The sequence below is a fragment of the Oryx dammah genome, unplaced genomic scaffold (assembly GCF_014754425.2).
Source record: "Oryx dammah isolate SB20612 unplaced genomic scaffold, SCBI_Odam_1.1 HiC_scaffold_13, whole genome shotgun sequence".
Lineage (NCBI taxonomy): Eukaryota > Metazoa > Chordata > Mammalia > Artiodactyla > Bovidae > Oryx > Oryx dammah.
The window spans coordinates 11792102-11931673 of record NW_024070197.1 but is presented as its reverse complement, the minus strand read 5'-3'; the positions used below and the strand labels follow the sequence as shown (position 1 = coordinate 11931673).

The 139572-nt window shown below is 50.0% G+C and overlaps 4 protein-coding genes and 2 long non-coding RNA genes across 10 annotated transcripts; 3 read left to right on the top strand and 3 right to left on the bottom strand.

Annotated features, from left to right (window-relative positions):
• Window positions 1-13558: 13558 nt before the first annotated feature.
• Window positions 13559-16203, bottom strand: LOC120872258 (insulin growth factor-like family member 1). Its single transcript, XM_040252481.1, has 4 exons — window positions 16077-16203; window positions 14995-15048; window positions 14618-14882; window positions 13559-13730 (listed from the first exon to the last, which is right to left on the bottom strand). Exons 1-4 carry the CDS (start codon window positions 16099-16101, stop codon window positions 13706-13708), a joined length of 369 nt encoding a protein of 122 aa, XP_040108415.1. The 5' UTR covers window positions 16102-16203; the 3' UTR covers window positions 13559-13705.
• Window positions 16204-40874: 24671 nt separating this feature from the next.
• HIF3A (hypoxia inducible factor 3 subunit alpha) lies at window positions 40875-72324 on the top strand. Of its 4 annotated transcripts, XM_040252475.1 has the most exons (15): window positions 40875-40940; window positions 47489-47679; window positions 49083-49228; window positions 50912-50996; window positions 51430-51542; window positions 52048-52256; window positions 53820-53926; window positions 54094-54241; window positions 60021-60139; window positions 61145-61335; window positions 62409-62513; window positions 64707-64978; window positions 66346-66463; window positions 67997-68078; window positions 69491-72324. In XM_040252475.1, the coding sequence occupies exons 1-15, from the start codon at window positions 40915-40917 to the stop codon at window positions 69586-69588; spliced, it is 2010 nt and encodes a 669-aa protein (XP_040108409.1). In that variant the 5' UTR covers window positions 40875-40914; the 3' UTR covers window positions 69589-72324. The 4 variants fall into 4 exon arrangements, with proteins under 4 accessions (XP_040108409.1, XP_040108410.1, XP_040108408.1 ...); XM_040252474.1 differs by lacking the exon at window positions 40875-40940 and having other exon boundaries at window positions 46568-47679; XM_040252476.1 differs by lacking the exons at window positions 40875-40940; window positions 64707-64978 and having other exon boundaries at window positions 46558-47679; window positions 69491-69579.
• A 180-nt stretch (window positions 72325-72504) lies between these two features.
• PPP5C (protein phosphatase 5 catalytic subunit) lies at window positions 72505-95018 on the top strand. 2 transcript variants are annotated; one of them, XM_040252479.1, is made up of 13 exons: window positions 72505-74619; window positions 80540-80781; window positions 86507-86654; window positions 87322-87443; window positions 89440-89505; window positions 89796-89894; window positions 90738-90843; window positions 92367-92509; window positions 92613-92700; window positions 93114-93154; window positions 93251-93429; window positions 94279-94360; window positions 94504-95018. In XM_040252479.1, the coding sequence occupies exons 1-13, from the start codon at window positions 74499-74501 to the stop codon at window positions 94564-94566; spliced, it is 1500 nt and encodes a 499-aa protein (XP_040108413.1). In that variant the 5' UTR covers window positions 72505-74498; the 3' UTR covers window positions 94567-95018. The 2 variants fall into 2 exon arrangements, with proteins under 2 accessions (XP_040108413.1, XP_040108412.1); XM_040252478.1 differs by having other exon boundaries at window positions 74351-74619; window positions 93114-93429.
• On the bottom strand, window positions 93482-96810 carry LOC120872257. Its single transcript, XR_005723209.1, has 2 exons — window positions 95371-96810; window positions 93482-93976 (listed from the first exon to the last, which is right to left on the bottom strand). It is a non-coding gene; the product is annotated as an uncharacterized LOC120872257 (long non-coding RNA).
• Window positions 96811-115565: 18755 nt separating this feature from the next.
• LOC120872254 lies at window positions 115566-117153 on the bottom strand. Its single transcript, XR_005723208.1, has 2 exons — window positions 116842-117153; window positions 115566-115795 (listed from the first exon to the last, which is right to left on the bottom strand). It is a non-coding gene; the product is annotated as an uncharacterized LOC120872254 (long non-coding RNA).
• Window positions 117154-127334: 10181 nt separating this feature from the next.
• PNMA8A (PNMA family member 8A) lies at window positions 127335-128545 on the top strand. Its single transcript, XM_040252473.1, has one exon. The coding sequence runs from the start codon at window positions 127335-127337 to the stop codon at window positions 128511-128513; it is 1179 nt and encodes a 392-aa protein (XP_040108407.1). The 3' UTR covers window positions 128514-128545.
• The last annotated feature ends 11027 nt before the right edge of the window (window positions 128546-139572 follow it).

Genomic DNA, 139572 nt, shown 5'->3' with positions numbered 1-139572 from the left:
GTCATGTCTCTGGAGGTGGGGTGTAGGGAGAGGGGAGCCCGTTCTTCCAGCTGGGAGTCGGGGGTGGGGAGAGGCACACAGGCCCCTGGGCGAAACCGTGGTTTCTGGAAGACCCAGTGTCTGGATCTCTTCCCTGCTTTGTCTCTGCCCTCGGTAGGGCATTGGACAACTCAGCAGGAGCTTAAAACGGGGAGGAGAGAAAACCGGAAGGCCCTGAGGCCTCTTCTCCCTTCTTCCTGCAAGGAACTGAAGAAACACAGGCCCCCATTTTTGAAAACACTTCTCCTGGGCCTAAGCCCGATGCCATTTAACCCTTGCAGCAAACGGAAGAGATGCACCATGGAAAGCCCATTTCACAGCTGAGTAAACTGAGGCCAGAAGCTGGCTGATCACCTTGCTGACACATGGGAGATAGGAGAGCCTGGTGGTCCAGAACCCTCATTCAGAGCCAGGCTGCCTGTGTTTGAATCTGGTGACATTCCAGTGTGTGAACTTGCACAAGTGACTCTAACCTTTCTGTGACTCAGTTTTCCCCACCTGCAAAATGGGCCTGATACTATAAAGTATCTAATTCATGGGATGATCGCTTAAAAGATGTCTGACTCAGAGTGCCACATAAGCTTCACCAGGATTCGACCTCAGATCTTCCCTTGGTGGTAAGCTCCACAGGAGGGATCCTGAGGTCCAGAGAGGAACAGCCGTTACCTAGCACCACTCAGCCGCTTGGGATCGCAGGTGGGGCAGAAGACTCCCCCAGGGCTTCTGCCCTGCACAGGTCACCTCTCCCAGTACCTCTTAGAGGCACTTGCTGAGTTCAGGGAAGACTGCCTGCTTTGCTTTTCCTTCTACTTTGGTAGATTTTTTTTAAAAAATTATTTACTTTTTTTTTTTACAAGATAAATATGCTACACTTTGCTGTATAGCAGATGCTAACATAACATTGTAGATCAACCATGCTGTAATGAAAAATTTTTAAAGGACTTCCCTGGTGGTCCTGTGGTTGAGAAGTCACCTGCCAATACAGGAGACACGGGTTTGATGCCTGGTGCAGGCGGATTCCGCATGCCGAGGGGCAGCTAAGCCCTCGTCCCACAACTGCTGAGCCCACACTCTAGAGCCCATGCGCCGCAACCACTGAAGCCCGCGGGCCTAGAGCCCGGGCTCTGCAACAAGAGAAGCCACTGCAATGAGAAGCCCGCACAGCGAAACGGGAGAGTAGCCTTTGCTGGAGAAAGTCTGCTCGCAGCAAAAAGACCTAGTGCAACCAAAAGTAAATAAATGGAAAAAATTAAAAATAATGTATGCAAGCTGTAACAAGTTGAATTGACACAAATATTAATCGGCTGTGTCCCCCTCTGTCCAGCCCCACCCACCCGAGGTCACCAATGAGAAGAGTGTGGTATATTTTCTTCCACCGAATTCTCCATGCTCATGGAGATCATGCTTATACCCATGATATCGCTAAATGGCTCACCTGGCATCCTCAAGCATGTTCATGAATTATCTCAGTACGTGCTCCCAGCAAGGTATGTGAGGCAGATATTATTAACCCTGCCTTTTCTATAATCAAGGAAGCTGAGGCACAAAAGGGTTATTACATTCAGGGAGAAGATGGTGATGCCTGGATGTTGCCACAAGTTCCAGACTCCAGAGATTAAACTCTAAACCACATTCTGCTTCCTATAAACATACATATAGGGGTATTCTTTCTGCCCCCTTCTGAGGCCTATGTCAGAAGCTTTCTCTATCTCCTTTATACTTTAATAAAACTTTATTACACAAAAGCTCTGAGTGATCAAGCCTCGTCTCTGGCCCCGGATTGAATTCTTCTCCTCTGGGGGCCAAGAATCCCCCTGTCGTGATTCAACAACAATCTTTCATCTTGGGGGCTCGTCCGGGATCCTTCAGGACAAGATGGGAGCTAACAATTCCAGCCTCAGTCCTTTGAACTGTATCCTGAAAAACTGGGATAGATTTGACCCCCAGGGCTTAAAGAAGACACACCTGGTCTTCCTATGTGATACTGCATGGCCAAGGTAAGAATGTAAAGAAAACTTTAAAGAATATTATCAAAAGGTGTGAGATTTGTCAGAAAAATAACCCAAAGACTGAAAAGCTAGCAAAATCTGGATTACAACGAAGTGGGAAGTATCCTGGAGAGGACTGGAAAATTGATTTTACTCATATGCCAAAAGGTAATGGGTATTCTTGCTTACAAGTTTGGGTAGATACTTTTACTGGATGGATTGAGGCTTTTCTCTGTCGTAGTGAACAGGCTAAGGAGGTTATAAAGATTCTCTTCATCAGTGGAAGGCTTCCCGTGGTGGACACCTCCACTTCAAGGAAAGGACTTTCTCCACGTCTGTGAATACCTTAAACAACAATCACATGCGATGCCTCTTCTTCATCTGATGACATCTACCAACCCTAAAATGGACTGGTGCAACACTTTGTACTTTAACTATGGACATAATGTGACTTTTAATTTTGATTTTCACTTGTTTTTGCTGTTTTGCTCCCTGTATCTGTAATTGCATAACTGGATTTTTTTCTAGCCGCATGAAAGCTTTTAAGTTACAAATGGTTGCTCAAACTCCTGTTACTGCTGCAACTTTCTCCAACTACTATTTGGGGCCCCGGATCAGATATCCTCAATATGAGGATTAGGAGAATATGTTGCCTCACCAATTTAGAGACAATGCCCCTTGTCAGCACGGAAGCAGTTATGGAATGAGAACGACACCCCTTTTCCCTAGGCAACATAATTCTCCTAAAAGAAAAGGGGGGGAATGAGAGAGTCATTTCCTAGGCAAGTTGATAAGAAGTCTAGGGGTCCCCAAGGAGAGAGGGGTCTGGAATTCTCAAGGGAGAAGAAAGGACAAACTTTTTTTTCTTCTCGACATTCCTTAGGATTATATAACAATAATGTATTCTGCCTGAGGACAGTCTCTGGATTAAACCTTCTGGCTAATTCCGTAAATTATGGGAGTAGACCTGCTCTTTACAAGGATTTAATAAAACTTTATTACACACACACACACACACACACACACACACACACACAAACATACATATATAGACACATTTTTAAAAGTAAAATTAAAACCATAGCCTCGATTTGCCTTTTGTCACCTAATATTTCATAGGCATCTCTCCAGGGCAATACATCTGCGTAGTTCTAATCTGCCTTTCATAATAGTTACATAATATTTCTTTTCTAAATTTTGTTTTTGGCTGTGCTGGGTCTTCCTTGCTGCGCTCAGACGTCCTCTAGCGAGCAGGGTCCACCCTCTAGGTGCAGAGCACGGGCTTCTCACTTCTCTTGTTGTGGAGCACAGGCTGTAGGCAGGCAGCTTAGTAGTTGCAGCTCACAGGCTCTAAAGCGCGGGCTCAGCAGTTGTGGCGCGCGGGCTTAGTTGCCCTTCAGCGTGTGAAATCTTCCTGGGTCAGGGATCCAACCCATGTCCCCTGCACTGGTAGGCAGATTCTTAAACAACTGGACCTCCAGGGAAGTCTGACATAATTTCTTCTTTGAAGATTTTTCAGTCCCTCTTCACCACCCGCCCACCCCCAGTGCTGCACAAAACATTATTGTCAGACATAGCAGCCTTACACATTGGAGGGTTTATAAATTATACATATAGACTTGCTAGGTCGAAGAGTATCCATATTTAATAGATATTACCAGATTGTTTTTCCCAGAAGACTGTTAACAGTTCATATTTCTACTACTAATGTATTGGAGCCCCCACTCACCCCCAAAGTGGGTGTTATCATTTCTTAAATTTATGGGTGTAAAGTGAAATCTCTTTGGAACATTAATTGGTGATTTTATGACCACTCAAGGGACTTTGTATTTCTCTGTTTGCTGCCCATTTGGATGTGTCTTTGGTCAGTTGTCTTTAATTTTCCATTGACCATTAAAAAAAAACTGGATTGTTTGCCTGTTTCTTATCAAGTTGCAAAGTGAAGAAAACAACCCCATTACTGGGATTGTTGAGTTGTTGAGTATGTATATTTTGTGTCTCAGTTCTTTTTAAGAGCATTAAAGAATCAGGTACATATAGAAAAGGGTACAAATGCACTTTTTATAGAGTTAATACAATTAATAGAATAGAAACTTAATAGAGTAAACAATGGAGACTCTGTTACTTTGCATACCATGAGGACACTGTGCACAAATATCCTGGTCACAAAAAGGCTACCTTTTAGATTTTATTAGATATTGCTTAATGGCATTCCAAAAGAAGTGTTAGTGTTTCATTTCCCCAGCCGTGTGATCAGTCCGAGGAATGGTATCTCGTTATTGTCTTACTTGCATTTCCTCAACTTTAGACAGGTGATTCTCTTTTTACATATTAATGGATGTTTGTGTCCATCTTCTGGGAACTGTTTGTTTATTTCTTTAATCATTTTCCTGTTGGGTTTTTGCATATGAGGATTTAACCCTATGTGCTGCAAATCTTTTCCTCCAGCCTATTAAAATTTTTTTTAAATAGTTTTTTTGTCTTACCTTAAGAAGATCTTTCCACAAATAAAATTATAAAACATTTTCTATTAAAAAAACGTTACTGTGTGTTTTACTTTTAGACCTTTACCTGGGCTAGAATTTATAATGCGCAGCTCTGCCACTGAATAACCTTAGGCAACTGGACAGCATTTGACATAGCTGTACACTTCCTTCTCCGTCGTAAGACTTTCTTGATTTTCCTTCCACTTCTCTGGCTGGCCTTTTATTCTCACTTTCAGACTCATTCTTCCCTTCTTGATTATTATACTCTTCTGCCAGGTGACCTTATCCAGACAATAGCTTCAGTCACACCAAAATGCAGATGACTTTCCTATTTTTATGTCTGAGCTCTCAACTGAATCCTGGATCTGCGTATCCACCTGCCTACTTGACATCTCCACTGGGGTGCTCCAGAGGCATCTCAAACACAAGATTTCCAAAATGGGTCACGATTTCCTCCTCCAGAATCGGCTCTCTTCCGGGAGTCCCTGTCTGAGGGAATGATATGATCATCTTCCAGTTACAAAAGCCATAAATCTGAGCACCATCCTTGACCATCTACCCTCTCCCCAAAACAGCACCCAAAATGATGTCCAGCACCAAGCAGGGGCTCAATAGATAGCTACTGAATGACTGGATGTTTGTTTAATCCATCCCCAAGTCATGATGCTGCTATCTCCTAAATATCCCCCCCATGTTTTTTTTCTTTTGGTTGTGCTGGGTCTTCATTGCCCGGCAGGACTTCTGCTCGTTGCTGTGAGCAGGGGCTTCTCTTGTTGCAGAACACGAGATCTAGAGTGTGAAGGCTCAGTAGTTGTGGCACACGGGCTTAGTTGCTCCACAGCATATGGAATCTTCCAGGACCAGGGATCAAATCTGTGTCCCGTGCATTGGCAAGGTGGATTCTTAACAACTAGACCACCAGGGAAGTCCGTCTCCTAAATATCTTATAAATCAGGATACTCCTGTCTATTTCTGCTCTCTCCACTCTGATTCAGTTACCATCTTCTCGCACCTGGATTTTGCTCCCACCTTCTCGACGACCTTGCATCATGCACCCTGGCCCCTGTGAGGTCCAGGCTCAAATCAAAAAGCCAGTCTTATTTTTTTCTGTGGCTTCTCATGACTCAGGATGAGACCCATGCTCCTCACCATGGCCAACAGAATGGGCTGCTTCCACCCCAGCCTCACCTCGATCGTGGCCAAGACCTTCTTCCGGAGTTGCCCAGCCACCCTGCCCTCTTGCTGTCCATGAGGAAACTTTGACTACCTTGCCCCCAGGGGACTCTGTACAAAGAGGAACTTGAAGAAATTCAGCAACTTTGTACTTTAACTTTCAGATTACAAAACACTCAACTAACCTTTTGTAAAAAGACAGAAATATTTACACATATTCCTTAACGAAACTAAGAGTGCAATCATTAGCTAGGTGGGGTGAAGACTTCCCTTGCTATAATTTTATTTATTCTGTGTCTTGTCAGCCTAAAATTGAGACATGCCCCTGCGAACATTTAGAGCAATTTATAACAATGGGTAATTGTTATATTGCCCATAACAATTGGGACTGTATTACGTGAGTCTTTTAAATATTTTTAATGTAATTTTAAAATATTTATTTATTTAAATATCTGGCTGCATCAGGTGTGAACTCTTAGTTGCAGTATGTAGGATCTAGTTCCCTGGCCAGGGATCAAACCCCCACCCCCTACACTGGGAGCACAGAGTCTTAGCCGCTGGATCACCAGGGAAGTCCCATGTAAGTTTTCAATTGAAGTATAGGTGACTTACAATATTGTATTAGTTTCAGGTGTACAGCAAAGTGATTCAGTCACACACATATTTATATATGTATGTGTTTATATTCTTTTTCAGATTCTTTTCCCTTATAAATATTACAAAATATTGAGTATAGTTCCCTGTGCAACACAGTAGGTCTTTGTTAGTTATCTATTTTATATATAGTACTACTTGAGTACTTTTTTGATAGGATGAAATTAGATTTATTCGCTATGTTTTAGGAAGCTGAATTTTTAAAATAGTTAACTCATCAGCTGTTGTTTGATTTTTAAAATACTTAATTCAGCCGGTATAAACCCCCTCGAACTGGACATGGAACAACCGACTGGTTCCAAATAGGAAAAGGAGAACATCAAGGCTGTATGTTGTCACCTTGCTTATTTAACTTCTATGCAGAGTACATCATGAGAAACGCTGAGCTGGAAGAAGCACAAGCTGGAATCAAGATTGCCAGGAGAAATATCAATAACCTCAGATATGCAGATGACACCACCCTGATGGCAGAAAGTGAAGAAGAACTCAAAAGCCTCTTGATGAAAGTGAAAGAAGAGAGGGAAAAAGTTGGCTTAAAGCTCAACATTCAGAAAACTAAGATCATGGCATCTGGTTCCATCACTTCATGGGAAATAGATGGGGAAACAGTGGAAACAGTGTCAGACTTTATTTTGGGGGGCTCCAAAATCACTGCAGATGGTGATTGCAGCCATGAAATTAAAAGACGCTTACTCCTTGGAAGGAAAGCTATGACCAACCTAGATAGCATATTCAAAAGCAGAGACATTACTTTGCCAACAAAGGTCCGTCTAGTCAAGGCTCTGGTTTTTCCAGTGGTCATGTATGGATGTGAGAGTTGGACTGTGAAGAGAACTGAGCGCCAAAGAATTGATGCTTTTGAACCGTGGTGTTGGAGATGACTCTTGGGAGTCCCTTGGATTGCAAGGAGATCCAACCAGTCTGTTCTAAAGGAGATCAGTCCTGGGTGTTCATTGGAAGGACTGACGCTAAAGCTGAAACTCCAATACTTTGGCCACCTCACGCGAAGAGTTGCCTCATTGGGAAAGACTCTGATGCTGGGAGGGATTGGGGGCAGGAGGAGAAGGGGACAACAGAGGATGAGATGGCTGGATGGCATCACCAACTTGATGGACATGAATTTGAGTGAACTCCGGGAGTTGGTGATGGACAGGGAGGCCTGGCGTGCTGCGATTCATGGGGTTGCAGAGTCGGACACGACTGAGCAACTGAACTGAACTGAAACCCCCTCGAGATTTTCTTGCAGTTAGTAAAAAATACTTGTTTTTTTGTTATAGCAACAATGATAGAAGTCCAGTTAAATGGTGATTCTAGCAAGAACAAGTTTAAAATACAAAGCAGCGTCTTTGCGTTCCCCTCAACATTCCCGAGTGTGGAGTGCTCCCCGATCGCCTGGTGCATCCTAACTGTGACTTACTAGTCCTTCGGTGTCTCCTTGTCAGACTGACACTATCTTTCTGATATCTGGGACTAAGACAAGCCCTGCTATTTTACTTTCTCCACACTACTTCCATCTCTGTATTTGTCACAACTGTAGTTATAAATCTCCCTGTTTCATTCTTTAATCTTTGCTTCTCCTATACAGTGAGGTCTCTAAGAAGCGCCATCACATAATTTATTGTCTAAACCATGACACCTAAGAGTGAATGAGGGGGCCCTTAATATTTATGTTGCATCAATGGGCAAACATAAGATTGTCCCCAAAAGTACAGGATGTATAACTGCGCCATTTAAAGATAAAAAATGGGCTATCATCTCCCCCTCACACACCATTATAGCCTAAGTTCTAAGCACATAGTTGGCAATAAATGCATATGAATATCACATGTTGAGTCACCCTGAATTTCTCCATCTGTGAAATGGACTTCACAACAGTCCCTCCCTCACAGGGCTGTTGTAAACACTGGGGCCGCCTCTCACATGATGGGTTAATAGAGTACAGATGGAGGCCTACATACCCTATTGCTAAAGATTTAAAAGTTATACACCCAGAACTTCCCTGGTGGTCCAGTGGGTAAGACTCCACAATCCCAATGCAGGGGGTCCGGGTTCCATCCTTGGTCAGGGAATTTTATCCCACATGGGTGCTGCAGTGAAGATCTTAGGTGCTACAGCTAAGACCCGGTGCAGCCAAAATAAATAAATATTTAAAAATATGTTGATTTATTTGCGTTGGGTCTTACATGGGATCTTCATTGTGGTACAGGGTTTAGTTGCCCCACAGCATGTGGGATCTTAGTCCCCTGACCAGGGATCGAACCCACATCTCTTACATTGGAAGGCAGATTCTTAACCACTGGACCACCAGCGAAGTCCCAATAAATAGTTTTTAAAAGTTTTACACCAAGCAAACAGCTGCTAAACAAAATATGATCTACCCGCTTCACAAAGACACCTCCGAAAAAGAAAACAGAAAGATATGTGCAAAGTGACAGTCCCTATCAAACGACTCTGGGTGGTGTAATTTCAAAGTGGACTTCCTTTTCTGCCGAAGTCCTTGGTTCACTGTGGGGAGATGGGGTGGGGGAAGGGGGGCAGCTTTCTCCCACATTTATTGGATCGAGAGGGTACCCTCTGTCAGTCTTCCAGTAATTCACGATGCTCCTGTGATAAACACTCGCTTTTAGTTCCTTTTTATTGGGGGAGGGGACTGCTCTCCTTTCACACCTCCCTCCTCCCCATTCAGGACTCCCTATAGGTGTCTTCTCCCCTTACCTGGGCTAACTCAAGCAACCTCCATTCACCGGTGCTCCCAGCTCCCCATCCTGCAGGAATGGGGAGGAATTGGAGATCCCACTGGAATTTAGAAGTCCCTAACAGCTTGGAATTCTACCCAGGAACATGGAGACTTCCAGACAGGAGGCCCCTCCACTCCTAACTTGAAGACCATCCCTTTTCTTTTCTAAATGCCCTTCCACCATCCCACCATGGGAGCCACCTGTACACCCCACCAGCTTGCCCCTGCTCTGTCCACAGCCCCAGAGATAGGGAGGTTTCCTCAGGTTTAGAGGTGCATTCCTGATCGCCTTACATCACTGACTCAGGGAACAGGCCTATGTGCAAGTTTCAGAAAAAGGCTAAGAGCTACTTGTTCAGCAAATTTGGGAGCTTTGAGGTCCCAGACCATGTCCAGAAATGGGGACTCGGGCACATTTTAGCTCCTGGGGATGCCTTCCCCTGCGGAGACAGACTCAAGCCTGAATTCGAGTGCAAAATTGTTGTTAATTCCAGTCCATATAACTTACTTGTCGGTGCTAGGAATTCAGCTGTGAGCAAAACAGGACTTTCCAGCACTCACGTTCAAGTGGGGAAGACAGTAAGTAAGGAAACGAATAACTACTTCTGAAAAGCCTGGTACACTGTATTTCACTTGGATGAAATACAGTTTCATTTCACCTTCAGCTCTGACTGGGGATTGTTCTTGGCGTTGTGGGAAATGGAGCATCCTTCCCCGCGGGTCCCCACTTTCGCCGCCAGAGGGCGCGCCGACCCTGTTTGTCCACACTCGTCGCCGTGCGTTTTCTCCCTTCGTCTCAGGTGGGTTAGCCTCGAAGGAGTCCTGTTTTGAGATTTTCCTGGGGGCCTGTATGTCCCGTGACATAACTGCTCTCCCTCCCTGTTCTGCCCCACAGCGACCAGGTATGTGGTTGGGACTGGGTGGAGTGTCCCCCGTGCACCCCGCGTGAGTTGTACTAGTGGACGTGGGTTGGGGGATTCCAAGCGCTGGACCAGGACCAAAGTACATGAAGCGAATGCATGAGGTCAGTGGTGAGGCTGGCCACACACCCGACCCGTCTGGAAATGCGGAACAAGGGGTCTAAGTGTGTGAGTCTAAGTGTGTGAGGGGGTTGCATGAGAGCCACTTTCGTGCAATGGAGGTGCTGGCCTGCTGAGATGCGTACCTCGGTCCGCCCAGCCCGCCAATGCCACCACACGTGCATCTCCTGATGGGGTGTGGAGGTGAAGAGTAAGCACCTGGAGGGCAGCTTTGGGTCATGTGTGATGAGAAACTGTGGGACAAGGTCCTTTTGACAAGTCCCTGTCGCTCTCTGTCTACTCCCTTTCACACCTTCTGGCCCCAAATGTTTCAGACCTATCTTGTGCTTTCCCTGCCTCAGCTCCCAGACCAGTCATCTCTCCAAGGAGCTCTGTTTCTTTGAGCCAGGAAAGGCTTTTGTGTTTTTTTTTTTTTTCCCCTTTAATTAAAAAAAATTGTATTTATTTGGTGCACCAGGTCTTGGTCGCAGCACTTGGGATCCTTACTTTCGGCATGTGGGATCTAGCTCCCTGACCAGGGAGCCAACCTGGAGCCTCTGCAATGGAAGCTTGGACTCAACCACTGGACCACCAGGGAAGCCCCTACAGGTGTGGAATTTTTAATAAAATACTTAGTATATTGGAAGGTGCTTTCCGCACCAATGGACATTGTTCATCAAGAGGTTTAGTGAGAGGAGCCCATGAACAATCCAGTCATTTGGCGACTGGGTAGAGAATGGAGGGTGAGAATAGTCAGTTTTTTCCCTGCACCATCTCTCCCATGGTCGCCTCCATCTCCCAGAAATGGGAATCTTCTCTCAAACACGATGATCTTATCATTCCACAAGCTCTCCAAGGGGGTGACTCTGCCGCAATCTTAGTCAAGGCCCCAGTGGACGCAGAAATGCACCAACCAAGGCCGCTTCAAGTCCCAAGCCAGGACTGGAGGTCACATGGATGCTAGAACTTTTCTCATTCTGGGCCATGTGTCTCTGTGCTGAGTTGGTGGTGTCTGTGGAGGGGTCCTACAGCACCTCAGAAATAATGGGGACAGTCCTTCTATCCCAAGCTGAGGCGATTTTCAAAGCCCCTCCTCTACCACCTCCCCCTCCAGTAAAGGAGCAAGAGAATGTAGTGCCAGTCCTCCCCACCCAGCTCCCTCTTCCAGAATCTCACCCAGAAGGGACTGTGTCAACACTGTTGCTTAGTTGCTAAGTCATATCCAATTCTTTGACCCCAGGGACTGTGGCCCTCCAGGCTCCTCTGTCCCTGGGGTTTGCCAGGCAAGAACACTGGCATGGGTTGCCACGTCCTTCTCCAGGGGATCTTCCCGATTCCCTCAAAATGCAGGGATTGCACCTGCGTCTCCTGCACGGGCAGGAGGATCCTTTACCCCTGAGCACCTGGGAAGCCCTGTGCCAACATTACAGTAAGTAACTTACAGGAAGTGAGTAAACTGGAGTCTGCTGGGGAGGAGAAAGATGGGTGGATCTGAATCCTGAGGCCATAGACTGAGAAAAGGGGTAACTGGGAAGGACAGGGAAAGGGTAGAAGAAAGAGGAAAAGTCAAAAAAAAAAAAAAAGAGGAAAAGTCGAGGGACACTGGAGGCAAGATTTCAACCTGAAGTTCCCAGAGCCTCTCACCTATGAACCTGTGCTGCCTGGCCCTTGATCTCCGAGACTGAACTCTGGTTCCCATGTTTGAATGGAGTCTGGGGCCCACCCAGAGGGCTAGACTCTGAGTGCCCCGCCCCCACAGCCCTGTCCCACATTCCTACCCCCTCATCTGCAGCCCCACCTCCTGATCTTCTCTTTATTTTTATTTTCTTAGTTAATTAATTAATTTTTGTGATGTGTAATGTCTTATTCAGGAGAATGCAATGGCAACCCACTCCAGTTCTCTTGCCAGGAGAATCCCAGCGACAGGGGAGCCTGGTGGGCTGCCGTCTATGGGGTTTCACAGAGTCGGACACGACTGAAGCAACTTAGCAGCAGCAGCGTCTTATTCTCTGACCAGGGATGGCACTGGTGCCCCTTGCAGTAGAAGCATGGAGGAGTCTTTTTCTTTTTTTGCACTTCATTTTATTTATATTTATTTTTAGAAAGTGAAAGTCAACTCCCTCAGTCCTGTCCAACTCTTTGCGACCCCATGGACTGTAGCCTACCAGGCTCCTCCGTCCATGGGATTCTCGAGGCAAGAATACTGGAGTGGGTTACCATTTCCTTCTCCAGGGGATCTTCCCGACCCAGGGATTGAACCCGGGCCTTCTGCATTGGAAGCAGACGCTTTAACCTCTGAGCCACAAGGGAAGCCTGCTTAGTTCTAGCCTCTGTTCTGTTTATTTTTATTGGCGTATAATTGCTTTATAATGTTGGGTTAGCTTCTGCTGTACAAAGAAGGGAATCAGCTCTAAGCAAATATACACCCCCTCTCTCTTGGCCTTCCCTTCCATCCCCCCATCCCACCCCTCTGGGTCATCACAGAGCACAGAGCTGAGCTCCCTGGACTCTACACCAGGTTCCCACCAGCTCTCTATTTTACACATGGTGGAGTCTTCACCACTACCAGGGAAGGCCCCAGCCACATCTGCACCCAGCCCCCTTTTGGAATGTTCTGGTGAAGAATGACTTGAAAGGGTGTCCAAACTTACCTGCTCACCCTGGAACCAAACTCCTTCCTCTCTCCTTCCACTTCATGGGCCAGTCCCGTCCCTTCCTGGACCCGGACTTCTCTAGCGTACTTTTTGGAAATTATATTCTTATGTGTTAATTTTATGTTGATATAAAACAATTTTATTTCAAAATTACACAGAATAAAGTGATACCTTTTATCCCTGAATTGGGCGTGCCTCCAACAATCACAGCTGTCTCCCCAGCTTTCTGTTCTAAACCTTTGTGGAACCCTAGTGCCACTGCTTGTGGCCCTGAGAGGGGCCTGGGCTGAAATGACCTTCGGTTAAAGGTTCAAACATTCCAGAAGTTTCCAGGCCTTCTCTGAGCAGAGCTGACTCCAGAGGAGGAAGTCTTACAAATGGACGACTCTGACCTTTCCCTGTGCTCTGCGTTCCCAGAATCTTGTAAAGCCGCAAATTTTGATTTCTTTCTAGGAAATCCTTCTTGGAGACAAGCAAATTCTTCCTTTGTGAGAGTCCCAACCCCCACACCGCAATTTCCGGGCCAGTGCAAAGTCCAGCCCCGGGCTTGGATTTCCAAGAAAGGGGAGACTTTTCTTTCTGCCTCCTGGTGCACACTCAGAAGCGCACCGCCCCGCGCTGGGCCCAGTGCCCGCCAGGGGGCGCGCCGAACCGCCCTCCCTGCTTGGTTGGGCGGTTGGGAGGGAGAGAACAGTCCAGACTCCGCGCCTAAGACCCCGTCCCTCCCTGTGAGTCGCGCCCCCGACCCTGTGCCACACCCTGTCGAGATCACTGCAAGAAAGTGGAGCCTTGTGATTGAAGTGGAATTTTTATTTAATGCAACCATGAGGTCATGATAACTTGAAATTTGTTGTTAACTGGAAAAGTGGGTGTTATCTTGCCACCTTTGGAAGTGGAGGAAGGACTCCGTGTGCATCGAGGTCCCGCCATGACCGAATACGTAAGGTTGCAGAATTCACAGAGTGCCTCCTGTTTTGCTCCTGGTGGAGAAAATGCCAAAGGGAATGACGGATCTCATTCAGGGTCCCCAGGGCCAGCCTGGGGATTGATCATCCCTCACGGTATTGGTCATAGGGGTCATTGTGAGAGCTCAGGGTCCTGGGGAGGTCCAGCAGCAAAGTCACCTCTCACGATTGTCCGCAGCCACAGAAGGGGGACCAGTCCCCCTGCTCAGGACCGATTTAGGATGACTGTTACGAAGGAGACAGAATAAGGAGGGAGGGATTGAATCTGAGTGTCTCCTATCCCTCTAAAACCCACTCCATGTCCCAGATCTAAGGGGATGGCACATCTCTGCAGGCTCATTCAAGACGAAGCATCCAACTGACCTCTGATCATCTGTCAGCCAACACTGAAGAGAGACAGAGGGGGCGGGGAGCAAGAGAGAGATGGACACAGAGGGAGGGATGGACAGATTATGGGCAGAGGAGTGGAAAAGAGAGACAGGAGCCGACCAACGAAAAGGATGAAATAGAAATAAAAACAAAAGGAGAAAGAAGCAACAGAGAAGGGAGTTCAGTTCAGTTCAGTTCAGTCACTCAGTCGTGTCTGACTCTGCGACCCCATGAACCGCAGCACACCAGGCCTCTCTGTCCATCACCAACTCCCAGAGTGCACCCAAACCCATGTCCATTGAGTTGGTGATGGATGCCATCCAACCATCTCATCCTCTGTCGTCCCCTTCTCCTCTTGCCCTCAGTCCCTCCCAGCATCAGAGTCTTTGGTGGATGGAATAGAGAGGTGGACAGGGACAGAAGGACCCAGAAGAGCATTCGGTGGGGCAGTGGGGGGAGTTGAATCATAGAACCGGTATGCAGGTCCCCTCTCCTCCGCGCCCCCTCCTCCCTTGGAAGGCGCAGAACCTCACCTGCCACAAACCCGATCATCCGAGGATGGGGCCGAGTAACAGTTTTGACCTTTCACCTTCACCACGAAGGACTCCTGGGGCCTGTTGACCAACCACGGGCAGCACTGCTCGAAGCAGACCCTAAAGGTGCAGTTTCCGCACTTCCGGGTCCTGCCCAATGGTACCACGGCATCGTCATAGCAACAGTCCTGCCGGGGGTCGTAGAACTGGTCCCCGCATCGCTCGTGTGACTGGCACAGCAACAGTTGAGTGCCTGTGGGGGACACTGGAGGAAACAGAGATGGTGTCACCCCGGCAGCGGGGTGGGCAAGTCCTGGGCTGGGGTCTTCTGGGAGCGGCACCCCACCCCCCAGCGTCCACACCCCTCCTGGGCTCACCTGGGGCACCATGTGAGCGGAGAAGCAAAAGGATGCAGACAGCGGCCAAGACAGCTGCGGGAGAAAAAGGGATGACCCGTGGCCTCCAAAGCGGATAGGGCAGCCACTGGAGGCCAGCCTGGAGGAGGGGAGGTCCAAGGGGGTGTCTGTACTGACCAAGGCTCAGGAAAGCTTAGAGGCAGACCTCTGTTAGGTGTCTGCAGATTATGGGTCTGTGGAAGCTGAGAGGAGGCAGGCAGGACTCAGAGAAATGGGTTTGGGGTTCTGAGGGATATGGGTGTTACCTGGGAGGGAAGAGTTCAGAGCAGGAGGCTCAGCTGGAGTCAAGCGTTAAAGGCAGCTGAGCTAACACTGGTGTCGTGTTACGTCCTTGACCAGTATTAAAATTTAGATGCCAGGATTTGGGGTGGGAGCCTGTACAGCATTGGGCATGAGTTTGGAAATTGATCAGGGACATGGATGGGGCTGCTCTTGGTCTTCCCAAGTGGTTCAGGGATAAAGAACACTCCTGCCAAATCCCATGGATGGAGGAGCGTGGTGGGCTGCAGTCCATAGGGTCGCTAAGAGTTGGACACAACTGAGCGACTTCACTTTCACTTTTCACTTTCATGCACTGGAGAAGGAAATAGCAACCCACTCCAGTGTTCTTGCTTGGAGAATCCCAGGGATGGGGGAGCTTTGCCTGGGGAATCCCAAGGATGGGCCGCCGTCTATGGGGTCGCACAGAGTCAGACATGACTGAAGCGACTTAGCAGCAGCAGCACCCAATGCAAGAGGCACAGGTTCAGTCCCTGAGTCAGGAAGATCCCCTGGAGAAGGAAATGGCAACCCACTCCTGTATTCTTGCCTGGAGAATCCCATGAACAGAGGAGCCTGGTGGGCTACAGTCCAGGGGGTCCCAAAGAGCTGGACATGACTGCGCAGGCATGCACGCCCTCGGGGATGTGGAAGGGGTACTGCTATGATGGGGTCACTTGTCTGGCTGGGGGCTAGGGAGGAGGAGTAATGGACTGAGGCGAGGATGGCATTGAGGCTGATTTCGGATTTGGGCTCCAAGAGAGTCGGGATTTGGTCCTTCTTACCCAGGATGTGGCGTCGTGGAGTCATGGCTCTGGGTTGGCTTCGGTGGAGTGGAAGGAAGCGGCAGATCCCAGCAGGCGGTTTTATACATATGCTGCCGAGCCCCCGCCCCCACCTGCCCCAGAAAGAGGCGTGCTGCCATCAGCTCTCCTGCCTTCCTGCCAGGCCTGCAGAGACACGCGGGGCCCCTGGGGCAGCAACAGGTTTTGGATGTGAGCTTGGTCACATCACTGTCAAACATGATGTCAGTCCTTTGAGAGCCAGGAGGAGACCGATTGGGGCGCCCTCGTCCCCCTCCCCACCGGAGCCTGTCTCTCACCACCCCCAACACTGCAGCCTCTTTTGCAAATAGGTATCCTTGGGGTCCTTCCCACTCTCCCAGGATGAATCCACCTGCCAACTTTGCCATCAGATCCTCTAAGTCTTCTTCTACTTTCTGGACTTTAAAAAATAATAATTTTATTTATTTATTTATTTATTTTTGGCAACGCTGGGTCTTTGCAGCTGCGTGAGGGTTTTTCTCTAGTTGGGGGGAGCAGGGGCTGCTCTTTACTTGCGGGGCGCAGGCTTTTCGTTGCAGTGGCTTCCCTTCCTGCTTCTTTGTCACTGAGCAGCCAGGGAAGCCCGACCCCTTTTTTTTTTTTTTCCAGGCTAAAATAGATGACAGACACATTTAAGAACCTGGCAATAAAGATTCACTGAGAATGAGCTGTGTGGCAAGCCCTGTGTTAGACAGAGGTTGCTGCAGGTGCAGTGATTACTCAGTAGCATCATAGAGGGCTACAGACCATCCTTAAGACCATGATGACTCAGAGAGGTCAGGTTTGGGTAAAAACTCAGTGGCTATGGGAGCCCAGATTAGGGTGGGAGGTCATGAGATACCTTGAGTGTTCAGGGAGGGATTCCTGGAAGAGGGGATATGTGAGCTAATATTTCAAGGATGAGGCTGAACTGTATTTTAGGAAGGCTGAGCCCCAGAGAGAGAGGGAGCTGGAGCGAGTGGGAGGAGGGCGGGGTCAGCCCTTGTGAGCACTGAGGACTCAGGACTTTTATCCTCAGTGCACTGGGCACCGTGTCCATGTCCTGAGCATGGAAGGAGAGTATTCAGATCTGTGTCTACGAATATCCCAGCAGGTCTGCTCTGGGGAAGGTGGACAGGAAGGTTGAGACTAGGGTTAGGAGCTCAGGGAAGATCCTGCTACAGCAGAAATACCTGTGCAGTGACCAGAGTCCTAAATGTTTTCTTTTTCCCATTGATGCTTTCAAACTGTGGTGCTGGAGAAGACTCTTGGGAGTCCCTTAGAGAGCAAGGAGATCACACCAGACAATCCTAAAGGAAATCAACCCTGAATATTTATTGGAGGGACTGATGCTGAGGCTGAAGCTCCAATACTTAGGCTCCCTGCTGCAAAGAGCCAACTCATTGGAAAAGACCCTGATGCTGGAAAAGATTGAAGGCGGGAGGAGAAGTGGGTAACAGAGGATGACACGGTTGGATGGCATCACCGACTCGATGGACATCAGTTTGAGCAAGCTCTGGGAGATGGTGATGGACAGGGAAGCCTGGGGTGCTGCAGTCCTTGGGGTCGTAAAGAGTCGGACACGACTGAGCGACTGAATGACAAAAAGGGGGCCGGCTACCGCGTGCTCCCCTCCCAGTCCCACATAGCCCCTTGGAGTTTGGGGGTTTCTCCAGTCGCTGAGTAGTTCCCAACTGTGGACTGCAACATTTTAGTAGGTTAGACAACCACTCAAGCTGGTCATCAGCTATATCATTTTTTAATTGAAGAAAATATATATTAAGGAATGGATTGGTATGTGCTGCAAAGAATCTTTTTTCCAGGATTTTTTAAAAAATTATTGACTTTTATATAATATAAAAGTATATACTATAGCTGCCTTACCATGTCATGTTTCTGCTGTACGGCAAAGTGAATCAGCTATATGTTTCCATATATCCCCTCTTTTTTGGGGTTTCGTTCCCATTTAGGTCACCACAGAGTGTCCTGTGCTATAGGGTAGGCTCTCATTAGTTGTCTATTTTACGCACAGTGTCAATAGTGTATATATGTCAGTCCCAGTGTCCCGATTCATCCCACCCCCGCCCCTTTTCCCTTGGGCATCCACGCATTGTTCTCGTCCGTGTCTCTGTTTCTGCTTTGCAAATAAGATCACTTGTACCATTTTTCTAAATTCCACACAGACACGATATTTGTTTTTCTCTTTTGACTTCAATCTGTATGACAATCTTGAGACCAATCCACGTCTCTGCTAATTGCGCAGAATCTTATTAATTATTTCACAATTAAATGTTGTGTACTGAAACTCGCCTTCAGGAATGTTGGAACCCAGGTAATGATGTAATGTCTGTTTTCTGGCAAGTTGCAGGTGTTGGTTAACAAAGTCCCGAGCGGAGGAGGCTTGCAGCAGGGTGGGTCTTCCCTTGCTCACTGCAAGTTGTCGAGTCATGTTCTAGAGTTTGAAGCAGCACATTGCTCATGACCTTGATTCCATTCGCTTCCTGGAATCGCTCCAGGAGGACAGTTGCCTCTGTGAGGATCTGGGGTGCTGTAGATGCCTGGATAGCAGCCAGGATGCGGCAGAAGGCATGTTTTCTAGGGCTGGGTTAGGGTTCTGTTTCTGAAGAGAGACGAGCCCAGACCTCACTCCTGGGCCTGGAGCTGAGTCACTGAAGAGCGGGAGAGTGAAAGGAGATCAGCACAGAGGCGGGGATCCTCGCCGGGGTGCTGCCCGAAGAGCAAGGCCACTTCTGAGATCTGCAGACACATGCGTGCGTCCTCAGTTGCTTCAGTCGTGTCCCACTCTTCTCAACCGCATGGACTGTAGCCCACCAGGCTCCTCTGTCCTTGGGGTTCTCCAGGCAAGAATACCGGAGTGGGCTGCCATTTCCTCCTCCAGGGCATCTTCCCAACCCAGGGATCGAACCCACGTCTCCTGCATTAGCAGGAAGAATCTTCGCCACCGAGACACATGGGAAGTCACCGTCCATGTCAGAGTCCAGACCTGTGAGGGCACCTGCCTCTACTTATGGCTAGAGAAAGTTCTAGCTGTCTTGGCAACAAGTATAAGATCCTGACTTCTCACGACTATGTTTTATTCTGTCATTCTGTTTCTTGAAGCCGAGCAAGACACTGACCCAAGGTCCTACTGTTGGTCAGTGACTCAGGCTGGACTAGATCCCGGGTCTCCTGAACCCCAGTCCAGGGGTCTCTGAACATCCCTGGCCCAGCCCATCTAGGAAGGACAAGCAGACCCTGCTCATAGACCACCCCGGGGAAGTCCCAGGTGAACGTTCCCACGTGTCCTGGCTGCGGCTGGCAGAGCTGGCTCCCTGGATGTGATACCAGGGAGTTGCTTTCAGTTCCTGCTCTCACCGATTCCCCACTGGCTTTCCCATTGCCCCAGGAATAAATAGACTAGGTCTTCCTCCTGGGAGTATCTGAGTGTTATTTCCATCTGGCCTTAGGGAGCCCCTCCTAGGAAACAGGCAGGAATGAGGTGGACTTACAGGTGTGTGGAAGGAATGTCAGGTATGCAGGAGGAGGGGCTGGGACTCCCCAGATCTACGAGGTCCCTCCTCTGCTGGCTGATGGGGAGGCTGTGTCCCTCCCTTGCACAACTCTATCCCTGGGATCACACAAACAGATCCCTGCTCCCTGCAACGTGACTTCAAGTGACCAAAGAATGGATGGTTTGGCTTGACCTAGCCCTGGTTGGATCCTCCAAATGATATAGTCGATTAAGAGCTTATGTGTCTTAGGAGTAGCTGGAGGGAGAGGCTCTAGGCTGTCCCTCCTTGCATTGATCCAGGATCCAGATACTCCGTTTCTGCTCAGTGGCTTGTTGGCACCTCAGAGCCGTTGCCTAAACTCACGGCTGCTGCTGGGGAAACACCTGGTGACTGCATGACTGTGATGCCCAGGGCTGCAGATACATCTGGAACCCTAGCCACCAGCGCTTGTGGGAAAGGTGGACTGACCCTTCCCAGCCTCTGCAGACAAGGAGGCCCTCAATAAAAGGTGGTGGTGCCAAGTGTCCTTCCTGCACATTCCTCGTGGTTCCCCATTGCCCTTGGCTTATTATAACTCCCTGTGTGTGTGCCTGTGTGTGTGCGTGTGCGTGTGTGTGTTAGTTGCTTAGTTGGCTCTGATTCTTTGTAACCCCGTGGACTACAGCCCGCCAGGTGTCTCCATCCATGGGATTCTCCAGGCAAGAATACTGGAGTGGGTTGCCGTTCCCTCCTTCAGGGGATCTTCCCGATCCAGGGATCAAGCCCCGGTCTCCTGCATTGCAGGCAGATTCTTTACTGTCAGAGCCACCAGGGAAGCCTAATTACTACCCAGATGTCTCCCAGGGCTCAACAGCTATGTCCTCAGTTGTACGCCTCACCACTCTCTTCCCACCTCCTGTGTGTCCCCTACATCCCCAAGTTCCAGGGTTCATACATGACGGTTTCTGTCAGACCTGCTCCCCACTCTCTTCACGTGCCTTCCATTCACCCCCCAGATTTCAGTTTAAATGCCACCATCCTGAGATGCCCCTCAATTTCGAGGATGAGGTCTGTAACGTCATGACATCCTGATAGCACCTTGGATATCTTCTCCTGAGCACTTTTCACAGTTTTTTGTGGCTTTGATTCTCAAGAAAGACACTTGAGAATCAGGCCTAGTTGTGTGTTTGATCCTCAGTGAGAAGGGAATGAGTTTTGTCTGGAATCAAACAGATCAAGGGTTTCAGATTGAGGCAAACCACACCAGCCTTCACCCTGCATGCACAGGTGGGAATCTGAATCACCCTGTAAGTGAAGCTACTCAGGGAAGGTAGCGGTCCAGCAACAGAACTAATCAAAGAGATTGGTCAGCACCAGTATTGTGGACAGTACCTTGTGTTCCCTGGACTGACACCATCTGCATTCAAACGTTTTTACTTTTCGGTTTTTAGAGAATTAAGTGTATTTATTTTTGGCCATGCTGGATCTTCCCTGCTGCACGGGCTTTTGTCTAGCCGGGGCGAGCCCACTCTCTAGGTGCCGTGCAGGGGCTGCTCATCATGGTGGATTCTTCTGTTGCAGAGCCCAGGCCTTAGGGCTCTTGGGCTTCCGTGGTTGTAGCTACCTGTTTCTAGAGCACAGGTCCACAGTTGTGGTGCACGGGCTTAGCTGCTCCAAAGCAGGTGGGATCTTCCCAGACTAGGGATCAAACCTGTGTCTCCTGCAGGTGGATTCTTTACCACTGAGCCACCAGAAAAGCCCTTGATTTTCAGTTACAATTCTGGATAAATTCTGGAGAATACCTTTCAGATCTTTATTAGATTTGTGATTTGCAAATATTTTCTCCTATTCTGTGAGTTGCATTTTCACTTTCTTGACAGTATCCTTTGATACACAGAACTTTAAACTTTTTTAAAAGTCCAGTATAGCCTGTCTGTTGCTTTTTTTTTTTTTTTTCCCTTTCTCTCTTTGCTTTTGGTGTCATATCTAAGAAATGATTTTCAAATCCAAAGCCATGAACATTTACTCCGTTCTTTTTTCTAAGACTTTGCTAGTTTTAACTCTTCCATTTAGGGCTTTTGAAAAGATACTTTTTATTTTATTATTGACTTTGCTTGTGCTGGGCTTCACTGTTGTGTGGGCTTTCTCTCTAGTTGTGGCAAGTGAAGCTACTTTTCTTTGCAGGATGTGGGTGTCTCATTGCGGTGGCTCCTCTTGCGGAGCACAGGCTCTAGGCCCACCGTAGGTGCAGTGGGCAGGCTCTCGGGTGTTCGAGCTTCAGTGGTTTTGGTGCCTGGGCTCAACAGTTGCGGCACATGGGCTCTAGAGTTCAGGTTCAGTAGCTGTGGGAACAGGTTTAATTGTCCCATGATACGTGGGATCTTCCCAGACCAGGGGTCGAACTTGGGTCATTTGCATTGGCCAGCGGATTCTTATTCATTCATTAAAAGCTTTTGAAAGCTTTTAAAATGAAGACAAAATTCATGGAATATAGGAGAGTGTGCACGGCAGAGTCTCTTCACAAATACTTGGTAATCACATATTTTTGGATTGTGTGTAACTCACTTAAGGATGTAATATCTATTTTTCCCAGTGAGTCATATGCAAAGATTAATAAACAGACAAGAGATTGGAAAGACTCCAGGCACAGGCTTGCCTGCTGCTTTCCAAAGTTCCGGTAACTTGCTGTCCCACTGTGTCTTTCGAAAAAATGGGCTCAGCTCTCATGTCGTCCATCCCAGGTGTTTGGCACCCAGCGTGGTGTTTCTACCAAAAAGACGGTTGAGGCTGGTGTGGACATGGACCAGTTCCCAAGGGAAGCCAATTGCCCAGGGCAGGCTTGGAGTTGGTGTCGCTCAGGAGTGAGGAACCAGTCCTCTGCCCATCCGGAGTTCAGGGCCTGGTCTCTCCAGGTGGCTGAGTCATTTCCTGGGTGGACAAGCAGGAGGAAGTCAGGGCAGCGGGGGTGGGTTTGAAAGGCTGTACTCAGGAAGGCTGTGGGGGGCCCAACCAGGGCTCCATAGACAGAGAACACCAGCCCCAAAAGTGATGAGGCTTTGGAGTCAGAGAGCCCTGGGTTTGAACTTCTGCGCTTTTTTCAAAGGGCCAAATAGACCATTTATAGGCAACACCTTGCATGAGAGGAGGGTCAGTTTCTCAGGTTTGACTCTGACAGCTTTAAAAAAAATTTTTTTTAATTTATTTATTGGCTGGGCTGGGTTCTTCGTTGCTGCGTGGGCTCCTCTCTAGCTGTGACGAGCAGGGTTTAGTCTCTAGTTTCAGTGCTCAGGCTCCTCACCGCGATGTCTTCTCTTATTTCGGAGCCCAGGCTCTAACTTGGGAGGGCTTCTGTACTTGTGATTCCCGGCTCCAGAGCACAGGCTCAATAACTGCGGCCCCTGGGCTCGGTTGCTCCGTGGCCTGTGGGATCTTCATGACCCAGGGATCGAACTTGCAACGCCTGCATTGGCAGGCAGATTCTTTACTACTGAGCCACCAGGGAAGTCCAAGCAGCTTTTTATTTTTATTTTATTTTGTTGAAGTATAGTTGGTTTACAATGTTGTCTTCATTTCTGCTGTACAGCCAAGTGATTCATTGTACATATATAAACATTCTTTTTATTTTTTTTTCCATTATGAATTCACAGGATATTGGATATAGTTCCCTGTGCTATACAGCAGGACTTTGTTGCTTATCCATACTGTATATGTGAGTTTGCATCTGGTAACCCCAAACTCCCAAGTCTGTTCTCTATATTTGTGTGACTTTTGAGCTTTTGAGCTTCATCTCACTCACCTCCAAGGCATTTCTAGGGCGATCGTGCTCTCCTTCTCTTGGGGGCAGAAGGAAAGTCACACCTTCGACCCCAGACACATTCAAGAACCTCACTGTGGAGCTTCCCTGGTGGCTCAGTGGTAAAGAATCTGCCTGCTAACGCAGTAGACACGGTTCCCTCTCTGATCCGGGAAGATTCCACATGCCTGGGAGCAACTGAGCCCGTGGGCCGCAACTATTGAGCCTCTGCTCTGGGGCCAACGAGTCGCAACTACTGAACCCAAGTGCCCTGGAGCGAGTGCTCGGCAACAAGAGAAATGCTGGCGCAGGAACAGAGACCCAGCACAACCCCAAACAAATAAAAATTAAAAAAACAAACCTCACCCTGACCCCAGGTCCTGGACCCAAGAACAAAGTCAAAGTCAAAGTCAAAGTCACTGTTCCTACCCGCTTCACGTGGCACTGAGCTCCTTGAGGGAGGCCTGTTGCTGTTGTTTAGGGGAAACATAAGCATTATTTTAAATACAGTGGTGCCTGCGTGTTGTTCTGTCCTCCAGGACCATTCCTGGGCAGTCATCGGCCCAGTGGGCAGCAGAGGCAACTGAAAGCCCACATCCATAGTCCCCAAACACAGGGACTTCCCTGATGGTCCAGTGGTTCAGAATTCACCTGCCAGTGCGGGGGACACAGGTTTGATCTCTGGTCTGGAATCTAAGATCCCACGTGCCGCAAGGTAACTGAGCCCGAGCGCCACATCTGCTGAGCCTGCAAGCCCTAGAGCCCGTGCTCCACAACAAGAGAAGCCACTGCAATCAGAAGCGCACGCACCAAAAGTGGAGAGTAGCCCCCGCTCGTCGCAAGTAGAGAAAAATCCAGGCAGCAACGAAGACCCAACGCAATAACAAATAAAATGAATTTTTTAAAAAATAGCCACAGTCCCCAAACAAGTTGCCTGTCATTTGGGGATGAGTCGGGGATCTCTATTGGACCTGGAGCTCTGGGAAGACAGGGACCACGGCTGCCTCATCACCTCCATGGTCTTAGGTGCTCCCACTGGCAAAGGATGCTCAGAAAACCATGGGAAACAAGAGATGCTGGAGCCTCATTGGTTGTGATCTCTCACCTCAGTTCCCTGGAAATAAGGAAAACCCTGGCATAAGGCCCCACTGCAGGTCAGAGACACAGTCCGGACTGGTCCCAGACACCCCAAATACCAACCAGGGAAACTCCATCAGGCTCAAGCCCAGCCCCTGGGAAAGTGCAAGGAGGCCCTGCATTCAGGGACTCCTGAACAAACCCCAGCAGTGCTTCTGGAATGTACCGCTAATCTGCAGAGTCAGGGACTTCCCCTCAGTACCAGGGTGTAAAAAGACTGAACTTCCTCCTGGGTTGTAGGAAATTTTATCACCATCTGGCCTCAGGGATCCCTTCCTAGGGAGCAGGCAGGAACTTGGTGGAATATATTTTCTGAAACAATGTCAGGTATGCGGCGAGCCCGTTAGGAGGTGAGACCGGGACTCCCCAGGGCCAGAAGCTTGATGTCTGATCATGCTGTTTATTCTCCCTGCAGATATCATTGTCACAGGCTGCTCCCTGCTCCATGTAACGCAGGCGACCACTTGCCACTCCTGAAGGCCAGGCCAGATCCCTTCCTGCTTCCGATACTGTGAAGCAGCAGAAGCGGCAGTCACAGCGACAGAAAAAAGAAGCTACTCAAATGACAAATGGCGACAAATAGCAGGACTTTTACAGTGAATGGGGTCCGACTCATCTCTGGCAGGGCTGCAAGTGTTGAATTCATGTTCAGACCCCCCCAGAGATGACCTGTAACACCACCTCTGAGCTAGAAACTTTTAACTTTTTTTCATTAACATTTTTTAAATTTAATTTTTAAATTTTAATTACAAAACTGTTAATTGAAGTATCATTGATATACGATGTGGTATTAGTTTCAGGTGTGGTTAATTCATTTCAAAGTGAACAGGGAACTCTATTTCCCAAGGAAGAGACTGGGGCAGGGACTTCCCTGATGGGGCAGTGGTAAAGAATCCACCCACCAATGTAGGAGACCCGGGGTTCAATTCCTGATCCAGGAAGACGTCACAGGCCACAGAGCAACTAAGCCCGAGCGCCACAACTCCTGAGCCCACGCGCCTCAACTAGAGAGTCCGTGTGCGCTGCAGCGGAAGATGGCATGGGACGCAACGAAGACCCTACGCGCCGCAACTGAGACCTGACGGAGCCAATAAAAAAAAAAAAAAAACTGGGACATTTTTGGGTAGGATGTAAAACCAGTTCACTTGGGCATAAACAGTATTATGTTTTCCGTGAATAAGAATAGACTAGAATAGCAGAGAAAGTGCTCTGAGCAGAGTCCTCTGCTATGTCGGTTCATGCGCTTTTCTCTGGGACTGTATGTGAGCCGCGTAACGATGTAATATCTGTTTCCCTCCTTGAGTCACTAAACCCAGCTGTTACTACACTTGGGAATGGAGAAGGTTTGGGGGAATCACCTCTTTTCCTGAGAAACCCTAACTTACCTGCCCTGTCATATCATGTTCCCATGACGGGGTTCCTCTCTTTGGTCCTCAGTGTTACCAGGAGTTTCCTGGAGGAATGCAAATCTGGTCAGCATGATCAGAAAGGGGTGTGAGGCCAGACCTGGCTCCCAGGGGGGTGAGGGAGAGGAGCACGGGGCGGAGGCCAGCGAGCGGGCTGGCATCACTGAGGAGGGAGGAGCCCAGCGCCCCACGCCCCGGCCTGGAGTCTAGTGTCTCAGGACCGCTGCGTCCGTCCCTGCAGTGAGACAGAGGAGGGGGACCCCCACACCGCAGGGGAGACTCAGAGGCTGTGCTGTTGGGAGGGCAGTGGGGGGCCAGGCCAGGGCTCGATGGACTCTGAGAGCTTTGATTCGACAGCGATGAGGCTTCGGGCTGGCATCCTGCTTCTGTTCCTTCTCGAGTGTCCTAAAAGCCGTTACACGTGGTGCTATCCCATGCCACTGCCAGCTCCCTCAGAGACCACCCCCCACTTCTGCCTGATCTCAGGTGGCCTCAGCCTGCAGCGGCTTGAGGCAGGATTTCAGTTCCCTGCCGGAGACTGGAGTCAGTTCAGTTCAGTTCAGTTCAGTTCAGTCACTCAGTTGTGTCCGACTCTTTGCGACCCCATGGACTCCAGCACGCCAGGCCTCCCTGTCCACCACCAACTCAGACCGCTGCGACGAAAGCACCAAATCCTAACCACTAGCCCACCAGGGACCAGGGGTCAGTGACAAGGCCCAGGCCCACCAGCTGTGTAGAAATAAATTTCCACATAGAGAGAGAGAGATGTGAAGCGAGTCGAGTGCTTACTGAGAGGAGTTAAGAATATGTGTGGATAGACAGGTGGGAGGGCTCAAAGACAGCTGCCCCCTCAGGGTGGTCTGAATCACTTGTGTGGGGCGTTTTCCCCGGGTATCCTGTGGCCAGTCATCTTGCTCCCATGTGTGCACACGCGTCTCTTAGCCAACATGGATTCTAGTGAATATGGCTATGGGTAGGAGGACATCACTTACTAACAGGTGACACCCCCTCCCTTTTGGCCTTTCTGCGCATGTGGATGCTTTGAGGATGAGGAACGTGTGGTCTTTTGTCTCTTATCTGGGCATGGCCTCTTGCTCCTGCTGCTCTGGAGTTTCTGTTCACAGGGAACCAACTCCCCAGCTGTCTACGCTGGGGCCCATCTGTCTCCTGCCTCTTGCCCACCTGGGTCCTCTCTGTGTGCGGATGGCTCTGACTTCTGCTCCTGAGCCCAGCTTTGTGAGGATGCTGAACAGAAACTATCTCAGCTGTTGGGACTCTGCCTCTACTGTGTGTAAAAGATGCTGGGTTTCTGGACGGTAGATATGAAATCAATTGGCCATTTATTGAATTCTCTCAACCTGATCCCTGGATTCAAGCAAGACGCTGAGCTGAGGTCCCATGCTGGTCGGTGATACAGGCTGGAACAGTCCCCAGACCCCCTGAATCCTTCCAAGAGCCTCCCACCCCGCTGGCCCAGCCCATCTGGGAAAGGCAGGCCGGCCCTGGTCACAGACACCCCTGAATAAGCCCCGCCATGTCCTTCCCCAGCTCCAAGTCCGGGATGGCAGAGCTGGGCTCCTGGATGTGAAAACCAGGATGATGCTGTCTGTTCCTGTTTCACCTGCTTCCTCGCTGGATTTCCCTTTGCCCCAAGAATAAATGGACTAAATCTTCCTCCTGGCAGCATCTAGGTGTTGTTTTTATCTGGCCAGAGAGAACCTCTCCCAGGAAACTTACAGGAGGACAGAGAGAGTGTCAGATATGCAGGAGGAACTGAGGCAAGAGCATGACCTAGAGACAGACACCTGGTTTTTAGGGCTTACAAAGGCCTTTGAATACTTCTGTTTGTGTGTCAATGCGTGACCCAGAAATTTCCTTGTTTTTTTTTTTTTGCTGTATAATTTCTATTTTTAATCATTTTTATCGGAGTAGAATTGATTTACAATGTTGTGTTGATTTCTGCTGTACAGCGAAGTGATTCACACACATACATATATTCTTTCCCATGATGGTTTATTACAGGATATTGAATATATTTCCCTGTGATTTACAGCAGGACTCTCTTCTTTGTCCAGTCTGTATATACCAGTTTGCAACTGTTCATCACAAACTCCGCTCCATCCCTCCCCAGCCCCCTCTCTCCCTTAGCAACCACACGTCTGAGTCTGTTTCTCTTTTGTAAATAGGTTCATCTGTGTCGAATTTTAGACTCCACGTGTAAGTGATATCACACAGTGTTTGTGTTTCTCTTTCTGATTTATTTCACTTTGGGTGATGATCTCTAGCTGCATCCTTGTTGCTGCAAGTGGCATTGTCTCATCCTCTTTTATGGCTGAGTAGTATTCTATTGTATATATGCGCCACGTCTTTATCCATTCATCCCTTGATGGACATTTAGATGGCTTCCATCTCTTGGCTATCACGAATAGTGCCGCTATGATCAGAGTGGGGCATGCATCTTTTTGAATTGTCGTTTTCTCTGAATATATAAGCCCGGGAATGGGATTGCTGGCTCATATGGTAATTCTATTTTTAATTTTCTGAGGAACCTCCATGCTGTTTTCCATAGCGGCTGCACCAGCTTACATTCCCACCAACAGTGTAGAAGGGCTCCCTTTTTTCCACACCCTCTCCAGGATTTATTATTTTTAGACTAAATCATAGCCATTCTGAACACTGTGAGGCGGCACCTCATTATAGTTGTGTTTCTCGCAATGGCACCCCACTCCAGTACTCTTGCTTGGAAAATCCCATGGATGGAGGAGCCTGGTGGGCTGCAGTCCATGGGTTCGACAGAAGTCGGACACGACTGAGCGACTTCACTTTCACTTTTCACTTTCACGCATTGGAGAAGGAAATGGCAACCCACTCTGCCGGGAGCCAGTGTGAGGAACTCCGCCCATGGCAAAGGTCATGAGGAAGGAGGCTTTGGCACACGCAAAGGCAGATCGAGCCTCAGGAAACCCTCTGTTCCCGAGCATCTACCCCCCAAACCAGAGTCCACCTACTTTACTGTTTCATGCTCTCACCTATACCTCTGACTTTATGGGGGCCTGTTCCCCACTGGTTCTCTCAGAGAAGGAGTAAACTTGCAGCTCCAGTCAATAAAAATTCCTGGGCGTGACAAGGGTGTCTCAGGTCAAACCTCTCTGCTGGCAGACTAGCTTGTGTGACAGGATTATCCATATTCCTGCCACTATGCACATGATTGTTTACTACCTCTCAACCATAAAGAGCACAGAGAGTTTGGAGTATTTTGAAAGTATTAATTAGCATAGGGCTTTTTCTCATTGTTGAGTCAATGATTGCTGCCAGGCCTCCATATCCTTAGGCACCTGGGAATGTATTAATCAATGTATTTGGAATATAGAAAAGGAAATATAGTAGTTTTTGATGTTAGCAATACTAGACTTTTTGAGTTAATGAATTTTCTCTTTTGTAATAGATCACTGTACTTTGTTATAAATCACTGTGTCCTTGCTATGTAAAAATGTAACTTTATCACTATCTTAAGACTAAATAGATCTTAAGGGGAACATTGGTGAAGGGTTTTCATTTGTTGGGCTGATGTTTGCTGCTAAATCTCCATATTCCCTGCCCTTATAATGAATGTAACTAGCATATAGGAGAAATAAGTATTAACCTTTAAGATTAATCATGTTAACCTTAGGTTAAATAAATTCCTTTCTTGATTGTAACCCACTACACCCTCACCCTATAGGAATGCAACTTTATTTGGAGGGTGGTGCCTGGTTTAAGAAAAAAAACACCCTTGGAGAAAATAAGTTTTTTGGTTATCGGAAAGAAAGGATCATAAAATCTCAGCAGGCCTCATGGCCAGAAGATGATGTATAAGACCTTTTTTTATATTTATGTGAAGCACCTAACTTTGATAAAGGTCAGGACTGCTGACCCCCGCGTGACTCTGTATTCATCCCTATGTATAACAAAAGGTATATGAGCAAACCTAAAAATAAAGAAATGGGATCAGTTTCTGGAAAGACTGATTCCCCCATGTCGTTTCTTTCTTGCTCTCCGTTTTTCTGGCTGAATTCCCATCTGGTACGTGGGTACTCACCAAGCCTGCTAATTTTGCCTGGTCTTCTAAGATCGGACCAGGGAGGCCTCAGTGCCTCCTCTCCTTCAGGAGAATGGAAAGACGCCTGTGGCCTCCGTAGGTGGTGACTGGTATTCCACGTAAACCAAGTTATTCAGCCTCTTTTTCTCCACTAATTTTCCTACTACACTATCCGTTTCTAATCTCTCTATATATCTGTAGTTAAATAAGTTTTTTCCTAGGACGCCTACTCCGTCTCCCCTTCGAATTACCCTGGATCCACCGGGGCTGGACCCTGGCACCACTCCCGTGTTCTTGCCTGGAGAATCTCAGGGACGGGGGAGCCTGGTGGGCTGCCATCTATAGGGTCGCACAGAGTCGGACATGATGGAAGTGACTTAGCAGCAGCAGCAGCAGCAGTAATGCGTGCTATCAACCAGTTCATATTTTCACAAGCAGAATTAGTGATTCTGAGGGAGGGATTCCTGTCCTTGAGCACACGCTCCTTAGGTGCTGCGTGTGCAACTCCCAGACTTCTGTCTCAGCTATGATTTGGTTTTGAGTCCCTCAGGCTGTGAAGACCGATCATTTAATGAGAACACACAGAACCTCTCGTGTCTCTACAGACCTACTCTCCGCCTCTCACATCACCATACACCCCTGTCAAAACCTTAATCCTCACGCCCTGCTTCCTTTACCCCCTGATCAGACATCCCCAAATGGTGCCGCCAATATCAGATTACTATCTTGTCCTAGATTAGATTTGTCAGAAATCCCTCTTCTCCAAGTTGACCTTACTTTTCATGTCCAAGGTTCTTACCTCCAAGAAGAGTGCAGGATTTTCTAGGCAGGATACCCTACCCGTAATCAACACAACCTCTTGAATAGTAAGCCCTATGCTGTGCTCTCGGGCATGACTGAACGACTTCACTTTCACTTTTCACTTTCATGCATTGGAGAAGGAAATGGCAACCCACTCCAGTATTCTTGCCTGGAGAATCCCAGGGACGGGGGAGCCTGGTGGGCTGCCATCTATGGGGTCGCACAGAGTTGGACACGACTGAAGTGACTCAGCAGCAGCAGCAGCAGGCTGTGCTCAGTCACTCAGTCATGTCTGACTCTTTTTCGACCCCATGGACTATAGCCTGCCAGGCTCCTCTGTTCATGGGATTCTCCAGGCAAGAATACTGGAGTGGGTTGCCATTTCCTTCTCCAGGGGATCTTCCCAACCCAGGGATCGAACCAGCGTCTCCTGCACTGGCTGGTGGATTCTTTACCACTGTGCCACCAGGGAAGCCCCATAGTAGGTCCTGCTAAGTGAGTTCAGAAAGATGAATGAATGACTTTCACTCGAATTGCCTTAAGGGTGGAGGAATGAAGGTTAACATCTATACTGACAGCCTTTATGCCTTTGGGGTGTAAAGGACTTGTGTCTGTTATGGGAACAGACAGGATTTATGACAGCATCTGGTACCCCTCTCCATCTGCTAAACTGGATACTACCCAACTCATGAGTATTTGAATAAAACCAGTAGGATCTTTAAAATGAACTCAGTTGAACTTTGTCTTCTGACACTTTTCCCCTCCATGGACAGGAAAGAAAAGGACAAGCCCTCTTCCTGTTACAGGATCAGGGAACCAGGTCAGTATTATGAGAATTGGTCCCCCCAAAAATCAAGTATTTATTTTGCCTTTCCCGTAAGACCTGGACCTCAGGACATACAGTTAGTGTAGAAAGAATTTTTTTCTTCATAGAAGTAATCCAAACAAAAAAAAGGTTGCAATAAAGGGCAGGATTACATGATTACTATTTTTGTGACTCGTGGATGAATGGATCTAAGCAATAACCGGCGATGAATGGCTGTCGACATTGTAACTTGAAGGAATGCTATGCGCCACCTGGTGGAAGCACAGATCACGGGGAAAAGTGCCTCTATTACACACAAATATTCTTCCCTGGTGGGCTTCCCTGGTGGCTCAACAGTAAAGAATTCACCTGTCAATGCAGAAGACACAGGTTCCATCCCCAGGTCAGGAAGATCCCCTGGAGAAGGAAGTGACAACCCACTCCAGTATTCTTGCCTGGGAAATCCCATGGACAGAGGAGCCTGGTGGGCTACAGCCCATGGGGTCACAAAAGAGTCAGACACAACTTAGCGACTAAACAATACAAGAACAAGAGATATTGACAGGCTCAAATCATTAAAAGTAATCAAAGTTAATTTCATGGATAATGATACAAATCAAAATCACGTGTCCCAGGAAAGGACGCAGTAAGAAAACTGAATCCCTTCTGTAGTGTTCCTACCAGAGATACATATCCTGGAGCGAATGATGAGCAAACATCAGACAACCCCAAATCGAGGGATGTTCTACAAAATAATTGGCCTGTAAGAGTGAAGACTGAGTTTCCCTGGTGGTCCAGTGGTTAAGAATCTGCCTGCCAATGCAGGGACCGTGAGTGGGATCCCTGGTCCAGGAAGATCCCACATGCCACTGGGCAACTAAGCCCGTGGGCCACAACTACTGAGCCTTGGAGCTGAAACAACTAAGCTCACGAGCTGCAACCACTGAAACCCGTGCCCCCCTCAGCGCGTGCTCTGCAAGAGAAGCCACAGAAGCACGCGCACCACAAGGAAGACCCAGAACATCCAGAAGTAATAAATAAAGTTATAAAAGTAAATGGAAAGTGTTAAAATACGTAACCAGTGTGATCGTTACCTGTACATTGCTGTTTCACAACCAAGCAGACACACACACACACACACACACACACACACGCGCGCGCGCACTTTTTAGGTGTGTATGTTTGGGGTGTGTATATCATCACATCCACCAGGGGGCGCGTCAGGCTTAGATTAGGGCTTGATTGCTTTTTCGTTTAGATAGAGGACTGGTTCTGATATGATTTGGTCTCAGAACGCCTTCATATTCTTAAAAATTATCGAGGAAAGAAGAAATATTTTTATAACATCTCTTTATTTCTTTATTTTAGCCACACTTGGCAATATGCAGGATTTTAGTTCCCTGACCAGGGATCAAATGGGTGCTCCCCTGCATTGGGAGCATGGGAATCTTAACCACTGGATTGCCTGGGAAATCTCCAGGATCCTGAAGAGTCTTTGTTGGTGTGGGTAATATACAATATGGTGTGATGTTCATCCAGCTCTCTGAAAAAAAATCCGTAATATAATGTCTCTGTGGTGTAAATCCTCCAAACCATGACCCATTTCATGCTACCAAAGATTTAACAATTGGCACATATGATCAGAAATTAAACAATTCACTCTCCCGAGTCAGTAAGAGCTGGCACCACCACACTAAAGGACAGGTCTTCCAATTTACCATATATGAATCTAAACTGATCATTCTTAAAAATTCTTATTTATTTGGCTGTTCTGGGTCTCAGTTGTGGCAAGTGGAATCTAGTTCCCCAACCAGGAGTTGAACCCGGGCCCCTGTACTGCACTGGGATCATGGTGTCCCAGTCACTGGATGACTAGGGAAGCCCCTAAACTGATAACTTTTTAAAGATTTATTTATTGATTGGAAAGTAGCAGTGATAAATACACTGCATGTTAACATCAGAGCAATGACATAATCAAGCCTCTGGAAAACTTTACCTTATAGCGGGAAGTAGCATAAGGCCAGGGGACTTCCCTGGTGGTCCAGTGGCTAAGGCTCCACACTCCCAATACAGGGGACCTGGGTTTGAACTCTGGTCAGGCAACTAGACTCCCACATGCTGCTAAGACCTGGCACAGCCAAATAAATTTTTAAAAGAGTAACACCAATAACATCTTAGTATTCTGATGCAAGTAGTTTTGATCCTACAGAGCTCATGAAAGGAGCTCAGAGACTCCCAGGGGTCTGCAGACCATGCTTTGGGAATCACTGGCTTAGTGATATAATCATTTCAATTGACTGTAATAATAGATATAAAATCTATTCAATCCAGTACCCCCTTTAAAAATAATAGATTTTGAAATATATTCCTTTTGTTACCAGGAAATGAAATTCATGCACAGACTAACTCATCTGTACCTATAATCTCTAAAAATTATGGTAGGACTTCCCTGGTGGTGCACTGGATAAGAAGCTGCCTGCCAATGCCAGGGATCCGGGTTCAATCCCTGGTGCAGGAAGATCCCACGTGTCATGGAGCATTTAAGCCCATGCACCACAACTACAAAGCCCATGCTCTGGAGCCTGAGAGCCGAAGCTCCTGTGCCCACATGCTGCAACTACCGAAACCCGTCCACCTAGAACCTGTGCTCCGCAACTAGGGAAAGCCCACCCAGAAACAAAGACCCCAGCGCAACGAAAAATAAAATTAATTTAGAAAAGAGGGCAAGATATTATCTGTAGTTTGGAAAAGAACCCAGAGAAAAATAAGCTCGACAGTCCTTTACTAAGCATGTGTGTTTAAGAATGAAGGAGGTGTTTGATTTTTAGAAAGGTGGTTGGTATACGTGACATGTATGAGGTCAGCCCACCTGGGTTCAGAGTGAGTCCTGGAAGCAAACAGATCAATATTCCCACAGTGAAATGTGGGCTGTTTACACCACAGTGGGATAAATATAGATCACCAAAGTGGCCCGTGTGGGGTCAGCCTTTGCCGTCAACTGGACTCGATGGCACGCTCTCCTTTTCAGAGCTCTTTGGATATCAGAATTGTGGACGACTGATGGTGAGTCTGTAATTTATGATAAATAGGAAGTGATCCACTAGGTCGACGTTCTCAGACATTACAGGGCCGGATGTCCCGGCTTTTGATGACTAATAAGTTTAGATTTAAAGTGAATAAGACAAGATCCAGTCAAATGTCTATCTTTCTTGATAGACGACATTTTGAAATAAGGGCTAAATGAAAACATTCATATATCTATTAAGAGAGAAGAAAAAATAGAGCGACTGGCTAATTTGTCTGGCACTCAAACACCCTAAAGACGGGGAATGTCAGTGCTATGATTCTCTAATATGATGAGCATATTCAATTCAGTTCAGTCACTCAGTCATGTCCAACTCTTTGTGACCCCATGGGCTGTAGCACTCCAGGCCTCCCTGTCCATCACCAACTCCCAGAGTTTACTCAAACTCCATCTCATCCTCTGTTGACCCTTCTCCTCCTGCCTTCAATCTTTCCCAGCAGCAGGGTCTGTTCAAATGAGTCCGTTCTTCACATCAGGTGGCCAAAGTATTGGAGTTTCAACTTCAGGATCAGTTCTTCCAATGAATATTCAGGACTGATTTCCTTTAGGATGGACTAGTTGGATCTCCTTGCAATCCAAGGGACTCTCAAGAGTCTTCTCTAGCACCACAGTTCAAAAGCATCAATTCTTTGGTGCTCAGCTTTCTTTATAGTCCAACTCTCACATCCATACATGACTACTGGAAAAACCATAGCTTTGACTAGACAGACCTTCGTTGGCAAAGTAATGTCTCTGCTTTTTAATATGCTGTCTAGGTTGGTCATAACTTTTCTTCCAAGGATCAAGCGTCTTAATTTCATGGCTGCAGTCACCATCTGCAGTGATTTGGGAGGCCCAAAAAATAACGGTCCAACTCTCACATATGTACATGACTACTGGAAAAACCATACCTTTGACTATACAAACCATTGTCCGCAAAGTGAAGCCTCTGCTTTTTAATATACTGTTTAGGTTTGTCACAGCTTTCCTTCCAAGGAGCAAGCATCTTTTAATTTCACAATTGCAGTCACCGTCCACAGTGATTTGGGAGCCCAAGAAAAGAAAACTTGTCATTGTTTCCATTTTCCCCCTTCTATTTGCCATGAAGTGATGGGACAGGATGTCATGATCTTTGTTTTCAGAATGTTGAGTTTTAAGCCAGCTTTTTCACTCTCCTCTTTCACCCTCATCAAGAGGCTCTTCAGGGCCTTTTTGCTTTCTGCCATTAGAATGGCATCATCTACATATCTGAGGTTGTTGATAGATTTTAATATATATGCAAAATTCTTGCTGGCAATAGGTAAAAATGGGAGCCTCTGTAGCCTAAGACGGTCGTTAAGAGATTCTTCTTGCACCCCATTCGAGCAGGAACCCAGGAAACCCCTTCTAGTCCGGGCTGCACAGTGCATCGCAACAATCTGGATTCCCGGGCCACCAAATGTCAGAAGACTTACAGATTTACACACAGCTCCTAGGCTGGCTCCAAGTGCTGAGACTTGCTCACTGAACCACGAAGGAGGGATGTACCAGGGAGCAGGGGGGCTTCGAGAACTGGGGAGGGGCGTCCTGGCCTCCAGAGTCTAACGAGAGGTTTCACTGCAGGGCGCGCCAAAGCGCTGAGCACTCGCGCAGGGGGACTTGGGTCACTATCTCTCACCCCCGCGGTGGGGTGGTTTCCCACGTTTACACCAACATACACATCAGAGTCTTTGCAGAGAACCATGTGATGCAAGAGATTTTTAGATGCATGTGCTTATAGTCATACATGTGAGTTTCGCGTGTCTTATGGATGACAGGTGTTGTTACAGAACCCGGATACCTACATGCGTCACTTATCTGTGTATGCATCAACACGCATCCACATGCCAACAGCAACAAGCAGGCTAACATTAAGGTATGCCTAAGGCCAACACAGGCTTCCCTGGTGGCTCAGCTGTAAAGAATCCGCCTGCCAACGCAAGAGACTCGGTTTCCATCCCAGGGTTGGGGAGATCCCCTGGAGAAGGAAATGGCAACCCACTCCAACATTCTTGCCTGGGAAATCTCTTGGATAGAGGAGCCTGGAGGGCTGCAGTCCATGGGGTGGGAAAAGAGTTGTAGGACACAACTTAGCGACTAAACAACAAGGCCAAGACATGGATCTCCATCACAGTATGCGCTAGCACGCGCATTTGTCAGAATCCATGTGTTGCTACTGACTTGTGTGTTAATGGCAGCCTGTTACATGACACCTATGTGTGTGACATCAAAATGTACATGGACATGTATGCATGTGGACATGTAGTGACCATACCTGTCTGAGCTATGCCTGTTCACCCTCCAGAATGGAGCCCCTTGACTGGCAGGGGAGTGAAGATTTGGAAACAATAGTCTGATCTACTTCAGGGTTTTTCTTTTTTAAACTAAAAGCATTTTACAGAAATGACTCAGTCACGGAGAAGTTAAGCAGCATGCCCAAGCTCACACAGCTGGCAAGTGATGGAGTAAAAATTTGAACCCAAGCAGGCTGGCTGTAGAACCATGGATCGTAACCACTGATCAGCAGGAAAATAATTGAGCCCACCTAATGGAGCTGTCCTGATGTTCCAGTAAGAGCAAGAATTGCACTTGGCATAGAGCCCGTGCATAACACTTAGGACTCGTCCTATTTAATCCTGGTTCCAGGTTGGCTTGGCTCGAGTTTGGAGGGATTTTCTGCTCCTGGCAGTGTTCCAGGAATGCCAGCTGATCTTTATAAGCCCATATTATTAAGAGTCAGAGTCAGGGAAGGGGAGAGCTGAGATAAAATCAAATCACAAGATGGCACTTGCCTGGTGGTCCGGCAGTTAAGACTCAGAGCTCCTAATGCAGGGGGCCCGAGTCTGATCCCTGGTCAGGGAACTAGATCACACCTACCACAACTAAGACCAGGTGCAGCCAAATAAATAAATATGTTTAAAATTTTTTAAAAGAATTAGATCACAAGAGGTGGTGGCTGTAGAATGGTTAGGAGCTATTCCCCCTAGTCTTCGACAGCAGGGAAAGTGAGTCATAAAGTGAACGTCAGCAAGTAAAATGCCCAAGCAGATGCACAGGAAACAGTAGCCAGGCATGCTGACTCATCAGACTGGGTATGTTCATGATCCTGGGGTTTTGTTGCTGAACCCTATTTCCCTGTTGATAAAATACGCATTTTTTCCTTCAATATCCCAAAGCCTAAAACTCCACCTCCATGGCACTGCTTGTAGGCAGAACTCCAAGGTAATGTTCCGTAAAAAGTGTGGCAGATATTTCCCCAAAATAGCTGCAGTAATGTTTTCAGTTCCACACGTTCTTCCCCGTGGAAGCTTGATCTTTAGCATCGAAATGTGGAGTCTCTTTCCCTCCACTGGGCAGTATTTTGTGACTGCCTTGACAGAAGGAATGAGAGGGAAGGGACGCTGCATGACTCCCAAGGCTGGGTCATAAAGGAGACACAGCTTCTGCATGTGTTCTCACTCACTCTTCCTCTCCACTGGGACTTGTTGGCCATGATGGGAGGAAGCCCAAGCAGCCACATGGAAGGACCACATGTGGCTCTAGCCACAGTCCCCAGGGTAGGTTCTAGGTGACAGGCAGCATCAACCACCAGGAAGGTGAGTGAGGAAGCATCAGATCATTTCAGCTTCCCTTGCCAGGGGCCTGGGTTTGATCCCCGGTAGTGAACTAGGTAGGCTCGATCCAATAAGCCATGCAGCTCAGGCCAAAAAAAAAAAAAAAAAAATTCACTCTTTTAAAAAAAATTAATCAATTTATTTGACTACATCATATCTTAGTTGCAGCATATGGGATCTTTGATCTAAGTTGTGCATGCAGGATCTTCTTATCGCAGTATGTGAAACCTTATTTGTAGCACATGGGATTTGGTTCCCTGACCAGGGATTGAACTCGGGACCCCTGCTTTGAGAGCACAGAGTCTTAGCCACCGGACCACCAGGGAAGTCCCCCAGACATATCCTTTTAGCAAAACTTAGAAACTATTTCAACAAACACATTTCCTGTGTTGCTTTTGCTGCCAGGAACAACCAAGTGAAGTTTAATGTTAACCTAGATCATAGATGCCTGGCACATCTATGTATATAAGTTTTAGTCCTGTTTTAATTTTGTTTAACATATGCAAGTTTTCCTTGGACACCGTAAGGCCTCAGATTGGCTTTCTGCTGTGCGTTGGATAACCCCTGCTCCCTTGAATAGGATACTGCTTCTCCTGCAGCCTTTTCTAGATTTGGCCTCTCATTCACACATCTCTCTCCGGAGGTTTAGGACATAGTCCCTCAGTTTATCAAGATTCTTTGGAGGGTGAGCAGCTGACATCAACTCAACTAATCTAAGCACAGAGTAAATAAATAAAACAATATTTAACAACAACAGCAACCACCAAAAACCCCCAAATGGTTCCATGATTAAAATGGTGTTCAGGTAAAGCCAGATTCAGGCACCTAAGTGCTAGTGTCAAGACTATCTTTCATAAACTTTCATGTCTGCTTTCCCCTGTGTTGACATTCATCTCATAAAGCCTTTCTTGGCAACAGAGCCCCGTAAGCTCCAGGCTCACATCCCACTAGCTTGGCAACTCCAGGAGAAAGAGAACATCTTTCATGAGAGTTGCAGCAAAAGTCTCAGGGCTGGTTGTCACTAGGCTAGGTTAGGTCACATACCTTCCCTGAACTAATCGCTGTGATCTGAGAAACAGAATAAACTGGCTAGGTCTAGTCCCTGGTGGCTAAGTGGTAAAGAATCCAATTACCATTGCAGGAGACCTGGGTTCGATCCCTGGGTTGAGATGATCCCTTGGAGGAGGAAACAGCAACCCTCTTCAGTATTCTTGCCTGGGAAATCCCATGGACAGAGGAATCTGGTGGGCTACAGTCCATGGGGTTGCAAGAGTCTGACATGACTTAGTGACTAAACCAACCTATCACCAGTCCCTGGAGCTGGTGATGGGAGGGTTACAGCCAGTCCTGTTCAAATTAAATAGACCGAGGGACTTCCCTGGTGGTCCAATGGCTGAACCTCTGCACTCCCAATGCATGCGGGCTTGGGTTTGATCTCTGGTCAGGGAACTATATCCTACATGCTGCAACTAAGAGTTCGTATGTTGCAACTAAAGATCCCGTGTGCTGCAACTAAGACCCGGTGTGGCCAAATAAATAAATAAGTAAAAGCATTTAATAAATAAATAAAGAAGAGAGAAGTTCCCCAAAAGAAAACTGAACGGGATACTAGGGTGGGCAAAATCCACAGACTTCTGCTATAGTGTCCTTTTCTCTACCCAAAGCTGTATTCAGAATATTGACCTGCGGTGGATTAACACCCACCTTAGCCAATTGTAACACTCCCTGTCTACCTTCTTACTTACTTCACTGGTAAAAAGCTACCACATCTCCGCTCTTCTGAAAAATGGGTATGATTGAGTTTTGAAAATTTACCTGACATAAACTTAATCACTCACCAGCGAGAACCTGCAAACGGAGTTCAAGAGGCAAGGAGGCGGGGTTGGGGACTGAGGGGTGCCAGACCAGAGGAGCGCGGACCAGGGGGTGTGGGGGCGAGACGGAGGGACGAGAGGGTGGAAGGAAGGGGCAGGGAACTGAGAGGGGACGGTGCGGTACAGAAGGGGAGGGCCTGTAGAACTGGGGTGGGTGGGGTCGGGAGCTGGGGGCGAAGAGGAAAAGCGGGGGGCTCGGTGGATAGGGAAGACGAGACAGAGTAGGTGGAGCTGGGCGACTCCGGAGGCAGGGCTGGGCCATTGGAGGGGGTGGGATTGGAAGTCGGAGGGGCCCATCTGGGGGTAGAAAGTGGAGGGGTGAGCCGGGGGTGGGAGTTAGAGGGTGGGGCCCGGGTGTGAGGGACAGAGCGAACTAGGTGGGTTCAGAAGAGTGTCGGTGTCGGAACTTGGCGGGGTAGACTGGGCCAGAAGGCGAGGCCCGCGGACTGTGCACCGTGCGGGTGACACTGCCTAGAAGTCCGCGGCAAGGGGTGTGGCGGTGTGTGTGTGTGTGTATTCCTCGGTACCCGCCCCCTGCACACACACGCCTGGCGTTCTAAGGCTCGGTCTCTGGTCCCGCCTCTTTCTTGGAAGTGACAGACCCATCAGCAAATCAGGGCCGCGGGCAGGGCGCGGGGCAGCCAACCGTGCAGCGGGAGGAGGGGCTGAGGAGGGGGCTCGCGGGGCAGGGGAGGGGGCTAGGGGCCTCGAAGGGCTCCGGAGCTGCGACTGGCGAGTCATGGCGCTGGGACTACAGCGCGCAAGGTACTGGGCTTCGCGGGCAGGAGTGATGAGAATTGGGGGCTCTTCTTCCAGCGACCCCTGAGCCGGGCGGGGAAGGAGCGGGTGCAAGCCTAGGGTGCGCTCGGACGCGCGGTTGAAGGCACATCCCCACCGCACCCTCCACCCTAGGGGATCGCAGGGGTGGGGGCATTTCCCCCAAGTCCAGGCTGCCACGCCCCTCTAGCCAGGAGCGACTTCGGGGTCTTGATCCCCTATTTCCTGCTGCTCCGGGTTCGCTTCCCTTTCTGATTAGGGGTGAAACTCGGGGTCTCCAAGGAATTGGGGTGGTTGCACTTGAGCAGTTCCCGGGCTTCTGCGGGAGGCATTTTCCTTCTTCAGAGTAACTTTTCTGGCCTCTGAGCCCCCAGAATTGAGGTTGTTCTTTTGACACAAGACCCCTGGGGTCCTAGGAGATACGGGATGGCCCCGAATTGAGCCTTCCCAGATAAACGAACGGAGTCCCTTAGAATTGGGAGTCAGCTATTGATTCAAGAGAGAACCTCCGTAACTGGACCCTCCCTGATACTGTTTCCCAAACCTTGGGTTGCCTAGAAATAGGCAGATTCAGGAGCCACCTGGGGGACCCTTCCCAAGGGCTTTTCTTGTATTCTTGTGAAAGGTAGGGTCATCCCTTTAATAATAGGAAAACAGCCTGACCCACTTCCCAAAGTCTAGCCTCTTATCTGACTCCTCCAACCCCACCCAGTCCCTGTGACAGTGGGAAGCGGCACCCAAGCCTTATTTGGGAAGACCCCAGAGAGGGTGCTATGCCTGCTTCAGTGCGAGCTGTGATGGGCGCGCCCCCTGCCGCAGCGGCCAGCTAGGTCATCCTGGGCAGGGAGTGGGTTTCTGTGTTCCCTTCCCAACAGGTGCAGACCTGCTGGGCAGCACAGGGAACTGGTGTTCTGGGTCCACAGCCAGGGGGTCCTGTCTGGCCATGTTTGCATGGAACCCTGGAAAGTATCTAAAGCCCTTGATTTCTCCCGTCCAATCTGAGGCGTCCAGGAAGCCTCACCCCCTTCCCTCCTCCCTGGCTTCACAGGTCTGATTGGATCTGTCTACACCCCCATGTTTTCACATCCCTCCCCCCCTCACCTATACTCCCCCACCAATTCTATTCCAGTCTCTGGCTCTGGGCCTGCCAGGGAAACTATATCCCCCCCTTTCTGGGCCAGCCCTGGCCCAGCCCCTCCTGGCTGGGTGGGGCCCCTCTTGGCTGAGCCGGGGGCGCTCACCCCCTCCCCATCTAAGGACAGCCCTTTCCTTTGGTGTCATCTGAGCCTGCGCACCACCCACTCATAACTTGCACCCGGATCCCGGCCATGCTCCATCCCCTCCTGCACCCTTAGGATGGCATTTGGGCCAAAGAGGGTCTGGGTGATGGTGAGTGGGCCCCCATACTCCCTTACTGCTTCCCCCTCTTCCAGCTCTGGCTAACTGCCATCCCACCCCAGGCAAGGGTGATTCTCAGGAAGCCCCAATGGGCACTTGGCCCTGGGTGTCTCCTAGGTCAGAGGGTTCCCAGAGAACAGAGGACCTGGGGTACAGGCACCCCACTGGATTACCAGGTCCTTGGGAATGCGCAGAGTCAGGAGTAGAGAGACTCTCCCAACCCTCTGCCCCAAGTCCTTTCTCCAACCCAAACCCTGCCTCTGGCCTTTTCAGGCCACCTCAGGGCAATGCCAAGAGGATCCTTGCATGGGTTCAGCCTAAGGCCCCCCAGATCCTCTATACTTTTTGCAAGACCCCCAATACCCAGTTGATTGTCAGGAGAGAGAGGCCCAGGAGCAGCCCCGAATGTGGGGCCAGTGTCCCCACTTTCTCCGTTCCTTTGCTCTCTGGGGCAAGTTCTTCAGGGCAGGGAAGAAGTGGGCTTCTCCCTCTCCTGGTAGGGGGGGCACCAGGCCCTAGTCCCCATCCCAGGCCTTACCCTGGGGCCTCCCGGTCTGGCTCCACCCCCTGTTCTCTGCTGGAACACAGAGGAAGGGTGGCAGGGCTCCAGCTGCACGTCTCAACCTGGGCAGAGTGCCAAGGGGCTGGACCAGGGCTGGGCATGGGGCCAGCTGGGGAAATCCGGAGGCAGCAGGGGTGGGAGCAGGGGAAAGGACAGGGGTCTACTGGGCGGTGGAGGGGCTGGAGAGGGGTCCCTTGGGTGGCATGCTCACCAAGGCATGGCACTTAAATGCCCAGGCCCCAAAATCAGGGTTCAAATCGTAGCTCACCAGCTTCCCGGCTGTGTGGCTTTATGCCAGCAGGCTGCTCTCTGAGCCTCAGTTTCATAGCCTGGAAAATGAGGGCTCTACTCCCTGTCTCCTGCACCAGATCTAGAAGATGAGTGGTGATGGGACAGACCTTTGAGGCAGAATACTCCATAGGTGGGCAATAAACTGTTCAAGTCAGACAGGATTCTGGGCAAAAGCAAATGCGTGATTGGATTCACAGAAGCGTTGAGCATAGCTGCGCACTGGTGGAGGGCCCTGGGATTATCAGCTTGGTGACTTGGGCTGATAATGCAATTGCTTGGAGACTCAGTTTCTGACTCTGTAAAAGGGAGATCACTTTTCCAGGTGCTTAGGGTTGTTGAAGGAGAAGGCAATGGCACTCCACTCCAGTACTCTTGCCTGGAAACTCCCATGGACGGAGGAGCCTGGTGGGCTGCAGTCCATGGGGTCGCTAAGAGTCAGACATGACTGAGCGACTTAACTTTCACTTTTCACTTTCATGCATTGGAGAGGGAAATGGTGGCCCACTCCAGCGTTCTTGCCTGGAGAATCCCAGGGACGGAGGAGCCTGGTGGGCTGCCGTCTATGGGGTCACACAGAGTCGGATATGACTGAAGCGACTTAGCAGCAGCAGCAGCAGCAGGGTTGTTGAAGGGAGTTAATGGGGTCTCTAAGCTTATGAGTTTTCAATACACCAGTGCTATCATTATTATTAGTATCACTATGATTTAGTCTTTTTCTCAAAGTATTGTGTAAAAGTCACATGTGTGATTGCACGCGCACACCACACCATGGGGTTACCACCGAAGCCCAAGGGTTTCTCCAGAGCCTACGAGTCTCCTAAGCTTTCCATCCCTGATGTGGACAAAGAGGGAATAATAAAAGTTGCCTGCAATGCTGGAGACCCAGGTTCGATGCCTGAGTTGGGAAGATCCCCTGGGGAAGGGGACAGGCTACCCACCCCAGTATTGTTGGGCTTCCCTGGTGGCTCAGACAGTAAAGAATCTGCCTGCAATGCAGGAGACCTGGGTTCGATCCCTGGGTTGGGAAGATCCCCTGGAGAAGGGCGTGGCAACTCACTCCAGTATTCTTGCCTGGAGAATTCTGCTGCAGTACATGGGGTCGCAAAGAGTCGAACCTTTATATAGCATTGACCAATTGCCAGCCTCAATTCTAAGCCCTTGACATACAGTAACTCATTTAGTCTTTACAACAGCCCCATGAGTATTTGTGCTGTTCTTGGGCGCAGGGAGGCCGAGCAACTTGTCCAAAGTCACACAGCTAATAGGTCATGGAGGCAAGACTGGAATGCTGAACCAGAGGAATTAGCCCCAAGTCTGTTTAAAGAGAAAGGCCAGGGACTTCCGTGGTGGTTCAGTGGTTAAGGCTTCGCCTTCCAATGCAGCCGGTCGGGGTTCCATCCCTGGTCAGGGAGCTATGACCCCACATGCCTCTGCCGCTGCTGCTGAGTCGCTTCAGTCTGTCCAACTCTGTGCGACCCCAGACGGCAGCCCACCAGGCTCCCCTGTCCCTGGGATTCTCCAGGCAAGAACACGGGAGTCGGTTGCCATTTCCTTCTCAGGGCCAAAGAAAAACCCCAAAACAAGAAAACAGAAGCAACATTGTAACAAATTCAATAAAAACTTTAATAATAATAATAAAATTAAAATATGTAAATAAATACAGGGAAAGCCCAGAGACCAGGAGAGGCCCACCCACATTTGCTGTCAGAATATACGGAGAGCAGGCTGGAAGCCAGAGGGAGAGTCCCCCCGCAGCCACCAGCTAGCTCCTTCTATGAAGGGAGAAGGAGTCGGCCACAGAGAGGAGTGTAGAGCCCAGCTGCCCGGGAGGTGGGGGGCCCAACCCCACCCCTACCCCGGTCCCTGTTCCCATTCCCTGTTCCCTCCATCTGGGCCCCCAGCTCAGTGAGGCCCGCCCACCCCCACCCTCTGGGCAGGAAGACAAACAAGGCTGGAACAGAACGGGGACAGGAGGACGGAATGTCCTCTGGGCAGAGGACTGGAGGCCCCTGCCCCCCGCCAGCCAGGAGGGAGGGGATGAGGGCAGTTGCTGGCTCCCTCCACCCCTCCACCCAGTCTGTCCCCTTCTGCGCCTCCCTCCCGCTTGCATGAGATTTTTCCCATCTGTAGAGAGACAGGAGGCACCACACGCCTCCCTCCATTGTGCCTGGGGGTGGCGCTGCAGGGCTCCTGTTTGGGTGTGCAGTTGATGCCCCAGAAATGGCCTCTGGCTTTTAGGAAGGTCAGCTTCCCTTTCTCAGGTTTTGCTTCCATGGAGGTTGTGGAAGGGGCTGGGCTGGGGGTAGGGGTTGGGGGGTTGTTGATTCATAAGAAAGGAATTAGAAGAATGAAGGCTTTGAAATCTCACTGCCCGAGTTCAGATCCCAACTCTTCCAGTTAATGGCTTTATGACTCTGGGGGCGAAGGACTTACTTTTTCAGTCTCAGTTTCCCCTTTGTGAAATGGAGGTTTCAGAGCCTAGGCTTTCTTTTTTTAAAAAATTATTTGGCTGCCTCCGGTCTTAGTTGTCCCATAGCATGTGGGATTTTAGTTCCCCTCCTAGGGATCAAACTCTTGCCTCCTGCATTGGAAGGTGGATTCTTAACCATTGGACCACCAGGGAAGTCCCTGCCTAGGCTTTCTTAGGATTGAATGAGTACAGGTAGGCTGAGTCCTTACTTAGTGCAATGTCAGACTCATTAATACTTAGCAAATTATAGCTGCTTATTAATGGTTTTTCATATGTCCATGGGGTCCTCCAGGCAAGGATACTGGAGTGGGTTGCCATTTATAGCCAACTCACTGGAGATCATGGGAATAATTGAAGGTCAAAGGAGAAGGGGGCAGCAGAGGATGAGATGGTTAGATAGCATCACTGACTCAGTGAACACAAATCTGAGCAAACTCCAGGAGATAATGGAGGACAGAGGAGGTTGGTGCTATACTCCATGGAGTCGCAAAGAGTTGGACATGACTTAGCAAGGGAACAACAAATTTATGTGTTTTTTTTTTATCAATAGTAGCATCTCAATATAGATAAGATTACATATACTATACTATATGTAACATACTCTATCATTTCCCCCCCCCCCAAAACTATAGAGTTTGGATTCAGAGAGACCTGGAGTTTGACTTTTAAGACAGTCCAGAAACAGGAAGAAGTACTAAAACCTGGAGATGATCCAGGGCCATACAACAGGAGATGAGGGTTTGATCCCTGGGTCGGGAAGATCCCGTGGAGAAGGAAATGGCAAACTACTCCAGTATTCTTGCCTGGAGAATCCCATGGACAGAGGAGCCTGGCGGGCTACAGTACATAGGATCGCAAAGAGCTGGACATGACTTAAGTGACTCAGCACATACATACAACAGAGGAAACTGAAGAATTCAGACAGACCAGTGTTCAAACCTTAGCTTCATTCCTTGTGGGCAAGCACTGGTGCCTGGGTTTCATAAGTTCAATGGGGAGAATGTTATTATCTTCTTCCTAGGGATGTCTGAGCTGCATAGGTTAATTTAAGTTACACACATAGCACAGGGTCTGACATAATAGTAAAAGCTGGGTAAGTGGCAGATATTTCTGAAAACCAACCAAAAATCATGATAACTTTCTACTTCCAACCCCAGAATTTCTAATTCCAACGCAGAATTCAAGCATTTGAAATGGATTAAAGGGCAGGAGTGAGTGGTTAGCCATTGGCTGAACAGAACCCCCCAGGACCCTAGGGATGGTTTGCTGTATCTCCCTGGCAGGGCCCCGGGAGATGGGTCGTTGGACTTTGAGTCTGTACTCCAAGATTCTGAGAACTCAGCTCAGCTGAGGAGGGAAAAGGGCAGGAGACGGGGTTCAGGGAGGTTGTAGGGCAGAGGGCCTGGAGGGGGCTGCAGGCATCTTCTTGCACCCTCCCTCCCCTGGTTCCTGGCCATCTCTGCCAGCCTCCTCCCAGCAGGAGGCCTCCCTGTTACCCAGTCGCCCCAAGCCCGGGAAATAATCAGCAGATAAGTCGGGGAGGGGACAGGGCGGCCCCGGGCACGCCTTGGAGAGGACTGAGGCGCTGGAGGGCAGCATGGGCTGGCGCACGGACAATAAAACCCGAGGCTAGGAGCGACTCCATAGTATAGCCCACCCAGAGAGCTCCAGGAACTCGCCCGGGCCACACAGCGAGGCCTGCACAGTGGCGGCTCTGACTTCTCTGAGACCCATGTGGCAGCACCCCACGTGCTTGCCGCATCCAACTCTTTCCCTTCCCGGAGCGCCTCCAGTGAACGCAGGCCATGCCCGCAGGTCGAGCACGGAGCTGCGCAAGGAGAAGTCCCGAGATGCGGCCCGCAGCCGGCGCAGCCAGGAGACCGAGGTGCTGTACCAGCTGGCGCACACGCTGCCCTTCGCGCGCGGGGTCAGCGCCCACCTGGACAAGGCCTCCATCATGCGCCTCACCATCAGCTACCTGCGCATGCACCGCCTCTGCACCGCAGGTGAGCCCTGCCCCCGGGAATTCCCATCTGGGCAAGGCCCCGCCCTCGGAGACCCCCTCCGCCGGGAAGCCGCGTCCCGACAAGGCCCCGCCCCCAGATGGCTTCCCGGAGGAGCCCCGCCCCTCTGGAATCAAGTCCCTGGATAGGCCCCGCCCCTTCGAGTTCTGGCCAATCGGAATCCAGTCCTAGGAATCCCCATCCTCTTCGAAGTCTGTTGTTAGGCCCCGCCCATTGGAATGCTCACTTGCATAGCTCCGCCTCCTTAGAATTAGAACTCTAGGGAATAGAAGGCTCAGATCCTAAAGAATCCTCCTGCAATGCAAGAGACCCGGGTTCCACACCTGGGTTGGAAGATTCCCCTGGAAAAGGGAATGGCTACCCACTCCAGTATTCTTGCCTGGAGAGTTCCATGGACAGAGGAGCCTGGCGGGTTACAATCCATGCGGTCACGAAGAGTCAGACAGGACTGAGTGGCTACCACTTTCACTTCACTGTTTCACTAAACTCCCTAAGGCACCGGGACCCTTAGGATTTGGTCCCCTGGGAGATCTTCTCAGCTAGGCTCACTAGTTGTATTGTTTGTCCCCTTGAATTCCCACCCTGTTAAACTAAAATTAAGCAGGAGCCTTTCTCTCTCTTTTTCTCAAACACACACCCCTTGGAATCCCAGGACCCTGAAAAGATTTTATTATGGGGAAAGTGGAGTCATCCTCTGGAGACTCTGCCCCTTAGACTTTCCTGTCTTGTATTCTGTCCTCCTTAGAATTCTGTCGCTTGGGAGTCCCTGCTTCTTTAGAATTCTGCCCATCTGGAAGGTCCTGCCCCCAAAATTCTGAACCCTTGGCAAGCTTGGCCCCCTTGGAATTCTGACTGCCCTTATACCTTGGCCCCTTAAAATTTTGACCCCTGGGAATTTCATCCCGTTAGGATTCTGCCCTCCTCAGGGTTCTATTAGGGGCTTCACAGATGGCTCAGTGGTAAAGAATCTGCCTGCAATGCCAGAGACTCAGGTTCGATCCCTGGGTTTGGAAGATCTCCTGGAGAAGGAAATGGCAGCCCACTCCAGTATTCTTGCCTGGGAAATCCCATGGACAGAGGAGTCTGGCAGGCTAAAGTCCCGAAAGAGTCATAGGACATTACTTATTGACTAAACAACAAGAGTTCTATCCCCCTGGGAGACCCCTGCCTTCCTAGAATTCTGTACCACTGGGAGGCCTTGTTCTCTTAGAATTCCAGTCCTCCTTGGTCCTTCCCTCTTCCTTGGGACTCCCAGTCACTGGGATGTGTCCCACTCACCGGGGGTACCTGTAAGTCCCTCTGAATGAAGGAAAGCAGAGGGAGGCTAGCCAGGGCGGGCTCACGGCTGACTGGACACACCCCATCCATCCTGGCCCGGACACCAGGGGAGTGGAACCAGGTGGGAGCAGGGGGCGAACCGCTGGATGCCTGCTACCTGAAGGCCCTGGAGGGCTTTGTTATGGTGCTCACCGCCGAGGGAGACATGGCTTACCTGTCAGAAAATGTCAGCAAACACCTGGGCCTCAGTCAGGTAAGAGGGACTCCTACTTTGTGCAGGCGATGCTGGGATACGGATGGCACCAGAACCACCTTAGCCCTGCTTTTACAAGGCCCACAGTGCAAAGGGGAGGCAAATATGTCACCAGACAGGAAAATTTGGAATGGGTAGGGCTGGGGTGGGGTAGCTTAAGGGGCTGTACAAGCCCGGGGTGGACGCTGGTACCTGACCCAGACTGGGAGGGAATCAAGGGCTTCCTGGAAAAGACATCTGAGCTAAAACCTGAAGGACTTACCCAGTCAAAGGGTATGGTGAATAGTTGGGACCACCAAAGGCTAGGAATGTACATGGCCAAGGAAACAGAATATGCCAAGACACAGATGTGAGATAAAAGCAGAACCTCTGGGGACATTTTTCTGAGTTAGGTGCAGAGTGCAGTGGGAGAAAGTGACAGAAACGCCAGAGGTCAACATTTAGGACTGTAATAGAAGGTTTGTCTCCAGGGCACTGGGGAATTGTGGAAGGATTCTAAGCAGAGGAGAGATTGTGTCAGAAAGGTGCAATCAGCTTTTCATTTTAGAAAGATGCCTCTAGCTACTGCACAGAGATAGAATTGGAGAGAGTGAATCTAGAGGCTAGAAACTCCATAAAATGGTGGGTGCGGGGTCCCAAATGGGGGAGAAGGAGCAGGATGAGGGGCCCGGGGATGGGGAGACAAGAGGCTAGGCAGTAGAACTAATTCCAGCTCATCGCACACCCAGTCCCATGAGAGGGCCATTGCTTTTTTCTTCTATCACACCAATGAGCTCCACAGTTGGCATCTATTCCTTTCCCTTGCCATGTTATCCCACTCTTTGAAAAAGAAAATTTATTTATCTGCGTCAGGTCTTAGTTGCACCATGAGGGATCTTTTGTTGTGGCACATGGACTCTCTAGTCGTGGCCTTCCTGGCTCAGTAGGTGTGGCTCTCAGTCTTAGTTACTCCTCAGCATATGGGATCTTAGTTCCCCAACCAGAGATCGAACCCGCATCTCATGCCTTGCAAGGCAGATTCTTAACCACTGGATCACAAGGAAAGTCCCCATCCCACTCTTGATGCCAACTTCTCTGTTAGTTTGAGCTCTTGAGCTCAGAGAGGTGAATGTTCCAAGGTCCCAGAGCTAGGAAATGGCAGAGCCGGGACTCCAAGATCTCATCACTCCCCCGTTCAGCTTTAGCTCTGACCACTGCCTCTAAGATAATGTTCCATCATTTCATCATAAGGGCTTCCCTAGTAGCTCAGCTGATATAGAATCCGCCTGCAATGCAGGAGACCTGGGTTCGATCCCTGGGTCGGGAAGATCCCCTGGAGGAGGGCATGGCAACCCATTCCTGTATTCTTGCCTGGAAAATCCCATGGGCAGAGGAGCCTGGCGGGCTACAACCCATGGGGTCGCAAAGTCAGACATGACTAAAGCGACCGAGCAAACACCCCACTACTCAGTAAGCTCTGAGAGTTAGGGGTTTTGTCTTTGTAGTTACTTCTGTGCCCACATCATCTAGAAGAAGGCCTGGCATGTTGAAGAAATCAATGAATGAATGAATAAGGAGACTAGGAAAATAATCCAGGTTCATGAATTGGGGCAGGGTGATAAGGATGGGAAGAGTGAGATGGGTCAGAGGCCCCTGTGAAAATGCTTTTCCTCCAAGGCACCCCTCTGCTTCCCTCCCTCCCAGCTGGAGCTGATCGGACACAATATCTTTGATTTTATCCATCCCTGTGACCAAGAGGAACTTCAAGATGCCCTGACCCCCCGGCAGAGTGAGTTCTCTGGAGGTCTCTGCCCTTAAATTACAGAAACTGAGGCTCCATCCTGCCCTCAGCATATCCTCTCCCCTCTGGAATCAGTTCAGTTCAGTTCCATCGCTCAGTCGTGTCCGACTCTCTGCGACCCCATGGACTGCAGCATGCCAAGCTTCCCTGTCCACTGAGAAAAAAACATGGGAAGAGAAGGACGCTGTGCCCCTGCCCTTGGGGAATGCAGGGACTCACCCCGCTCGGGGTGGGGGTGGGGGGCGGGTCTTAAAGAGCGAGGCATACCCCTGGGAGACCCTCTCTGGTTTCAGGTCTAGATTTTGAGGATGAGGCTGGGAAGAGTTTAGTACCCAGGGTGCTGGAGGGACCTGGGCCCTGTCCTGAGCTGCCTGATGACCAGCCCCTCCCTCTCCCGCCCCCTCCCCGTGGCCCTCCTCAGGCCTGTCCAAAAAGAAGCCGGAGGCCCCCACGGAGCGGTGTTTCTCCTTACGCATGAAGAGCACCCTCAGCAGCCGCGGGCGCACCCTCAATCTCAAGGCGGCCACCTGGAAGGTGGGCGGGATCTGGCCTGGAGGGGAGGGGCCCGCCGGGGCTGGACCTGAGCCCTAAAGTTCCCCTCAGCGGGTTGGAGTCCGGGGGTCTCCTGGGCCTGGGATCTAGTGGGGCTTTCTCAGGCTGGGTCTTGGACATCCTCTGGGTACTTAGGAGGTTGGGGATCGGGGGGTCCTTGTATCCTTTCTTAGTCTGGATCTCGGTGGGCCTGGTGCTGGGAGTCCTCAGCGTCCTGAGTCTGGAGTCTCCATGGGGTAGGAAAATCGGGTCCTCAAAGCTCCCTGTGTCTTAGAATCTGGAGACTGTCAGAACCTTCTTAGGTTGGGGTCTCTATGGGGTCTGGGTCTGGGGGTCCTCAGAGCTCCCTGAGCTGGGGCTCTGAAATCCTCAGGGCTTTCTTCTTTCAGTTCTCTAGGGGAGGGGCCCATAGGATCATACCTGCCAGCCCCCTGGGTAGCCTCAGGCCCAGGTACATCACCCTCTTGCCCCCAACTACCCCCACCAGGTACTACACTGTTCTGGACACATGAGGGTCTACAAGCCCCCGGCACAGACTTCCCCAGCTGGGAGTCCCAACTTGGAGCCCCCCCTGCAATGCCTGGTGCTAATCTGTGAAGCCATCCCCCACCCTGGCAGCCTAGAGCCCCCGTTGGGCCGAGGGGCCTTCCTCAGCCGCCACAGCCTGGACATGAAGTTCACCTACTGTGATGAGAGGTGGGCAGGAGTCAGGGGCCCACTCACCTCCTGCCAAGCCTGGCTCCTCCTCTTCATTTCTGCCCAAGTTCACTCACCATCTCCTCTCCTACCCCCCACCCCCAGCCTCTCTCTCTGGTCTGTTTCCAGCTCTGTGACTCCATCTGTCTCTATCTTGATATGTCTGCCTGCCTCTGAGTTGTCTGTGTGTCTTTTTTTTAAATTTTTGGCCATGCCTCTGATCATGGGGGATCTTAGTTCCTCGACCAGGGATTGAACCCGAGCCCCCTGCATTGGAAATGCAGAGTCGTAACTTCTGAACATGCCAAGGAAGTTCCCTGTATGTGGGTCTCCTTATCTGGGTTCAGACTGTTCGAGTTCAAATGCTGGTTGTGCATCCTTGGCTAAAGGACTGCACCTCTTTGTACCCCACTTTCCTCATCCGTCCTGTGAAGTGAGAACAGAGCCTACTTAGAACAGGTGCTCTGAGCACTCAGTGAGTTGCCTGGTGCAGAGTACCCTAGACGTGCCTATTTTTTAAAATAATTATCATCATGGTTACTTTTTATTTCTATTCGTTCTTTTCTTTTGTGATGTTCTTTCTTCCTTTCTCTACCCCTCTCCTATTTCTTTCACGTTCTCTTTTGTCTTTCTTTTCATCGCTCTCCCCATTTTTACCTTCTCTCTCCTCCCCTATTCGGGCTTTCCAGGTGGCTCAGTGGGTAGAGAATCCACCTGCAATGCAGGGCTGCGGGTTCGATCCCTGGGTCAGGAAGATCCCCTCCAGGAGGGCATGGCAACTCACTCCAGTATTCTTGCCTGAAAAATCCCATGAACAGAGGAGCCTGGTGGGCTACAACCAACAGGGTTGCAAACAGTCGTACAGGACTGAAGCGCCTGAGCACGCACACATGCACGCTCCTCACGCACGCACGCTCCTCTGCTGTTTAATTTCCTGTGGCTGCTGTATCCTGTTACCACATACCTAGTGGCTCAGAACAACATATATTCTCTATCTCAGAGTTCTGGAGGTGACAAGTCTGAGAAGAGTCTTATGAAATGAAAATCAAGGGCTGTGTTCTTTCCAGAGGCTCCAGGGAAGAATCCGTTTCCTTGCCATAGAAGCTTCTGGGGACCCCCTACATCCCTTGGCTTATGGTCCCTCGCTCCACCTCAAAGCACATCACTTCCGCCTCCGCCTCCATCATTCCCATCTTCTGTTCTCACTCTGACCGTGTGGTTCCCCCCTCTTGTAAGGACTCCCGTGATTACACTGGACCCACCCAGGGGATCCAGGATCATCTCTCCATCTCAAGATCGTTAACTTCATCACATCTACAAAATCCCTTTTGCCGTAGAAGGTAGTGTGTTCACAGGTTCAGGGAATTAGGACGGAGACATCTTCAGGGGCCATTATTTAGCCTGCCACACTCCTCTTCCTATTCTTTGCTCTCCCTTTCTCTCTGTTACAAGCCTGTCTCTCTGTCTTGCTGGCTTCAGCCCCGTATCCCCTCTCTCCTTCCTTTCACCCACCCTCCACCTCAGCCAGTTGAACTGACCTAGGCTCCACTGCACCCACTTCAGGATCGCGGAGGTTGCCGGCTACAGCCCCGACGACCTGATTGGCTGTTCTGCCTACGAGTACATCCATGCGCTGGACTCGGATGCAGTCGGCCAGAGCATCCAAACGTGTATGTGTTCAGGTTCCATTTCCGGTGCTGCATGGCGCCAGCCAACACCAGCTCCGCGCTCCCCAAGCCCCAGGGAACATTCTCTTCCCTGACCCTTCATACCCCATGCCCCGCCCCATTGCCTTCTCTCCTCAGTTTCCCTAACCCCTCCCCATACCCCTCCCCAGTGCTGAGCAAGGGCCAGGCAGTAACGGGGCAGTACCGCTTCCTGGCCCGGAGTGGTGGCTACCTGTGGACCCAGACCCAGGCCACAGTGGTGTCAGGGGGCCGGGGTCCCCAATCTGAGAGTATCGTCTGCGTCCACTTCCTGATCAGGTAAGCGGGAAGGAGGTGGGATGTCTGTGTGCATGGGTCTGGTCTGCATATGTATGAACAGGTATGTGTGTATATGTTCATGTGTGCATGTGCACGTGCACACATGTGAGAGGAAGTGTGCACATGTATGTAGAACACGTGTGACTGATGACACACAGGCATCTTCATGTAGACACAAATATATGAGTGTGTGCTGGTAATTTAAATGAAAAAGACTATTTTCAAGTTATAAGACAGCTGAATCATAGGGCCTTTTAAAAAACTGACATGTAATTTATATGAGAAGATTCACTCTTTTTTTGTATGTGGTTTTGTGAGTTTTGACAAATGCACAGAATTGTGTAACCACAACCACAGTCGGGCTATAGAGTAGGGAATTTCCTGGCAGCCCAATGGTGAGGACTTGGCTTCTTTCTTGACTTTCACTGCTGGGGCCAGGGTTCAATACCTGGTTGGGGAACTAAGGTCCCACAAGTTTCACAGCAAGGTCAAAACATAAAAAAAGCTATAGAGTAGTTTCATCACCCCCAGAATTCTTATATAGTGAACCTCAGCCCACCCCCTAGTGGTCTCTGGGCACAAGTGATCTAATCTCTGACCCTAGAATTCTGCCTTTTCTAGAATGTCATGTACACGAAATTCTATAGTATGTAGTCTTTGAGCCTGGTTTCTTTCACTTAGCCTAATAGATTTTAAATTTATGTTGTGTGTATCCATCAGTTCCTTTTTGATGCTAGGTAATCTATGCTAAGAATATGTATGGACCACGGTTTATCCATTCTTCAGTTAGAGGACATTTGAACTGTTGACTATTTGGGGTGATTATGAGAAAAGGAAACATTCTCATCCATGATATTGTGAGGTTGTATGTTTTCATTCCTCTTGGATCAACACCTCGGAATGGAATGGATGGGCCGTATGATCGGTGTATGCTTAACTTCAGAAGAAATTGACAAACTGCCCTCTAAGGCGGCTGTGCCCTTTTGTATTCCCATCAGCACTGTGTGAGGGTTCTAGTCCTCCGTATCCTTGCCAGCATTTTATATTGTCTGTTTTTGTCTTCATTGATGTTCAGTTGCTGTGTCCCACTTTGCAACCACGTGGACTGCAGCAAGCCAGGCTCCCCTGTCCTTCACTATTTCCCAGAGTTTGCTCGGATTCATGTCCATTGATTTGGTGATGGTGTCTAACCATCTCACCTTCTGCCACCCCCTTCTCCTTTTGCCTTCAATCTTTCCCAGCATCAGGGTCTTTTCCAGTGAGTCAGCTCTTTGCATCATGTGGCCAGAGTATTGGAGCTTCAGCGTCAATCCTTCCAGTGAATATTCAGGGTTGATTTCCTCTGTCTTCATCGGAACCATTCTAATGAGCATGTAGTGGTAAAGCATAGGCTCCTCCCCCCTTCCATCCTGCATCTTAGAAGTTTTTCACCATGACAACATGTGACAAGGGCAGCTAATTATCACCCAAGACAGAGAATTACAGCTTTTCTTTGAAGTCTGTCTCCCAGGACATGGCATTCATTTCTAAAACCATAGGAGTTTCCTTGGGTCTTTTTTTTTTTTTAATTTAATTGGCTGAGCCAAATTTTAGTTGTGGCATATGAACTCTTAGTTGCAGCATGCAGGATCTGGTTCCCCAACCGGGGTCAAACCGGGGCCCCCTGCATGGGGAGCATGGAGTCTTAGCCCCTGGACCACCTGGGAAGTCCCTCCCAGGGTCTTTTTGATCAAGAAGAGATTGTATTAGAAAACAGAGGTTGGTAACAGGAATATTTATGCAAGTCTTCATACACAGGAAAACAAGCCTGGTCATCTTTGAACTGCTCTCCCATCAACCTCCTTTCAAATCAGAATCTTTGAAAAACTTGCAGCCTTGAGAAGAATCAGAGCAAAGGAGAGGGGACCTGCCCTCCTATCTCTTCTGGAAGCTCCTTTTATTCATTATGAAGACTTGCCATTGGATGGCCAGGCCCTGGAATTTCAATCTTTCACCTTCTAAGCAAAGAGCAGGCCTGGGGAGTTCAGTTTTACTGGCAGAAAGTGGATGAAGCATGAATAGGAGGTTACTCAGTAACAGTGAGGTCCCCTCTCCTTTGCTCTGATTCTTCTCAAGGCTACAAGTTATTCAAAGATTCTGATTTGAAAGGAGGTTAACTGTGAGATGAGAAGCACCGAGTATGAATATTGTGTGGCATGCAGCTGCGTGGGTCTCTGTGCCTGCTTGAGAGCTGACACTTTGTAGACTCCATCCTTCCTCTTCCACACCTGAGCCTCCTTCCATTGCCAGTAGCACCTGCTCCATAAAAATAAAACTCAGTTGCTCGGGGCACTTACAGCATTCTACACCGTGGGCTTTGTGCTCACAAGAAGCCCATGAGGTATAGCCGTTATTTGGATCCCCGTTTTAACAGATCATTTATTTATTTTTGGCTGCATCAGCTCTTGGTTCATATGCAGGGTCTTCGTTCCGGTGTGTGAGTTTCTAGTTGTGGCGGATGGGCTCCAGCGTGCCTGGGCTCAGTCGTTTGCTGCAAGCACGCTCTCTAGTTGTGGCAGTGTGGGCTTAGTTGCCCTGAGGCATGGGGGATCTTAGTTCCCTGACTAGGGATTGAACCCGTATCCTCTACATTGGAAAGCAGATTCTTAACCACTGGACCACCAAGGAAGTTCCTTGATCCCTATTTTGGAGGAGGGAAAACTGAAGACCACAGAGAGGAAGTCCTTTGCCCGATGTCACACAGTTAGCTGAGTTTTGACCCAAGCAGGTCTGGAGGACCCTTCTCCTTTTGTCTTCAGTCTTTCCAAACATCAGAGTCTTTTCCAATGAGTCGGCTCTTCACATCAGGTGTCCAAAGTATTGGAGCTTCAGCTTCAGCATCAGTCCTTCCAAGGAATATTCAGGGTTGATTTCCTTTAGGACTGACTGGTTTGATATTGCTGTCCAAGGGACTCTCAATAGTCTTCTACAACACCACAGTTCAGAAGCATCAGTTCTTTGGCACTTAGCCTTCTTTATGGTCCAACTGTCACATCCATACATGACTGCTGGAAAAACCATAGCTTTGACTATATGGATTAATGTAATAAATAACAGACTATTAAATTATTGTACATTATGTTATAGGTACATGTGTACATATTCTAATGCATACAAAAATATCATTTCAACATGTAATTGATATTAAAAATTATTACTTAAGAAGTTGTAAAGATTTCTTGGCCATGCTGAGTGGGATGTGGGATCTCAGTTCCTGTATCAGGGATCAAACCCAAGCGCCCTACAGTAAAATCTCTGGAAGTTAGGAGTCTTAACCACTGGACTATCAGGGAAGTCCCCTAAAAATTATTGAGACTTTTAGATTCTTTTTTCATACTCAATTTTTCAATCTAGTGTGTGTTCTGTTTTATTATTTTTAGTATTTTATTTATTTATTTGGCTGCTCCCAGGTGGCATGAGAGCTCTTTGATCTTCACTGGGGCATGTGGGATATTTAGTTGCAGTATGTGGGATCTAATCCCCTTACCAGGGATCTAACTCAGGCTCCCTGCATTGGGAATATGGATTCCTAGCTGCTAGACCATCAGGAAAGTAAGTCTCTGGGGTGTGTTTTACACTGACCTGCTTAGTCACTTCAGTCATGTCCGACTCTTTGCCATCCCATGGACTGTAGCCTGCCAGGTTCCTCTGTCCGTGGGATTCTCCAGCCAAGAAGACTGGAGCGGGTTGCCATTTCCTTCTCCAGGGTATCTTCCCGACCCAGAGATTGCACTGCATGCAGATTCTTTACGGCTGAGCCACTGGGGAAGCCACTTCTCGACGATACATCTCAGTTCCAACCAGCCATGTTTCAAGCGCTTTGTTTACTGGAAAGGTGTATAATACATTTTGTAATTACATAGATAGGGCTTCCCTGGTGACTCAGTGGTAAAGAATCCACTTGCCGATGCAGGAGATGCAGGTTTGATCCCTGGGTCAGGAAAATCCCCTGGAGAAGGAAATGGCAACCTTCTCCAGTATTCTTGCCTGGGAAATCCTATGGACGGAGGAGGCTAGCAAGCTACAGTCCATGGGGTCACCAAGAGTCAGACGTGACTTAGCAACTACATAACAACAATGACATAGATACATTTGCCAACAAATAATGTCTTTTACTTAAGGTCTGTCTTTTCCCACTAGCATTTCCCACCATGAGAGCTGGAAGTCTTGTCTGTCTTGTTCACTGTTGAAACTCCAGTGCCTGGCACATAGTAATTGCTCAATAAACAATGATGGCAAGTATATAGAGCTCATCCTGTGCCACAGTTCTATGCATTTGACATATACTAACTTATTTAGGACTCACGACAACTTGGGGAGGAGGTACTATTATTATCCCCACTTTATAGAAGAGGAAAATGAGGCCCAGAGAGGTTCAGCCATAGGCTCAAGGTCACACAGCTTGTACGTGGTAGAGATGGAATCTGAATCCCAGGCTGCTGGCTGCAGAGCCCTTGCTCTTAACCACTAAGTATTTCTGGTTGTCTAGGAAAGGGCTTCTGAGGTGGCACAGTGGTAAAGAATCCACCTGCCAGTGCAAGAGGTGTAAGAGACGTGGGTCCAATCCCTGGATTGGAAAGAGCCCCTGGAGTAGGAAATGGCAACCCACTCCAGTATTCTTGCCTGGGAAATCCCATGGACAGAGGAACCTGGTGGGCTCCAGCCCATGGGATCACAGAGAGCTGGACATAACTGAGCGACTGAGCATGAACAAGGAAAGGTCTGGAAGGAATGAATATGTGCATTCCGTGTGGCATGTAGGCACATGTGTTAGCCCCAGTGTAGAGTATGTGTGCCTACCTGACCAGGAATACACCTGGGGGTATACGAAGGTTCCTGTCTGTGCCTGTGAGTACGGAGTGTGTGTACATGGGACTGTATGAGCCTCTGTTTTTCTAGAGGGGTGGGACAGCTTTGGATCCAGCCTCAATTGGGATGTTTCCAGCCCAGAAGGGGTGGGTGAGGATGGGGCAGGGTCCCAGCTTCTGGAAAAGCTGGTGGAAGGACCACCCACACTCCATCCTAGAGAGTGTTATGCAAATGAGATGCAAATAACGGTCTGGTCCTCCACCCTGGGCCCCATTATCCAGAAGCCAGTTTGCAGAGGGAACATTTGGATTGCTTCTGCAGCTAGAGACTGGGGAGGGAGGGGGCGGCAGGAAGACACGAGGGACAGAAGCATATATTTATAAATTCGTTCCTTTGAATGTGGCAAATGTCTATGAATAGAAGCTTCCTAAATAAAATCTTATTCATAAAAATATATCCCTATAAATTCTTCATATTTGGTAACATAAGAACATGGTACATACATAGTCTTCATCAATACATTTATAAGAATGCGTTTATAAGTAAATGTCTATAGAGTATTTAGTTCTCATGCCTTTCAGCCTCCCTGTTCTCTGCTGCTCATGGCCCCTCAGTCTCTCTTCCCTTTCTCTCTTCCCAGGCTGTGCTAAATGCCAACTCTTTTTTTCCTGCCTTTCCTTCCACAGAGGGAATTTGGGAAGACACCCTTAACTTTCTTTTCAATGCTATTCTTAATATAATAAAAAAAAAGCAGTCAACAAAATTTAAATCTTTAAAACAAGTCAGCATGGCAAATTATTTTCTGTACAATGCCCTCCCACCCCTGGACGAGATGGCCTCCTGTAACAGGACATCACTAGGAAGGGACTGCCTAGGGGTGGGGCCAGGCACCCTCTCTGACTCCCACTCCCCTTTCTGCCCTGTACCCCAGCCGAGTGGAAGAGACCGAAGTGGTGCTGTCCCTGGAGCAAACAGAGCAACACTCTCGCAGACACGTTCAGCGGGGCAGCCCCTCTCAGAAGGATGCCCCTAATCCTGGGGACAGACTTGGTATGGGGCCCGGCTGGGGCTGGGTGGGGTTGTGTCCCCAGGATGCTCGGGAGAAAGCCCAAGTGCCTTCATCTGACCTGCTTGGCCCCGTGTGACCTGCCTCCTGCCTCCTTCCCCTTCTCACTCACTCTCTTAACCACACCAGCTTCCTTAGTGCTCTGGGAACAGAATAGACTCTTTCCTGCCTCAGGGCCTTTGCACGTGCAGCTTCCTTTGCCCAGAATGCTCTTCTCTCTTCTACCCTCCCTTTTCTCCTGTATTGCTTGTCTTGTCATCCTGTGCTCTGAATCCTGCTGTGACTCCCAACTGTCCCCACTTTCAATTTGTTCCCTGCTCCCACTTCACTATACTTTGGCTTCCAATAATCTAGACCCTTCCACATCTGGCTTCTTTTTACCTCTTCCTTCTCTCCTGCTTAATAGCATTGCCCTTCCCGTCCAATCCTGGAAAAATGAGTTTCCCTCCCTGACTGTTCTTTAGGGCTTCACCATCTGCAAAGGGTTGCTAGCAACCCATGCTCCTGGGTGTGGTATGAGGTCACCCACACCCTTTCTGTTTCTGACTTAGACCTGGCTCGGGACCACATCTTGATCTCCAGGGTCCTTAGAACCTCCTTGAGGGTGTCCAGCTTCCTCCCCCAACATGCCCACTCACCCTCCCTCCACCAGAGCCAAATGGCCAAAGGCTGTTTTGTGCTACTGGAGAATCAGGTGTTTTGTGCCCCAGTCCAGCTGTGTCAATCTGAAATATTAAAACACGTCCCCATCACTGGGCAGTTGCTACTGTCCCTGTCTACTGTGTGCCCCCACTCCCCTAGGACCCTTCAGGGTGACTGAAGGGATGGCACCTGGCCCAGCAGGTCTTCTCCAGCACTCAGCTCCCAACACTGTGAATGGGGTCCATACTGATTACATCATCAGCTCTGCTCCCGGAGGTGGGCAGAGGGCTCTGCCCTCAGCCCTGAGTGGCCCTCCTGCGTCCTACCCATCTTGATGTGTTCTGCAGACGCCTCTGGCCCCCGGATCCTGGCTTTCCTGCACCCCCCTGCCCTGAGTGAGGCCGCCCTGGCCGCTGACCCCCGTCGGTTCTGTAGCCCTGACCTACGTCGCCTCCTGGCACCAATCCTGGACGGGACTTCAGTAGCTGCTACCCCCAGTGCACCTCCAGCCACACGGCGCCCCCAGAGTCCTCTTCCGGTAAGCATTCCCTCCACTTCAGCCCTCAGGATCCAGGCTTTTGGGTCTTTGGCTTGAACCTTGCTTTTCTCTGGGATCAGTTTCTCCCTCTATGGAGTGGAAAGGTTGGGGATGAGATGGAGTTGGGGTTCCTTCAAGATCTAGATTCCAGATTCTTTCAACTGTTATCTGGATCAAAATGTAGGATGTCTGGGACTGGCAGGGGTAACCCCTCATTGCTTGTGACTAAACATCTGAATTTTTTTTTTTTACTTTTTACTTTGTGGCCGCACCACATGGCAAGTGCGATCTAGTTCCCTGACCAGGGCTCAAACCTGCACCCCCTGTAGTGGAAGCAGAGTCTTGACCACTGCACTGCTAGGGAAGTCCTGGGTTCTCTGAGTTTTGACCTCACAGAGACAAGAATGCCTGATGTTTTAGATTACTCGAACCTGGATTCAAACCCTGATTCTGCCACGTAGAGCTGTGTTACCCTGGACAAGCGGGGCCTCGGTTTCCTCACCTGTAAAATTAGGATAGTAGCGCGTAGCCACCTCATTGGTTATGGCAAGGGTTCAGTGATATCATTCATGACAAGCACTTAGTAAAGACTTCAACAGACCATAATGGTTACTGTTTTTACTTAAGAGTCCAGAAAGCTGACCTTTGACTCAGGGGTCCATATTATCTAGTCTTGACTTTCCTTATCCCCACCTTCATGACCCCCCAAAATATCTTCTCTCCACCAGAGAAACAGACTGTGACCTTTGACCTCACCCTTACCCTTGGGACAACTGGACTCGGCATTGTTTCCCCCCAGACTCCAAGATCTTTAACCCGCCAGGGCCCAAGTATCTTGGCCTCAGACTTCAGTCTTTTGAACCTCCAATGTGTGCTCTGTCAATCTACACCCAGGCACTCAGACTTTTGCACACCCAGGTTCAGAAACTCACCTTTGCTGTTTGACTCACTTGGTGTCCCAGCTGTCTGACAACTGACCCTCACTTCTAGCCTGAGCTCAAATGTTTAGACTGCCTTACTGCCAACATGTCCCAGGCCCAAGATATCCTTGAGTCTCTACCCTGTCCCCACAGGCTGATCTCCCAGATGAACTCCTTGTGGACGTGGAGAATGCACACAAAGTCTTGGCCTCTGGGAAAGACTTGCAGACAGCGGAGACAGATCTAGATATCGCTCAGGTAAGGGCTGGCATGGAAGGAGCAGTCTTTACCTCTGGGTTCTAGGTGACGTATCTAAGCTTTAGAGAGGGATGGTGGAGTGGTTAATGAATAGATAGATGGATCACTAAATTCACTAGGTGGGAGAGAGATGGATGGGTAGTAGAGAGATGGATGGGTAGTGCTTAGGTATCCGGATGGATGGATGGGTTGCGGATAGATAGACTGTTGGATGGATGGTAGATGGAAAGTGTTTGGATGACTGGTGGTCTGGAGAGATAAATGACAGTGGCATGATGTATTAGCATCTATCCCTGTGTAACACGTTACCCCAAAACTCAGTACCTTAAAGCAAACATTCATTACTTTGCACAGTTTCTGAGAATTAGAAATCTGGAAGCAGCTTAGCTGGATGGTTTTGTCTGAGTCTTTCATAAGGTTGAAATCAGGTTCTGTCAGGGCTACAGTCGTGTGGGGCTAGAGGATCCACTTCCAAATTCAGGCACATGGTTGCTGGCAGGCTGCAGGCCCTCATGGCTTTGGCTGGAGGCCTCAGTTCCTCACCAATGTGGGCCTGTACAGACGCTGCCTAAGCATCCTCACAGCACGCCAGCTGGCTTCCCCTGAGGCAAGTAATCCGAGAGACAGAGTGAACCCAAGACAGAAGATGCGGTCATTTATATGCTAACCTCAGCAGTGACACCCCATCACTTCTGCTGTGTTGTGTTGGTCAGACAGACCAACCGCGGCACAGTGTGGAAGGCAGTCACAAACAAGTGGGAGCGCCAGAAGGCAGTGATCCTTGGGACCGCCAATGATTCATGTCTCTCCCTCACACAAGGTACACTCACCCCTCCCAAAGCCCCCCAAAGTCTCTTCCCATTACAACATCAACTTTAATTCCAGAATCTCATCACCCAAGTCAGGTCTGGGTGTGGCTGAGCACCTCAAATACAGTTCCTCTCAATCTGCTGGCCTCTGAACTAAAGAGACAAGTTGTCTGCCATCCACATTCCCAACATCCAATGATGGGACAGGCGTAGAGTAACTGCCAAAATATTCCTATTCAAAAAAGTAGGGGGAAGGAGAGCACTTGGATCACTGATCCAGAGCAGTTTTGAAATCCATTTGGGCAAATATCAAAAGTCCCTCGTCATGCTGATATATGGCAGAAACCAACACAATATTGTAAACCAATTATCCTTCAATTAAAAAAAATAATAAAGTTCCCGGATCAGAACTCATTCCTACTATTTCCCAGTAGTTTTTCTCCATGGTTCTTGGCTCCACCCTTTGGGCTCTTGGCAATTCACTCTGTCATCCTTCCGTTTTCAGAAAAAGGTAGCCTGTGTTTGCAGCTGAGTGGTTTTTATAACCTGCTTTCTCCTTGGAGAGTTTTGATGGTCCAAAGTTCCCTTTTCATTTTGTACCATCCTTTTCCCTTTCAGTCCAAGCTGCCAATGCTTCTGTTCATGTCTTTGGGGTTCATTCCACTAGACAAAAGCCATACCCACTAATCTCTGAGATAAACCCTTCTCTACTTCAGGCTTCTGTTGAGATGGCTGAGTGACAGGGCTCTGAAGTTTAATAGAAGTTCTATTGTTTGATTGAGAAGACCTGCGAGGTACATCCTTAAACTCTAGAGTGCCTTTCATCAGACTAAGGATATTCTAGACCCCACCTTTTGTCTTCCTAAGGTTTTCGTTGTTGTTCAGTCACCAAGTTGTGTCTGACTCTTTGTGACCCCATGGACTGCAGTACGCCAGGCTGCCTATTTCCCAGAGTTTGCTCCAACTCACGTCCACTGAGTTGGTGATGTCATCCAACCATTTCATTCTCTGTTGTCCCCTTCTCCTGCCTTCAATCTTTTCCAGCATCAGGGTCTTTTCCAATAAGCTGGCTCTTCGCATTGGGTGGCCAAAGTGTTGGAGCTTCAGCATCTGTCCTTCCAGTGGATATTCAGGGTTGATGTCTTTTAGGATTGACTGGACACAGTAGCTGGGGACTAAACTAGGGCCTAAATACTAAGAGGTGAGGATCCTTGGGGGCCATCTTGGCAACTGGCTACCACAGAGTCCTTCTGCTCATTTTACAGATGAGGAAACTGAGGCTCAGACCCTTGACCTCAGGCACACAAGTGGTGGAGCTGGGACTCCAGCCCAGGTCCACCCAAGGCCAAAGCTCACGCTCTTAACTCCCTCCTGCCCTCTGCAGGACGTCGATGCTCTGGATTTGGAGATGCTGGCCCCCTACATCTCCATGGATGATGACTTTCAGCTCAACTCCAGCGAGCAGCTACCCAGGGCCTACCACAGACCTCCAGGGGCTGTCCCCCGGCCCCGTGCTCGGAGCTTCCACGGCATGTCACCCCCAACCCCTGAGACTTCCCTGCTGCCCCGCTGGGGGAGTGACCCCCGGCTGAGTTGCTCCAGCCCTTCCAGAGGGGACCCCACAGCATCCTCCCCCATGGTTGGGGCTCGGAAGAGGTGAGCCGCAGTTGAGCAGGGATACAAAGGCAGTGTAGAGGGAACTCGCTGGCAGTCCAGTGGTTAGGATTCTGTGCTTTCACTGCCGAGGGCGTGGGTTCAGTCTCTGGCCGGGGCAGATAAAAGGGAGGTAGAGAGAAGGTCCCTGACCCCATCTTTCTCCTGCCCCCTACTTTCAGCCTCATCCCTCCTTGTTCCTCCTATCCTGACCTCTGTTCCAGCCAGGCCCTTGGTGTCCCCAGCACTTGCCATGTTTGTTTCCATCTTTATGTCTTTGTCTGGGCTGTGCCCTCCTTCTGGAGCTCCCTCCACGGTTCTTATTGTTTATCCATATCCTACCAGCCAACCTCTCCTTTAGGATGTATTTATTTCTGGCCTAGTGATAGTTTTTGTCACAGTGAAGAGGACACTGCCATGGTGTCAGAGAAACTGTCCAGAACCAAGTTTCCTAAACACCTCTGAGAATCTGCTGCAAGGCACGAACTCTTCCCAAGAAACTTGACACATACACGTACCGACACAAGATTTCACGTATAATTTCAGAGGCTCCGTGTCCCCCTTTCAGAGATGTTAGACCATTATTTTTCTGTAACAATTTTATTTTTGGCTGTGCTGGGTCTTCACTGATGCCTGGGCTTTTCTCTAGCTGCAGACAACAGGGGCTACTCTTATTGAGGTGCTTGGTCACCTCACTGGGGTGGCCTCTCTTGCTGTGGAGCCCCGACGCTAGGCATTTGGGTTTCAGTCGTTGCCGCTGCCGAGCCCTGGAGTGCAGGCTCAATAGTCGTGGTGCACAGGCTTAGCTGCTCTGCAGCATGTGGGATCTTCCCGAACCAGGGATTGAACCCATGCCTCCTGCACTGGCAGGTGGGTTCTTAACCACTGAGACACCCCGGAAGCCCCCTAGGTCACTATTATTAATACTCAAGTCTCTGCTCTCCAAGTTGCAGGCATGAGCCCATTAGTCTCCAGGATGGTCTCGTAACTATTCTTACGAGGCTTTCATGGATACATCTCATTATTTTCCAAGACTCTCAGCCTGGAGCTGGATACAGTGGGTACCTAACAAGGATTTGTGAAATGAGAGAGGGAGAAAATGAGTGAGTATAGTAGGTGGATGGATGGATAGGTGGATGAATGGAAGGTCAGATGGATGGAGGCTGTACAGGTATGTGGGTGAGTCATGGGTCATTGGATAGATGAACGGGAAGTTGTATTGACAGACGAACGAATGGACTGGTGAGTGTATGAGTAAAGGAATAAACGGGTGCTTGAGGGAGTGAATGGATGCTCCTCACTTGCGCATATTGGGGCCCACACCTGCCCAGGTTTGCTGGGCCCTGAGATTCTTGCCTGTCTCCCTCCAGGGCCCTGGTCCCGAGCTCAGAAGACGAGGCAGAGAAGGTGGAGTTCCTGGGCATCAGGCCCCCCAAACGATCCCCCAGCCTAGAACCCGAAAACTTCCTGTTGCCTCCCCTCAGCCTGGTATGTGTGGGGTTGCGTGGGATTCTCTGGCCCTCAGAACTAGAGAGGCTTAAAGCTACTGTTTTCAGAGATGGAAAAACAAGAGGGGCAGGGGATGGTCAGTCATCCCGTCAAGGGCAGGACCTTGATCTGCTGGCTCAGGCAAATAGGTATGAAAGGGCTTTGCAAATAGATGTAAGTTGGTGTTTTAAGTGCTAAGAAGATAAAAATAAGCAGAGTAAGGGGAGAAATGACAAGGGTGAATATCTGTAGGAAACCTCATCTCCCATGGGAACCACTCCTCCTTCCTCTTCCCCCCCCACCCACCAGCAAATCTAGCACTGTCCTGGCCTTGGATTATTAGCGTAGCTTTAATAAGAGTACAGACACCAGAGTCAGACTGATTTGGGTTCAAATCCCAGGTCTGTCACCTAATAACTCTGACATCTTGGGTGTGTGGGTGTTGTCACCACTCTGAGCCTCAGTCTCCTCATCTGCAGAGTGGGGATAGTTACGTTCCATAGGACTGGCATGAGATGCAATGAAATCAGGCCCTTAGCTGCTCCTTAGTGGGCTATTGATAAATGGTCATATAAAAACCAACCAAACAAAAGCCTGAATTCTCAGTCTGAACAGAGCTGTTTGAACATGAGGGTATAATATCAGGTTGATAAAGGCTGATAATATCAACAGTTTCTTACTTATTGAGTATCTACCATGTGCCAGATGCTGACTGCACTAAATGCCTAGCATGAGTAAATTATTCAATCCCTACAGCCACTCTTGAATAGTAATAATTATTTTAAATTTTTTTCTTTAAATTTACTTGTTTTTGGCCATGCCAGGCAGCTTGTGGGATCTTAGTTCCCTGACCGGGGATTGAATCTGGGCCCTCAGCAATGAAAGCGCACTGGACCACCAGGGAATTCCCAATTATTATTAATCACATTTACACTCAAGAGGTTAAACAACTCTATCAGTCAGAGTCTGGACAGGACACAGAGAGCATGCTCAAATGGGGTATTAAGGAGAATTTAGTAACAGGACTGTGGGTAAAGGTGGGGGCAAGACCCTGGGATTAGCAACACCACCTCTAGCCTGAAGGCACAAGGCAAGGGGTTGGTGACCCAATCCTTGAGAGGGTAGGGTCCACCTTGTAAGAGCTGAAACCTTCAGTGGAGGGACACAGTCAACCCATGATAAGCCAGCAGGGAAGCAGCTAAAAGATCAACTACCCCTGGTCTTCCTCCTCCCGCCTGCTGGTATCTCCCATCACATGAAACCCAAGGGAAAGCAAGGAGCAAAAAAACCCAAACAAGGAGCAGCAAGGCTGCACCTAGGTGGAGTCCATGGGAGCAGGGTAGCTTGCTGGGGACCAGGAGAAGGGAAGAACAAGGCTCTGGAAGGAGCTGCAGAGCATGTCTGGGACAGCAGCTCACCCAAGGTCACAGAGCTGATAAGTGGCCACTGAGCCCCACGGTGCCCTTAAGCACTGCACCATCCCACCTCCTTGGATATGATGATAATGACAGTGGCTTTGTGTCTGTCCCCTAGAGCTTCCTTCTGACGGGAGGACCAGCCCCAGGGAGCCGGCAGGATCCCAGCACCCACCTCCTGGAACTGAATGAGCCCCTGGGTGAGTAGCAACCTGGGTAGACGGGCCCTGGGTCCCTGTCTCCCGTGAGAGGTGCCTTAGATGGCTGAGAGAAGGTGGGGTGATCCTGAGGGTGGTGATGGGGTGTCAGTGCCTGCACATGTGGAAACAGACAGCCCCTCCCACTTTCTTGGGGGTTGGGGGGGCACCATGGGAGGAAAGAAGCAGCCCTGAGGGAGACAGGGACTGGCCAGAGCTGCCCCCTGAGGTGGAAGCGGAGCCCAGGTCTCCCAAAGCCCTTGTCTGATTGCGCCTTGGTCATTCCCAGCTGTGGCCTTGGGAGATGGTTTCTGCTTCTAGAGTCCCCGTTTCCCGCCTCTGTTAGTGACTGTGTGCTCAGCCGCTCAGTCGTGTCCGACTCTGCAACCCCATGGACTGTAGCCTGCCAGGCTCCTCTGTCCCTGGGATTTCCCAGGCAAGAACACTGGAGTGGATCACCATTTCCTCCTCCAGGGCATCTTCCCAACCCAGGGATCAAACCTACCTCCTGCTTTGGCAGGCGGGTTCTTAACCACTAGCGCCACCTGGGAAGCCCCTCTGTGAGGGCCTATTGTAAGAGTTCACACTTTAAGGAGATGTTTTGAGGACTTGTAGAGATGCTGCCGAGACTGGTTTCATAAGAAACACTTGAGAAAGCTCGCCCTTGCGGGGATGCTGTTTTCAGAGCCCCCCCGCAGAGCGGGACAAGCTGCTGTGTCTGTGTGGCTCTCAGCATCACTGTCAACTCCACCTGAAACCGCTAGGCGTCAGCCAGAGGGAGCTTTCCAGAGCACGAATCTGACCCTGGTCTTCCTCTGCTCAAAGCTCTTCCAAGGCTCCCTAGTGCCCTTCAGAAAGAGGTAGGCCCTCAGCTTGGACTCTAGTCTCCGTGGGGTCTGACTGCTCCCTCATCTCAGACGACACTCTGCACCACATCCTCCGTTTCAGCCACGGTCACTGTCCCTCAATTCATTCTTTTCCTTTATACATGTAACAAATAGTCACTGAACACACAGTAAGTGCCAGGAGCTGTCCGAGGAGCTGGAGACATACTTGGAAGCGAAATAGGCAGAACTCCCTGCCCTCATAGAGCTGACATTCTAGTGAGAGAGTCAGTCCAGAGCAAAGAAATAATGAAAACCAGTGCCACTGGGGGAAAATAGTGCATGCAGGCGGAAAGGAGTTTGGCGGTTGGGGGGGAGGTTGCCATTTTATTTTTTTTGGCTGCACTGAGCAGCATGCAGGATCTAAGTTCCCTGACCAGGCGTGGAACCCGGGTCCTCTACATTGGAAAGCGGATTCTTAACCACCGGACCACCAGGGAAGTCCCAGCGGTCAGGCTTTTAACTGTCTGGGAGGGAAGACGGGTTGGGGTGATAACTCCCCATTGGTTTTCCCTCCATCTTCCCCCACAGGCCCGGGCCCCTCCCTGCTCTCTCTCTACCAGGACGAGGATGCGGCCCAGCCCAGGAGCCACTTTCAGCTAGCAGCAGACTTGGCCCAGGCCAACTGAGTCAGGTGCTCCTCTCATCTCCTTTCTCCTCCCCAAGAAAGGATGTCAACCATACTCCAAGCCGGCAGCCAACGCACAGGATGGCGGTGCCCAGAGAAGGGTTCCCTCTCTCCTCTCGGTGACCCCGCCCGCCCTGGGCCTACCTCAGCCCCCACCCTTCTGCCCCCCACCATTTGGGGGCGCTCTGGGGGTGGTCTCAGCTCAGTGACCTCTGGGAGGGGGTCCCTGGCCCCCTCCTGCTTCACTCAGGACTTCCCTTGAGGTTCTCAATCCTGGTTACCTCATCCTTTTCTTCAACTCTCTCGGCTTTATTTTCGGTAATTAGGGGTGGGGGAGGTTGGGGTTCAGATCTGTATTTCTGGGCTTTGGGGTGTATTGATAATCATATTCATGTTTCTATCCACCTTTCTTTCACTCTTATTTTTGTTGTTTTCATGGTATGTTTTTAATTGCTACAAATTGCATGGGGTCTGTCTATAAGAATGTGGGACTCTGATCTCCCCGCCTCATCATAGGTGTCAATGGGGAAGGGGGGCCTCTGGGCCAGGCCTAACTGCCTAACCACCCCCTCCTCCACGCCCCATGACTTCTCATTGAGCCCTTAGTTTCCCAAGCAGCCACCTAGCTCTGCCCACACCTCCACTCTGGACTGCCAGCTGGTTCTAGCCTGATCTGGACACCAACTCCAACGCTGGTTTTCCTGTCACTGATGTAGCCTCCAGCCTCTGCTTCCAGACCATACAAGCTCCAATGCTTTCTGGTTCTAGTCCACACTCAGCTTTTGACCCTCTGTGGTTCTAGACTGTGCCACTCCCAGCCTCCTCTGGTTCTAGACTGTACAACCTTCAACATTCTCTGGTTCTAGACCACAAACTTCAGGCCTTCTCTGGTTCTAGATGGTGTGCCCCACCCCCATCCATCTCTGGTTCCAGACTGCACGATGCCCAGTGTGGTCTGCCTTAGCTCTTCTATCTTCCAAACCACTGGGATTCCAGATCTCCCAGTCTTCAGCTTTTTCTCATTCTGGAGTTCACACTTTCCAACTCTTTCTTCTTCACAGTCTCCAAAGCTGTCTGGTTCTAAGGCTCACAACTTCCAACCCCCTCTGGCCCAGGACCACCAGAATCCTCTGCTTCTAGAACTCACTCTCCGCCTTCCTCTGGTTCTAGAGCTCCTCCCACACTCCTCCCTTGTTCCCAATGGCACATGCTTCCACTCCTGCTGATTCCAGCTCTTAAGACCAAAGATTTCCTCTGATGTTGTACCTCACAACCCCAAGCTCTCAATTGGTGCTACTCTGCCTGATCTTCGATGCATTTCTTTCCAAATCCAGGATCTGTAACGTCTAGATCATTTTGATTCATGATGCCCAGCTTGTTCCTTTTCAACTCTAGACTTGAGACTTGCTTTTCCCATCAAAAGGAAGATATGAGTTTTATGTCTTGAGCTTATAATTAGTACTTTCTGAACTAGACACCACATTCCAGTTCTCCTTCACTCTAGTCCTCATGATCTCTACCATGAGGCAGAGATTTATTGGTTCTTTATTGGTTCTGGACTATATATAAACCTCTACATCTTGAAATTTACAAGACTCTGATTCCAGATCTGAGTCTCTCTCTCTTCTCTGGTCCTAGAAACTGGCTTTAAATGTCTTCTGATTTCAGACCTCATCCTAGAAATTCCCTTGGTTCTAGACCTTAAAATCTCCAATTCTCTCGTATTCCACATTTTATGACTCTAAATTACCCTGCACCTGGAACTCAGCCTTCAAACAACTTCTGATTACAGACCTTGCTTTATGAACTTTTCTGGTTCTAGACCTTATAGCTCTCAGCTTTGGGTTCTAGGATTAAGCTCGCCCAAATCCCTCTGGTTCTAGAACTTGGTCTTCTGATTTTCTCAAATTCTAGTCTTTATTCTTTATCTCTACTTCTAGATCTCACAGCCTCCCATCTGCCTCTGATTTCAGATCCACATTCTTGTGGTTCTAGAACTCAGCTGATTTTAGAATCTGGACCTTGCCCTGTAGATTCCTCTGGTTCCAAATCTTAAGACCTCTAACTCTTTGATTTCAGACCCCACCCTCCTAATTCTATTCTGGGCTTCCCACCCAACTCAACTAGCTCCAATTACTACTCTCTGTCTTAAGCCTTCCCATTCCAGATCCTGACCCCCCAGGTCCTTGGGCTAATGGACCTCTCTGTTCTCAGTCTCATATCTCTAAAAATTTTCTCTCCCAGACCCCCCCCTCCACTCCCCACCTCAGTCCTCCAGACATATACTTACCTTAACTTAACTCCAAGTATCTGGGGAACCCAGGGCTCCCTCACAATCCAGGAGACTTCCCCAGCCGCACAGGCACACGCACAGCCCAATCTACATATCGCGGGGTGGGGAGGAGGCCTGGACTCCTCAGTTCTCTGCCACCCATTGTCCCCGCCCTTCTCCAGATTTCTTTCTACGATGGTGCTCTTCTTGGTCTCCCACAGGAGAAAGCCTCTCTCTCTGCACCCAATTCACTCCCCTTTTTGGAAGGCACTTCTCATCGTTTCATCAAGAGATGGCCTGTCCAGATCGGTGCTATGTCTGGGGGAGAAGGATCTGACCCCTCTCTCCCTCAGGGGGTGACCTAGGCTGGGCTGGGGGTGGGGGCAGGACCGGACCAGCCATGCTGGCTCTGAAACCCATTAATCTCTAAACCTCCATAAAGATCTCGCCTTGGTAGGCACCAGAGCTCTGTGTGTTGACTCATCTCTAGGGTTGCTTCAGGGGGTGTGAGTGCACTGGGTGTCCATTTGTGATTCTGCGTGTGACACTGTTCCTTCATAGGTCATGTAACATCATGTGTCTGCTGATGTTTTCGTTCTGTGTGGGTCGCTGTGGCATAATTCTGTGAACCTGTGTATGGGGAGGGCTGTAATTCCTCCTCCGTGTATTAGTGTCTGGGTGAAATGATTCAGCCTTATGTATGTTTCTCATTACGTTGGATTTCTGTGTTCCTGAGTGTAGGAGGCATTGTGATTTTTTTTTTTTTTGTACTTGTGTGTTGTCTGTGTTGTGATTCTGGATGCACATATAGGAGTTTGACACTACAGTTCTGTGTACTGGTGTTTATCTGTGTGACATGATTCTCTGTACTTGACTGTGCATGTGTGTATATACATGAAAGAGAGATTGTATGTCTAGAGACTCATGTGTACATGGGTGTGCCTGACCTGCCATGTCACCGTCATAACTCCTCTCCTATGTTCCACAAAAGAATCTTTTCAAAGGAAGAAAACCACTTTTAAGCTTCAACACTTGCTGTGCCCTCTGCCTTTCTCCCTTCCCTCCCTCCTCACTTGGTTATCTCCTATTTATACTTTAGATCTTCGTTCAGACATCCCCTCCTCCAAGAAGTCTTCCTTGCCTACTCCTGCTGGTTAAGGTCCTCCCATAACCTCCTGAGGCTGCCCACTCTCCCCAAGCCCCACCCCAACCATCAACTCTAGGTACTCTGTCCCACTTTGAGTACTTATAATGGAAAGGATATAAAAAGTACTGTGTGTTAGGCTTCCTGTCACTTTACATATATGTTATCAAACTCTCCTGTAATCCTAAACAACAGGCAGTTATCATCTCCATTTTGCAGAAGATGAAACTGAGGTTCAGAGAAGATGATCACTTGGCCAAGGTCACACAGCAGGAAAGGGCTGAGCTGTATTCGAATTCAAGATTCAGATCCATTACAGCATCCCTCGCCCTCAAAACAATCAAAAATCTAACCGATAGGGTAGGCTCTGAAACATAGAGAGAGAGTAGGGTAAGAATGAAAGGCACAGGAAGGAATAAGGTGGGACAGGTTCATGTTCTGGCTCTGTGACTTTCTTATTGTATGACCTTGGGCAAGTGCATTGCCCTCTACCAATCTCAGTGTCCTTATCTGTAAAATGGAGGTGATACTAGCTTGTAGCTTCTCAGGTGACTGTTGGCTGTGCTAGGGTCTCATTGCCAGGACAAGAAGCTTTGAGGGTGGGATAGCTCGTGCTATCCCCAGGAGGGGACCTGGAGCAGAGCCTTAAAGAATTTAGTGTTATACTTTAGCATTGAGTAGTGGCTGTGGGCTTGGTAAAGGTTGCCCGGAAGGGTGTACAGTGAATGGGGATTGGGGATAGGAGTGGCATCTGGAAATGTTGCCTAAGGCTAGACTATTCAGGGTCTTCTAGCTCATCAGAAAAAGTCTCGGTTTTCTCCTAACAGCACTGAGGAGCCATGGAAGGTTGCTGAGTGAGGGGTGAGAACGGAGAAAGGAGATGGTGCAACAAACTTCTGAGTCTAGGGGATCCAGGGTACCTTTAGTTAATAACTTAGAAACTCTGACCCTTTCTTCTGTCGGTTTGAGAAACTGCCCATTTTCCAGAGAGGGATAAGTGAGGCCCTGAAGAGGATGAGAAGATTTGTTCAAGGTCACACAGGTACTTGACAATAGGGCTAGACACCCCCCGGCTCGGGTTCCGCGTCAGGGACAGTACTGTCACAAAGAAAAGCCACACCCACCAGCAGCGTTCGCAAACCACCTACCATCCGGAGATGACGGCAGGGAGAGCCCACTCTAAGACCCCGAGAAACTTCTGTGGCTCGGAACACGGAACTTTGGGACCCAGGACCACGCCGGGCCTTTTTGCCCGCGCGCCCCTTTTCGCCTTCCTCATTGGCTCATTCTAGGGCGCCGTCGGAGGCCGTCTGGTCACCTTGTCCTCCGCGCGCTCTATGGCGAAAGGGCCCTGCGCAGGCGCGCGAAGGGAGCTTTCGGGGCCCGCGCTTTACGACACTTGTGCAGCAGCGGCAGCGGCAAGTCGGCACTCCTTCGCGACGATTCGGCCGGGTGCCGCTGGAGGCCGTTGCCAGGGTGGGGGTCGCTTTGCGGCATGGCGATGGCGGAGGGCGAGCGGACTGAGTGTGCTGAGCCCCCCCGGGACGAGCCCCCGGCTGATGGCGCTCTGAAGAGGGCAGAGGAGCTCAAGACGCAGGCCAACGACTACTTCAAAGGTGCGCCCGCCCTGGAGGGAGCGAGGGAGGGTGGAGAGCAGCCCCAAGTCAAGGGGTGCCGGGCCCGCGCGGAACCATGGCAACGCGGAGCGGCAGCCTGGGCGCGGGGCAGGCACTACCAAGTGACCGGGCGTGGGGAGGGCGAGGATGGCGCTACCAAGGGGCAACAGAGGGGGCTCCGGAGAGAAGGGGTGATACCTGGAAGTGGCGAGCGGAGCGGGTGCTAAGTGGGGAGACTGAGGAGGGCGCTTCCAAGTGTGAAACAGGAGGGGGACCGGAATGGGAGCACCACCAAATGTGAGACCCCAGAGGTGTGAGCTTATGGCGCGACCTGAAGAGGGTGCTACCAGGTCGTGACATGGGGCGGAGGAGTGATGGCGCTACCAAGTGGGGAGACTCCAACTGGAGGGGCACCAAGTGGGGAGACTCCAAGTGGGGAGACTCCAAGTGGAGGGGCACCAGGTTGGGGGAAGGGGGCAACTGTCCCGGTAGAGCAGGCGATCGTGGGAATGGGAAATAGATCATTAGATGGGAGGGCCAGGAAGGAGGAGATTTGAGGTTACTCCAGGAGAGGGAAGGTTCTGGGGGTAGAGGTGAGGCAATCCAAGACTAGTATGACTTAGGTTCTTAGGAAAGTAGGATGTGGGCGCACCCATTCATTCATTGATTCGGTCCGTTTATTGAGCATCCGCTGCGTGCTAAGGACTGTGCTTGACTTTAGGTACACAGCAGCAGATGACACAGATGTGGCCCTGGCCCTAGGTAGTTTGTAATTTAGCAGGAGAATCAGACATTGAGCAAACACACAGAGAAATAATAAAGTACTTAGAAGCTATGATGAGCGCTTTGGAAAAACCCCAACAGAGACATAGAGAATAAGGGTTGGAGGCCACGACCTTAGAGAGGTTGGTCAGGGAAAGCCTTACTGAGGAAAAGGCATTTAAGTTTCAGAGGACAATTGGGAAGGAGTGTCCCAGGTGGGTGGTGCTGCCTGTGCAAAGGCCCTGAGGTTGGAAATGAAAGGAGATTGGCTGGCTTGGCTGGAACTTTAACAAGTTAGCAGGGAAACAGATACAAGATAAGCTTAGGACAGGGGCAGGTTATCGTAGGGTTTCATAATTTACTGCACAGACCAGTTCGGATTTAACTTGAGTCTCCCAGAGGAGCTCTTGAGTGGAGAGATGGACCAGTCTGGAACTCTCTAGTGAGGAATTTGGGCAAGATCAGCCTCTGAGTGGACTGGAACAGCCTATGGGAATGGAGGAGGTCACCTTGGAAGAGAAGGGGCTTAGGGTAGAACCTCAAGGAATTGTAGTGGTTAGAACTGAAGAGGCTGCGTTGGAGTGGTCCTTGAGGTGGAAGGGAAAATCAAGAAAGCTGAGAGAAAGGAGTGCTTCTGGAAGGAGGGAATGTGCCTGAGATGGGATGCTGCAAAAGCCAGCACCGAGCATTGATTGTTGGATTTGGCTCGTAACGTGTTGGTGGTAGCCTTGACCCAAGCAGTTTCTAGGGGATGATGGGGCTGGTAGCCAGAGGGGAGGGCGCTGAAGAGTGAATGGGAAATGAGGAAGTGGAGACAGCCAGTGTTGACAGGGGTTTTGAGAATTTTGTTTCTGATGGGGAGTGGAGAAATTGGAGGTGGGGGGTGCTGCTTTTGTTTTTTAAAGAGCGGAAGAGACTAAGACTATAGACCAATAGAGCTGATCCTGCAGGAGAGAGAGGAGGCCCACAGCAGAGGGCCCTGGAGGCAGGGCGCGGCATGGGAGGGATCTCCCCCATGGGAGCCTTAGCGGAGAGCTAGCCTCTGGTGGGAAGGTCAGGTCAGACCGGAGCAGTGAGAAGGAGGTGGGACTGGTGAGAGGCGAGGCTGGAGGCGGGTCAGGGAGTGTGGATGTCATCGCAAGGGTGGCAGGAAGCCATGGGACGTTTGAAGAGAGGAGCAACATAGGCTGCTTAGCGATGGAAGGGGATCCCCAGTGGCCTTGCAGAGACCGGACCCAAGGACAAGGCTGGAGACCCGGAAAGATGGTGGACAGGTGAGTGGTGCCCACTGGGCCGGAGAGACAGAAACAGACTCAAGAAGTGTTTCAGAGGGAGAATGATAGCGGTCACCTGGAGAGAGGGAACCCCAGGAGGGAAGAGCGGGATGCCAGAGGCCCAGAGGTGAGCCGAGCACTGAGGAAGTGAGCGGGGCTGGAGCCTGAGAGGCCAGAGTTGATGGTGAGGCTGTAGGGGGAGCCTGAGCGTCCCGCCTGGGGACTCTGAGGAGGCAGGAAAAGGACGGGATTGGGTTTACGGCTTTAGGAAGACCCCTCTGGAGGTGAAGGACGGGGGGCTGAAAGAGCTTGGGGGAGGCTGAGGCAGGACCCTGGACAGGAGAGGATGAAGGCCAGACCAGGCAGAGACAGGCAGTCGGGATGGATGTGAAAGAAGAGATTTGAGAGACTTTGTGGAGGTTGACCTGACAGAACAAGGTGACTGTCCAGCTTTGAGGGTTGCCGGATTAGGTGTCCCTGCCAGGGCCCAGTCTCCAGCTTGGGGCAGTGTGGAAGGTGAGACTGCCCCTGAAGTGGGGCTTGAGAAGAACGGCAAGCATGGGGGCAGATGCTGAGATGAGGGGAGAATTCTGGGAAACAATGGGCCTTCCGGAGGGGCTCCTTGCCCCGCCAGGACCTGGGTTCTGAGCTCTGGGAGGCCTGAGACTGGGCAGGTAGCCAGCGGTGCTGGCACTGAGCTGGAATGGAGGGGGATGCCCCTCCTGGCCCAAGCCCCTTGCTGTCTGGCAGGCAGCTGTAGGCACAGAGCCCCATTCCCCGGGCCCAGGGGAATAGCAATAAAAAGATTAATTACAGCTCGCATTAATTGAGCCCCCGCGGGGGCCAGGTACATCACTTTGTCTAATCCTCCCTGGGCGCTGGGAGGCAGGCAGGAGCGGCCCTGTTTGTTTTATAGAGGAAGCTGAGGCTCCGAGAAGTGAAACCACTTGCTCAAGGTCAGAGTGTGCGAGCAGCACGGCCCGGATATCCCCCTTCCTCACCACGTGCCTGGCTCCCACATTCAGAGTCCTTACCCGCAGCCCTACCTGGAGCCGTCCTGGCCCCGGGGTGGTGAGCGGGGAGACGAAGGGCCCCCAGGGGCTTGCAGGACCCTAGCTGGTTGACCCCTGGGAACTCAGGCCTGATCCAGAGGCCCCGGGGGGGAAGAGCCTGGTCCCTCGTGTCATTCACCCCTCTTCCCCTCTCTCTGAGCCTTATCGCCCCCCACCACCTTCTGTATAAAGAGAGGGGTTCCGTTTAACCCCGAAGGAGGCCCCTGAGTCCAAGACTTCACGCGAAGGCTGCCCGGGTTCAAATCTTGTTTCTTTGTCTTAGCTGCTGTGTGACCCCTGGGAAGACCTTAACTTCTCTGTGCCTCACTTTCTCCTCTCTAAAATGGGGCCTCCCTTGAGGGTTAAGTGCACTCATATTTGTAGAGCAGGGCTGGGATCTCCTGTCGGATAGCTGTGTGAAGCCCAGGCCCCTCCCGTTTCCTCTTTTCTAGTCTCTTCTCCCCTCCAGTGAGTCGTTCAGTGAGTTCTTTTACGAGCATCTGCTGATCGCTTTCTCGGCTGTAGCCACATTTCATCTGGGAGTTCCTTTAACCCTCACAGCCAGCCCATGAGGCGGGACAGGTTGTGCTTCCCACATTTAAGATGAGCAAGCTGAGGTTCAGAGAGGGGAGGCTGTCAGTCTAGGGTCTCATGGTCGGGATCCTCAGAGCCTGATGTCAGGCTCCCCACCCCGTGCCCAGAGGTAGACGGCAGGCACGCTGGCCGCCGGCCTCTGGAATCTGGCCAGGAGGCTGGAAGGAGTCCTCGAAGGTGTTGGCATTCCAGGGAGGGTCGGTCAGACTCGGCTGCCTCATTCTGCCCAGGCATGTTTCTGGGAAGTCCTGGGCCTGCCCTCCAGGGCTCACGGTCCTGGGGAGACACACCCATCACCTAACGGTGACTGCCCAGAGAGGGAGGCCTGGGAGAGCAGAGTCTCGGGGCGGGGGCCGCCCAGAAAGGTGCCTGACCCCGCCTGGGTGTCAAGGAAGGCTTCTCAAAGGAGGTGACATCCGAGCCATTTGAAAGATTGCCAGACATTCACCTGCGGAAGGAATCGTTATATTGTTCCTGGCACCTCCCAGCACCTGGCTTCCTTCTCTACTGCTGGTGCGTCCGTCTTTCTCTTTCTTTCCTACCTTCCTTCTTTCATTCATTCAGGAACCACTCATGGACCCGGGAGTCCTCTTCCATTCTTTTCTCCCGACTCCTCCTCCTCCAAGTCTCAGCCCCGGCATCCCCTCTGGGTGGCCCCAGCCACAACACTGCGGGTGTCACGGTCTGGGGGGCGGTGATCTATGTGTGGTGTGTCCGTCCCACCCTCCAACTGGACCGTGAGTCCCTGGACAGCAGGGTGGGGGGCTGCTGTGTCCTCAGACAGGGCCAGGGTTCAGAGTGAGACAGACAGTGCCCCTGCCCTTACAGGACTTAAGTTCACATTGGGAGGCTGGGCAATAAGCAAACACAACAAAGGAAGGTCCTGTTTTCTCAGATGCCTCTGGGGAAAAGAACAGTGGGAGTTAGGGCAGGAGTTCTCACTTTAGGCTCAGGGTCAGGAGGACTCTCTGAAACTTTAGCCCAGAGTGGGTACGTAAGTTGCCCCGGGATACACAGCTCACTAGGAGTAGAGCAGGGATGGGGCCCAGGCTGCCTGCCCCCATGTCCGTGTCTGCCCCATGCCGGTCTCCCCCAGAGGCCACCTGGTACGGAGGACGAACGTGGGAGCCCATGGCACTTGGCCTGATTCGGAATCCCTGTCTGCCACTTGCCTGGTGACGTGGTTTCCCTCTTAGAGCCTCATCCGGAAAATGGGGCTAACACAGCCGTCCTTGGGGTGCCATGAGGGACCTGTGCAGGGACCTGTGTGCCAAGAGCCCCCCGAGGCACCTGGCACCTCACGTCCCCCCAGGTTGGGCTCTCCCCCTGCCTTCCGTCTCCTGCCTGTTGAACAGCCACGTGGGCCAAGACAGCTCTGCAGATAGAGACTGAGCGTCTGACCTTGAACAAGACCTCTGTGGCCTGCTGTAGGGGGAGCACCAGACGGTGCTTGTGCCATGGGGATGTGCAGATGCCCGGGTCAAGGTGGAACGTGCAGGGCACGGCTCATTTCAAAGAAAATGGACTTTTCCCCTTGGCCAGATGTCACGTCCTGTCGCTGCACCCTGCTCTGGCTGTGGACTTTGGGATGCGTCCTGCCAGCCCCCTGCCCTCACCTCCCACCCTCCCCAGGCTCAGCCCGCCCCAAACACACCACCCTCTCGCTGGTCCTAGAACTTCGTGCTCTCCTCCCCAGTGCTTTTGCACCTGCTGTTCCTTCTGTGGGGAAGGCTATCCGTCTGGTCTGGTTTATTGCTTCCTTTGAGTCTCTGATGTGTCGCCTTCCTGAGACCTAAGTAGGTCCCTTTTCTGTCCCCACTTCCTGTTTTACTGGAACCCCTCTTTGGGCTTGTATACTTGTTTTGGGTCTCAGGGCAGACTCAGAGTTGCTGATTACCATCTCAGGGCTGGCACTCACTAACATACCCTCTCCGGGGCACATTCAGAAGACCCTCCGGAAGTCCTGGAGGAAGTGTGGCCCAGCTGGGGCCTTGAGGGGCGACGGTTGGGTGGGCAGGTATGTGGAAGTGATTTAGGGAGTTAGGGATTTGGGCTTGTGCTAGGGTGGGACAAGTCAGGAAGGGGAGCGGGCTGGAGAGTTGTTTCTGAGCTCCATTCTGGGCCTGAGTTTCTCCATCTGTAAGTGAGGGGATGGGGCAGTCTCCAGCCTAGGACCCCTGCTGGCTGGGGGTGGCATCCTTGCCTCATACCCTACCCCCCCTTCCTGCATCTTCACAGCCAAGGACTACGAGAACGCCATCAAGTTCTACAGCCAGGCCATCGAGCTGAACCCCAGCAATGCCATCTACTATGGCAACCGCAGCCTGGCCTACCTGCGCACCGAGTGCTACGGCTATGCGCTGGCCGACGCCACGCGGGCCATCGAGATGGACAAGAAGTACATCAAGGGCTACTACCGCCGGGCCGCCAGCAACATGGCGCTGGGCAAGTTCCGGGCCGCCCTGCGTGACTATGAGACGGTGAGCCGGGCCTGAACCAGGCTGGTGTTGAGGGCCAGGCGGGGTGGGCTGGGGCCTCCTGGTGCTTGGCCAGACCTGACGGGCAAGGCGTGAGGAGGCTGTGCTCACGTTTACTCACCGCTCGCTCATCCAGCACACGCCAGCTGGGTTCACAGCCCAGCTCTGCCCTCACTGCCTGGTGACCTTGGGCGAGTCACCTGGCCTCTCTGTGAGTTCTTCCCTGTATCCATGAAATGGGGCAAAGACCTGCCTCTTGGGGTTGCCGTGAAGAATAAATGAGCCTCTGCTTTTCGGGCATTTAGAATAGCACCTAGCACGTAGTCAGCACATGTAATTAACTATTCTGATTATTGTTGTTATTACCATTGGTGAACAAGAAGCACACAGCCCTTCTGGTGGAGCTTATAATTTGGAGGAGGGCAAAAAATGAACCTGGCATTGGGAGGGCAAACAATCATTGCAGGTGAGGATGTGGGCCTGGGAGAAAGAGAATAGGGCGAGATGCTGTAGAGGGACAGCACATGGGGGTGTGTTTTGATGAGGTGATGAGGGAGGGGACCCAGAGGACAGCAGGGATCGGCCAGGTCACTCGCTCATCCACCGCTCCCGCTGCTGTCGCTGCTCTGGTCGTGATAGTGGGAAGGCCTCACAGAGCATGCCTGTGTGCCAGGCTTGTCCTCTCCCCTTCACGTCAGCCACCTGAGTGACTTGTGTGGCAGCCCTGTGAGGTGGGACCTATGGTTACCCCCATTGTACAGATGGGGAGACTGAGGCCCAGGAGGCTCAAGGCACCCGCCCACCTGCATGCAGCAGGCGAACGGCAGAGCTGGGGTCTAAACGCAGGCAGCCCAGCCTCTGGCCGGCGTCTTCCCCCATCCAGAGAATAGCTCCTTGAGAGCGGGGGTTCTCTTTGTTCTGGGACGCTCCCTGGGATGGTGGTTGGCATCCAGCAGGGGCTTAGGGTTTGTTGAATGAATGATTGTCTTGCCCCCCTTACACGTGCACACAGCCTCACTGCCTCCTTTCATTTCCTCCGTCACACGCTCTGAGCAGCTTCTGTTGTGTCAGGTGGGACAACGCGGGAGGCCGAGAGCCACGGGCTGTGGTTGAAGGGGGCAGGTCAGATGGCCGGGGTGGGCTGCTGCCGCTGGCCCAGAGAGGAGGGCGGCCTTCAGTGCAGGTTCGCACTGAACCCCAGGCCAGGGCACCCGTGGCAAGGCAGGGTAGGGCAGAGGAAGGGAGGAGGAGATAATTTAGACCCCGGGAGGCGGGATGGAGGCGGGAGCTGCAGAGCGGGGTCCTGACAAGCTTGGGATCCCTGGCTGTTGTCCAGCTGGTCCCCTGCCTGGGCCCGGGGTGTCCTCGTTTGGCGGTGGTGCCGAGAGGTGTGGCCACCTCCTGGGTGGCTGTCAGGCGCTGCTAAAGTGGTGTGAGAACAGGTCACGGGGCCTGGAGGGCTCAGTAATGAGTAACTCAGGAGGGCAGTTGGGGTGGGTTGGGATAGGTCTCCAAAGTGGGGGAGGGGCTAGGGAAAGAAGGGAGGGGGGCAGAAGATGAGAGGAGCCCCAACTGCAGATCTGCACGGGGTCTTCCCTCCTGGGTTGCAGGGCCGTCTCCCCAAGGCCCAGAATGGAGGTTTTCCCGCTGCTCTGACCCAGCCTGGGGCCTCGCAGTGTGTACTCCTGGAGTCTGAGATGGTCACTTCCAGCCATCTCGCGGGCATACATAGCTTTATCCCAGGCCTTGCAGGATTCTTAGGGGTGGGTCACGACCGCTTTCCCTGTGGGGTCTCTTCCAGCAGCCCTGGGGACCCCCTGCATGAGCCTGAGGTCCTTGCCTGCCTGGACCATCCGCCTGCCTGCAGGCTGTCCTTTCTGACACGTTTCATCAGACTCCGGGTGCAGGGCAGAGGGGCCAGCCTGGGGCGGCTCCCCATGCAGTCTCTACTCCAGAGCCGTTGTATGGTGACACACTAGGGATTCGCGGAGGCTGGGCCCAGACCCCTCTTCAGTCATGGCACCTCTGGAGGCAGAACCAAGACGCGACCTTGGTTAGACGGCATTGCATGGCCTGGCCCTCAGGTGAAGGGCCTTTCCTTTCTCAGCCTCAGTTTCCTCGTCTGCACGCTCACTGCGGGCCCGGCTCTGTTGTGAGCGCTTTACATGCTTTGTACATGAAGGAAAACGGATTCACTGTTTTACAGCACGGAAACTGAGGTCTAGAGAGACGATGTCCCTCCTCCAAGGTCGCCCAGCAGAGACGAGAGACGTGAACCCAGAGTCCATGCTTGTAACGCTCAGTGGGGTGATTGAGACCAGCGCTTCTGTCTTCATCAGATAGACCAGAGAAGACAGCAGTTCAGTTTGGAGCAAGTACACACGTGTGTGTGTGTGTGTGTGCATATTTTTCATTTATGTGAATACGGGTGTGTATTAGGTGTGAATTCTTACCTTGAGTGATGGTCTCCAGTTCTGCAGGTCACTTGTGCAGGGGCTGGATTCACCGGCTCCATGGTCAGAATGCCAGGCCGTGAGCTGTGTAGCTCTGAGCGCTTTGGCTCTCTTGCCTCAGTGGCCTTGTGAGGACTCAGTGGAGTAGGGCCCCCACTCGGGGCACTTTCTGGGTGTGCTTTCTCCTGGGGGTGTCTGGGAAGAGCCCACGGCACCCCAGGAAGGGCTGTGTGCAGATACAGGGCCTTGTTAGGGGATGGGGGTTCGGGGGTGTCTCCACTCTGCTCTGCCTCAGGAGCTGATCACCCCTCTCCAGGTCCGTGTTGAATCCCCCCACCAATGCCTCTCCCTCCATCTCCAAGTTCATTCTTTCATGGGGACCCTGGCTCCAGGATTCCTCGCCCCTTTAAGGGTCCTCTTCTCACAAGATTCCACCTGTGTTCTCTCCTGTCTGCAGCTGGAGCTCAGACAGTCACGAGGGCGCAGGCTGGGTCTGGGGGACCTTCTGTACTCCCCACCTGCCCTGGGACTTTCTGGGTTTGGAGGGTTTGCAGTCGCATGTGGTGCCTCTGGAGGTTTTACTGCAGAAACAGGAGTGAGCCACCCAGACTTCCTGAGGACGTCCCGTTGCATGGAGCGTGTGCTCTGGATCACCTTCCTGAACTCCAGAGAGTTCCCCTTTCCCAGATACACGCCGGCCCCGTGGCATTATGTTGGGGTCACGAGCCATTGTTACCATTTCATCGGTCTGAGTCCCTGGACTTACTGCCCGGGAATACTCGCAGCTGAAACCACTTTGTAAAAACAACTGTTTATTCTGAGAGCATTGTGGTTTCACGTGCAGGTATAAGGAGTAAGGCAGAGACCCCACCACCCCACTGTTCCCCAGTGACATGCCTGGCATCACTGTCACAGGATGCTGACGGGACACAACCCAGACCCCACTTACTGTGAGATCCCTCTTTTTAAACAGAAGTCCAGCATTCAGTTCTGAGCCAACAAGCCTCGGGGCCTCCCCCAACTGCAAGGCCTGGAGGCAGACCTGGAGGCCTGGCCCCAGAGCCTACTCTTAAGACCCAGACCTGCAGCGTGTTTCTGGAAGGCGTATCGGGCGCTGAGGGGACCGTGGCAGTAGGTGGGGAGGGGTCCCGTCCCAGCGTGTGCGGTGGAAGCAGGATCTTCAGCAGGGAGAGAACGGAATCCTGGCTTCCTGGGTCAGTGACTTCTCCTCTCCCAGCCTCAGTTTCCCTGTCCATCCATGAGGTGCAGCTCTGATGACATCACAGAGAGCTGCTCTGAGGAGAAAGTGAGCAAGGTCATTGCTTACAGCCTCAGGCACAGAGAAAGCTTAGCTGTGCGCTGTTACTGCTCCATTCCTTTGTTCCCGGGGTCATCAGTGTTTGCTTCTGGCCCACACCCCAGCCCGCAAGCTCTCTGAAAAGAGGGCGCTGGCCCAGTGGGGCATCCGCCCACTCGGGGCGCTCCTTACACCTGGGACACAGCCTCAGCCCTGCCCTCGCGGCCATGGCCACCTTCCGCTGGGGAGGTAGACCTGTCTCCTGCGGTGCTCAGGGCTGGGGCGGGGTGGTGGGGGGGAGCCCAGGGCCCTGTGGAAGCTCGGAGCGGGTGCCTGACCCAGCCTGGGAGATGGGAGAGGGCAGGGGTGGGGGGCGGAGACTTGGAGGAGGAGGAGGCAGGGCTGGAGAGTCACTGAGGGTGGACGTGAGGTGTTCTGGGCCAGGGGTGTACCAGCCTGCAGCTGAGAGGGGGCCGGCACATTTGGGGACTTCTGGCTTTGGTCTGGCTGGTTTGCGCTGGGCAAGCAGGGAACACAGAGGGCTGGGTGGGCCCTCGTGGGCCAGGCGGAGTGGTTTGGACTTCATCCTGGGCCGTGGACTCCTAACCTCCGCTTGTTGGGAAGGACTCCAGGAACTGTCTGGGGCTGCCTCTCTCCCAAGCCTTGTGCCACACCCCGCCGCAGGTGGAGGCACCTGGCAGGGCGCCTTGGCCCAAGCCTGTCCCGACCCGCTTCCTGCCACCCAGCCTGGTCTGCATGCCCGTTCTCGGGGCTGAGCCACACTGACCCTCGGGGCTCATCAGCAAACACCTTTGCCCCAGCTTCTGACGCACTCAGCCAGGCTTTCCTCCAGGGTGCATTCGCTGCCTGGCACCCCTGTTTTCTGTGCCCTGGCACAGGGCTGTGGGAGCCCACTCCTGGGGAGGCCAACATGGGGGGCAGGTCAGGCAGGGTCCACTGATAATTACAGGAACAGTTACAGGTAACTGAGGCTCAGAGGGGTGAATTCATTTTCCCAAGGTCACCCAACACGTAAGTGGCAGAGCTGGGGTCTGAATGCAGCCCCCACTTCCTCTGGACTTGGGGGATCAGAGTCTGTAGGAAGCGAGACAGAAGGTAGGGGGAGGGGAGGGGACGGGCTCCTCTTCCTGAGACCTGAGTGTGTCCCACGGCCAAGCGCCCAGTGCTTTCTGCATACAGTCCTGTGTCATGGACACAGCAGCCTGTGAAAGGGGCCATGGGTGGCCTGCGCTGCTGCACGCCCTTCATAAGTGTTTGCTTGTTCCGTCCTCCCAGCAGCCTTGGGGTTCATGCTCTGTCCCCTCCACCTTCCTCAGGAGGGAACCAAAGGAACTCACTGGTCCTGGGTCTACCCAGGGCCCGAGGGTGACGCCGGGCGCCTGACCACCAGGTGCCAGCGGCTGCCCGCAGAGCTCGGGCTGCACGCCAGGCCCGTGCTGGTTCCTGATCCTCCCCAACAGCCTGTCACCTCCCCCACCTCATAGATGAGACAACTGCGACTCCGTGTCATCCAGCCAGTCATTGCCTCTTTGGTTGAGTCGGGCTGTAAATCATGACTTCGGATCCAGCCCATGGGGACCTCTCAGCCCCTCTGGTTCCAGCGATGAAGCTGGAGCAGGGCCAGTTTTATTTTGATGATGGTTAGAGCTGCGGTGTATTAAGGAGCATCTGAATGGGTTAATACGTTTTCCCTCCTGGCAGCCCTGTGTGGGCAGCTGTCGCGCCCAGTTTGGGGACACAGAAACCAAGACCTAGAGGGGAAGCGAGTCCAAGCTTGCACCCCTCACTCGTCCACGGGGCTGGGTGCTCTGCTCAGTGTCCCTGGAGCCCCAGGCCAGGCCAGCCAAGGGCAGTCATGGTGCCCCTGCCTCCCAATGACCCCTCTGCCCTGTGCCTCGCCTGGGTGCTGATGCCTCTTTCCTTCCTTCTGTCCTCTCTTGCCCACCTTGCATACCAGGTGGTGAAGGTAAAGCCCCATGACAAGGATGCCAAGATGAAATACCAGGAGTGCAACAAGATCGTGAAGCAGAAGGCCTTCGAGCGGGCCATTGCGGGCGACGAGCACAAGCGCTCCGTTGTGGACTCGCTTGACATCGAGAGCATGAGTGAGTCGGGCTGGGTGCCCCGCTGTGCCTGGCCCAGGGCGTCCTCGTCCTCACCCAGGCCCTGCGCAGCCACGCGTGCTGGGCGCCTCTGGTCCCTGTGGCCCCCGCTCTGTCTGTGCTCCTGGAGACCCCGCTGTCCAGCCTGGGGGCTGGAGGTCCCGGGTGCGGGCGAGCTTCCTTGCTGCATCCATCCCGCAGTTGCACCGCCCGTCACGGGCCTGATTTGTCCCTAGGTCCTCTGGGTGCTCAGAGGCGTCTGTCATACATTCCATGGATGACTGTTGGGTTCCTACTGGATGCCGCCATTGTGGGCAATGGGGATACAGCTGTGACCCACACAGCCCCTGCCCCCTGGAGCGGGTGTCCTAGTGGGGAGAGAGGACTGATAGTCAGTTCACGTGTTAAATGCTAGTGGATCAAGTCTGGGGGAGAGGCTGCCAGAGAGGGGGCGCCCCGTAGGCGGGAGGTCAGGGAGAGGGCCTGTGAGCCTGCCTGAGCAGAAGGGGCCAGCCGTGAGAGGCCCCGGCTGGGGAGCGGAGTCTTCACCCCGTCCCCTCTCAACCTGTGTGTCTAGCGCCGAGCCTGCCCCGTGCCTGGGGGCCAGGCCCCACTTCCCATCCTGACAGTGGCCGCAGCCCCTGACTCTCCTCCCCTCTTCACACGCCAGCCATCGAGGATGAATACAGTGGGCCCAAGCTGGAGGACGGCAGGGTGACAATCACCTTCATGAAGGAGCTCATGCAGTGGTACAAGGACCAGAAGAAGCTGCACCGGAAGTGTGCCTACCAGGTAGCGCCCGCCAGAGCCCGGAACCCGGGGTAGCATCAGGGCGCTGACCCAGCCTGAACCCTCAGGGGCGTGGGAGCAGGGCGGTCCCGCCGGCTGGTGCTTGCTGAGCCCACGGTGTGCTGGGCACCCTGCAGATGAATTCTTCATCTCCAGCATTTCCATCGGTTACTTTTTTAATAGCTTTCGTCTCTCGGCCCCATATGTTCATGCATGTCATTTACCTTTTCTGTGAGATCCTTCAACACATTTTCCACACAGTTATTTTAAAGTCTCTGTCTAGATCTCCCACCATCTGGGTCATCTCTGGGTCTGCTTCCGTTTGTCTGCTCTTCCCATCTTAGCGCTTTTTTCTCGTGGGCCAGACACTTTGTGTAGAAGCACAGTAGCGATGGAGACAGATACCTCTCCTGCAGACACGGGCAGGCCCTGCTTCTGTTGGGCTGCCACAGTGAGGGGCTGTGTCCGTCCCCTTTGCAGTTCAGGGGCAGCTCGAGTTGGAGCTGCCTTCAGATATGTCCAGAGGGGAGCCAGGACTCCCCGGGGGCGGGGCTCGGCATCTCCACCCTGGCGGAATCCCAGGGATGCCTGCGCGCTCTCAGGTCTCCAGCTCATGGAGCTGTAGGAAAGCGCTCTGATGTTCAGCCCTGCCGGCGGCCGCTGGGCTGTCTGAGGGGCTCTCTGCTCTCAGTCTCGCCCCCACTTTTGTGCTTCAGGTGGCTCCTGTCCACCACGTCGCCTCGCGCCTTCTGTGCGGCCATGGGAGAGAAGACGCAGGCTTGGGCAGAGGCCTCTGCCACGGGCCCCCCCAGGCTCTGTCACGCCCACTCCCCTCTCAGCCTGGCCCTCCTGCTGCACCACCAGCTGTGGGGGCACAGCCACCGTCGCTCTCCCAGGGAAGAGCTGGTCGCCTCACTGTCTTGGAGTTTGACTCATTTAGGTTTCTTTGAGTCCTCACTCTCAGATGTTTCAGGGTGTTCTTTGTTTTTTCTTTTTTCTTCTTGTTTCTTGGCTTGTTTCCATCATTAGGGCAAGAGTGACAGTCTTTTGTAACTTTCTACATTCTGACCGGAAGTGGATACCTCCTGCTTTTCTTTGTTAGCACTGTTTTCCCAACTTTTCACTTAGTGAGTTGTTAAACCTACAGAAAAGTCAGAAGACCAGCACGGTTACCATCCATAGCCCCTTCACTTGGTCACCAGTTATTAAGGTGTTGACACTTTCACTTTATCTTTCTGTGTATATGCATGTGTATACACACAGTATTTTTTTTTTTCCTTCTTCCTGGACCATTTGAGAATAAGTTGCACCATAACCTGTGTCCCCTAACAACAGGACATTCTCCTGCATGACTGTAGTCATTCCCACCTTGGGAATTCGGTGGCGATAGAATACCACTGACTGAAGCAGACGGGCTGCAGGCCGGCCGCTGCTGCAGACACACCTGGTGCGCACAGTGCTGCCGCATCCGTCTTCAGTCCGTGAGGACTAGTACTGATAGTTTAGCTTTCCCCAGTTTTTTCCCCCAAACATCCTTTTTAGCTGTTCTTTTTTTTTTTTTAATCCAGAATCCATTAAGGGATCAATGATTGCATATGGTCTGCTGTTTTACTTTTTTGTTCGTTTAGAGCAGCCTCATGCCTTATGGGGAGATTTTCGTGACTTTGACACTTCGATGTTTGCAAGCCAGCTATTCTATTAAACGTTCTGTATCTGGATTCATCCCACGTGGTTCTGCCTGATGCTGATTGTTTTAAGAGAAACGGAGAATCTGGGTTTTCCCGTGAAATAGTCCTGATGTTTTAATGCCGCATAGCCCACTCAGGTCACAGGCTCTGTTCCCAGTGGGCACGTGCTCGGCCGGGCCTCCCCTGCCCCTCCCTCCCCTCTCCCCTCCCCTCCACCCAGCAGCATCTCCTGGCCAGTCTGGTCTCCCCGGGGGCGGGGTGGGGGGCTGGCCCTCCAGCTGGCCTCGCTCACAGCCTGCCCTTCCTTCCAGATTCTAGTACAGGTCAAAGAGGTCCTCTCCAAGCTGAGCACGCTCGTGGAGACCACGCTCAAAGAGGTGCGCGCTGGGGGTGGTGTGCGGGTGGGCGGGCGGCTCCCTGGCTGGGGAGGGGCCATGGAGCTCAGAAACTCACAACCCCCCCACCAACCTCCTCCCCCTCCGCTGGCTTGGTCTCCCTTCCTCCCGTCCTGTGTCTCTCCTGTCCCTCTCCTCCCCTCTGCGTCTCGTGCTCCCCGCCTGTGTCTGTTGCATGGTTCTTCTTGGTCCACTGTGACCTCTCACCCCTCTGCCCCCTCCCCACGTCTCTCTCTGGGCCCCTCCCTCTCCGGCGGCCTCTTTTCTTCCAGACAGAGAAGATTACAGTGTGTGGGGACACCCACGGCCAGTTCTATGACCTCCTCAACATATTTGAGCTCAATGGTTTACCCTCGGAGACCAACCCCTACGTATCCTTCCTCAGAAGGGCCAGCCCTGCTCCCCGGCCTCTCCTCTGGGTGTGGAGTATGGGAGGGAGAGGACTTCCTGCCCAAACCTGAGAAGGGAGAGGCCTGATGAGTGCCCCGGCCCCGAGCCGGGGTGGAACAGCCACCGGCCTTGCTATCTGGGCTCCAGGGCCAGACAGGCCCGGGCTGGTGCACGCCTGCTGTGACCTGGGCACGAGACCAGTGCATCTGAGCCCCGGCTTCTCCTCATCTTGGAACGGGGCTGGATGTGTGTGCTGCTGCAGAGCGCGTACGTGAGGGTGGGCAACCCTGCCCGCGCCTGGCTTTCCTCTTGGCCGTGCCCTTTTCTGGCTGTGTGACTCGGGCAGGTCTCTTCACCTCTTAGTTCCTCAGGTTCGTCGTTTGTAAAATGGATCTGCCTCATCGGGCTACTGAGAGGGGTAGCGTGTTCATACCTATGACAGGCTTGGGGGCCCCGGCCCTCATTGTATAAGTATTTGCTCATGTTAGGATAATTGTTCCATGAATGGCCACTGAGCGGGGCTACTAGGCCCATGTCCCGATTGCCCTGTGGCTTTGGACCTGTACTGTGGGGGAGAGCTGAAGCCGGCTAACCGCCTAGGGTCTCTCCCTCCGCCGTCAGTTTCCCTAAGAAGCAGGTGAGACTGGGGACCTTGGTACCTCCTGAGGCTCAGAGAGGCCAAACCACTGGGCCAGACCCAACAAGTGAGGAGAGCCCAGGTGCCCCGAGCCCTGCTGGCGTTCTTGGCCCCAGGGTGGAGCCAACAGGAGCGGGGTTGGAGGGGCTAGGGGGAGCACTCCCCCTTGTTTTCCTTAGCAGGGCAGATATTTAATGGCGACTTTGTGGACCGCGGCTCCTTCTCCGTAGAAGTGATCCTCACCCTTTTTGGCTTTAAGCTCCTGTACCCAGATCACTTTCACTTACTTCGAGGTGAGCTGGGGGGTCAGCATGGGGCCGGGGGGGTCAGTATGGGGCCTGGGGTCAGCGCGGGGCCCTGGGCAGGGCATGTGCGGGATGGCGACTACAGGCGTGTTTGTTTTGTGCCTTCACTGAGGCCATGCACAGGGCCGCCCTGTCAAGTTGGGTAGGCTGGCCACTGGGCACCAGCATGGTGTTAGTGGAACTCTGTGGGCCCCAGGGAGGACTTTGGTCATGGGAGGCCTCTGAGCAGAGGAGGGTCAGGGGCCGTCTCTGGTATTAATAGAACCTTGTGGGCCTCCGTATGGGGAACAGACAAGGGCTAAGAGAGGGAGCAGGGAGACTGGTGGTAGCTGGACCCAGGTGGGAACAGTGGTTGGCTGGGGGTCGCTTCTGGAGTAGAGACTGAGTGTCTGCTGGTGGGCTGGATGCAGATGTGAGAGAAGGAAGGGGTTGCAGGGGGGCACTCCCAGGTTTTGCCTGGAGCATCTGGAGAGCTGCAGCTGCCACTGAGAAACTTGAGGGGTGTCGGGAAGAGCAGAGTATAGGCTGGAAGCTGGGGAGCTTGGATCTGGATGTGGCTGTGATGCGGAGAGGAGGTGTCTAGGTGGCCTCCAGGAGCTATAAAGTGGGGGTTCCTCAGCGTACGTGTGGCATTGGGCTGGGCCAGCTCACCAGGGAGTGAGGACCAAGGGGGAGACCCTGCCTGCCGAGAGGGGGGGTCAGTGCGGAGGAGATGTGGCCAGGAGCGGAGGAGAAGCAGGACGGAGTGGGGGCAGGGGCTGGGCTGGGGGCTCTGCGACGCACGAGGTGCTCCAGTGGCGGAGACTCCACACTTGCAATGCTGAGGACCCAGGTTCAATCCCTGGTCAGGGGACAGCCGTGCTGATGCCCCCCGGGTTCACGCCCAGGTTCAAGGAGTTCTCGCAGTGCTCCTGGCACGTGGCACAGATCCCACGAATGCCTACTGCGGGCTTCCTTGGAGGAGGCGGCAAAGAGCTGGACTCGAATAGTCCAGACTCGGCAGCTGTGGGGGGCCTGGCCGCTCCCTGGCCTCCCCTGGCCCCAGAGGGAAGAGGATGGTTTCTGGTGGGAAGGTAGATGCCCAGGCATGGGACAGCCCCACAGCAGGCACTGCAGGGGTGCCTTTCTTCCGCTCCAAGACCCCCCCCCCGCCGCCTTCCTTGATGCTTCTAGCATAAGTGTGGCTGGTCCTTCAAGAAGGAATCTGAGTCTCATGGGGACAAGGGATGTGCCTCTCCTCACTTAGGGCTGAACCCGTGGTGATCAGGGCCGGCCTGGGCCTTGTGACCACACACCCGTGAATCTTCTCAGCCCGTCTGCCCCTCTAGACAGGACTGAGAACAGCGTCTCCACCTCGCGGGGTTTCTGGGAAGGACCCGCGAGCTGCTGCGTGCATGCCACTGGCTGGGGCTGCCGGGCGGTCCTCCTCGGCCTTGGCTGGGGTCTGAGCTGGAGGGCGCCCCGCCCAGCGGCAGGGTGCTGAGGTTTCATTTCATGCTGCTGTTGGCCAGGCAACCATGAGACGGACAACATGAACCAGATCTATGGCTTTGAGGGGGAGGTGAAGGCCAAGTACACAGCCCAGATGTACGAGCTCTTCAGTGAGGTGTTCGAGTGGCTCCCGCTGGCCCAGTGCATCAATGGCAAAGTGCTGGTGAGGCAGGCTCCCCAACCCGGCCACCACACGAGGCTGCGAGGCAGAGGGTGGGGTGTGGCCGGCCCCTCCCCTTACACTGCTGTCCCCGCCTGAACCCCAGATCATGCACGGGGGCTTGTTCAGCGAAGACGGCGTCACCCTGGACGACATCAGGAAGATCGAGCGGAGTCGGCAGCCCCCAGATTCAGGTGACCGGGTGGCCGGGGACAGCCTCACCTTCCTCTCCTGCATGTTGGGTCCGTGCACCTCCCTTGTGGGGCGGCGCTGGCCAGGGAGTAGGAGTGTCTGCAGCGGTCATTTATTTAACTCCCTCCAGGGACCTCCCGGGCAGTCCAGTGGTTCGGACTCCATGCTTCCACTGCAGAGGGCTGGATTCCATCCCTGGTCGGGAATGAGAATCCGGCGTGCTGCGAGATGCAGCGGGGGAAAAAAAAAAAAATACTCCTTCCAGCTTTGGGGGTCATACAGATTGAATGGGGTTTGGCGGGGAGGTCGGTGGGGAGGCCTGTGGTGGCCCAGAACCCCGCCTCACGTGCCCCGTGCCCTCCATGGAGGGCGGCATCCTGGCCCAGCCCCCGACGCTCGTCTCTCTCCCCTCCAGGTCCCATGTGCGACCTGCTCTGGTCGGACCCGCAGCCGCAGGTCAGTCTGCCCGGGGCTGTGGTTGGCAAGTGCGGGCTGTGGGCAGGGCGGACAGGGCGGAGGGGAGTAGACACCCTGAGCTGCATGTCTCCCCAGAACGGGCGCTCGGTCAGCAAGCGGGGCGTGAGCTGCCAGTTCGGGCCCGACGTCACCAAGGCCTTCCTGGAGGAGAACAAGCTGGACTACATCATCCGCAGCCACGAGGTCAAGGCCGAGGGCTACGAGGTGGCGCACGGCGGCCGCTGCGTCACCGTCTTCTCTGCCCCCAACTACTGGTGCGTCCTCACCCCTGCCCGCCGGGCCGCTCTTCCCAGCCCACTGGTTTTCTTTTTTTTTTTTTAACTTTTCATGATAGAGAATTCCAGAGATACATCAGATACTGTAATGAACACCCACATACTCGTCACCCAGGTTCAACAATTACTGACTCACCCCACCCCCACCCCCACCGTGGGCTCTTAGGAAGCTAACCCCAGGCATCCTGTCTTCCACCCGGTGATGGCCCAGGGCATTGCTGAAGGAAGGAATTCTTCTGTACACAACTGTGATAACCACTGTCAGTCCTTCAGGTCGCCTGAACCCCGCCAGAGTTCCCTTTCCCCACGTAGCCTTCCTCAGTGTCTCTTTCCAGTTGATTGCTTCCAAGAAGGATCCAGACGCGGACCACGTTTTCAGTTTCCTGGTCTTCGAGTTCCCCGTCCGTCTTGCCCTCCGCTTTGCTAGTGTTTGGTTCAAGAAGCCAGAGTCTCCCATGCTCTGGGCGAGCCGAGACCGAGTCCATCCCAGCTGGCCGGTCACCACGCTCCTCTGTGCCCGTGTTGCCTGGTAGAGCCAGGGCGCGGTTGGCTCGGGGACCGTGTTTTGGCCTGAGCCCTGCCTCCACCCTGCCCCTGCTGGCACTGCTCCCCGGGCCTGCTCCTCCCAGCGCCCGGCCCCCGCAAAGCTCTCCCCTTCATCCCTGTTCCTCTGTCTGGGCTCCCAGGGCCCCTCTCCACCTCGATTCCTCTCTCCTGACATCTGTGTCCCTGTCTCTCTGTCCGGGACCCTTCTCCCTGCCCCTTCGTCCCCCAGCCCCTCCCAGCCTCTTAACTGACCACACGGCCCCTCTGCCCTTGTCCCCGCAGCGACCAGATGGGGAACAAAGCCGCCTACATCCACCTCCGGGGCTCTGACCTGCGGCCCCAGTTCCACCAGTTCACAGCAGTGGTGAGTCCGCCCCCCAGCCTGGGCCAGAGGGGAGGGCTGTTCCCCAGGGAGGTGGGGGGACTGGTTTCTGCCTCTGGGGCTTCAAGCCCCAGCCTTGCTGCTGGCCTGTTTCTGTGTCTGACCCTGTGCCTCTGGTTTCGCAGCCTCACCCCGACGTCAAGCCCATGGCCTACGCCAGCACGCTGCTGCAGTTAGGGATGATGTGAGGCCCACGTGGCAGGGCCCTGCTCCCCATCGACCCCAGGCCCGGTCCAGGGCAACGTTGGACCCCCTTTTACTTTGTAAAGTTTGTATTTATTCCCCTTTAGGTTTGCAGAGGGGGTGGGGGGCTGGCCAGATGGTCTGCTCCCCCAACAAAGAAGAAGGTGGAGAGGCTGAGGGTGGGGCGCCGACCGGGCATTCTGGAGGAAGGCCGGCACAGCGGTGGGGGGGCGGGGCCCAGAGGCTTCCCCGCCCTCCTTACTTGCATGGCCCCTCCCCTGCTAAAGCAATAGGGCCCCGCCATAGGAAGACCCCGGAAGGAGGGTCGTCAGGGAGGCCTCACCTGCACCCCCCTCCTGGCAGCCCCAGGGTGGGGCTTGGCTGGGGTGCACCCCCTTCCCCAGCTATTTTATGTCTGTAATTAAATATGTTAAAATAAAGTCATTATTGTAAGTCAGCTCGTCTCGAACGGTGGGGCCTTAGGAGCTGCTGGCATTGGGGTGACCACTTCATTAGGGGACCTGGAGGGATGCGGGGGGCCCATGAAGTCCTATCCCCTCGCCTCTCATCTCCCTGGAGCTGGATAGGCCCGTCCTGGGGCCACCTGGCCAAGCAGCCCCTGTGACTGCTGTCCTAGCAGGCTCCTGGGGGCGAGTTTTGCCGCCTGGGACAGAGAACCCCATCCACAGTTCACGTGTGGGCAGGAGCCCCGACCCCTTACCCCGCATCAGCAAGTGTTCACTGAGGCTGCTCAGATCAGCCTTGCCTTTGCCCGACCCCTCTCAGGGAAGGCCAGCCTCAGTTCTCACCTCATACAACGAAGCAGATGTCTCCCCACGCCAAAGGAGACTGGAGGTGTTTTCTGCCCCTTTGCCTTTTATTCTCCGTTGGCAGTTAATAGTGAATCCCATCTATATTTCAGTTTTTAAGTCTGAGCTCTAAATGAGGCTACTTCAGTCCTGATTCCGTGGGGCATTCAGAATAGCCCTGCGGGTCGGTCTGCTTCTCCAGAGCCAGCCGGGTGGCTGTGAACCAGTGGGCGGGAGGCCCTCCCTGGGGGAGCGCGCTGTCTTGAGGAAAATAAGCACAAAGTTCCCATGCGCCGATTGCGTTTGCTCCTCAGTCCCGAGGGCCCTCTGGATCTGCAGGTGGAATTCCAGGCAGTGAGATGCCACAGGGGGCCCTCTTGCCACTCCAAGCGTCCCCAGTCCCACCTTTGTGTTGAACTGTTTGCTAGAACTCAAGCAGAACTCAAAAGAGCTGTTCTATGCATGCTTACAGTTTATCACAGCAAGAAAAGAAAAAAATCAGGAGAGAGAAGAGACACATGGGCAGAGAGAGAGCAGGCGTGGGCTTCTGGTGTCTCTGCCAGGGGAGTCGGACAGCGCTGACTTCTCCCAGCAACAAGGTGACGACAGGGAAGGCCGCCTGGGCCTTGGTTCTCAGGGTCTTGACTGCAGTTGGTCATGTGGCTGACCTTAATCTCCAGAGAGATTAACTGATGCTGTGGGGCCCAGGGTCCCCAGCATAGATCTTGGGAAAGTATAGGCCACCCAGAGGGGAAAAAAAAGACCCTCATAAGGGAAGATGTTCCTCGGACTTAGAGGGCCCCCTTGACCAGACCTTCCTTTGATCAAGATCAATCCTTTGTCGCACTGCAAACCCTGAAGCTCACTGGCTCTAAACACAAGGATATATCCATCTTTCTCTTTTCCATGGGTCGACAAGGCCGGGCCACACAGTTCTCCCTCGAGCTCTTCTGGCAGCTGTGGTCATTGGCCTCGGGCTGGACTCGCCAGAAGACTGGCCTGGCTGGTGGTCCAGGTGGGCTCACCCCAGTGCCTGGTAGCTAGGAACTCACTGGAGCGCGCACATCCAGCTGCCCTGTGGCTCGGGCTGCTCACGATGCAGCGGCCGGGGCCTGCCAAGGAGCTCCCAGAACCTCATGACCTGGTCTCAGAAGTCCCCATGCGTCCCTTCCCTCACATGGTGTCTGTGGAGCAAGTCGCTTAGGCCAACCCAGATGTAAGGGCCCGGGCAACAGATGACAAACCACCCCAGGGCACTGCCTGCCGCACAGGGCCTCACCAAGACCCGTGCTAACGGCACTTTCAGAGGAAGCTTTTTATTTTTGTTGCTTATTTTTTGAAACACTTAAAAGTTTATTCGTTTTTATTTTTTGGCTGTGCTGGGTCTTCGTTACTGCACACAGGCCTTCTCTAGTTGCGGCGATCCAGGCCTACTCTCTAGTTGCGGCTCCTCTAGTTGCGGTGCATGAGCTTCTCATTGTGGCGGCTTCTCTTCTTGCTTCTCGGGTGCCTGGGTTTCTGTAGTTGCGGCCGCCAGGCTCAATAGTTGTGGCACCTGGGCTTAGTTGCTCTGAGGCATGTGGGATTTTCCAGGATCAGGGATCGAACCACTGTCTCCTACATTGGCTGCTGCTGCTGCTGCTAAGTCACTTCAGTCGTGTCCGACTCTGTGCGACCCCATAGACGGCAGCCCACCAGGCTCCCCCATCCCTGGGATTCTCCAGGCAACAACACTGGAGTGGGTTGCCATTTCCTTCTCCGATGCATGAAAGTGAAAAGTGAAAGTGAGGTCGCTCAGTCCTATCCAACTCTTGGCGACCCCATGGACCTCATCCTACCAGGCTCCTCCGTCCATAGAATTTTCCAGGTAAGAGTACTGGAGCCTACGTTGGCAGGCCGACTCTTCACCACTGTGCCACTAGGGAGCCCTAGAGCAAGTTTCTAAATCTCACTTTATTTCTTTCTTTGTTTTTATGCTGACCATTTTTTAAAGTCCTTATTGAATTTGTTACAATGTTGTTTCTGTTTTAAGTTTTGCTTTTCTGGCCTTGAGCCATGTGGGGTCTTAGTTCCCCAGCTGGAAACCAGACCCACACCCCCTGCTTCGGAAGGTGAAGTTTTAACCACCGTACCTCCAGGGAAGTCCCCTTAAATTTCTTTCTTTCTCTTTCTCCTTAAATTTCTGATTAAAAGTAAATTTATGGGTTGGTCCCAAGATGCTTAACATTAACTTGAAGCCCAGAGATGCCATTATTCCTATAGGAAGAGGCCCGTAGCTAGCATTTAACTTGTCAACCGTTGGATTTGGCCTTTTCTTTTAAGAATGAATCAATTCTGGATTGCATCCTGCTGGCAGTATCCTCTTAAGATACTGATGGTTTCTGTTTTTTAACTTAGTATTTGGAGACAACTTTAAACAGAGGTACTATTTGGAAACAACTTTAAATAGAGAAAGTTGCCCAAAAGGTCCAAAGAACTCCAGGTCCAAAGAACTCCCTGTGTATGGGTCAGCTGGATTCACGTGTTACAAAACATTTTGTTCCATTTGCTCTCACTGCATTGGGGTGTGGGCATTTTGTGTCTGTGCACACACACATACATACTTTTTTCCTGAGTCCTTTGTAAGTCGCATAGCATACATCACAATACTTTACATATTTCTTTGTGTTTTTCCTAAGATTCAGGCTGCCCTCACATAAGGGCCCTACAGTTACCCACTAGTAAATTTAACATTGCTACACTATTTGTATTTGACTTTTATTCCAGTTGTATCCGTTGGCCCAATCGATAATGCCCTGGGTTAGGGACTTCCCTGATGGTCCCGTGGTTACGAATCCGCCTTCCAATACAAGGTAGGTGGATTCGATTGCTGGTCCGGGCACTAAGATCCCATGTGCCTCGGGGCAACTGATCCCAGCTAGAGAGAAGCCTGCCTGCCTCAGCAAGGATTCCAGGGGCCACAGTGAAGACCCAACAGAGCCAAATAAATAATTTTTGAATGCCCTGGGTTACCTTTAGTTCGATCTCTTCGGTCTTTAATCAAGAACGTTTCCTCAGCCTCTCTGTCTTTTGAGATATTAGCATTTGTGAAGAAGACCATCCTTCTCCCCATCCTCTTTGTTTAAAGAATGTTTATTAGGAATCTGTCTGATGTTTCTTCCTGATCATACTCTGGTCGTGGATCTCCAGCCGAAACAGGACACAGTTCAGTTCAGTCGCTCAGTCATGTCTGACTCTTTACAACCCCATGGACTGCAGTACACCAGGCTTCCCTGTCCATCACCAACTCCCAGAGTTTGCTCAAACTCATGTCCACCAAGTCAGTGATGCCCTCCAACCATCTCATCCTCTGTCATCCCCTTCTCCTCCCACCTGCAATCTTTCCCAGCATCAGGGTCTTTTCCAATGAGTCAGTCTTTGCATCTGGTGACCAAAGTACTGGAGCTTCAGCTTCAGCATCAGTCCTTCCAATGAATATTCAAGACTAATTTCCTTTAGGATGGACTGGTTTGATCCCCTTGCTGTCCAAGGGACTCTCAGGAGTCTTCTCCAACACCACAGTTCAAAAGCATCAATTTGGCGCTCAGCTTTTTTTTTATGGTCCAACTCTCACATACATACATGACTACTGGAAAAACCATAACTTTGACTAGACAGACCTTTGTTGGCAAAGCAATGTCCCTGCTTTTCAATATGCTGTCTAGGTTTGTCATAGCTTTTCTTCCAAGGAGCAAGCATCTTTTGTTTTGGAGTCCAAGAAAATAGTCTGTCACTGTTTCCATTGTTTCCCCACCTATTTGCCATGAAGTGATGGGACCAAATGCCAGAATCTTAGATTTCTGAATGTTGAATTTTAAGCCAGCTTTTTCATTCTCCTCTTTCACTTTCATCAAGAAGCTCTTTTGTTCCTCTTTATTTTCTGCCATAAGGGTGGTGTCATCTGCATATCTGAGGTTATTGATATTTCTCCCAGCAATCTTGATTCCAGCTTGTGCTTCATCCAGCCCAGCATTTCGCATGATGTAGTCTGCATATAAGTTAAATAAGCAGGGTGATAATATACAGCCTTGACATACACCTTTCCCAATTTGGAACCAGTCTGTTGTTCCATGTCCAGTTCTAACTGTTGCTTCTTGACCTGCATACAGGTTTCTCAGGAGGCAGGTCAGGTGATCTGGAATTACCATCTCTTTAAGAGTTTTCCACAATGTGTTGTGATCCACACAGTCAAAGGCTTTGGCATAGTCAATAAAGCAGATGTTTTTATGGAACTCTCTTGCTTTTTCTGTGATCCAATGGATGTTGGCAATTTTATCTCTGGTTCCTCCTCCTTATCTAAATCCAGCTTGAACAACTTGAACATCAAGTTCTCAGTTCACGTACTGCTGAAGCCTGGCTTGGAGAATTTTGAGCGTTCCTTTGCTAGTGTGAGAGATGCGTGACCCTGTCCTTGTGATGACGGTGGTGAGGCCTCAGTTGTGTGCAACTCTTTGTGACTCCACAGACTATAGCCCATGAGGCTGCTCTGTCCATGGGATTTCCCCGGCAAGAATAAGTGGCTTGCCATTTCCTCCTCCAGGGGATCTTCCCCCCCCAGGGATCAAACCCAAGTCTCCTGCGTCTCCTGCGTTGCAGGCAGATTCTTTACCACTGAGCCACCAGAGAAGCCCTGTATTTGTGATATATATTGGAAATAATTTTCTCTCAGTTTTATAATTTTTGGCTGCAAGGCTTGCAGTAGTTCCCTGACCAGGGATTGAACCCAGGCCCCTGACAGTGAAAGCACTGCACCCTAACCACTCACCAGGGGCTTCCCTATTTTTAAGAAATCAAATGGGTTGGTTTTTCTTCTGTTGCCTCTGGCTTTTGAGTCAGAGTTAGAATGCTTTTCCCTGCACCCAGGGAAATTCCCTCTGGTTTCCTTCTGGTGTTTGCATGGTGAGGGTGAGGGAAAAGACCACTGTCCCGGAGCACCCGCTGAGCAAGGAGTCAGGATCTGGTCCCCAGATCTGCTTACATCCAGAGTTAACAAGACTGTGGGGCTAGGGGCCCAAAGAATGGAGGAGCCAGCTTGAGGAGCTGGGGAATGAACATGATGGAAGCGGCTGAAGCCGGAGGGTGACAGGAGGGCTGGGGTGAAGGTCCGTCTCAGGATGACTAAAGGGGCAGCTTCAAGGGGGGCCTCATGCTTTTCAGCCTGCATTTTAAAAACCAGCATCAAGGACCTCCCTGGTGGTCCAGTGGCTAAGACTCCACACTCCCTCGGTTCAGGGAACTACATTCTACATGCCATAACTAAAGATCCCAAGTGTCGCAACTGAGACCCAGCACAGCCAAATAAGTAAATATTTAAGAAAAAGCAAAAAATAAACAGCAGCCACAGGGACGTAGGAACCCTCCTTTGGTGGTGGGACTGGAAAACAACACAGCCACCATGCTAGACCGTTTAATAAAGGTTAAGCAGAATTGCCATTCCTAGGCACAGTCCTGACGCACAGCAATTCTACCTGTAGGTGTATACCTAAGGGAAGCGAAAACAGGTGGTTCAAACAAAAACCAGTACACGAATGATCATAGCAGTGTTATTCACTGTAGCCAAAAGATGCAAACGACCCAAAGGCCCGTCAAATGAATGAATAAAAAAATGTGGTCTATTCATAGAATAGAATATTAACTCAGGCTTAAAAAGGAATGAAGTTCTGGGACTTACCTGGTGATCCAGTGGTTAAGAATCCACCTTCCAATGCAGGGTACTTGGGTTCTTTTCTTGGTCAGGAAATAGATCCCACATGCCACAGGGCAACTAAGCCTGTGCCAGCTAGGAAGCCTGTGCACCACAAGGAAAGAACCACATACCAGAACTAAGACCTGATGCAGCCAAATAGATAAAAAAGGGTATGGGGGGTGGGGAATGAAGTTCTGATCCATGCTACAACAGAACCCTTGAAAACATGATGCTAACGGAAGAAGCTGAACACAAAAGGCCACATATTGTACAATTCCATTGGTCAGAAATGTCCAGAAGAGGCAAATCCATAGAGACAGACAGAAATCAGATTAGTGGTTGCCGGGAGCTGGAGGGAAGGGAGAAGAGGAAGTGACTGCTTAACGGGTCCGAGGGTTTTATAAGAGTGATGGAAATGTTCTGGAACTAGTCAGACATGAGTTGCACAATGTCATGGATGTAATGAATGCACTTGAGTCATGCATTTTACAATGTGGTAAGTTAATTGGTAAATTGCATGTTATGTGTTTTTTGCCACAACAACAACAAAAAACACATGGGACCAATATTTAGAAAAACAAAAATGCATTCCCTTTAAAAACAGGGAAGCAGGGTGCAGACATAGGGAGAAAGAAGTCAGCCAGGGAAGGGATGCTGGAGGACCACCGCCCAGCCTGGCCTGCAGAGACCCTGGGCTGGAGAGCGGTCTGCCCAGACCTGTGGGGATTTCTCCCACCAGCATTGTGGAAGGCCTTCAAGGGAAACACTCAGATCCTTGCAAACTTCAGTTGCCTCATCTATAAAGTGAAGACCTTGTCAGGCAACTCATAAGGAATTGCTACATGGCTGGCTCTAAGTACTTTACATGTATTAACATTTAATTCTTATGCCAACACTATGAATAGACACACTTTTAAAAAATGTATTGAAGAATATGTAATTGATTTACAATGTGTTAATTTCTGCTGTACGGCAAAATGATTCAGACATATATATGTAGACATATATATGCACATTTCTTTTCATATTCTTTTTCATTATGATTTATCACAAGAATGGAATCTTGTTCCCTGCGCTATACAGTAGGACCTTGTTATCCGTTCTATACGTAATAGTTTGCATCAGCTAACCCCAAACTCCCAATCCTCCCGATCCCCCCTCTTCCTCCTCCTTGGCAACCACACATCTGTGCTTTAGGCCTGTGAGTCTGTTTCTGTTACACAGAGAAGTTCATTTGTGTGGACAGATGCCCATTTTACAGAGAAGCAAATTGAAGGGCAGAGAGATTAAGTTCTGTGTCCCGGCTCACATAGCCGTCAAGCAGCAGAGTTGGAATTTGAACACAGAGGTGGTTCAGGTCTGTGCCTTTAACCATTTTGCAGTAATACTGAGCATGTCAGGCCGTTTGCAGGCAGGAACGCGCTGGCTCCTCACAACAAGAATCACCATTTTACAAATGAGGAAACCGAGGCACAGAGTCAAGCAAGCAGTCTGCCTGAGGACACAGCGAGGAAGGGGCTGAGCTCCTTGAATGGGTGGTAATAAGACCTTCCACGCTAATGCTAAAAGTAGAACGTGTGGGGGAAAGCTTTTGACCCTTTGCCGCAAACAAAATAGACAGACTGAATTTTCATGACTATCAGACACAGAATACATAAAGATTTAAGTTAAATAAATATTCATCCCACCTGGATAATCTTTTTTTTCTCCATTTAGGACAGATGGTTTGCAATCTTACCATGGATAATAAAGGCTCCTAAATCCCTCAGGACTTTGCAATTCTCAAAGCATTTTTGTTAACCATCTGTCCTTTCAAGATTTCTCATTAGATAACTTTTGTGACTGGGAAAAGACCCTGTTGCTGGGAGGGATTGGGGGCAGGAGGAGAAGGGGACGACAGAGGATGAGATGGCTGGATGGCATCACTGACTCGATGGACGTGACTTTGAGTGAACTCCGGGAGTCGGTGATGGACAGGGAGGCCTGGCGTGCTGCAGTTTGAGAAGAGTCGAACACGACTGGGCGACTGAACACCTTCTGGGACTGTCAACTCTTACAGGTCTGGGGGCGCCGTGAAGGTCATGTGTATGTCACTCACATGTGTATCCGACTCTTTGGGATCCGTGGACTGTAGTCTGCCAGGATCCTCTATTCATGGGATTTCCCAGGCAACAATGCTGGAGTGGGTTGCCATTTCCTTCTCCAGGGGATCATCCCTACCCAGTGATCAAGGCTGGGTCTTCTGCACTGGTAGGCAGATTCTTTACCGTTTGAGCCACCAGGGCCATAGTGTTCTATATTTGTAACAACACTGTTCCAGCAGATGGCAGTAGGCACCAGGGTAAAGCGAGTACCCTTTCTATTTATTCGTTTAATTTGGCTGCACTGACTCTTTGTTCCCTAGTTGTGGAGCTTAGGCCTCTCACTGCAGTGGCTGCTCTGTTGCAGAGCACAGGCTTCAGGGCCGGCTTCGGTAGTTGTGTCCTGTGGGCTCAGCTGCCCCGAGGCATATGGAACCTTCCGGGACCAGGGCTCGAACCCATGTTCCCTGCATTCACAGGAGGATTCTTAACCACTGGACCACCAGGGAAGTCCAAGGGAGTATCTTTTCTCTATTTCACTTTTTTTTTTTTTTCCAAATAATCATTTGTATAAGATACACGTATTTCTAATTTGCATCATTTGATTTCAACTACCAATTTTAACTGAGCCAGAATCAAAGAATTTGACATTTACCCTTCTTTATGACCCCTCCTATCGTGACCTCAGTCTTCCTGTCATTAACACAGGGATTTTTTAAAAATTCATTATTTATTTATTTGGCTGCACCAAGTCTTAGTTGTAGCGTTTAGGCTGCAGCATGCGAACTCATACTGTGGCTTGTGGGATCTAGTTCCCTGACTAGGGACAAATTCCAGCCCCTTGCATAGGGAGTGAAGAGTCAGCCAACAGACCACCAGGAAGTCCCAAAAGGGATGTTTAAAGGAGTTTTCTTAGCCCGTTTGCCAGATCTGCCCCATGACTCATTTGGGGCAGTTTCTCTCTCTTTGGATTTGGTTTAAAGGCCTTGGCTGCTGAACCCTCAAAATGGTATCGTGGACACTCTCCCCCCCACTCTCCCCAGTGGCCCTGACCACCCCTCCTCCCCCAGCCCTTTCTACTTCCCTCCTCTTTCCTGGGCTCCAAAGCCCTGTGTCTAACTTGAAGACAGTTATCAGCATTGAAAGGAGAGGCAGACTGCTGGCAAGGCGTAAAGACAAAGCAGGATTTATATGAGAAAGATAAGACAGAAAGCTTCCGGCCATCTGGGAACAAGTTTTGTTTTTACACTTGAGGTGGGAGGGCAAAAGCGATTATCCAGAAACTGCAACAGAAAAGAGCAAGCTTGGGACTTCCCTGGTGGTCCAGTGGTTGAGAATCTGCCTTCCAATGCAGGGGACTCAGGTTTAATCCCTGGTGGGGGAACTAACATCCCACACACCACGGAGCAGCTAAGCCTGCACACCGCCACGCTGCACGACGAAGGCGCAGCACAGCCCAAAATAAGAATAATAAATAACCCATCTGTGTGTGTGCGTGCTCAGTCGCTCAGTTGTATCCAGTTCTTTGTGACCCCGTGGACTGTAGCCCACCAGGCTCCTGTCTGTCCATGGGATTTCCCAAACAAGAATACTGGAGCGGGTTGCTGTTTCCTTCTCCAGGGGGATCTTCCTGACCCAGAGATTGAACCTGTGTCTCCTGCATTGGCAGGCAGATTCTTTCCCACTGCGCCGTCAGGGAAGCCTATAACTCATCTCTAGGTTACTTACTTAAAAAAAAAAAAAGAGCAAACTTGCTGGAGCCACTAAAGAAAGCCATTTCAGATACTCGGATTCTCCAGAAAACCTTGAGAGTTTGGTGGTGGAGTGTTTGTGGGAGGCTGTGTCTGTGACACCACGGCAGCTTCCCTTTGGCAGTGAGTACCCTGTGCTTAGCCCATGGGCTCCACTCCTGTGTCAGGGTTTCCTCAAGATCTTGTTATCTCTGTCTATAGGTCTCGATCTAAGTGCATGCATCCATGTCCACACTGACAGCTGTATCCTTATCTAGAGCTACAGCCGTGTCTACAGCTGTGTCCTTGTCTGTGTATCTACAGAGGCATCCGGGTCCAATCTAGATCCACCTCTGTGCTAGTTTCCTAAGGCTGTGTAACAGATACCCACAAATTGGGTGAGTTAGAGCAACGGAAGTGTACTCTCTCACGATTCTGGAGGCTGGAAGTTCGAAATCAAGATGTCAGCAGGGCTCTAGGGGAGATTTCTTCCTCTCCTCTTTCAGCTTTGCTCTCTTGGCATTTCCTGTCTCCAATCAATGCCTCCATCTTTACAAGGGCTTCTGTTTCCCACGACACTTGTCATTGGATTTAGCACCCACTTGGCTAATTCAGGATGATCTCATCTTTTCTTAAAAATACGAACTATGTATTTATTTTTATTGAAGTATAGTTGATTTCGTGGCTTCCCTAGTGGTTCAAATGGTAAAGGATCTGCCTGGAATGCGTGAGGCCCGAGTTCGATCCCTGGGTCAGGACAGTCTCCTGGAGACAAAAATGACAATCCATTCCAGTATTCTTTCCTGGAGAATCCCACGGACAGAGGAGCCTGTTCTTTGCAAAGAATTGGACGTGACTGAGCGACTAAGCAGACACATAGAGCTGATTTACAGCATTGTAGTAGGTTCAGGTGTATAGCAAAGGTAGCAAGAGTGGCCCAGCATCACTGATCTGAAATATCTGTAAAAAGTCAAATAAGTGTTTGGAGATTCAGGTAACAAACCATCTGCTCTCATTTAGCCTGACTTCTCAGAGTTCTTGCTGAATTTCAGCCCACAAGCCAGCAATCACACAGCAGCTTGTAAATCCCCTTCCACACTCAGGCAGGTCTTTATGTGAACTCTGAAAAGAGTGCCCTCTGAAGAGGCACTGGCCGAGCTTTGTGTGTGGGGGGGGGGGGGCAGCTGCGGTGGGGAGGGAGATTCCACAGTCTTTGCACTTTTTTCTGTTGGAACACACTCAGTAACATCAGTCTGCCAAGCCTGAAGAAATTCAGGTCTGTTTCTTCCTCTGGCTTCCGACAGCAAATACTTCCTCACGTTCCCTACACAAAACTTAAAATGAATGCCTCAGAGATCATAGAAATAATTTGATTAGAAAGTGTCAGCGGAATGAAAGATCACGGACTTCTAGGTGAATGGAACCAACAGAGGACACGTTTTAAACAAATCCACCTTTTCAGTCCATCATTTTACTCCATAATACCCTTTGGTCAATCAGCTGTCAATGAAGAAAAAAAAATGTTGACGAAGTGGCCACGGCTTCCAGAAGGTTCTGGTCCAAATTTTTATTACAATGACCTTACAGCTGTGACCTGCAGTCAGAACTCTTCTCGCTACAGTTTCCTATTCAAGCCAGTATTTCCCCACAGTTTATTATCGGCCCTTGGCGGATGCTCACACAGTCAGGAAGGTGACTCTGAGGGAGCGGGACCCACTGAGTCTGAGCGCGTCTCTGCCATCCGCCGCCAGAGGGCGCACTGCAGAGACTCGTCTCCCAAATGGCCAGTGTCAATTCTTCCTCTCCCCATGTGTGCCTGGTACTTCCCCCATCAAGAAGGGAAGTCTAGGGGTTTACCTGGTGGTCCAGTGGCTAAGACTCCATGCTCCACACTCAGGAGCCCCAGGTTCGATCTCTGATCAGGGAGCTAGATACCACATGCTGCAACTAAGAGTTCCCATGTGGCAGAACAATGTTGCTACAGCTAAGACCCAGGGCAGGCAATTTTTTTTTTTTTTTTTTAAAGAGGTGGAGTCTGTTTCCTCTCTGCTTGACTCTGGCCTGGCTTATGACTTGGTTTGACGAAGAAGTCAAATCCCAGTCAATCACGTCCTTCCCCAAACCCTTCCTATAGGAAGGTCAAAGCCAAAGTCCTTATGGAGCTCTAGACCTGCTCTGTTCAATAGGGTAACCAATGGCCACGGGGACGGGGGAGATTGAAATTAAGATGTAATTAAAATTCAGTAAAAGTGAACATTCATTTCAGCCACATGACAGCGCCTCAAAGCTACACGTGACCCGTGGCTACCATACCAGGCAGGTACAGGACGTTTGCATCACCGCAGAAAGTTCTCTTGAACAGCACTGATGCCAGTATTCCTGCTTGCAGAGGTCCCTAGGGTCGGCTGTGGGTCTTGGCCTGCAAATAGGTCGGGAGGGTGCCCCAGGCTCGGACGTCAAGGAGGAACTGTCCGCCCTCCCCGGGCCGAATCAAACTGACGGGGTCTGCCTCCCAAGGATGTGACCTGGTCCTAGACGTGCCTGAGGAAGAAACCAAGGCTCCAGGAATAGAAAAGTGATCCCCTACCTATCCCTCCATGGGGTTCCGTAAAGCCTGACGCCCACAGGGCCCTGCCTTCCTTATTGCAAGACCCGCCCTTCACACAGGAGGCCCCGCCCCTCCTGCTTGTAGGCCTGCAGTGTGCGCGCGTCAGTTGCTCAGAAGTGTCCGACTCTGCAACAACATGGACTGCAGATTGTCAGGCTCCTCTGTTCATGGAATTGTCCAGGGAAGAATACTGGAGTGGGTTGCCATCTCCTCCTCCAGGGGATCTTCCCTACCCAGGGATCGAATCTGGATCTCCTGCATCGCAGGCAGATTCGTTAGCTTCTCCAGGGAAGCCCAGGCCGCCGGGGATGTCAACTCAGCCAAGTTGCCGTGACCCATATGTCCACCAGGTGGCGCTCCAAACCCGCGGGTTAAAATCGCTCCCCGGTGGCTACGGGTGCGCCCACGGTCCCCACCAGGAGGCGCTCTGGGACTGACGGTTACATTCAGGTGGTTAAACGGAAAAGAGTATTTTAAAAGAATGTGTATATGTGTACAACTGAGTCACTTCGTTGTACAGCAGAGATTGGCATGACATTGTAAATCAAGTAGTGTTCAAAGAAAAGATCATGTGACTGACGGAGTTTCCTGAGAGCTTACGATGTGCAGGGCACTGGTCCATCGTCTTAAGCTCCAAAGTTCTGCCTGTGTTTTGAACGTCTGTGGAAGGTGGAGTTTACTGTAGGCCAGCAGTTCTGTAATACTTTGGCCACCTGATGCAAAGAACTGACTCATTGGAAAAGATCCTGATGCTGGGAAAGATTGAAGGCAGGAGGAGAAGGGGACGACAGAGAATGAGATGGTTGGATGGCATCACCGACTTGATGGACATGAGTTTGAGTAAGCTCCAGGATGGACAGGTACCGGGGTCCAGCCCTGGTGGATCCAGGGAATTCGAAGGTGGGGACGGCGTTGGCATCTTTGGAAAAATACATATTTAATTACAGATATATAGAGAGATTAGAAACAGATAGTGTAGTAGCAGATAGTGTAGTGGAGAAAAGGAGGCTGAATCCAGATGGGAATTCAGCCAGAGAAACGGGAGCAAGAAAGAAGCGACATGGTGGAATCAGTCTTTCCGGAAACTGATCCGATTTCTTTATTTTTGGGTTTGCTTATATACCTTTTGTTACACATAGGGATGAATACAGAGTCACACGGGGGTCTTAGGGATATTACATCATCTTCTGGCCATGAGTGAGACCTGCTGACACTCTATGATCCTTTCTGATAACCAAAAACCTCATTTCTTCCAAGGGTGTTTTTTCTTAAACCAGGCACCACCCTCCAGATAAAGTTGCATTCCTATAGGGTGAGGGTGTAGTGAGTTACAATCAAGAAAGGAATTTATTTAACCCAAGGTTAACAGGATTAATCTTAAAGGTTAATACTTATTTCTCCTATATGCTTAAAGGTTAATACTTATTTCTCCTATATGTTAGTTATATTCATTATATGGGCAGGGAATATGGAGATTTAGCAGCAAACATCAGCCCAACAAATGAAAATCCTTTTACCAATGTTCCCCTTAAGATCTCTCTAGTCTTAAGATAGTGATAAAGTTACATTTTTACATAACAAAGACACAGTGATTTATAACAAAGCACAGTGATCTATTACAAAAGAGAAAATCCATTAACTCAAAAAGTCTAGTATTGCTAACATCAAAAACTACTATATTTCCTTTTCTATATTCCAAATACATTGATTAATATATTCCCAGGTGCCTAAGGATATGGAGGCCTGGCGGCAATCATTGACTCAATGAGAAGAAAAAGCCCTATGCTAATTAAGACTCTTAAAATACTCCAAAACTCTCTGTGCTGTTTGTGGTTGAGAGGTAGTAAACAATCATGTGGCAGGAGTATGGATAATCCTGTCACACAAGCTAGTCTGTCAGTAGAGAGGTTTGACCTGTGACATCCTTGTCCCACCCAGAGCAGGGAATTAGCAGCAATTATTGACACAACAAATGCAAAACCCTTCACCAATATAATTCCTAACCAACCCACTATACTAATAATTTCTAACTCCCCCAAAGAATTTGCCTTTAGTAAGTCTAAAACATCTCTTGCCTCTCAGATTGGGAGGCTGTAAACAATCACATGTGGCCGGAGGAACCTATACAGGTGGGTTAGATAACCTTCAGAGGAGTCCGAGCTGAAACACTCTTGTCACGCCCAGGAATTTTTATTGCCTTGGAGCTACACGTTTACTCCTTCTCCAAGAGAAACGGTTATGGGGGAGAGCCCCCCGTAAAGTCAGAGGTGTAGGAGAGAGCATAAAACAGACTCTGGTTTTGGGGTAGATGCTCGGGAACAGGGGGTTTCCTGAGGTTTGATCACGCCTTTGCGTATGCCAAGCCTCCTTCCTCATGACCTTTGCCATGGGCGGAGTTCCTCACGCTGGCCCCCAACAAACAGGGAAGCCTGGCATGCTGCAGTCCATGGGGTCGCAAAGAGTCTGATGCAACTGAACTGAGTGGTTTTCTAAGTAAAGTCCTGAGACCACCTGGATCAACTTAGAAATACGTATTGTCAGGCACACCCGGAACCTAGAGAATCACAAACTCTGAGGGAGAGGCTTAGCAATCTGTATTTTAAAAGGCTCTCCAGGCGGTTTTGATGCTCCACCCATTGGAGAACCCCTGCTGTGGATTCTCATTCTCCCCTGGAGCCTTAGGGTAGCAGTTCCCAGTCCCTGGCACACTGACACAATAGCTTCTTCAATTCTTACATCTACACTGGGAAGAAAGCTCTATTATGATCCCCCTTTCAGATGAGTAAATGGAGGCACAGAGAGGTTGAGTAAGTAGCTCAAGGTCACACAGCTTACGAGTGGCATCACAGGAGATGAGCCAGGCTCCAAACCCCTCTTCCAAAAATCTGTCTTAATTTTATCCTCCCAGTGGCTTTCTCTTCCCCTGTCACACCACCATGGGCTCTAGGGTGGGGTCCCAGGAGGTCTCCACAGGGCAGTATCTATTGCCTCCACATCTGTGACTCACTGTTTTTTTTTCCTTGGTTGTGGTGAGTGACAGCTAGGCTGGTCCAGATAAGGGTTGGGTTGGAGTCAAAACTCCAGTTCTGGAGCTTCCTCCCTGAAAATCTTGGCACATTTGAAACTACAACCTGGGAGGCACTAACAGGCTGCATTTGGGGAGGGAAGCCCCCTATGATTCAAAAAAAACACTGGAGGACTTCCCTGATGACACAGTGGCTGAGAATCTGCCTGCCATTGCAGGAGACACAGGTTCGATTCCCGGGTTGGGAAGATCCCCTGGAGAAGGGGATCTTTATTTTATTTTTCGTCAACCTGATAAAGGGCCTCTGATTTAAAAAAAAAAAAAAAGCTTCATCATACTTGATTAAAGAGTTTCCTCCTAAGATTAGGAACACGGCAAGGCAATGTCCCCATATCTAGTTAATATTGTATGAAAGTCCTAGCAAGCGCATGGTGTTTTAAAAGGGGAGGGTAATGGTTTGTGAGTTTGTGACTGTCTTTGTGTCTTGGCGTGTGTCTGCACATCTGTGACTGTGTGACGTGTGTGTGTGTGTGTGTGTGTGTGTGAATGAATAGCCTGTTCATGTGACCAAGGCACAGAAGGACACTCAGTAGGCTTTGAACAGGGTTTACCAGAAAACGCCATAGCACGGGCTCCTCTCTGAGCCCAGCGTCTCTCCCGGTCTCGCTTCTCCCACACCCTCCCCCCTTGCAGAATCCCAAATAGGTGAGGCCCCTGAGTGTGTGGCCAGCCGTGCCCCTCCCTCCAATCCCAGCACTCGAGCCCCCTCTTCATAGGCTCCAGGGATGTTCCCTGTGCTGTTTGTTGTTTAGTCGATAAACTGCGTCCGACTCTTTTTGAGACCCCATGGACTGGGACCCACCAGCCTCCCTCTGTCCATGCGTGGGATTCTCCAGGCAAGAATACTAGAGTCGGTTGCTATTTCTTTCTCCAGGAGATCTTCCCGACCCAGGGATCGAATCCACGTCTCCTGCATTGGCAGGCAGATTCTTCACCACTGAGCCTCCTCAGAAGCCCATGTTCCCTGTGGAGTAAAGGGTTAACTTAATGGGCTCCATCCCTGCATGTTCAAAAAAAATAAAGAACTGGCCTCCTGGGAGGGAACCTCTAAGCCCTTGGAAAGTCCTGCCTGATAAGAGCGTCTTTGTTTACCTGGAGCATTGGGCCAGAGAGTCTAAGCTAACATTGTGATTTATGCCAAACAGCTGTTTTTGTTCAGGGAGGAGTGGGGTCTTAAGTCAGGCTGCTTGAATTTGCTCTCTGGAGGGGCTGGAGACTGAATAACCAGGCTTAGGTGACAAAGGCCCAGGCAAACTCTCCAGGGTCCCTCTAATTCCCCAGAAAAGTCAGAACCACATCCACATTTTTTCAGAAATCTCCTAGCTCATTAAAAAATGAAGGTATGTCGGGATGTTCCCTGGTGGTCTAATGGTTAGGATGTGGCGCTTTCACTGCTTTCAGATTTAATCCCTGGTGGGGGAAGGAAGATCCCACAAGACACATGGCCAATAAAAAAGAAGTGTCAAAACAGTCTGAGCACACCACTAATTAGTGGTCTAATTTGACCTGTTACATTTAAGGAAGAAAGGCTTGAGTACATACTACAAATTGAGACAATCACTGCTGTGCAGGAGACAATTAGTGGGTTGGGTTGGAGGGAGTGAAGATTTCTAGTGCAATGCAATCCAGGCTGGGCTGGGGCTTGGGTTTCAAGAATCAGGATGGCTTATCTGCATGGGCAGAACATCAGAGACCCTGGGAAATGACCTTGCTAGGAGAGTGGCTGAAACAATGGTGCAACAGCACCCTGGGGTCTTATGTGCTCAGAATGTATGGACTAGGATCCTTTTGAGTAAGCACAGCAAGAGCCATGAAAGGCTGTATATCACAGGTCTCCCCTTTTTTATTGTGAAAAAATACCTCAAATAACCTCTGTATCTCTCTGGGTGTCCACGAACAATGAGAATGTGAGGACGGCTGTGTCAGGCGATAGAGGTGTGTCGGGCTATGTCAGATTCGAGCACAGCCAAATCTTGACTCTGTGACCTCAGGTGACCTCTCTGGGCCTCAGTTTCTTCATCTGTAAAATGAGGATAATAGTATCTGCCTTGCAGGATGACTGGAAGATGTGTAAAGGGCTTCTAATAGCTCTTGGCACACATGAAGTGCGCAGTAAGTACAAAAGTTATTAGTTAACCCGGTTATAAAGGGGAAAGGGAGTATTTATAGGCAAAATGGGGTGGGGGATGGAACGAAATCACAAAGAGCACAAAAATCACCACCCACATGATCGTGTTTATCCAGTCACGTGAAGTGATGCATCTGTAGAAGGAAATTAAACAGAACTACTATCTAACAGAAAAATTCCAAGATAAGTCTCTTCTTTTCAAGCTGTCAGAATCTGTCTGAGCCCACTTCTGAACCTTCCAAAAAAAGCCTTTTCTGCTTAAGGCAGTGTATTGAGTTGAAGAGTGTCTTTTAAAAATTCAAGTCCAAGGAATTCCCAGGTTATCTAGTGGTTAGGGCTGTGTTTTCACTGCCTAGAGCCTGGGTTCAGTCGCTGCTCAGAGAACTAAGATCCCACAAGCTGAGCCTTAGCAAAAAACAAAGCAAAAAAGATGCAAATGAACTTATTTACAAAACAGAAACAGACTCACAGACACAGAAAACAAATTTATCTGGGGTCCTACTCTCGCTTAAAACCACTGACTCCAAACCCTAGATAAAGGATGGTGATTCTCAACCTTGGATGCTCATTGGGATTCCTTGGGGAACATTTCAGAAATCGGGATGCCCTAGTCTCACCTTCAGGGAGTTTGAAGCTGTTGTTCTGGGGTGGAGTGCAGGCATCCATGATTGTAAAAGCTCTCTGGATGACTCTGCCATGCGGCCAGGGTTGTGAACTATTTCTATACTTTCTCCAATCCTCCCATTTCACAGGCAAGATGCTGAAGCCAGATAAGAGGAGGAAATTGCTAAGGTCGCAGGGCAAGTTGGTGACAACGCAGGAGCAGAACCCAGGAGTCCTGATCCCCACACAAAGCTTCCTTTCTCACATATGGCAGCGCTGGACCCCAGTGGTGATGGTGTTGTTTTTACTGTTATTGTTATTATTATCAGTGGCATCCCTGGCGGCTCAGATGGTAAAGAATCCACCTGCAATGCAGCAGACCTGGGTTCGATCTCTGGGTCAGGAAGATCCCCCGGAGAAGGGAATGGCAACCCACTCGAGTATTCTTGCCTGGAGAATCCCATGAATAGAGGAGTGTGGTGGGTTACCGTCCATGAGGTCTCAAAGAATCGGACATGACTGACTTTCACTTTCATTATTATTATTATATAGCATGAGAAGACGGATATAGCTTATTTTAAAGTCCTCTGTAGAACTGAGTTTAACTCAAAGACTTAAAACCAGTATTCTTACACCTGAAACTAACATAATATTGTACATCAATCATATTTCAATTAAAATATATATAAATGAATAAAAATTGAGAGATTAATTATAAAAACCAGTATTCCAACTTTAATTGGTGAAATTTTCTACAATAAAATGTTAAAATTGTGTATGGTGCCAAAAATAGGGATAGTTTTCCATGTTTATTGAGGTTTTTCCGTAGCAATCATACATTATTTTTAATTTTCTTTTTTTGGCTGCATAGCATGTGGGATCTTAATTCCCCAACCAGGGATCGAACCTGGTTCACCTGCATTGAAAATGTGGAGTCTTAACCACTGGGCCACCAAGGAAGTCCCATACATGAATTTTATAGTCAGATAAAGAATGGCTATATAATTGGCACTGGGGGAAAAAAAATAAGTGGGCTAAATAGGGTGAGATGGTCATGGAGCATTTAAATGGAAATGCCACCTCTAGCCAGGAAAGAAAAAGAAAGATATACCACTGATTCATTTTCCCCTTCAACCTCTAAGCTCAAAACCTTCCTGGTGTGTGAGTGGGTGGCCTTGGAGGTGGCCTCATTTCTGAATAAATCTTAGTTCAGTTGGAATAAAATCTCTCTAGTCATGGGTCAGATGTGTGTTCCTCATTCCCATGACCCCTCTGTCTCTTTTTTCTTTTTTTTGTCTTAATGTCCTCCACAGCCCAGTTTTTTGGCATTTAGGACTTAAATATGTCATTTAAAAAAATTGAAATATAATTAATTTATAATGTTGTATTAGCTTCAGGTGTACAGCAAAGTGATTCGGTTTTAAATATATTAAATATATATTTTCTGTATGCTTAAAATTATGTATATAATTTTTTCAGATTCTTTTACATTATAGTTATTACAAGACATTAAATATAGTTACGTATGCTATACAGCTGTTTAGTAACTTCAGTCATATTCAACTCTTTGTGGCCCTATAGACTGTGATACTTGGTCCATGAGATTTCCCAGGCAAGAATACTGGAGTGGGTTGCCATTTCCTTCTCTAAGCGATCTTCCCAAGCCAGGGATTGAACCTGTTTCTCCTGGGCTGGCAAGCCATTCTTTACCACTGAGCCACTTGGGAAGCCATGCCATACGGTAGGTCCTTGTTGTTTATCTTTTTATATATGGTAGTGTGTATATGTTAATTTCAAACTTCTAATTTATCTCCTCTCCCCCACTTCCTTGCTATCCCCTCTGGTAACCATAAGTTTGTTTTCTGTCTGTAAATCTATTTCTATTTTGTCAATAAGTTTATTTACATCATTGTTTTAGACTCCACATATAAGTGATATCATATATTTGTCTTTGTCCGGTTTACTTCACTTCATATGATAATCTCTAGTTCAACCCATGCCGCTGCAAATGGCATTCTTTCATTCTTTCTTGTGGCTGAATACGAGTCCATTGTACATACCACATCTTCTTGACCCATTCATTCATCTTCCAAGTCATTTCCACATCTTGGCTATTGTAAATAGTGCTGCTATGGATATTGGGTACATGTGTCTTTCCGAATTAGAGTTTTCTCTGGAGGTATGCCCAAGAGTAGGATTGCAAGGTCATATGTTAGCTCTAGTTTTCGTTTTTTAAAGGAAACTCCATGTTGTTATTCACAGTGGCTGTACCAATTTGCATTCCCACCAACAGTATAGGAGGGTCCCTTTTCCTCCACACCCAAATATATGGGATTTTTCCCCTCCACATGATATCTTTCAAGCCCAGGAGAAACTATGATCTACTTCTCTTCATGCTGTTGCTTAAGCTTGGTTTACCAGTTGTCTTTCTGCCATGTTGCCATCTTCAGGCAGATATTTGTAACCTTTGGCAAATGTAAACACAATTTAGTATTCAAAGAATTCAGAGACAACAAAACACATCATCTTTTAGAAAATAAATAAGACAGTTTATTCTCTCTCTTTTTTCCTTTACTTAAGGATTAGTCCCTGGCCAAGACTATTCTCACCACGTGACATTTTCCAGACACCAGGAAGAAATGCGATCGGCCTCCACAGCACAAACGAGAGAAGCTTCACCTGACTGTTTTGTGCATTTGTTTTATGAGTGCTTTCAAAATGTGTGCTTGTACTGCTAGTTTCAGATTTTCATTCGTGGAATATTCTAGAAGACAGACATAACAGGCACTTTACTACTGTACCCTGAATGAGTGATTGCTTGTAAAAAAAAATGGTTTTAAAAGTCATGGAATATGTAACATGCATACAGACATGTGCCCCAATCATAGTTTAACAAATAAACATAACAAACTCCATGATACGATGACTCATCTAGAAATGGTCGGGGCTTCCTCGTGGCTCAGTGGTAAAGAATCTGCCTGCCAGTGCAAGAGACCCCAGTTCAATCTCTGGTCTGGGAAGATCCCACATGCTTCAGGGCAACCAAGCCTGTGCATCACAACGCCTGAGCCTGTGCTCTAGAGCCTGGGAGCGGCAACAACGGAACCCTTGAGCTGCAACTGCTGAAGACCCTACACCCTTGAGCCTGCCCTCCTCAACAAGAGAAGCCGCTGCAACGAGAAGCCTGCGCATCGCAACTGGAGAGGAGCCCTCGATCGCCAACTAGAGAGAAAGCCCGTGCAGCAAGCAAGACCCAGGACAGCCAAAAAAAAGGGAGGGGTGTCACTTAAATATAAAAAAGAAAAGAAAAAAAAGAAAGAAACGATCAGCCTAGAAGCTCCACGTGTCCTGTTCAACACAGACTCCTCTCTCTCCCAGGGTAAATCATACTCTGCTTTGTGATAAACAATTCCTTGGTTTTCTGTAGATATGTATGTTTATTACAAAACCATGCATCTCTCAACACGATAGCTTTGACTATCTTTGAGCATTAGATTCATGCAATCTTAACCATATGGATTATTTTGCCGCGTGGCTGTTTTTTTTAGGAAAAATAAATCAAGCAAAGAAAGAGAACGTGGGGCCTCCCAGTTTCCTGGCCACGTTTCCTCCCTTGGAAGCTTGTTTCTTCGCCTTGAGAGTGGAGAGGGCTGCCGGAGAAAGTTCAGGGACTGCAGCTGGCAGCTGTAACCTGAGCCCCAGCTCAGATGAAAACACATCTCTCTCCACAACACATAATCCCAAGGTTTTGTTGGTTATTTCCAGAGAAGGGGAGAGAGAGAGACAGAGAGCTCAGAATGGCCCTGGGAGGGGATAGAGTTGCCAGGTCTGTGTTATTGAACCATTGGGATTTATTTTAGATTCTTGTTCCATGCAATGAAAATGTACAAGCCAGAGAGCGTGTCTCTGAAAAAGCATAATTGTTTCAAACAAGTCAAGAAGTCCCATCTGATTCCAAACAATGTACAAACCAAACCTCCTCGCCGACACTGCTCAGCTCTTCATCTGAAATAGCACACACACACAAAAAAAAATCAGCAGAACAACCCCCAAGTTCATCCATAGGGGAGTAGTTAATTAGGTTGTGTTGAATAGGACTCCAGTATTCTTGCCTGGAAAATTGCACGGACAAAGGAGCCTGGTGGGCTATAGTCCAGAGAGTTGCAAAAAGTCAGACACAATACACACACACACACACAGTGGCTTTCACACAACATTGACCATGGTCCATGGTAAGAAATGTATGTTATTGTGACCCAGAACACAGACACACCCCATAGAGAATAAAGCTTCCTAAAACATAATAGGTGAGATGAATTCGGATATTTTGAATTCTGTTGTTTCTGATGGGAAAACTTGTGAAAGACCTTGACATGTATTAAAAAGCTGACAGGTGGCTTTGCTGGAAAATTGGACATTATCTGCCACCCTTTTCAGGTTTTCTGATTCTATGAGGTCTCTGAATCTTTGAATTCTTCACTTCTCTGTAAATTGCAGATAACAAAACAATGCAAATGATAGCTGTCCACAGACACATGAATGAATTTTGTCTTGGTGGACAAATAATTTTCCTCTCCTGATGTGGGGAGAAGCCAGTTTTCTATGTATGAAGGAAACTCATTTTAACTTTCTTGATGTTTGGTGTGTGTCCACTTTATAATTGTAGGAGAGTCGAGATTTTACCTCTAAAAAGATGGTAAAGAGATTCTCCATGCAACATGAATTTGTGGGAAAAGAGTACTGAATACTTTTTTCAGTGTTTTCTTTCATAATAGCTATGGATCACTCTTTTTAAGTGTTCTATAATCAGATTAAAAGTTTATTGCTTAGGAATTCCCTAGTGGGCCAGAGGTTAAGACTCTGCTTCCACTGCAGCGGGTACAGGTTTGATCCCTGGCTTCCCTGGTGGCTCAGAGGTTAAAGCGTCAGGCTGCAATATGGGAGACCCGGGTTCAATCCTTGTGTTGGGAAGATCCTCCTGGAGAAGGAAATGGCAACCCACTCCAGTATTCTTGCCTGGAGAATCCCATGGACAGAGGAGCTTGGTAGGCTACAGTCCATGGGGTCCCAAAGAGTTGGACACCACTGAGCAACTTCACTTTCACTTTCATGGGGAACTAAGATCCCATATGCTGCTGTTGCTGCTAAGTTGCTAAGTCACTTCAGCCATGCCCGACTCTGTGCAGCCCCATAGACGGCAGCCCACCAGGCTCCCCCATTCCTGGGATTCTCCAGGCAAGAACACTGGAGTGGGTTGCCATTTCCTTCTCCAATGCATGAAAGTGAAAAGTGAAAGTGAAGTCGCTCAGTCGTGTCCGACTCCTAGCGACCTCATGTACTGCAGCCTACCAGGCTCCTCTGTCCGTGGGATTTTCCAGGCAACAGTACTGGAGTGGGTTACCATTGCCTTCTCCAATATGCCACTTGGCAAAAAAGCAAACGAACACAACAACAACAAAAAAAACCCCACTGATTATTGCTTGCTCCCCACCCTCCCCAAATTAGGTAAAGACAAAACAAGTGTCTGTCAGGAAAATCATTCATTTCCCCATCTTGGATGATGATAGTAAAGGAAGCTGATGTGTGCTGAGTGAGTTCTGTGTGCCAGACCCCATTATTCGTATCATCCCCAGAATCTCCCAGCACCCCATTTTGCAGAAAACCTGAGACTTAGAGAGATGGAGCAATGTGTTTAACATTTCCTGACTCTGACATCATAGAGTCTGGGTTTGACCCTGAGCTTGACCTAAGTTGTCTTAACCATCACCTTAAGCCTCCTCCCTCTTGCATTAGTGTCTTTGGGGAATTTATGGCAAATTTTTTCAATAAGAGTATTCCCCTAGCCCTTCCTCTGTGTCTGACCTGTGCTGCGGAGACAGTGGTGACCAGTGACAGCCCCAGCTCGCCCTTCCCAGGGCTCACAATCCAGTGGGAGAGACAGACCCATCTCCAGAGTGGGCAGGGTTGGGCCAAAGGAGCCTTAAAGGGGTGCTGGACCCAGTTTGGGCAGTCAAGGAGAGGTTCCTGGAAGAAGCTGAGTCCTGAAGGACAAGGAGGTGTGATCCAGGTCACGTGTGACGCAGGCCTTGCATAGGGAAGCCCAAGGGGCTCTGAGAGTCCAGAAAACCTTACAATGATGGGAGGAATCCAAGCTGAGCAAGAAAGGTCAAGTCCAGATCCTCTCCAGGGAGGTCTTGGATAATCACATTTCTCAGGACTGGCCATGAGGCTTGTTCTCTGGTTGGCACGCAATGGGACAGAGGAGGGTCTCTGACAAGAGCAGCTGGCCATCTCTGCCAGACACAGCGCTGCTCAGGGAACTCTGTGGAGCTTCGTTTTCCCCAGTCTGCTCTGCTCAGTTCCGGAGCCGGGGTCACCAGACTGCCCTGCTTACCCTCTCTGCTTGATGTCCAAGTCCCCAGTCAGAGGCACAGCATGTCAGACAGATGTAAGTTCAAATCCTGGCTCCCCTACAAACTAGATGTGTGGTTTCTGAGCCTCAGTGTCCTCATCTTTATAATGGGTGGATAATCTCTAGTCCACATGCCTGTCGTGAGGGTTAAATTCAGATCAGATCACACCTCTGCTTAGAACCCCATGGTGTCTCCCATGTTCCTCTGAGAAAAAGCCAAGTCCTCCCAAGAGGACTCTCTGATCACAACTCCCACCTCTGATCACAGCTCTCATCATAACTCACAGCTTTTCCCCCTCCCTCCCTCTGCCCCAGCCACACTCGCCTCTTTGTGTTGTGCTTCGTCACTCAGTCGTGTCTGACTCTTTGCGACCCCCTGGACTGTAGCCCTCCAGGCTCCTCTGATCATGGGGATTTCCCAGGCAAGAACACTGGAGTGGGTTGCCATGCCCTCCTCCAGGGCATCTTCCCCACCCAGGGTTTGGACCCAGGTCTCCCGCATTGCTGGCAGATTCTTTACTCTCTGAGCCACCAGGTCCTTGGTGTTCCTCAAACGTCTCATGCTCTCCAGCCCCTGGGCCTTTGCACTAGCTGTCTTCCTCATCTGGAAAGACTTTACTCCACTTATCTGCTCCTGGATTTTGTCTGCCTTGTTCACTGCTGTATAAACAGTATTAGAACTGTACTTTAATAATAACAGTAATTTTATATATTAATATAATAATGATAGTAGTAATGATGATAATGATTACAAGAGCCTGTAGGCATATTCAGGGGCTCAGATCCATCCCTCAACTCACCTTGTTACAAGTCTAATCTTGTACTTCTTACCACATGACAGGCTAATAAACTGAGAAGAATCACTGGGGCAAGGAATGGCAACTTTATTTGGAAAGCCAGCAGGCTGAAAAGATGGTAGACTAGTGTCCCAAAGAACCGTCTTCCCTGGGGGGGGATGCTAGTTTATTCTATAGAACAAAGAGGGAGCGGTAAGGAAGTAAAAAAGGTGACAATGTTTAGTCAGTCATGACCCACTCTTCTGAGAGCCAATGGACTGTAGCCAGCCAGGATTCCTGCTCCGTGGGATTTCCCAAACAAGAATACTGGAGTAGGTTGCCATTTCCTCCTCCCAGGAATCATCCTGACCCAGGGATTGAACCCAGGTCTCCTGCATTGCAGGTGGATTCTTTTCCACTGAGCCAGGAAAGCCTCCCCAAAAGGTGGTTAGTTATTTTAACTATTTCCTGGTTCCAGCCAGACTCCAGAGGAGATGTGTTCATTTCCTCCTGCAGCCATTCACAGGTGAGCCTGATCAGGAAATTTCCTGTGAGCTAAACAAAGATATTTTATTTTACTTATTTATTTTTGGCCACACATCATGGCACGTGGGATCTTAGTTCCTCGACCAGGGATCAAACCCTCGCCCCTTCCATTGGAAACACAGAGTTTTAACCACTGAACCACCAGGGAATTCCCTAAACCAAGGTATTTTAGCTTAATGTTCATTCCTGGAGATTGGCCATTATGCATACTTTAAACCATAGGCGACATTCCTTCAGAAGCAATAAAACAAGAAGGTTAAAGTAAAAGAAAGAGATCCAATATGGAGTCAGATTTGTTCTTCCCAATTACAGCTCCCCTACCTCTGGCCCTTCCTATCTCTGGGTCCCAGCATGCACTGCAGCCAGACCAACAGGGGTTGTCCTAGAAGATGGCTCTCAGTGACACTGATCATCTGGTAATTCTTTTAGCTGGACCAATAGGGAGAGGGGATTCAAGAAATCCGTGGGAAAGCTTGCCAGGATAGAAAGTAAATTTTTGTGGTAAGATCTGTTACAAGCAGTGGAGATTTCTGAAAACACACATATGTGGGGTGATGGGGAAGGGGGTGAGGAGAGGACCTGAGCTGTGAATATTCATTCCAACCTTGATTTGGCTACGGGGACCTGAATTTAGAGAGAGGAGGCAGAGAAACTGCAGATCGGAAAGTTTCCCGGGAGTGGCCACCCACAGTATTTATGGCTATCTGGAGTGACTGGCCTCATTGACCATCATCAGGGGGAAAAAAATCTCCCTCTTTCAGGGGAGGGCGGGTCTCTCATGTGGAGTTTACTATTTACCTGTCTACACTGAAGAATAAGCACTCCTTTGTTCTGGCTTCCTTCCCAGCACTGCAGACAGAGGCAACCCTCTCTCTTACTTCTTGTTTATTTATTTTTAGAGAGAGTGTCTCATTCTCTGGCTTCAGAGTTCCAGCGGTTGTCCAAGTGGCTGACTTGATTTCCAACCCAAGACAGTCAATGCACAGAGTGATTTATTCATTCAACAGAGAACGATTAAATGTCCCTCTGTGGCAAACACAGTTTAGATTCTGGGAATCTGATGGTGAAGAAGACAGGCAAGGTGTCTACCCTTAGGGGGCTTCCACTGTAAAGGGGATTACAACTTTAGATGGTGTATGTACTACCTTTAAACCACTTTGGGAACTGTTTGTTACACAGTGATGCTAACTTATATGCTAATAAGTCGACGTGGTGCGATAGTGATTTTTGTGAAGGTATGTGAGGAGGAGAGGAGGGCTTCTCAGGTGATTCAGTGGTAAAGAATCTTCTTGCCAACGCAGGAGACTTGGGTTTGATCCCTGGGTCAGGAAGATCCCCTGGAGGAGGAAATGGTAACCCACTCCAGTATTCTTGCCTGGAGAATCCCATGGACAGAGGAGCCTGGGGGGCTGTAGTCCACAGGGTCAAAAAAGAGTTGGACATGACTGAATCGACTTAGCTCTGCACAGCATATGGCTGAAAGAGACCAAAATGAACACAGAAGTGCTCCAGTTCTTAAGCTAGGGATGGGGCGGTGTATAAATCACCAGGCATTCGTTCCCTTATTATGTATACTTTTTTCATATATCTAAGTACTTAATAATGACAGTTCTCTAGAATTTGAGAATATTTAAATAAAGAACATGGCATATATTTATTTGGTTAACTATTTCAACAAAACAAGGAGAGGTGGGGTATCTCTTTCTAACCAGTTAACAATATGAATCTTATTCAATCTCTTAAAAGTTGTCATACTGGAGCTTCCCTGGTGGTCCAATGGTTAAGAATCCGCCTTGCAGTGCAAGGGACACCAGTTGATGTCTAGTCTGGAAAGATCCCACAGGTCTAGGACAACTAAGCCGTGTGCCACGACTGCTGAGCCCTCGCACCTAGAACCTGTGCTCGGAAACAAGAGAAGCCGCCGCAATGAGAAGCCTATGCACCACGACTCGAGAGCAGCCCTCACTTGACGCAACTCGAGAAAGCCCAAGTGCAGCACTGAATACCCATTGCAGCCACAAATAAAAATAAACAAATAAGTCTTTAAAAAAAGAAAGCAAGAAAGTTGTAGTGCTGAAGTAGGAAACAGATGGGCCTCTGGGCTGGGCACCGTGCTTGTCAAGTGGAGTAAAATCGAAGCTTTGTCACCCAGACACTCCAAGGACAAAGCTAGTGACAGAAGCTGAACTCTGCTAAAGCAAAGAGACAAGATGACCACTCCTGAGGTCAAGGAAGACTTCCCCCGTCTACACAGGAAGTCTCCTTGGGGGTCGAAAAAGGAGGGGGGCTCCAGCCTAAATCAAGTGTGGACGTGCCACGTCCAACCCTTTGGATCTGTGGTGGGATCCATCTTCGAGAAAAGTTGCGCACGTGTCTTGGGGAGGGTCCTGAGACCACGCAGGTGTGAAGAGAGAAACAAGATAATTGGCCAAATGTAAACAAACCAGGAAGGATTGTCCTGTAAGAGGGATCAGAGGTTAAGTCGTCTCCCTGCAGTGCGGGAGACCCGGGTTCGATCCCTGGGTCGGGAAGATCCCCTGGAGAAGGAAATGGCAACCCACTGCAGTCTTCTTGCCTGGAGAATCCCATGGGCGGAGGAGCCGGGTGGGCTACAGTCCACGGGGTCGCAAAGAGTCGGACACGACTGAGCGACTTGACTTTCACTTTCACTTTCTTTCACTTTACTGCGCTCCTCCTCATTCAAGAAGCCCGAACACCTCTCTGGATGTGTATTCCTACCCTGCTTCGACTTAAATGAATAAACTGCTTCTCTGTGTGCTCTCCTATACATTGTGCTGTGTCCCCGTGTCTGTAATAATAAACTTTGTAACTGTTTGCAATTTTTGCCTCCTTGAAACATTCTTGCTTTCAAACACGGTAAGAATTGGGGAACTTTGCTTCTACCCTCTAGCCCCTGGTGGACTGTCCGGCTAGGTTCAATCCCTGGACAGGGAAATAAGATCCTGCTTCAAGACTACTGTCTCTCTGATAATCAGTACAATATATTTTATGATATTTTATTTTCTATTTTATGAGTCAGGATCAAAACAATAAAATCCTGTGGGAACGACTTTTATTCTTTCTGTAAACCATGTTAGCGAAAAAACAACAACAAAAAAAGAAAATATCAAAGACAGAAGGCATTTTCTTTCTTTCATTAACTTTTTTTTTTTTCATTTTGGAAACTTTAAAATGAAAACAACAGCAGAAAGAATAGTGTAATGACCTCCACTATAACAAAGTTTTTCAAGGTCAATTCTCAGCCAGTTTGTTCCATCTATCCCCTTACCCTCCTGTTTTTTTTTTTTCTGGAGTATTTTAACAATACTTAAAAATATATAAATAAATCATTGGTATTTGAAAACAGTCTGTAGGTTTTGTTTGTTTGTTTTGGCCCTGCTGTGAGGCTTGTGGGATCTTAGTGCCCATCCGGGCCTCTGCAGTGAAAGCATAGCGTCCTAGCCACTGGACCACCAGGGACTTCCCTAGGATCTGTGTAGTTTTAATGATTACATGAGTTGGAGAAATATGTGTAGAGACTCACATCAGATGCTGAGGCTGGCAGTCTGGAGGTTAGCGGTGAGGGGGAAAGCCATGTCCTGGGACATTTAGAAAGTACAAACTGAAGAAACTCTGGAGCAAGAAGGAGCTCTCACAGCACAAACTGGCTAGAACCAGCCAGATGAGTCACAGAACCACCACGGTGGGTTACTACAACTTACTCGGGAGGGGAAATCTGGGTGGAAGCCCAGAGCGCCTGGGACCTTAGTATTTATGGAAATTCTGCGGATTCTCATCCAAAATACACAGGAAAACAAAATAAAAACCTTAAGGTGAAAAGGAGAAGAGGATGCCAAGGTAACTCTAAAGTGCCGAGATAGGTGAAAGGGTCGGGGCTGCAGGGACCCATCGTTATGGAAACTGCAGTTGGAAGTGTTGTCATGGAAACCACAGCCAGACTCTTACCAAGGGTGCTTCAGAACTATTTTTAGATCCACTGGTAATTGTGGGTGGTTCACTGATGGGAGAAGGGGCAAGCGGCTGACTTCTCTTAACACATATACACACACACATATAGACTTGCGTATATACATACATACAAATATACATTTATAATTACATGTAATTGTATATTATATATGTAATTACAAATAAATATTTGTATGTTCATATATATATATATATATAACAAATTTAAAACTGTCTCTCAAATATTTTGGAATGCTTAACTCAGGATCTTTTTTTCTGACTGAACCCTGATTGAAACACTTATAGGCATCTGTGCAGTGAAGACTTAACAGATCTGGGTTGTCCAAACTCTGTACCTTTTATTTTTTGTTTTTGCCCACACTGCATGGCATGTGGGATCTTAGTTCCGCTACCAGGGATTGAACCCATGCCCTGCAGTGGCAGCCTGGAGTCCTAACGACTGGACCACTAGGGAAGTCCCCAAACCCTGTCCATTTTAAAGAACCAACTAGCCCTTCTGTGACTCCTGGGTAACTGCTAAGTCTTACAGGATCCTGTACTGAAATGTGAGTGATGGTCATGGCCTTGGGCCTTGTAGCATCTCTTCGAGTTCTGAAGATACTGAAGGCTGAGTAACTAAGGTCAACCACAAGTGTGCTCCATGCACATGAACTCAGGGGAAAAAAAAAATTCTGGACACTAAGGACAGGCGAGCTTCCCTGGTTAATCCTCCCTCCGTGTTGTCACATGTTGCTGGGAAAAGTAAGCCCATCCATACAACTCTCTCCTAGACTGCCCTTTTCTTTCCCTTTGCTGACCTTAAGCAGTATCCTTTACCTGTAATAAACTATAATTGCGAATAAAGAATCTGCCTGCCAAGTAGTACACTTAGGTTCAGTCCCTGAGTCTGGAAGATCCCCTGGAGGAGGGCATGGCAACCCACTCCAGTATTCTTGCCTGGAAAATGCCATGGACAGAGGAGCCTGGCAGGCTGCAGTCCGTGGGGGTCTCAACAGTGTCAGACACGACTTGGCAACTAAGCAACAACACCGTAACTGTGAACACTGTAATTTTTCTGAGTCCCAGGAAAACTCTCAGCAAATCATTGAACCTGTGAAGAAGAGCAAGGAACTCAGAGAGCTCAAATTATTAGTCTAATATCGAACAGTTAGGAAGCCTCATTGCTAGCTGTATCACTGAGGGCCTGACAGAAAAACCCAAACTGAGTCACTGAGGAGCGTTTCATTAATTATTAATAAAGGTGTTCAAAACAAAACAAAAGGGGTTGCCTGAAGGCAGGTGGTTGAAGAAACGGGCAAGGAAATGTGAAGCACTATTCCCAGGCTTGGAGGGGAAGGGGGGAAGTCAAGACATTTCTAGAAACGTCTGGATATTGCAGGAACAAAAAAATGTAGCTGAGACGGCTCTCAACAAGAACTGTGGCTTTTGTTAGGGAAACTCAGGGGGCTTGAAGGCGCTCTCTCCTCTCGCCTTACGCTTTCTGATGTCTCCTAGGGGTCCTGTTGGCTGAACCCAACAGGAAGGAGGAGGATAAGAGGGGTAGTTGGCACAGCCACTTGTCAGCGCCTCCAACCCCCATCCTGGAGGCCCACATTTTGAGTAGAGAAGGGTTGAAAGACTGGGTCAGGAAGGGCAATCGGAGAACATTTAAATCCCAGGCTCGGTCAATAGGTCAACAGCCGCGTTCCCAGCCGCTCCCCAGGCCCAGTTGCTGGGCCCACGGGCTCGAAAGCAACCACCGGTTGCCATGGAGACCGCGGGCAGATGGCGGGAGCAAGTGCGCAAGCGCGCATTGAGATGCCTGCCTCGGCTCCGCGCGGTTGCTGGGACCGAGCCGAGGCGCCTGGAGTCCTAGCGGGGGCGGACACTGGCGTCCCGGGCCATTCGTCCAGAGCATCCGTGCTGGAGCGGCCCGAGCTGGCACCTGGCCAGCCCGGAGGCTCCTCCTCGGCTCGTCTGGGCGTTCAGAGGTGGCGCTGCCGTATCGCTGGCGGGCGGGCCCAGTGGGAGGGGCTGAGCACAGTTTTCGGCAGATTTCAGGACACGTGTGAGCACCCAGGGCCCGGTTTGGGGAGGAAGACCCTGGGAAAACGCGAGGCCTCTTGCAGGCCCACCTTGGACGGGGCAGCTGAGATCTCTGAGCCTGGCCGTGTTTATCGGCTCTCTGACCGCCCTCTCCTGTCACCTTTCAGGATTGCTGCTTAGGGACCGCTGCAGGAGCGGTCCGCCTCGTAGGCGCTTCAGCACACCTGGGAATTGAGCCCCGCGGTGTCCACGACCATGGCGGCGAACCTTTTGGAGGACTGGTGCCGGGGGATGGAAGCGGACATCCACAGGTCCCTGTTGGTCACGGGCATCCCAGAGGACTGTGGCCAAGTGGAAATCGAGGAGACCTTGAATGGGGTTCTCTCCCCGCTGGGCCCGTACTCCGTACTCAACAAGATTTTTTTGAGGGAAGAAAATGCCAAAGCTGCCCTCGTTGAGGTTGGGGAGGGTGTGAATCTGAGGGCCATACCCCGGGAGTTCCCAGGAAGGGGGGGCATCTGGAGAGTGGTCTGTAGGGACCCCACCCAGGATGCTGAGTTCTTAAAAAACCTGAATGAATTCCTGTACGTGGAGGAGCGCACCTTGGAGGATGTGGTGGGCCTGCTTGAACTCAGCAGGGCCTCACCACCCCAGACCCAGAATCGGTCCCCGGAGAACCGGGCAGAAGCTTTGGGGGTGCTTCTGGGGGCTGTGGTGCAAATCATCTACTATATGGATGCCGAAATACGCAGCCAGGAGGAAGCTAGGACGCAAGAGCTTGCCAGGTCCCGAGTGGTAGCATCCTTGGCTTCAGCAGCAGGGGGGAAGGTCAAGAAGGAGCCAGGGAGGGCCACAGAGAGGGGCTCTGCCTTGAAGATGGAGAACCCGGATGGCTGGAATGACGTGGCAGATGGGGGTCACGGTCCTAAACCTTTGGTTCGAAAGGCTGGACCTCTGGCTCACTCCAGGAGGAAGCAGAAAAAAACTCCCAAGCGGGAACCAGTGCCCTGGAAGAAATCCCAAGGCAGCCATTCCCACAGCTTGGCCTCCCTGAAGCACCCTGCAGCTGATGGTGGTAAAAACAGGGAGATGTTAGAATGTGTCAGGAGCAACGAAAAGCCCTGTGTGAAGCAGGAGGGGTCGGCTTTGAAGAAGCCCCTAGTAAAATGTGCCTGGAAGTCTCCCAGCAACCCACCTCGTGTAGCTGCAAGCCGGGGAGTTGCCTCTGAGTCAGACCAAGATGGTGGTCTGGAGGGCCCCCCGAAGAAGAAGGCCATGGGCTGGGCCTTGGCAAAGAGCCCTGCCCACATGAGAAAGATAAAGAAGGTGAGCTTGGGCTCTGTCTCTTATGTCCTTGTTGATTCAGAAGACCCCAGGAAGAAGCCAGAGGTTTCCAAGAAAGGGCCAGGCTCCGGCTGGGAGGCACCGGACTAGAAGGCCCCCGGGGACCCTCAGCCCCATGAGTCACCAACCTCAGCCTCACAGGGTCCAGAGGCCAAGCCACAAGGCCCTCCTCATGCCTCCAGTGATGAGAATGATAACAGAAGTCATTTGGGTTGTGTCAACAAGTGGATGGAGGGGGAGGAGCAGCAGGGGAAGGCAGGGGCACAGAAACCCAAGGGGCAGAAAGTCAGACGGTGGGTGAGGACCCCAGTGCTGTGGAGGGAGCAGGTGAGCCACCAACTGAGGCCTCAGAGGCCGAGAGCCCTGACCCCCATCCTAGGAGCCCCTGAAGGCCGACACCTGGGGACACCTGTGGAGACAGGAGGTCGGAGCAAACCCACTCAGCCATCCCTTGTAGATAAGTGTGTCTCCGTGGCGTTCTCCAGTCATCTCTCCCTTCGTCTGACCCGTCTCCCTCCATAAGGATGGCATTGTTTGGGGTCATGTTGTTTGACAGAGTAGGAGGCCTTGAGGCTGCAGTTTCTGGAGGCCTGGTTGGGAGATCAATGTGTTCAAAGACTTAGAAAGTCTCAGGAAGTGAAAAATCTTTCCCAACACACCCTGCTTCTCCTCTTGAGCTGTTCTGACTTATCCACAGAACATAGTGGGGACCGTCTGCACCTGAGCAGTTGAAAGAAGACCAAGAAAGAGGCTCGAAGTCAGGAACAAAGTTGCACTTGTTGACCTTTGACTGTTTTAGGAACTCACTTTGTAGAGATCCGACTCTCAGAGGTAAATGGTGTGTAAGGTCTTAGGTGGAAGGAGTTAGGCAGGGAGGCATAGCCCTGTGCTTTTTTTCCTCGGCTGGGCCTGCTTTTTCACCTCCTCCTAGACACAGCCTCAGAGGATGGAGAGTCACGAAGTAGATTGGAAAAGTTCTAGAACATTCACTGTGACTCACAGGCTGGTTCACTGTTATGGTCGCCTATGTTTGGCCTTTCTCCCCCTTTCCCTGCTTCCTTTTCTGGAGGGTGAGCCAACCTCTCTCTTCAGGGCCTGGCGAGGTAAAGAGGTAGGCAGCCCTTTGCTCCCTTATATCCTCTCTCTGCTTTGACCATTGGGTAGATGTAGGTAAAGTCAGGATTGTCCCTGCAGACCTCACTTCCTCACTCCTGCTAGTTTTCAGTGTCCATCCTCCAGTTCTCTAACCAGAAGGTGGTAAGGTCCCTACCCACTTACGCCTTGAAGTGTTTGGTTAAAGGTTCTGTTACTAAAACTGGTACTTGGATTCCCATTTGGGTGAAACCCTTGCAGGAAACCTGTAGCCAAAAAAGAATGATGGGGAGGGAAGGACTCTGCCATTCCTGGGTCCCCTGGCTCTACTTCCATCCCGTACCCCGCCAGACTCTCTTTGAGGCTGAAGACCGAATCTCCCATTATAGGAAGAGATGGGAAAATATTCTTTTAAAATTGGCTGATCGTTTGTGCCCTCTGAATAGACCAGAATGCCTTGTCTCCTATGTGTGCAGGAGGAGAGGGAGGGCCAGGTTACCCGAACTCAATGATTTCCAGACAGTATCCTGGGGAAGCCCACAGTGTACTCAAAGAAGTAATCCAAATCTACTTTTTCACATATTTATTTTTTTTAAAGTGACTATTTGAATGTATCATAAGCCAAACAAGTCACACCAGAGACTATCAAAATATTACCTTGTGTTCATCAGTGTTTTGGTACAGGTAGACATTTTGTTGATTTCACCGTCTATTTGCCTATAATCTAATTTTCTTGTAAATGCAGCTGATAGGAAAGGTTCCAAGTGGGAGAAGTTGGTCCTGCAAATGCCCTGTCATCAAACAAACACTCTGACAGAAGTTTCCCTTTGTAATCCACATGTTATTGTCCTACTGTGATGCTGCGTTGTTTGATGGCAAAACGTATCAACACGACGCACAGTAATTCACATTCCGTTTTGTGGTCTGTCTTGTGACTTAACGTTTTTGTGATAAAGGATGTGAACAATTGTTAGGTGTTGTTAGTGACTGAGCAGGTTTCTCATGACAATTCATTTCAAAATTCTGGATGAGCCTGAGGATGCAGGAAAAAAGGAAATGGTTTCTGTTTACAGCTCTTCGTCTGTGTGTATCATGGTTATCCTTGGGTCGAAGCAAAACAAAACGTGGAAGTGAATTGGCCTTTCAAGCTTGTGGCTCTCCAGCTCCTGATTTCAAAATCAGGTCCATTAGGGAGGCCTTCATTGTGTTAACAAATTGATACCATGATTAGCAAATGTACATGTTATCAAATAAAGTTTAGCAAACTAAGTGATTGTTGAGTCTCTTATAGATGCCAGCGGCATGAACTGTTAAATTTGAGGAAAGGGTTCCCCCAACACTGAACGATACACACTGTCCTGGACTCCCAGCCTGGGGCGTGTGCATGCTAAGTTGCTCCAGTCGTATTTGATTCTTTGCAACCCTATGGACTGTAGCCCTCCAAACTCCTCTGTCCACGGGAATCTCCAGGTAAGATACTAGAGTGGGTTGCCATGCCCTCCTCCAGGGAGTCTTCCCAGCCCAGGGAATGAACCCTCATCTCTTACAGCTCCTGCATTGCAAGCCAGTTCTTTACCACTAGCGCCGCCTGGGGAGCCCCAGCGTGAGCTCTGGTCAAACCTGGGTTCAAGCTGGAAGAATCATCAATTTTCCATGAGACAAAGTCATCAAGATATCTGTCCGCAGACATATAGCCTTTGGAGAGAGCTGCAGGTGGCTATGTGACCTGCCACCAATGTGAAAACTACTCCCCCAACCTTAGATCCTGGGGTTTCTAGAAGTTTCTAGAACAGGTTACTGGTGGTGTGGATTACCTGAAAGGGCGAGTTTACTTTTAAAAGCAGCTAAAAGATGAAAACCCTCTCTTCCCCTCAGACAGAAATTGAGGGTTTTTTTCAGTGAAAAATCGAGTTAAATTTCCTTCTGCCCAAGCCCCTCCCCTGTTAGGGACCCCTGAACCATGGTGATCACTGTACCTGAGTTACTGATGCCCTGGAGACCAAAGGGAAGCTGGACTCTGAGGACAGGGGAGCTAATTACACCCTGGCGTGTGAGCACACAAAGCCCCGGTCAGAGGTTAATTTATTGGGTCCTCGACTCCGCCCCTCTAGGGGGAAAGCCGGATTTGGCCAAGATGTTTAAGTACCTCCCAGGAGCAGTCACTCCCTCCAGTTAGACCTAATCCACCAAGAAAGATTGGTAGTGGGGGGAACGTCACCCGAGGTGGGGGAAGACCCAGGGATGGGGCTCCGTGGGGTACAGGGGAAGTCTCCAAGGAAGCCTCTCAGACTGTCTCTTGGATGTCTCAGAACTGTCTCTGTTCTGTCTGTGGTGTACCTTGGAGCAAGGCCTGGCCAGATTTGCCTCCAGGGCAAGGGAGTGGGGGTGGGGCGATGCTGGGAGGAGGGGCCTGCATACAGCCAGGAGGAACAGAAGGTACAGTTTGGTCATCCACTCATGACTCTGTTTAGCCAAAATTTATTGGTCATCAGAGGGCTTCCCTGATGGCTCAGAGGTTAAAGCGTCTGTCTCCCATGTGGGAGACCCGGGTTCGATCCCTGGGTCGGGAAGATCCCTTGGAGAAGGAAATGGCAATCCACTCCAGTATTCTTGCCTGGAGAATCCCATGGACGGAGAAGCCTAGTAGGTTACAGTCCATGGGGTCCCAAAGAGTCAGACACGACTGAGCGACTTCACCTTCAACCTTGAGACAGCCAGGAACAAGACAGACCCCACAGACTGCAGCACACCAGGCTTTCCTGTCCTTCACTATCTCCCAGAATTTGCTTAAACTCATGTCCATTGAATCAGTGATGCCATCCAACCATCTCATCCTCTGTTGCCCTCTTCTTCTTCTGCCTTCAATCTTTCCCAGCATCAGGGTCTTTTCCAATGAGTCGGCTCTTCGCATGAGGTAACTAAAGTATTGGAGCTTCAGCTTCAGCATCAGTCCTTCCAATGAATATTTAGGACTGATTTCCTTTAGGATGGACTGGTTTGATCTGTTTGGTGTCCAAGGGACTCTCAAAAGTCTCCTCCTGCACCACAGTTCAAAACCATCAGTTCTTCAGCCTTCTTTATGGTCCAATTCTCAAATCCGTACGTGACTACTGGAAAACTGAAACTAACACAATATTATAAATCAATTATGCTCTTTAATTAATAAAAAAGAAAGAAAGAAATAGACCAACAAAACAGTGGGACAGAATAATGAGTCCAGAAGTAGAAATTTATTTTGAGTTAGCAGGGGAGAAAGAGGATTTTCTAAGCATAGCTAGTGTTAGGAAAACTGGATGACCATTTGGAATAAAGGACTAAAGTTCTTTACTAAAGCAGGGTTCTCTACCTCCTGCTTTGTATGCCATTACCTTTCAGAAGGATCTTAGTAGTACATTTAAAAAGAAATTAATAAGTGTTTAGATAAAAAGAGAAGTAATTGTTCCTTAGTTGCTCAGTTGTGTCTGACTCTTTTGCACAACCCCTTGAACTGTAGCCCGCCAGGCTCCTCTATCCATGGGATTTCCCAGGCAAGAATACTGGAATGGGTTGCCATTTCCTTCTCTAGGGGATCTTCCCAACCCAGGGATTAAACCTACAGCTCCTGCATCATAAGCGGATTCTTTACCGTTGAGCCACCAGGGAAGCCACAATATCTTATTTAAGCCTAATAATAATAATGGGGAGGGAGGTGCTTTTATGCTCCTCCCCAGTTTTATAGACGAGGAAACATCATCTAGAGGTCAATAACCAGGCTAAGTTCACTCCACTGGCAAATGACACAGCCCAGGTTTGGAGCCTGGGCTTCCAAGATAGGCTGTTATCCAAGATACCACCCTGCTTCCCCACCTCTTCCATGCATGATTAAAATAAGTGCAAAGCCAAACAGTCATGAGATCTCATCATTCACATAACAACTGGGCAATAATGCAAAAGTTTAGGGGTGCCCAGTGCTGGAGAGAGTTTGGGGGAGCAGGCTACCGGCTATTCCTTGTTTTTTTTTTTTTAAGAAAATGACACGATGCATTGAAAGTGCTGAAAGGGAAAAACCTCCAACTTAGCAGACTCTACCCAAGTGTTCTTAATAGGCATGGAAATCGGTATATCCTCCTGAGAGTGACATGGTTCTGGCCATCAGAGTTTAAAACACGCTCATCAAACTGCTGAGGGATGCCAGGACTGCTGATTATAGCACTTTTGTAAAAGGGAGGTGGAAACTGGAAATAGTCTTCCAAAGATTTATGTGACACCATAGAAAAGAACACTGTGCGGTTGTCAGGATAAAATGGATCTCTGAGCGCTGATTGTCAGGCCATATTTTTAAAACCTTTTTCTTGAAAGGTAGGTGTATCATACGTGTTCAGCTGGATTCATTTTCACAAATGGAATCCACCTGTGCAGCCCCCTAAATGCCTAAGCCTCCCCCTCCCACCAAACTCTATTCTGCACCCTGCCCATCCCCCACCGATCCCCTTCCCCATCCACCTTGCAGAGTAAGTTTCATCCAAGCCATATTATTCAGTGAACAAATAGTGCTACCAAAAAAAAAAAAAAAAGATGCATTAGGATCTCTTTTGCTGAATATTTTATAAGAAGAAATAAACATGCATTGTTATGTTAACAAATGCACACAAATATATTTGTTTTAGGAAGGTACAGGTACATATATTTATTTTATAGTGATTGCCCTTAGAATGGGAATGGGTTTTCCCCAATGCCTCAGCTGGTAATGAAGCCACCAGCAATGTAAGAGACACAGGAGACGTGGGTTCAACTTCTGGGTCGAGAAGATCCCCTGTAGGAGGAAATGGCAACCCACTCCACTATTCTTTCCTGGAAAATTCCATGGGCAGAGGAGCCTGATGGACTATAGTCCATAGGATCGAAAGAGTCGGACATGACTGAGTGACTAAGCTCGCATGCTCACCCTTAGAGCTTGGGACTGGGTGGAGGCCAGCTGGAGGCCAGGTGAAGGGTGTAAGGGGGGCTTCTCAGCTGTCCATACTTTATTTTGACTGCCTCTTCTTTGTCGGTTTCTAACCATGCACTCATATTGGGTGTTTTGTCTGTTTGGCTGCACCTGCAGCTGAAGGGATCTTAGATCCCCAACCAGGGATCAAACCCGTGCCACCTGCAGTATAAGCAGGCGTCCTAACCACCAGGCTACCGGGGAAGTCCCATATTGGGTGTTTTTTTTTTTTTTTTTTTTTTTAAGTAGTCAATATTCAGTCATAAAATGGTGTGAAGTGCTGACATACACTACATGGGGCTGAACCTCAATGCAGGAGACCTCGGTTCAATTCCTGGGTTGGGAAGATCCCCTGGAGAAGGGAAAGTAAGAGAAGCCAGGCACAAAAGGCCACATATCGTGTGATTCTATTTATATGAAATGTCCAGAACTGGGAAATCTGTGGAGACAGAAAGTAGATAATGGTCGTCAGGGCTGCAGGGAGGGTGAATGGGTTCCCCTAAGACTGTCACACTTCTACTGCTTAATGAGTTCAGGGTTTCCTTTTGGGTCTAGATAGAGGTGGTGGTTGCCCCAAACTGTGGGCAGTTAAGTCGCTTCAGTCATGTCTGACTCTTAGTGACCCCATGGACTGCAGCCTACCAGGCTCCTCCGTCCGTGGGATTTTCCAGGCAAGAGTACTGGAGTGAGTTGCCATTGCCTTCTCTGAACTGATTACTAAATGCCAATGAACTGGACACTTTAAAATGGTTAATTTTATGTCATGTGAATTTCAATGCTATTTTTAAAAATTGTAGGACAAAAAGTCTGGATCATGGACCTTTTCGGGGGGAGGTGGTACTATAGAGATTCTCCTTTATACTTTTCCCTATATTAAAAAATCCATAAGGGACAGTGGTTAAGACTCTGCCCTTCCAATGCAGAGGGCACGGGTCCCCTCCCTGGTCAGGGGAATAAGATCCCATATGCCTCGGGGTGAAGCCCCTCACCCCCTAAAAAAAGCCACGGAGCCAAATGTCCTCATTGGCTGCAGATGCCACATCATCTCTGGCTGCCGAGTAAATGAGCCATGCTGCAGATCTTGGAAGAAAGCTTTTGCTATCTTCTTTCGATGTGTATTTGAGTCTTTTTTTCATCAATGTGTTTTCAGTTGGAAAGTTTTTAAGCTTCCCAAGGGTCAGTTTTTAAAATTCCAGCCTGGGCTCTTCTATTCTTGCAAAACTGGAAAAGCAAAAGGGTTTGCAGAGAGTACAAGTCTGGTCACGCTCAAGTAAAGTAAAGCCGTGGGGCCCCCACCTCAGTGGGAACATTGGTCAATGTGTAGCTAATGTCAGCAATTAAGGCCCACTCTCATGCTCCAGGCTTGTTCTGGGTGTTTCCCCTGTGACTTTCATACTTGATAAGAAATGGGAGTACTTACAGAACATTCAAGGGCAAATCTCTGAAGCAAAACTTTCCCTCCCACTGTTTTTCCATGATTCCATACACCCTTAACTGAAGCATTTCCTATGAGGGCAGGCTGGCTGTTTTTAAAACCGTCAGCATGTAGAAATAGGGAGGGAAACATCCAAAATAAACACGCAGAAAACAGAGAGATAGGTCAGTCGTGCAAGAGGCCTGGCTGCAGGACTATTTATCTGATGAATATTAAACTGTGTGATGAGCCTGCGATAATAACAATAGTTCACTACAGAATGAAGAAACAGAGCAACCAAAATCTGCAAAGAGGGCAGTATAGGTAGAGTCTCAAACTGGCCTGGGAAAGAGGAATTATGCAGAAAGTGGTCTTGGGACGATAGGTAACTGGGGAAAAACCAGCTCACTCCTGATATCAAAATAAATTCCAGACGGATCAAATGTAGAAAATAAATTGCAAAAGTTGCAGAGGGAAAGTTAGGTGGATCATTGATAATCTTGAAGGGGAGGAAGTTTTGTTTTTTTTTTAATTGTTTTCTTTTAATCTTTTAAATGAAGTACAGTTGACTTACAATGTTGTGTTAATTTCTGCTGTACAGTAAAGCCATTAAGATGTGTATATTCTTTTTTAGTGTTCTTTTCCATCATGGTTTATCATAGGATACTGAATATAGTTCTCTGTGCTATACAGTAGGACCTTGTTGTTTATCCAGCCCATAAATAATAGCTTACATTTTCGAACCCCAACCTCCCACTCCATTCCTCCCCTAGGCCCCTCTTCCTTGGCAATAACAAGTCTGAGTCTGTTTCATAGATAGGTTAATTTGTCATGTTTTAGATTCCACATATAAGTGATATCATATGGTATTTGTCTTTCTCTTCCCAACTTATTTCACTTAGTATGAGCATCTCTACTTCCATCCATGTTGCTGCAGATGGCATTATTTCATCCTTTTTTATGGCTGAGTCATATTCCATTATGTATATCTTCCTTCTTGATCCAATCATCTGTCAATGGACATTTAGGTGGCTTCTGTGTCTTGGCTATTGGAAATAGTGCCTCTGTGAACACTGGGGAGCATATATCTTTTAGGATTAGAGTTTTCTCCAGATATATGCCCAGTAGTGGGATTGCTAGGATTGCTGGGTCTTATGGTAATTGTATTTTTAGTTTTCTGAGGAACCTCCATACTGCTCTCCACAATGGCTGCACCAGTTTACATTCACACGAACCATGTAGGAGGGTTCCCTTTTATCCACATCATCTGGAGGGGAGGAAGATTGTCAAAGCTGAGTGGACTTGCAAAGTGCAAAGATCTTACTTAAATGTAGGCAACCCTGAGACCCAGCAAGGGGCTCCAGTCTCCTATAACCCAAAACCATCAAAGAAAGCCTGCTTCTTCACCACTGTGACTAACAGAAAAGTTAGAAGTTTTTACCTGAGGGAAAAAAAGTAACATTAAGTCAAAAGGTAGTGACAAATTGGGGACAAATAGGGATTTCATGCCTCCCTTTTCGTGCTCATTAAACCTCGAATTGGAAGTTTATTGAAAAACAAGCATCCACAGTAAACGCATAAAAAGAGGCTCAACATCACACTTAAAGAAAGAGTGCGTGCTTGATCAGTCGGGTCGAACTCTTTGTGACCCCATGGACTGTAGCCCGCCAGGCTCCTCCGCCCATGGGATTTCTCAGGCAAGAATACTGGAGTGGGCTGCCATTCCTGCCTCTAGGGGATCTTCCCCACCCAGGGGTGGAGCCTGCGCCTCCGGAGTCTCCTGCGGTAGCAGGTGGATTGTTCACTGCCCCACCTGGGAAGCCCAGCTAAAGAAACAGTCATGAGATAAGAATGGACTGAGATAAGGATGGCCTGAGAGATCAATGGAATAGAGCCAAGAGTCTAGAAAACAACCAGGACATTCCTTTGTCCACAGATCTGACTGACAAACGTTCAAAAGTTGCGTAATAGCCAGTGCTGGCCAGGGTGTGATGAAACAGTGTCACTCACTATTAGTGGGAGTGTGAACTGGTTTAAAGGCCATTTGGCAACAGCTGTCAAATGTTCAAAATGACTTTTGTTTGGGGTCCCAGGGAACCTGCTGCTAGCAGTCTTCTGCAATGTAGTCGCAAATGTATCCCGTGGTAACCCCTTCAAGGGGGCTTCCCTGGTGGCTCAGACAGTAAAGAATCCACCTATAATGCAGGAGACCTTTTTTTCAATCCCTGGGTCAGGAAGATCCCCTGGAGGAGGGCATGGAAACCCACTCCAGTATTCTTGCCTGGGGGATCCCATGGACAGAGGAGCCTGGCGGACTACAGTCCAAGGGGTCACAAAGAGTCGGACACAACTGAGCGACTAACATTTTCACTTCCTACAAACTTTTTAGCATCACATTGGGTCATTTTCTCCCAGAGTTTCACCTCCCCTGAAACAGCCCGGAACTGAGGCTGGTTCATGCAGGTGGGGAAACTGCAGTGGGTATTAAGGAAGGCCCGGTGGAAAGAAGGTTCCAGAACCTGTGTATAAAGCCACAACGGGGTGTAGACAACTGTGAGTTCCACCAGGGTCACACATTTGCCCACTGGAAAAGTCCTCATCTTCATTTAGTAGACAATGGTGCTGACCTCGAACACACAGAATCCATCATACCCTCAAAGGGTGGAACCTTGTGGGCAGGAAGTTTATGGAGAAATTCGGGGGTGTGGTTGGTTGGACCAAAATAGAAGTGGGGTGGTTCGGGGAGCACACAAAACTGAGCCCCACTGTACTGAGCAATCAGTTTTTTAGAATACAGTAAGTTCCCTATATACAAACCTTCAGGTTGGAAACTTTCAAAGACGCGTGTCCCAACGTGTATCCCGTCAACATAAGATGTGCGTGAAATTGCGTCTCGCCCTCCATCTCCTATTGCTGACGACCCTTCAGCTCTACCATCTCCCACCTCCCCGCTCTCCTCCCGTCAGTAACTTTTCTTGCTTGTTCACTCAAAGCTAGCACCTGTATGCCAGCTGCTGTACTCTACTATTGTACTTTTCAAGGTACTGTGTTGTAAGATTAAAAATGTTTTCTTTATTTTTGTGCTTTTTCAATGCCTCTTTTGTGCAAAAGTATTATAAACCTATTACAGTATAGTACTATACAGTAGATTGTGTTAGTTCGGTACCTGGACTATCTTTGTTGGACATACGAACTCCATCTCAGAATGGAACTTGTTCATATGTAGGGGCCTTACGGAGAAGGCAATGGCACCCCACTCTAGTATTCTTGCCTGGAAAATCCCATGGATGGAGGAACCTGGTGGGCTGCAGTCCATGGGGTCGCGAAGAGTTGGACACAACTCAGCGATTTCACTTTCATGCATTGGAGAAGGAAATGGCAACCCACTCCAGTGTTTTTGCCTGAAGAATCCCGTGGAAGGGGGAGCCTGGTGGGCTGCCGTCTATGGGGTCACACAGATTCGGACACGACTGAAGCGACTTAGCAGCAGCAGCAGCAGAGGAATTACTGTATGTGTCCAGAGTCCCGGCTGTCATGGTGATTCCTCAGAGAAAGGCAACACTGTACTTAAAAAAAAAAAAGTGAAATTACCCCCAAACCACATTTACAGATATTGCTAAGTTAACCAGATTTTTCGGCTGTTATTGGCAGCATTTCCTACCATTTTATGGACAAAT

What these genes read in the sequence shown, in the direction of transcription:
- LOC120872258 (XM_040252481.1), bottom strand. Translation starts at nt 16,101, where the DNA reads ATGACTCCACGACGCCACATCCTGG. An exon ending in CCGCTCACATGGTGCCCCAG is followed by an intron (nt 14,883 to 14,994) that starts GTGAGCCCAGGA and finishes TGTTTCCTCCAG; the next exon opens with TGTCCCCCACAGGCACTCAA. An exon ending in GATGATCGGGTTTGTGGCAG is followed by an intron (nt 13,731 to 14,617) that starts GTGAGGTTCTGC and finishes TTTCTCCACCAG; the next exon opens with GAGCAAAACAGGAGGCACTC.
- PNMA8A (XM_040252473.1), top strand. Translation starts at nt 127,335, where the DNA reads ATGGCGGCGAACCTTTTGGAGGACTGGTGCCGGGGGATGGAAGCGGAC.
- PPP5C (XM_040252478.1), top strand. Translation starts at nt 74,499, where the DNA reads ATGGCGATGGCGGAGGGCGAGCGGACTGAGTGTGCTGAGCCCCCCCGG. An exon ending in GCATCAATGGCAAAGTGCTG is followed by an intron (nt 92,510 to 92,612) that starts GTGAGGCAGGCT and finishes CCTGAACCCCAG; the next exon opens with ATCATGCACGGGGGCTTGTT. An exon ending in TCGGCAGCCCCCAGATTCAG is followed by an intron (nt 92,701 to 93,113) that starts GTGACCGGGTGG and finishes TCTCCCCTCCAG; the next exon opens with GTCCCATGTGCGACCTGCTC.
- HIF3A (XM_040252474.1), top strand. Translation starts at nt 47,406, where the DNA reads ATGTGGCAGCACCCCACGTGCTTGCCGCATCCAACTCTTTCCCTTCCC. An exon ending in GCACCGCCTCTGCACCGCAG is followed by an intron (nt 47,680 to 49,082) that starts GTGAGCCCTGCC and finishes CCCGGACACCAG; the next exon opens with GGGAGTGGAACCAGGTGGGA. An exon ending in CGGCCAGAGCATCCAAACGT is followed by an intron (nt 53,927 to 54,093) that starts GTATGTGTTCAG and finishes ACCCCTCCCCAG; the next exon opens with TGCTGAGCAAGGGCCAGGCA.